Raw genomic sequence first — 111,335 nt, 5'->3', positions numbered from 1 at the left:
AAGTGGCCACGCGGGTCTCACAAACCATTTCCAACCCTCCAGATGACAACAAATTCGCTACCCTGCGGGCTGCCTTGAAGACGTGTTATCAACAGACCAGCCCCAATCTCCTGCAAGATCTATCCTCTATCTCCCTCGGGAACTCAACCCCGGGACGTCTCTGGGAGGAGATGTGTTGGCTGAACTCCCGTCACACAGACAGACTCCCCGACTCTATCCTGCGCCAGCTTCACGCACAAAAGCTACCCACAGAAGTACGCAACATCCTGTCCGCAGTAGATTACTCTACGACACCAGAACTATATGCAACCGCGGCAGATAGAATTTTTAACGAGTGCGCTGCTGCACCCCTTGCCGCCACGGTCACACCAGTACCTACCATCGAACTTGTAAGCCGGGTCAACACCCCTCAGCCGAGCAATACCTCACAAGACATCAAGGACCTGTTGCAAATTTTGAACCGCAGGATGGACACCATTGAGCAGTTCTGCTCCTCCATACCCGCTGCTGCGCCAGTTCCTGACTCACACACCACGCCCTACAAGTTCCGACACACAGCAGCCAACCCCCAGCACAACAAATTTACCCTCTGCTGGTATCACCAGACTTTCGGCCGCAATGCTCGAAACTGTGAGCCCTATTGCACCTATTCGGGAAACGGCAACACCGGAGGCTGGTAGATGCCTCAGCCTCCGTCCCTTCAGGCGTCTCAATACTACGTGTCACCGACCGCACCTCCGGCAAGAAGTTCCTCATCGACACAGGTTCAACGGTCAGCCTCATCCCTCCCTCACTACGAGACAAGTCAAAGCAACCCTCGTATGACCTGTTCGCTGCCAACGGTACCTCCATCGCCTCCTACGGCGTACGCACCCTCGCCTTAGACCTCGGTCTGCCCAAGACTCTGCGTTGGTTATTCGTGATAGCAGACGTGTCTCAACCCATCCTTGGTTTCGACTTCCTCACCTTCCACAAGCTCGGCATCAAACCAAGTCATCTATGCCTCATCCATGAGCCTACAGCACGCAAGATCCAGGGTTCTCGTGCCAGACACACCGACACTATCACCTGTCTTGCGCCTTCCAACGAGTTCTCCTCCCTGCTCGACGAATTCAAGGAGCTTTTCTCACCCCGAGTCTCCCTACCCCCACCACCTACATCGGGAATTTTCCACCACATCGAAACCAAAGGACCACCAGTCTTTTCACGCCCTCGCCGCCTGCGCCCTGAGCTCCTGAACACAGCCAAAGTAGAATTCAACAAACTACTGCAAGACGGCATCATTCGCCCTTCAAGGAGTCCCTGGGCATCGCCTCTTCACATGGTTCCTAAGCAAACACCCGGCGAGTGGAGGGTGTGTGGCGACTACAGAGCCCTGAATCTCGTCACCAAACCTGACAGGTACCCTATTCCGCATGTCCAGGACTTTCACCACAAACTTCATGGCAAGACTATCTTCTCGAAGATCGACTTGGAGCGTGCCTTCCACCAGATCCCAGTAGCACCGCAGATACCCAGAAGACAGCCATCACCACTCCGTTTGGACTCTTCGAGTACACTTTCATGAGTTTTGGCTTACGCAATGCAGCACAGACTTTCCAGAGGTTCATGGACCATATGCTTCGAGACCTCGATTTTGTCACCGTCTACATTGACGACATCCTCGTCGCATCTTCGACGCCTGCCGAGCACCGCCACCACCTACAACTCCTTCTCCAACGCCTGCAGAACAACAACATGAAAGTTCATCCTGCTAAGTGCGTCTTTGGAACCTCGGCCATCGATTTCCTCGGTCAGGGTCTCGCCCAGTGGCATACAACCCCTACCACAGAAGATAACCGCGATTAGGGAGTTCCCCAAACCTGAAACGGCGAAGAAACTCCGAGAATTCCTGGGTTTAGTCAACTACTACCACCGCTTCATTGACAAAGCTGCCACCGTCCTAGCCCCCCTACACGACCTTCTCAAGGGACGCCCAAAGAAGTCTCACAAGTCTCTCATGTGGACTCAAGAGGCTACTACGGCATTCACCACTATCAAACAGCACATTACTCGCCTCACCCTCCTAGCCCACCCCGCACCTAACACCCGGACCACTCTCACAACAGACGCTTCTTCTACTGCAGTGGGTGCCGTCTTACAGCAGGAGATCAACGGAATTTTCATGCCCGTTGCTTTCTTCTCACAACGGCTTCAACCACCACACCTCAAGTACAGCGCTTTTGATCGAGAACTCCTGGCCATATACCTGGCTGTCAAACATTTCCAGCACTTCCTCGAGGCCCGTCAGTTCACCATCTTCACTGATCACAATCCCCTCGTCCACGCCTTCGCTTCAGCTTCCCAGTCACATACACCTCGTGTCCTGCGCCACTTGGCTTACATCTCGGAGTTCTCCAGCGACGTCCAACACATTAAAGGCAGCCACAACGAGATTGCCGACGCCCTCTCTCGTTGTATATCCACCATTCTTCCCTCATCTCCACCCATTGATTATGGGCAGCTAGCCACGGCTCAAGAGAAAGACGAAGACCTGGCAGCATACAAGACATCCCCCTCAGGCCTCATACTCCAAGAACTCCCTGTTCCTGGCACAAAGATAAAATTGTGGTGCGACGTATCCTGTGGACAGCCTAGACCGTTCGTGCCTCACGTCCACCGCCGCGCTGTTTTCGACCGCATCCATGGTCTCAGCCACCCAGGTGTGCGGGCCTCCCAGCGCCTCCTCACGCAACGTGTCGTCTGGCCCGGCATCAAGTCTGATACTAAGAAATGGGCTGCCCAGTGCCTGGCCTGCCAGTCCTCCAAAATACATCGTCACATACGGGCCCCCTTACAAACCTTCCCTATTCCCAAAGGACGTTTTCAAGTAGTACACCTCGACATCGTGGGACCTCTACCATCATCCTACGGTAGCACCTACATCTTCACCTGCATCGACCGTTTCACCAGGTGGACAGAAGCAATTCCCATGCCCAACGCTACAGCAGAGACTACTGTCCGCGCCTTCATGTCCGGTTGGGTTTCCCGTTTTGGCCCCCCCGCAACCGTAATCACTGACCGAGGTGTACAGTTTGAGTCACAACTCTGGCAGCACCTCCTACAGTTCCTCGGCACGTCTAGACAACGCACTACAGCATACCACCCTCAAGCCAACGGCATGGTAGAGCGTTTTCACTGGCAGCTGAAGGACGCACTCAAGGCACAGCACGACCCTTACAGCTGGACTGATGCGCTTCCCTTAGTGCTCCTTGGCATCCGTGTGTCACACAAGGAGGATATGGACTGTAGCCCAGCAGATCTGACACTAGGCGAGCCCCTTCGGCTACTCGGGGATTTCTCACTTCCTCCTCATCCCAACCAAACCACTCCAGCCGTTCGTCACGACTTACTCCAAAAGCTACGACAAGCAGTTTCTGCATTCAGAGCTACTGCTCCACGCCAGCCTACTCGGCGCCCTGAACACATCCCTCCTGCACTACTCACAGCCGAGTATGTTTTCGTCAGGCATGATGCCCACCGCAACCCATTACAACGCCCCTACGATGGACCCTTCCAGGTGGTTACCCGTTCAGCAAAGTTCCTGACAATTATCCGGAATGGCAGACATGACACCGTCAGCATAGACCGAGTCAAACCGGCCGCCTTACCCGTCGGGCCCCCAGCCCAGCAGCACCATCAACAAACTACGCCTGCATCAGTCTACCCGCAGTTACCACCGGCAGCAACACCACGTCCACGACATTTCTGAGCACCCTCTTTTCACCCTCATGTACAACCTGCTCCTGTCATAGACCCTCCTCCTGTCATAGAACCTGAACCTGTAATAGACCTCCCTTCTATCATAGAACCTACTCCTGCCATGGACCCTCCTCCTGACGCAGCCCCTGCAGCAGCAGGAGCACAACAACCATTGCTTGTACAACCTCCTCTAATCCCAAACCCTCTTTCTCCTCCTAATTCTCCCACAGGTTTTGTGTCACTAGACGGAGTTGTTACACTTAGCGGTCGAGTCGTACATACACCTGCCCGGTATGTGTTATGTGTGGGACACAACCCGGACAACATCCAGCCTCCCGCCGCGCCGGGAGGGGAGGTGGAGTATTGTAGTGGACTTCTCCCCTACAACTGCGTAGCGGCGTCACCAGCTGCTACCATCTTCCCTAGCAACCAAGCGAGCTGCGACAACAGATGTTACCGTAACCTAGCAACGGAGCCAAAGACCGGCGACTTTCTCGGGTTTTCCCAACATGACTCATAGAGGACTCACGGCTGCTGGGTATATAAGCTCTGTCTCTCCATTGAGATTCATTCTGCCCATCTTCCTGAACACGCAACACCTCCTCCAGCAAGCTCCACGCTGTCCAGCTTTCATTCAACCAGGAGGCCAGCAACAGGCAACATCTTCTCTAACGAAGCTCCTGCACATCTACCTCCTTCAACACGCTACTCACCGAACGTCTCTACTGAGCAGCTCCTCACCACACGGCACCTCCAGCACCAGACTGTCTATCATATAACTTATATTATACAAGAAAACCACCTTAGAGTTTCCATCCATCCTGAGTGCTAGACAACATTATACCACGAATTCCTACAATGTCAATTTAAACACACTCAGACAAACTAGACTACTAGATCTTTACTTTTATCCTCTTCACCGCTGATCGGCTTGTTAGCCGCTTGGGCAATCGGTCACGTCTCTGTTACTTTTCTTTTTATTTTATCATCCCCATTAAGAAACTGTGAGAGATGTGATCCGTTAAGGGTACATGGAGTGGGATGATCCGGAATAAGAGTGGGATGGCGGGCATGAAAGTCGCCAAGAACAATAGTGGGAATCCCATCATGGAGGTCGTGAAGAACCTGGGGGTCCAGAGAATCACTCTTGAAATGAACATTGACTACACGAAGGGTCCGGTCACCAAGAGTAAGGGAGACAGAAAGTAATTCAGACGGGGTTCCGAGTCAGGTGAAGGGAGACGAACAGATGGAATGGTGTTACGCACAAGGGTGAGGAGGCCACGAGCCTGCCCACGGTACCGAGGCAGGGTGTAAACAGTATAGCCAGAGAGGCGGAGTGGAGTAACATCGTCTGTGATGGTTTCCTGAAGTAGAGCAACATCTACTTGATGAGAGAGCACAAACTGGGCGAGGTCTGTCCGGCGAGGTCTAAGTCCCTGGATGTTCCATTGTAAGAAGAGGAGGGAACGGCCTTCGGTGTGAGATGAGTCGGTGGGGCTAGACAGGGCTCCAGAGGAGGTACCAAATTCTGTTGAGAAAAATGGAGAGGGAGGAGTGGGAGAGCGAGGGATGGATCCTCCATCTCGGGAGATGGAAGGAGGCGGGTCATCAGGGCTTGCAAAGTGCGCCCCTGTTGGGTCAGGGTATCCAGAATGAGTTGTTGTTGCCTCTGCAATGTCGCAATTGTTTTCACAAACAAGTCGAGTTGGGCAGAGAGAAGGTTGATTTGCTTGGAGTGGCGATCCAGACGGAGAGTGATTGTTTCCATAGAACCAACTTGGTGTACCTGTGCAGGAGTTGGAGGTGGCGGCGAGGATTGCCGAGGGCCCGACTGGGCATGTGGTGGTGGTAGCGACGGAGAGGGACGGTGAGGGTTCAGTTGAGTAAGAGGTGGTGGTGCTGGTGAGAGACTGCGGGGGTCCAGGTGGGCAGGAGATGGTGGTGACTGTGTGGCAGGGCCGGCAGCGACCTTGTTCCAAGAACGGTAGGGAGAGGGAGGGAGGGGAGAAAGGATGGGTGGTAGGGGTGATAGGGGGGAATGGTAGAGGAGAGGAGATCAATGGGAAATCCTTGGTGGATGGAAGAGGCGGTGGTGGATAGGAGTGAGGTTTGGTTGACAGCGGCTTCGTCAGAGACGAGGGCGGTGGTACAAGGTAAGTTTTCCCCGGGCGAGTGCCTGGACCCTGTGGGCAATTGGCATTCCATGCGTGGTGACTGCCATGGCAATTGACACACCGTGGAATAACTGGGATTTTGTTCTGAATTTTCGATTTGCATTCCACTGTGTCGTGAGGACCTGCACAGAAACCCCAGGCGACCATCCTCGTGCACTCTCAGGTGCGGTGTTCCACGATTGGCAACGACCACAGATTTTCCGGGTTCCGATAAATCGGTCGAGAGGACAGTTGTGAATTGGTCCTACATTCACCTTCGGAGGGAGGGGGCCCACCCACCAGCCGATGAGTTCGTTGGATGGATATTTGGAGACTGGGTTGATGCGGCATTCCATGTCCAGTAGTTGTGGGAGAAGAGGGTACGTGGCGAACCATTACCTTGGTACGACGAGTTTCTGGGGTGATGATGGTGAACTTCAGCATCACCTCCCCCTGGGGAGCAGGAAAGTCCACCTGAGTGAGCAGGTGTACCTTCTCGTCCATTTGTGTGGTGACTATCACGGCTGTGGGACCTCGGCGGAGGCGAAGTGTTGAGTCCTGAAGTGGAGAGCAGTGACGGAAGAACCAGGTCGTCTGTGTACTCAGAGGCAAGTCCCGAGGAAAGGCGAGACGACAAAGCCGCGACGGGGCAGGGAGGCAAAGGGAATCCCCTATGTCCATCGTCGGCGGAGGGTCGGTCATTGAGCCACATGTAAGCTCACTTGGGGACCCCTATGACAGGAGGAGTCCACCCTCTACAGCCTCAAAAGGGGTGCAAAGGGGAGCCGTGGCCCCTGCTGGAGACCCTGACTTCTGAGGTTTCTACTTCTTCTTTGATGTGTCTTCAAGAAAAAAGTCGTCAGCATCACTGTCACTTACTGCCGCCTTTTCCAATGAACGGGAGCATTTAACGGCGGGCATAGGGCACGTTGGCAACACTGCAGTCAGGTGGAGTGGTAATGACGTCACTGCTACGTCACACTATCACATTGTGCATGAGCAAACTTGAAAAACTTTGCTCAGAGGGATTAGGTGGTAGGACCAGATGCTTTATCCCAAAAAAATGACAAAGTCCAAAAGTAAAAAAAAAATAGATGCCACTGTGCTGATAACTGGGTCTTACTATAGTTGTCTGCACAGGCTGGGATTGGTAGACTCGCTGAATTAGTCAGAAATACGACTTTCAAGGAGCAGTGTCTTACAGCCTTTGTTGACACTACGCACGCATGCGCGTTGTTGTGTTCTCACAGTCGGATTTCTCTATGGCATCGTTGTTCATCTGGTATCTGGTTTCCCTGTTTACATCTCCTATACCGAGTACTTTACATTTGTCCACGTTGAATTTCATCTGCCATTTTTCAGACCATTCAAAAAACTTGTTTAGATCTTCCTGTAGTTTTGCGGAGTCCTCGTCAGATTTAATAACACGTCCTATTTTAGTGTCATCAGCAAATTTGCTTATGTTGCTGTCTATGCCGATATCGATGTCGTTTATGTATATAATAAATAATAATGGTCCAAGTACTGAGCCTTGGGGAACTCCACTTGTGACGTTGCTCCAATGGGACTTAGTGCCGTTAATGCTCACTCGCTGTTTCCTGTCCTGTAACCACACCCTAATCCATTTAAGGATATTGCCTTTGATGCCATGTGCTTCTTCCTTTCTAATTAGTCTTTCGTGGGGGGACTCTGTCGAAGGCTTTGCTAAAGTCGAGATATACCACATCATAATTGTGCCCGTCATCCACCGATTCAAAAACTGATGAAAAGAATGTTAATAGATTAGTTAGACATGAACGTCCGCTTGTGAAGCCATGCTGGGAATCATTGATCAATCGGTGCTTCTCCAGGTGATTTCGAATAGAGTTTGAAATGATTGCTTCCAGTAATTTGCCTACTATTGATGTTAGACTGATTGGGCGGTAGTTAGAGGATAGTGATCTGTTACCCTTCTTGAAAATCGGTATTACATTCGCTATCCTCCAGGATTCTGGTACTACACCTGTTTTTAAGGACATGTTAAACAACTTTGCTAAGGGCATACTAAGCTCTTCCTTACATTCCTTTAATACTCTGGCAAATATCTCATCGGGACCAGGTGACTTATTAGGCTTTAGTTTGTCTATTTGTTTACTAACATCGTTACTAGCCACTACTATCTCGCTTAATTTGTTTTCTTCACTATCTCTGAATAGAGTCGGTGCCTCGGGTATCATGTTTAAATTTTCGGTGGTGAAAACTGTTGAAAAATATTTATTCAAATTATTGCTCATTTCTCTGTCGTTATCAGTGAGCTTGCCGGAATCTGACCGTATTGGTCCAATCTTTTCTCGTGTTTTAGTTTGATACATTTGGTAGAATCCTTTGGGGTTTGTCTTCGCCTCCCTTGCTATCCTTACCTCATTATTCCTCTTTGCTTTCCTTATCTCGGTTTTAACCCTACTCCCCAATATAATAGTCCCGGAGGTGAATTTCGCCACGCTTTATCCTTCTACCTATAGCCTTCCTTTGGCCAATGATGTTCTTTAACTAATTATTTATCCATTTAGGGTCATTGTTGTCTGATCTGAGTTTTTTGTATGGTATGTTCTGCCTTTGTGCATTAAGTAACTCATTATTTAAATTGTCGTGGAACTCGGCAATCTCAGATCTCGTTATCAGGTCGGTGTCATCTGTCAGGTTCACGGCCAAGCGCGACACCCCCTCTCTCAGCTGCCTCTTTAAACTGTCAAAGTATGCCCTTCTGAAATCTGGTACTTTAGTGGAATTTTCCTTACGTCTGCCCTGAAAATCTAACAGGAATCTAATTTCTTTGTGATCGCTGTTTGCAAGTTCGTTCCCTACCTCGGCATTGCTAATGAGGTTTTCTCTGTTTGACAGAACTAAATCGAGTATATTATTACCCCTGGTGGGTTCGGTTATATGTTGACTTAGGAAACAGTCCTGGATCGTCTCGAGAAAATCCTCTGATTCTGAGTTACCCTTAAGGTCAGTCCAATCTATTTGGCCAAGGTTAAAGTCGCCTACTATACAGACTTTGTTGTGTATGGAAGCCCTGAGCATTTCATCCCAGATAAGTTGCTCATTGACTCTATCAAGATTGGGAGGTCTATATATTACTCCTGTGATTAATTTTTCCCTACCGTCGATTAATTCTATCCAAATTGTTTCTGTATTCCGCTCAGTTTTTATTTCCTTATTTATTTCACACTTCAGATTATCCCTAACATAGATTGCTACTCCGCCTCCTTTCCTGGTCTGCCTATCGGTATGGAACAATTTGTAACCCGCAATTTGGTATTCGACCGGTAACTCACGTGAGTCTAGGTTGATCCATGTTTCGGTGAATGCTATTATATCGATTTTTTCGGTACATACCAAGGCCCTAATATCATCCATTTTGTTTCTCATACTTCTACTGTTCGCGTAGTAGACATTTAAGTTAGTCGTGTTCTGAGTCCTCCCCTTATCGCGTTAAGTTTTAAACTCCCTGTCTAATTTAGTTTTGTCATCATTCCTAACACTATTTCCCTGTAATCTTTCACTTTGTTTACCCTCTCCCACTGCATTATCCTCCATCCCCGTGCACATATGCTCTCCTAGCAGTTTAAAGGCTTCGATATCTTTTGAACTGCCCCCTCTAGAGACCCAGCCAGGGTTGCTACTCCATCCCTAGACAGGTGCACCCCATCCCTAGCATAAAGGTCCCTTCTGCCGTAGAAGTTGTCCCAGCTGTCAATGAATGGGACAGATATTGACTTGCAATATCTGTCAAGACGGTCGTTGACACCAACTGCCCTTGATAATCATTCACTGCCAACTCTCCTTCTAGGCAGGACACCGCATATGATAGGGATCCCTCCCTTAGTCCTTATACGATCTATAGCTGCCTTGAACTTATCAAGAAGCTCCTCGCTCCTACACAGGCCAATATCATTGCCTCCTGCACTGAGGCAGATAATGGGTTTGTTCCCATTACCAGACAAGATATTGTCCATTCTGTCAATTATATCCCCCACCCCAGCTCCTGGCAAACACACCCTCATCCTATTTTTGTTTTTACCACAAAAAGCCCTGTCCAAGTACCTTTCCTGTGAGTCACCAACAATTAAAGTTTTTATACCTTCCTTGTCAGCCCTGTTCCTGACTGTACTAACGTCCAATTCGCCTATCAAGGGACTGAACGAGTTGGTACACTTAGCTGCTGATGTCGTTGTTGACATATCCTTGGTGTGTTTTTTCATCACCAGTTTGGTCTTCCCTCTCCTTACAACCTTCCACTCGCTTGAATTTTCGTCAGACACTGGCTTTCCCTGTCCCGCCTCCCCCTTCATCCTCGACATCTCTTCTTTTAATTTCAGGTTCTCCAACGTGGCCCTCTCTATTTCTTCCTTGGCTCTCTCCAATTCTTCCATGGTCCACTCCAGCTTGGGCAGCAAACTCGCAGACCCCAGACCACACATAGCACTGGTCATATCTGATAATTATCCCTCGGGAGCTAACCCTGCCGTGACCTTTCCCCTCTAACATGTTGGAACTGAAAATTATCTCTCAGAGTTTCTACAAAAAGAGTAACAGGGTTATTTAAGTCATTTGGGGTGAACTCGTTTCTCCAGTCGATGTCGCCATAGTTAAAGTCCCCCATGATAAGGAGGTGGCTAGGGTTGAGCCTTGCCGCGTTGTCTATTAAGGCTCTTAAGTTCCTTTGATTTAGTGGGCCACAGTTTGGGGATCTGTAGATACACCCGACAATAAGTAAGTCCCTTCCCTATATATTATTCAAGAATAGCCCAACTTTGAATGTAAATGGAAGTGTTTACTGCATTCCATGTAGTAACTGTAATGGAAATTATGTAGGACAGACTGGGAAAGCATTGCAACTCCGAATTAAACAGCACAAGTACAATATCAGAACAGCATCTGAAAGCAGTGCACTGTTCGTTCATGTTAGGAACAATAATCATCCCATGGATTGGAAAAACAGCTTATAAGTGTACAAATCATCATGTGTCACGGAAAGACTTCTGGTTGAAGCTAGTTTGATTAGGGAATTGAATTCTATAAACCTTAGTGATGGTCACTACAAAAATGATAATATGTTACACAAATTTATTTGTCACTGGCCCAAGGTTAAAAAAGCTTTTAAAGCATTTGAGTTAGATGTAGGATAGATGATTAGTGGGTCCCATATTTTTTACCTGACTTAACTTAACTAGTCACGTCGCCCTTTCTCTTAAGCTCCTTTGCGTGTGTGTTAGTGTGCGGATTAGTGGATGTCATGTTTATGACCTGACCTCATGTTTAGTAAGGTCACCCTGTGTACTTAAGCCTCTCTCTGTCCATGTAATTCAGTTGCCTCTGAAGATGTCTTGAATAAAGACAAAAGAACATAAGAACATAAGAACATAAGAAAATAAGGAGTCTGCAATAGGCTGGTTGGCCTCTGCATGGCAGCTCCTGTCGAGAGTTACTACTACTCTCTATCATCCATGAATCTATCCAGCATCCTTTTGAAACTTTCCAGCGTTCCAGCACTTACTACAAAGTTGCTAAGCTTGTTCCACTCGTCCACCACCCTATTTGTGAGCCAGTTCCTTCCTATCTCCCTCCTAAACCTAAACTTATCCAACTTAAATCCGTTGCTCCGAGTCCTATCCTGCTCGGATATTATAAGAACTTTATCCATATCCCCTTTATTGATTCCTTTCACCCACTTAAATACTTCTATCATATCTCCCCGCACTCTTCGTCTTTCTAGGGAATGCAAGTTTAGTTTCTTTAACCTATCCTGATATGGAAGGTTTCTAAGCCCCGGAATCATTTTCGTCATTCTTCGCTGCACGGACTCTAGTGAATTGATATCCATTCTATAATAAGGGCACCAGAACTGAACCGCATAATCGAGGTGCGGCCTGACTAGTGCAAGATATAGTTGCAATAAGACCTCTGCACTCTTATTACTTACACTTCTAGATATAAAACCTAATACTCTGTTTGCCTTATTTCGAACATTAGCGCACTATTTTCTAGGCCGTAGGTCCGGGCTTACAAGTACCCCTAGGTCTCTTTCACAAGTCGACTTCTCTAGGTTGATGTTGTTAAGGCTGTATACACTGACAGTATTTGTTCTTCAGATATTAAGTACGCTGCACTTGCTGGTGTTGAATTTCATTTGCCATTTTTCAGACCACTCCTGCAGTTTATTTAGATCCTCCTGTAATGCATCCTGCCCTGAATTAATCTGCCGCCCTATTTTGGTGTCATCCGCAAACTTGTTTATGTCACTGATGATCCCAGTATCTAGATCGTTTATGTAGATTGTGAACAAGAGTGGGCCTAGTTCTGACCTCTGGGGAACCCCACTGGTTACACGGCCCCACTCAGATTTAACACCATCTACGCTGACCCTCTGCGTTCTATCGGTGAGCCATGATTTTATCCAATTTGAAACTTTCCCCTTGATACCATGAGCCTTAATTTATCTCAGAAGCCTCTGATGCGGTACTCTGTCAAATGTTTTGCTAAATTCTAAGTAAATAGCATCGTAATTTTCGTCATTATGTACTACCTCGAAGACTTTCCTAAAAAACGTCAGCAGATTTGTTAGACAAGATTTTCCCTTTGTAAACCCATGTTGAGAGTCGTAGATTAATTTGCTTTTCTCTAAATGCGATCGGATGCTATCTGCTATAACACTGGGCTGCATTTGAAAAAAAAAATTCATGAGGTGCAGGGTTTCTTAGCTGATTCTCTATGTATTTTGCGTGCTGATTCCAAAAATGCCATTCATTTTGCCCAATTAGGTCAGATTTTTATGCTATGGGAATTAGGAAAAAATCGAAATTCTTAAATATGATGTCAAAATTTTTATGCAAAATATATCATAAGAAATGTAACCACAACACATAGGACCAAAATATGTCAACTATATAGATGCCTTTACAGTTAGACATGCATAAATGGCTGTCGCAGAGAATTTCTTTGGTGGTTGGTGTCTGGGGCGTCCCGTTTCAGACACCAACAGTAGTCGGCGAGCATGTTGATATCCCAGCAACCCTGGTACCGCTCCTCCATTACACGGATATCTTGATGGAAGCGTTCTCCTTGTTCCTCACTCACATCACCACAGTTCTCTGGAAAGTAGTCCAAGTGGGAGCTGAGGAAGTGCATCTTGATGGACATGCGTGCACCAAGAACTTTGTAGCTCAGAAGTAGGTCCTCAACAACTCGTTCATACTCTGGACTTCTGTAGTTGCCAAGAAAATTGGAGACAATAGACTTAGAGGCATGCCAGGCTTTCTTCTCATTTACATCCATGCTGCAATCAAACTTGGGATCTTTGAAAAGCTCTCTGATCTGAGGGCCATCAAAAATTCCTGCATTCAGCTTTGCCTCACTGACTTTTGGAAATTTTTCTTTCAGAAAATTGAAAGCCTGGCTTTTTTTGTCCAGTGCCTTTACAAAGTTTTTGAACAGACCGAGCTTGATGTGCAGTGGCGGAAGAAGAATGTTCTGCGGATTCACCAGAGCATGGGCAACAACATTGTGAGAACCTGGAGTAAGTCCACTTCTTGCAGGCCAGTCACATTGCATGTAGTGCTGCTTGTCTGCTCGACTATCCCACAGACAGAGGAAACATGCCATGTACCACCAGATGAAAAAGAAATTTAATTGTGAAAAAATATATGTAAAAAAACACGGACATATACTCTTTTCCTTTGCGTCACGGCGGACATTTAAATGGCCGGCGAGCACGTGGGTGTATTTAAATGCATCGTAAGGGCATTAAAACTGACCGAAATCTTTTCTGTGAGGCTTGCCAATGTCTCGGATGATTTTTTTAATGAACGAATATGAGGACCCCATTTTGAGCGAAAAATGCCAATATATTACCTGAATCTCCGCTTAAAATGCTATAGCACAAAATTCTGACCTGATTGAGCAAAATGGATAACATTTTTGAGATCAGCATGCAAAATACACCCAGAAAAGCTTAATAATACACAAACCTCAAAAACTATGCAGGGCAGTGTAATTGATTCAAGAAATTTCCCCACTACTGACGTCAAACTGATCGGCCGGTAATTTGACGCTGATGCTCTGTCTCCCTTTTTGAATATGGGTACTACATTTGCCTGTTTCCACAAGTCTGGCACAACTCCCGTGTCTAATGATTTTGTAAATAAATTTACGAGGGGTCCGCTAATCTGTTCCCTACACTCTTTCAAGACTCTAGGGAAAATTTCATCTGGCCCTGGGGATTTTGTCTTCTTTAGTTTATTTATCCTCTTAAGAACATCCTCTTTTCTGATAGTGATATTCTTTAATTTCTCTTCTTCCTTTCCCCTAAATATCAGTTCCACCTCTGGAATTTCCTCGGGAATTCCTTCTGTAAAAACTGATAAGAAGTAGCTGTTCAATGCTTTGCTTATTTCTTCACTGCCATTTATCACTCCTCCTCTCCCTGACTTTAAGGGCCCAACTTTGTCCTTGACCTTTGTTCTATATCCCTGGATGCTCCATTGTTACCCTTTCCCTGTGTAGGTGCGCGTGATCCAAGTACAGTATATGCTGATAACCACAAGGAAACAAGAAAACACGAAGTTCCCAAGCGCTTTCGTGTAATTCACATCTTCAGGGGTGTTTTCTTGTTTCCTTGTGGTTGTAAGCATATATATATATATATATATATATATATATATATATATATATATATATATATATATATATATATATATATATATATATCGCGGTTTTCGCTAAATATTCATTTTCTATCATCTTATACCCTTAAAAGATAAATAAAATAGTTCTCCTTTTTATGAACGCCTGGGCACTGGTTGACGGACTAATGGAAGGCCTCCAGTACAGTATGGCAGACATTCTTCCTCTTATATATTTTCCTTGGTACTGACTCTGTTTACGGAAGACCGTTCGCCTAAGGGAACTGATAATGCCAGGAGAATCAGTTACTCATCACGCCTTTTTTTGTAGAACTCTCTTTCGTATATATTCTCCAGAGAGTTGACAGAAGCTAGAAAAAAAATATATATTTTTAAACTGTAAGTAAATCAATTGATCCCGTGTAAGTCCCACATTTAGGATCAGATATTAATCCGGATTTCGATATATAAATCCGCTAACACATGGCTGTAAACATTGGTGAGTCTCTCCCGGGGGCTGACACCTAACCTGACATACATAGCCTTATTGTATCACCATACTGGTTGGTTTGGTATTGCTGGTAATTGTTTTGTATTCTAGGCATAGGTATTATTGTCCCTGTATAGATGAAAGTTTAGGTTTGGTCAAATGGTTGATCTTGGTTGTGTAAGGCCCGCCGCCCGAGTCAGTATTGAGTCTTAATGATAGTGGTTATCCATTCTTGTACAAATTACAGGTATTTTACATTTGTATAATTTATTTTGACCGTGTATTTGTAATATTTAAATATTGTTCGATTATTAATTAGGTGCAAATATTGGGTAATGCTTGAATTTTTTTTAACATTTACGGTACTAATTTGGATTTGAACTTTGTATTACTATATTAATTTCATGTTAGGTAATGTATGAGAACACTGCTACCACCAGAAAGAGTTATTCGATTTTGTTAATATGGGTAAATTTTTACTTTAGGACACGAGTCCCTAGGGGTTGACCACTATGTTTTTCCAATGTATTTTGGTGTGTTTCAAGCGAATCTGACCTTCATTTTTGTCGGAAACTGCTCATTTTTGCCCCACCCCGATCCACCAATAATAGTTTTGGGTAGTGGAGAACACAAAAACGAGTCATCTAACCTAACTTAACCTAAACCCTAGCCGGGGACTCAGACCCGGGACCCCCGGTAGGCCTAGCTTAAACTAACCTAACCTATTCTATTCATTTCCAACTTGTATAAATGTGGTTCAAAAGACTCGGCATAAGGAGATTTAAATGTTTCAGAAGATTAAAACATTGGGACAGTGCCATGTCCGAAAGTACAATACCTTAGTTAGAAGTGGAAGGACCAGGGATAGGTTTCAGGGTCATCGACCTCCTCCTCGTCGGAATTTACAAGGCAATTTACAGATGTAGGGAGAACACCGTGATTACGTAGGAATTGGATAGCATGATCGTCTTTCTCATAAAACTCGGCAATAAACTTAAAATAATCGTAGGAACACGATTCACAACCAACCTCCACCACGGCCATTGTCACACTGGTCATTGAAATTCAATTCCGTACCCAGGCTGCTTCCTTTGAAGAAATTCAAATGCGATTGGTCGAAAAAAAAATCGCTTGATGATATCGATACATCATTGGTCACAATTGGATGAAGTCAGTCAATATTGCTCATGCGTGATGCATAATTAACTCGGTTTTACGCAAATAACATCTCTTCACAAAGACTGAAAAGTACGTAAAATCGATTAAATTCAATTGTGTCGCTATTTTCCATTTATGACTAGTATAAATGGGGTTCAAGATGCTCAGAATAAGGAGATCTAAATGTTTCAGTAGTTTATAACTTTGGGGTGCACTATGTCCTAAAGTAAAATAATACCTTAATTTTTTCCACAGATGTTATCATTATAGAATCTGACCTAACTAACAAAAGAAACTACCTACCCTTACCTAACTTCCTAGTGGGGGGGGGGGGGATTCTGCCCCCTAGACTTCTCCCTAGACTTCTTGCCATATTGAACAAAGTAGTGGATATTTTGCCATGACCAGCTAAGTTCTTTCTCTCGCTGTTTTACCGTGAGTGCTCTCTGATTACCGGTAGCTAATTGTCCATTACTGGTGAATAGCGCGAGAACTATATTTAACCGGGACACTGGTGGCATTTGCCATTTATTTCATCATGAGTCGATCGTTGTGTAACTATAGACATATCTAAACATATTTCTGTTGTTCATGGAAACTACTAGCAAAACTAGAGGTAAAGGTTTGTTTTAGGTTGAACATGGAATTTCATTTTTCTATTTATATTGGGAGAAAGCAAATAAATAATAATATATAGTATATTACATTTTTGGCACAAATATATTTTTTGAGTATTTTAACCGGTAAGACCTCCCCAATTACCAACAATATTGATTCTTCAAAATGGCAGTAGTGAAAAAAATGTAAGCTAAAATAATAAAAGGAACACCAAACAAGCCTTTGAAAACCTTACCTAACTTGTAAAAAGGATAAAAATGTGGTAATGTCTGAGAACATCACTACCACCAGAAGGAGTTGTTTGATATTATTAATTTTTTCTTCAGTTATCCTTATCTTTATAGTAGATATTTTAAAAGTGGCAACAACTTTTTATTTTAATTATACTAAGTCTATTTTTTTTTAGTTTTCCCTATGATTCTAAATCCCCTGTAATAGTCAGAGCATGAAGAATGAGGGAAATTGCTGGGTAAAACACATAAAAAATGAGGGAAATTGCTGGGTAAAACACGATGAAAAACTCATATGGCACTAAAATGATGTCTCTGTGCTTTGCACATGAAGAAATTAATAATTTACCATAAATAATCCTCTAAAAAACTGCAAAGTCACCTCTTATTGTATGTTTGTTTTCAATCGACCCGCTCTAGCTGAGAATACTCTCACATCCACATAAAATGTAAAATTTCACCATGGTGTTTCACCAAAGTTGCTTTTATTGGTATCAGATATCAAAATAAGTAGGTTCTGTTTTATAAGGCGGGGAGGAGAGTAGGAAGTTACGTAAGGTGAGGAAGGTTTCTTTGGTTGGTTAGGTCAGGTTCTACTTGGTTATGGTAAATATCGCCTCTTTTAAAATTCTTACTACAGGTATAATGATAAGAACTTCTGTGGAAAAAATGAATGAACTCGAACAAGTCCTTCTGGTGGTAGTTGTGTCTCTATTACAATACCTTTGGTAATGGTGAAGGAAACAGTTATCACCCGAAGGAACTTATGGAATTGTACCCAAATTTCTAGAGATGTTATTTGCATGGTACTAAATAAGAAAATCAGTAGGAAAATGCACAGAACCTTATCGAACATACAGATCCTAATCAAACCAACCTAACTTCTTAACCGGGGGGGGGGGGGTCTTTGTCCCTGGACCCCCTAATAGCAGAAGGACCCAAATAATGTCAGTTGAATGTCATTTCCCTGCCACATTTTGGACACTTGTACTCCCTTTAACATGGTCGTGATCATCAACAAGCACAGATGGCTTGCGATATCTTATGGATTTTCCAGTCGATGATTGTGTAGCTACATGAGGTAATGTCTGCCCTTGTGGAAGAACAATAACAATAGGAACTTACAGCTGAATTTGAATCCAATGCAACTCCAGATTAAAATATAGCTATGGTATCCAATTATGGAATTCAATCTCAACCCTATGATGCTGGTCCTGTATATGTAGAAGAAATTTTGGAGCCTATTGCGTAACAAGGACAAATTGTAAAGGATTAGTGCAGACATTGAGTTGAAAATCAGGAACTGTATCCTATAAAATAAGAAACATGGCAGGGGATATTTGGCTACTATCCAGCTGAATAACCACAAAGTACTTCTGGCCACAGAAAATTCTACATATTTTAATGATAATTTCAAACTATTAGAAAAAAATAACTGAAAATAATACATGCAAAATTAAGGATACGAGGAAAATAAAATTGGATTAAATTCTGAATAAATTTTATAAGAAAAACAACACCTCAATGTGTAACAGTTATGATACTGTTTAGGTATGAGGTATACAGGTAGACCTAAAAAAATTCTAATCTAACCTAGCTTAATATTTTTTTTATGGGGATTAGCCCACCCAGGCACAGGTCACTGACCCACATTGGGGCCTGGGGGCAAAAATATAATAGCAATAATAATAATTAAAAAATACAATTAAAAATTATAATAAAAATAAAATAATAATAATTATAAAGAACCATAAATACAAAACTGAAAAAAATGTCGAGTGAGAAACGATATGCAGTATATATGTTGTGTTGTCAAAAGTAAGAGAAACATAAGAAAAATAAGGAGTCTGCAATAGGCCGGTTGGCCTGTGCATGGCAGCTCCTGTCGAGAGTTACTACCACTCTCTATCATCCATGAATCTATCCAGCCTCCTTTTGAAACTTTCCAGAGTTCCTGCACTTACTACAAAGTTGCTAAGCTTGTTCCACTCGTCCACCACCCTATTTGTGAACCAGTTTCTTCCTATCTCCCTCCTAAACCTAAACTTATCCAACTTGAGCCTAAACTTATCCAACTTGAACCTAAACTTATCCAATTGATACCCTGCAATTGTGTTGTAACAATAATAGGTTTTGTTTTCCTTTTTATTCTTTTGTCTTTACTTATACTCGTTCTTTATTCTTTAATTCTCTTTTCTTTCTTTATTTCATTCTCTGTGTACTTGTGATATAGGGTGAGGTTAGGAGGTAGGAGAGTTGTGAGAGGAGAGAGAGGGAGGTAATGGCTGGTTTGTGGTTGGGCTACAGTAGGCCCTCACACCAGAGGGGAGAGAGAGGATAACTGGGGAATAATGGGGTAACCAGTGGTAACTGGAAACAGGGATACCAGGCAGTAGGTTATGTTATTTCTAATGGCTCACTGTATTGCTGCATAACATCAAGACACTTATAACAAATCAACCTTTCTAAATAAGGGAGGGATGAATTAGGACTCTTATTAACAGTTACTGCATTTATTGAATACTTTCTATTAGGGTTTGACAACTATATTTCAAAACAATAAACCTATCTCCCTAGCTAGTTAAACAGGGGTCACATGAATCATAATACATTTCGTGAAACGGATAAAACCTGATGGGTACTCACACATATACAGTGGTCCCTCGGTTAACGAACACAATTCGTTCCAGAAGGTCGTTCGTTAACCGAAACCATTGTTTCAATGGGATTTTGGGTAATTGGTTCCAGCTCACCGAAAATTACATACAAAGTATAAATAAATCCAGTAAAGTACACTTACTTTGAGGTGTGTATGTAGAAGGCTCCTGGTTGATGATGATGATGGGAATTAGAAGTAGGGGTGGAGGAGAAGGGAGAAGAGAAGGCAGTGGGGTGGAAGAGAAATCACCCCATGCTTCATGTCGTCATTTCACCCATAAAATTTCAAGTTCACTTGGTGAAATTCAAGATTATTTTCTTTAAATCAACACTACACTGCACTATATATTGTCAATATGTAAAATAAATTTCAGAATGACCAATAATTGTACTGAAATAATGTAAAAATAGTTTATGTTCAAGAGAGCCACAAGCAAGATGTTACCTCCACTGACGCCTTGCTGGGTGAGTCAAGTGTCTGATTGGCGCACCAAAAACTAGTTTCCTGTACTGCAATTATGTTAAATAAGTGTTAAAATGACTAAAAATTTTAATATAAAACTTGGAAAATTATTTAATATACAACCTTCTTGATATTTACTCAAATGGGAACGAATTTAAGCCCGAGAACCGATTACTGTAATGGCGGACTAATATTCTAGCTGGTGAGGAAGCAAAAACATGTTGACATGATTTCGTAAAAATTTCGTTAACTGAATTTCTGTTCGTTAACCGAATTGAAGATTCTGTATATCACTGTATATCCAGCCATGGGAGAAGATGACCCACGCATGTCTATACGTCATAATGTCAAAACAGACTCAGCCCTAAGACACAGGCCGCAGGCAGTTTACAAGACTCCACATGGTCTTGATGTCACGTCTCCCCGGCTCTCTTATTGGTTCAGGCCGAAGACATTCACACTTACAGGTGACTGTGATTGGCTCATGCCTGGCGGGAATTACTCACTCATGCCAGTGTTATTGTGTGTAAATGAGGCAGAAAAACAGATGAGCAACCTGGGTCTTGGTCACAATTTTTGTGATGCCATATGGCAGCAGGGTCTACCATTAGACAACACATTATGCTTCCAATATCTTCCCAGGTGGTAGTACCTCCCTGTTTGATAGCTGCCTACTACTTACATTATAGTAAATTAAATTTATGTGTATGTATGCACTTGGCCAAATATGCTCCTATTATCCTGTACAGTACTCGAATCATCTATGCATATTCTAAGGAGCATTGATGATATTGGTAACATAGGAAGGAGGCTTTTCCTCAAAGAATAATTTACAGTACATATTGAATTTGGAGAAAAGAAATTACATACATTTGTATTTAAATTTACTACTTGAAGTTGTTTAGTTTATAGCTACTCAGTTACTCAATATATGGGGAAGCCAGGATGTTCCAAGACATTGCTGTTGAAATATTAGGCCAATGAAATAGAGTTAATAGTGAGGTACAGTTTAATGAAAAGAATAATGTTCATATTGGCAGCTAACTTGATATACCATAGCTACTTACATTTCTCTGGCTGAGAGCAAAAAGGACCAATGTCAAAAAATGCCACTTTAGACTTTGGCCCATGTAACCCAGGTTTCATGGGCCAAAGTCTAAATTGGCATTTTTTGACATTGGCCCTTTTTGCACTCAGCCAGAGATTTATCCTCCAGGATTACCTAGGTACAGATATAAGAATGTATCTTAATGGATTCTTTTGTTTCTCAACCACTCTGTGCTGCCAGGAAGACATTCCTTGTCTGCAACCAGACTTTGTCAGCTGACCTCACGTATTTTAATGGCATCATCAAAGGAAAATAGTGGTGATGGTGAATCACTCTGTCAAGGTTAGTGTTTTTGTTGGTTTTGTTTAAAAGAAAAATTTGAAATGTTTCTATGGAAATGAATTGTAGGTACAATATATCATTTGATTCTGAATGACTTTCTGCCATATTGAACCAGTTTTGTTGTCATACATATTCTGGTTATCTTTTGTACAGTAGGAGTCACTAATAAGTAACCATCTACATTTCATTCATATAGCTACAGTTTAGAACTCTTAATATTTACATTAATCTGTTATGTCTTAGAATATATTATTCTCAGTACTGTACTGTTCATTGACCTGCAACAAATCCCTAGAAAACTCACAGTTGTGTTACATTTTGTTTGCACTGTACTCATGTCTGTCAACCCTCTCGTGAATGTGTTCATGGTCTCTGAACTTGCTGCATACTTCTAGCACTAGTGAATCTGCTTATTTCCTTCAACTATCACTAGTCCTGCACTCTCCACAATTAGTAATATCCTTTCTATTTAGAATGCTTTTTGTACGATACTTTATCCTTCTGCTTTATTAACCTGTTTCTGAATATACAGGTCACTCCTGAGTTACTATGTCTCGCGTTATGATCATTAGCTTTAACGATGTAGTCATACCTACAGTATACGCCATCAGTCACTCCGGGTTTTATGATTGACCGTTTCTGCCCGTTAAGCCTCCTGGCCGCACTCCGGCATGCAACTCTCTCGTCACATGTCTCAAAGATAATATTCCCTGTCCACATTCAAATCATCCTCTTGTATGCCATTTTAAGAATGTAAAATGTTGTGAAATATTCATTGAGTGTTCAGTTTTCCACAATTACACATATTGTACATGCAATTCTTGTATGAACAATAATTGTGAGATTGGTCACGACTACCGTACTCACTGTTTACCATTCAATGGTAATATTTTTTTTTTTTTTTATGTTTTCAATGCATTTCCCATTTATCTAAGTTTCCAATAATGTGTGTTTTATGTTCTGGAGAATTGTATTGCTTTTTAATGGTTATCAGCTTTTACTTACTTGTGCATGTGGCTCTGTAGATTTTTCTGTTACCAAAAATAACCTTATTGAACCCGTGTTAAAATGTCTTTGAGATATGATCAGTTGCTAGTGGTAACTTGGGGTCATCTGTATTCCGATCACCACCTAATTATGAAACACATTGAGGTTATGTACAGTACATTCTATCCATTTGACCATTTAATACTACAGGTACCTTGTTACCCCCCTTTTTTTCTCTTGACTGCATGGTTTAGACTTTCTGGGTACACTGTCTCCCATGAGTTTCCTAATTCTCTTTTTATTTCCTAAACTTGACATTACTGTACTTTCTATCTACTTTCTCAGTTGCCTGGATACTTTTTGATTTTGTTTTAAGTTTTTGTTTCCTATCAGTGAACTCAACCTTATCAGTTAATACATGTATTTTATATATTTTTGTTTAGTGGGAAAAAGTCTGTCTTTTAAACATTTTTCCATAATCAGGAGTGAGTATGAAGCGAGCATCAGCGTCTGAAAGAACAGAAACGCAAGTGAAACGCATTAATTTAGATGCTTCATCTGAGGTTGAGGGAGGGGAGACTGTTAGAAGAAAACGAAGGAAATATGCTTTACTCCTCTCCTACTCTGGCAAAGGCTACTTGGGGATGCAGAGGTGAGATATCTTGCATGTCATAAATGTACTTATGGTTAACCGACCACAGTCTTACTGTCTTTTGGAACAAAACTTAAAATATAATAACTATTATATATTTTTCCTGGAGGAGGCTAACCTCGATAATCTTAAAAATCTCCATTCTCTTTAAATGAAATATGTGCTCTGAGAACCAAGGATAGGTGATTCAGTAGTTATCATACCATTCCCAAATCCTGGATTGATGCCACGTCCTAAGGTCCCCTAGACTGGAATACTTGACCGGCAAGTGTTTCTTAATAGTTTTGTCAAGGATTATTTTGAAGCCCAGTACCTGTACTGTTCTCGCTTCCACAGCTTAAGTTAGTAGTCTGTTCCATAGGTCTACCACCCTCTGTTTGAAGAAATTTTTCCTTACACCTGTACTGTGCTGTACAATCAGCCTTAAAATTATATCATGGTTTTCATTATGATTTGTTCAGACAAAGGTATCTGGCAACTCGGCAGCAGCCGAGCGAGTGACTGGGCAGTGGGCTGGATGCTTGTCATGGATTTGTGTGTCTGGATGGTATATAATATTATGTGTTTCTTAATTTCTCACCGTAGAGTTCGATACTTTCACACTGGTTACTTACAGGAGATTATGGTGTACAGTATCAATGTATCAATGTAGAAATTCACTCCACCACTTGACATTCCATGTGATTTATACTTGATAAATGATGATTTAATGAGTTCCATTAATTTAGTCATAACCAATCAGTGACATTTTATAAGCTAAAAACTTAAAACTCCCTCTATATGACAGATAAATAAATACCACTAGGTAACCTTCCCAATCTTCATCGCCAGCTGTGTCAACACCTCACCTCCTCGGCCTTCCCCCCTCCTCCCAGCCAGTGTGAGGGTGGTTTTACGCTTAAAGTTTTTATCTTGTAAAATGCCACAGACTAAACTTAGCAGAAAATAACTTGCATTGCTGGAATCCTTGTAAGATAGCAAATAATTTGTGTATAGACATCACATAGTTTACACAAGAGATAGAAATTTTAGTCCTTTAGTGTAGTACTGTACATTTGAGTACAAAGTGAGTACAGTAATATGTTGCTCAAGATTATGGCTTTTTTCACAGGAAAAACTCTTTATAACTAACCCCAGTGGTCAGGATAATATGTACTGTATTTTTGGTGTTTTTGATATCATTTATAGTTTTTATACATTCAGTACATTCGCCGGAAGATTCGGACAATCGGCTTTTTCCAACTGGTGGTCCCCCCTTTTAGCCTGGATCTTGCAGGGTTCACTGTTATATAAAATATTAAATAATAAAAAAATACAATACAGTACCTGTACAGTAATATCTCCGTTAGCCGGAATCCCTCAAACCCGGAAATCTCCGGGTAGACCCTGCTGCCATAAGGCATCACAAAAATTGTGACCAAGTACCGAGTGTGTCTTATATGCCGTAAAATATGGTACAGTAGAGTCGGTATATATCGCGAGATAGGGTCCAAGGATGTTCGCCATATACTAAATCACGATATATAATTACAGTCTCTCCTCAACTTACGACGGGGTTCCGGACCGACGACCAGGCCGTAAGTCGGAAATGCGAAAATAATACGTAGAAATACAGTAAAAGTAATCAAAAATGAAAAATGAACAAAGTGTTACTGTGCACTTACCTTTAATGTAGTCAGCTGAATGCACACGGGGCCTCAAAAGTTTTTTAATTAAACATGGAGACTACATTAATTGGATGAAGCAGAGGAGGAAACAGGGCTGGGTGGGTCATCAATTTCGCTTTCTTCAGACAGGCTAACATACTTGCTTGTTGAAGGTATTGGATCATCTTTAGGGAGTGAAGAGGCAGGAGTGGTGGGGCGTGAGGAGACAGCAGTGGGGGACTTCTTAAAATATAGGTCCAATTTAGGCTGCACAGTTTGTCTTTTCTTTTCATTGTAAATCTCCCTGTAGCAAGCAAGTGCATCTTGGATCAGTTTGTCAACTTTTGCAAAACGCTCAACATTTTGATCCATTTCTTCAAACATTTGCATCCCCTTATTAATAGTAGCAAATGCCTCTGCATTGTCCTTCAAAATTGTTGATATCGTCGAGTGAGAGAAGCCAAGGTCGCGTGAAATGGTTGTTAACCATTTTTCCATTTTCATATTGCATTATTATTTTCATTTTCATCTCAAAAGTAATTGACTGTCTCCTTTTCTTATCAGCACCACGAGAACTCTCACTTTTATGCTTGCCAGCCATTTTAAAGGGAATTAGAAACAAAAATTTTGTCAGTACACTGCGCGATCACTAACAACAATGCCGGCCAAACACCAACTGAGCGGGCTACGGCGTGGATGCTGTACACCACGAGGTGGCCCAGCCCACGCTGTCGTACGGGACGGAAACGTTTCGGAACAAGAAAATACGTACAGGGTAATTTGAAAAATATTTTATACGACTACGGCGGTTGTATGTCCAGGTTGTCGTAAGTCAAGGAGTACCTGTACATGTAATCAATGAGGAAAATTGGGTTAGGTTCTGGAGGCCAACAAAAGTGACTAAACTTGACAACGAGTTTATTTTCTTACTAACTAAAGCGCCAATGAACACCAGACTAAGGAACACCAGACTTGGCAGCTGATGCGCCATCCCGGGAACACCAGACTCAGCAACAGACGTCACGCTGCCACCCTCACTTGATAATCGCACACCTACATAAACAAACAAATCATAAATATTAGTTACAGTATTAAATCTTTTTCATTAGCTTTCCATTCTCTTCATTTCAGTTTTCACGTCACTAGCAACCCATTTACACTCACCTTAGAAGTTGGAATCTGCTGCAGAGTCGGCTGCTTACTCGTCACTCACTTAGAAAAACTGTGCAGGCGAGCATGAATGCGGGAGTGAGCAGCCATGATGGCGCCTCTGGTGAGCAAATAACGCATTTGTTTGCCATGGTGTTAAATTTGAAATATTTCCTGTCTGATTTCCTTCGCGAAATAAATAGATTTATTGCTATGTATACAGTATAAAACCTCAATAAATCGGAATTCGCTTCTTTCAGACTCTGAGATGCTCTGGTCACCAAAATAAAAAAGAATGAAGAAAGATTAAATAAAAAAAAATGATGAAATGAACAACACTTACTGAATACTGTACAGTCTGTAAGCAGACTGGGGCTGATCAGGTGCTGCCACATTTGTCAGGTTTATTTATTTATTGATTCACTATTATATTCTCATATGATTGGCTTCTTATGGTTCATCATGATTAATATAACATCTTCAGTAATAGAGAAAAATACATTACTGTATGTAATTTGTAATATGACTTGAAAATAAAAGGATAAGCTGTATCAGAAGGTTGTTTACTCAGATGTGTTCGTGTGAGCTTTCAGTAGACCAGCTTACAGCAGGGGTCACTAAAACACACTGTATAGTAGTTGATATGAAGGTACCTTCTTAAAAGCATTATTCCTACCTTTGAGTGTGATATGTTGACTCAGTTTGGCTACTTGTATTTACATAAATAATAAATGAATAAACTAGGGTATATGCAGATACATAATACTTTAAACTACAGTCAACCCTCGCTTTACGCGGTCCCACTTTACGCGTTTCCACGTTTACGCGGTACCCTGCTGAACGCGGAATGCTCACTTTCCGCGGTGTGTGTACCCTTTTACGCAGAGAGCGGCGCGAGCAGGTTGCGCACAAGGTCGCCCAGTCATCAAAACATTACCGAGTTCTTCACCCGCCACCCACCACAGCCGGCCCAAGTTAGTGATAGTGAAAATGATAGTGAGGATATGGACTTATACGGACTTTGAGGGGTTTGATAAAGAGGCCCCGCAAGCCTCTGTGGTGGATAGTGATACAATTGATACAAGTGATACAGGTGAGGGCCAATAATCTGCCCTCTGCCTCAGAACCAACCCCCGATCCCCGTGTGCCCAGCCATCTTTTCTACTAATGTAAGTGTTAAAAAACCTAATATTATTGATATTTCTCTTAATTATTAATTGTGTGTGCATACCATCATAAAATTAAGAAGTTATTTTTACTACAATGTAGGTATTGTCTGAAAAAGTGGAGTTTGGGGGTCGGCCCGGTCTCTATTTCAATTAATCCCATATGTTATGTTGTTCACTTTACGCTGGCCGCCGTGGGTTCAATTGACCGCGTAAAGTGAGGGTTCACTGTACAATATTACTTATTAGTGATGATAAATGCACTATAATAGTATTTATTAAATGGTGATAATTACACTGCAATAGTATTTATTAAGTGATGGTGAATACACAACTGTACTGTACTAATTTACTAAGTGTTGAAGACAGACATTGTGGTAAGCCAATCAGCAGTTTGCTCTTTATAAACAAATCACTCATGGTGTTCAGTGTGGGATTCTTTTTTGGGGAAAGTTGATTCTTTTAGGATAATATTTTTTCAACCTGGTATCAAATGAACCTAAATTATATGAGAATTGTGGTGGAATTGCATAAAGAAGTGTCAAAGGAATCTTGTGGGAGAGATGGGGAGGGAGCAACTCCCCGTGTTACCCTCTTCCCCTCCCCTCTTCCAGCTGCTTCCAGACAAACACTGGTCTTCCACATACAATATACTCCTACACTTATTTGTTCTTATTTTTATCTTTATAGTACTGTACAGTATACAGTTTTCTCTTTTCATTTTTTGGTTACTTGCATATAACACTTTACAGTAAATTACAATCATCTCGGTGACAACCAGGCTTAAATGTCTGATTTTCAACTCAGAGAGTGGTTTCATATTTTTTTTTTATTGTTAATGTAATTTTCTTTTAATAACCTTGAACAGTTCAGATAAACTGTGTTATCTCCACCTCCCCACCCACCCCCACCCCTATACGTATTCGCTTTTCTCGGACTTGAGCATTTTTCGCATTGGGGTCTGCTCCAATTAGTCCGATTTATCGAGGTTCTACTGTATTGGAAAATGTCAATAGTTTTGATAATCGTGATATAAAAAAATAGTAATAAAAATTTGTTCATATATCACGACTCAACTGTACTGTACTGTATTTTTTTTATGTATATATATGCTGGAAGATACGGACAATTGGCTTTTTCGGACAGGTGGTACCGCCTTTTAGTGCGAATCTTCAAGGGTTCACTCTAATGGACTGGGCCAGGTATATTGGTGTGTGTTCTCTTCCTGAGAAGGTTACCATCACAATTGTTTAAATTATTTGACCTAAAATCTTCCCATTTTTCTATGGCTGAATGTGTGTTGAACTTATCGCTAATTAAACACATTGCAGCATTATAGGCTATTCCATTCTGAGAGTGTAGGAATAAACTGCTCACTCACGGGTCCAAAGGAGGAAAGAGGCCAAGGTATTGCAGCAGTAAATTCTTGCCTTGAATGGATCTGACCTATCTGAGATCTGGACTTTTGACAGTTTACTGTTTTGTAGTGTTGTTTTAATGAAGTTGGGCCGACAGAGGTCACTTGAGGAGGATTGTTCCACCCTCAACCACCTTCCTTACACGTATTTCCTTTCTACTCTTTATTTTTCTTATTTTATAGTGTTATATTATATTTTCTTTATTTCTAAGTCACATTAGAATATTGTACAGGTGCTCCTCTACTTATGAACCAGTTACGTTCCTGAGGCTTGTTTGTAAGTCCAACTTTACACTTGTAGATGCCAAACATATTGTAAAAAAATGAAAAGATTATTGATATTTAGTACAGCTATACCCTTAATACAGCCTTAAAACCTGGCTCACTCTTCTCCTCTTAGGTAATGTTTGTTCTATCTGGAAATTTCTTCAAAATAATCCAGTCTCATCCACATTAAACACCTGTTCTGGCAGGTAACCCCCCTCAGTGATGATGTTTGTATCTCTGAAAGTTTGTAAGTTGAACATTCTTAAGTAGAGGAGCACCTGTATTACAATAATATTTTTGTGTATTTAAGATATTTTATGAGGGGTTCAGTAGAAGATTTGGTACTGTAGATAAAATATAGGTTGGTAACACAAGACTTTATTAAACACTAAATATCATACGTAATACAAAAAACCGTAACACATACCGTACATATTGGACAAAAATTTGTTTTATATTACATAAACAGCTTCATCCCTGACTGGCTGGGTGGTCAGCTGTTTGTCTATGTAAACAGATGAGTGGAATTTAATACAACATAGTTATTCAACTGGGGTTGAGTGTAGGATAACTTTTTTGAGGGAAACTGATTAATTTACTATAACATCTTATTAACCCTGCACCAAATGTACCTAAATAATATGAGAATTATGGTGAAGTTGTATACTATTCAGGTATACCCCAAAAACTGATGCCCCATTAACCGACAATTTCATATGGGGGAAATACCTCGCAAATTTCATTGATCTCTGGAGCCGGAGATCCGGTGATTGGGAGTGGAGCGGCATAGCTGTTTTGAATTTGGCTGGTGGTGGCATGATGTGACCTTGAGAGAGATCTGCACACTGTCTCTTACACATTTCCTCCTCTCTGCACTTGTTTACACTTACCTTGTGTCTTCAACTTCATGTTTACGTGTGTTATGCAATCATGCCTAAATGCTCCATTGATAGTTCCTCTTTTGCTGCCCCTCTTAGGGGCAGCATGATGTGATGTGATAAGGCATAACAAGAGTTGTGATGGACCAGCAAAGATTGGTAGAGACTTGAACTTGCCACCCAAGACCATCTCTACCATTCTCAATGCAGGTAAATAACAGTCTCAATATATGCTTTACATTTCTTATTTAATGATTCTTATGCTTCCTTTATATGTCGGCTTTATTTTCTTACTTGGTAGTGTGCACGACATAGATATATCAAGAGTAGATGGGAGTTTTTGGGAGTGGCCCCTGAATTTGTTATATTCTTATGGGATTAATTGCTTTGATAACCATTGATTCACAAACTAACGACTTTTCCCGGTCCCTATATGCGTCGGGTATTGGGCTATGCCTGTACAGTAATATCTCCGTGAGGAAAGTCAGTTTTTGCTGGGTTCTGGCCCTTGTGGGGGAGAAGGGGAATGAGCGTGCTGATGTTGTAGCGAAAATAACTGCTTCTCACCCAATGGCAAGTCGTTCCCCACTTCCTGCCTCTGATATGAAACCAGTTATAAGAACTGCCATCTGCTCAATTTGGCAACGCAGGTGGAATGCTGTCGGAGCAAACAAACTCCGTGACATTCACCCTGCATTGTGGTGTCTGGGGATATCAGGGAATGTCACGCCGCCAGGAGATTGCTTTGGCCCCCCGCTGTATTGGCCACACACGGCTGACTCATGGTTTTTAATGGAAAGGGCGCCCCATTGTGATAACTGCCTGGACCCATGGACTGTTGGACACCTCCTGGTGTAGTGCCCCAGTCTCAGAGACCTTCATAGCAAGCACCTCTCCCAGTGCTAGGGGGTAGACGGATCTTACCGTCTCTCTCTGGTGCTGGTGGGGGGAGTGGGTAGTGTGGAAGAAACCGGCCTTTTACGCAAGCTTTAAGTTTTATCTATTAACATTTACCGGTAAATGTTTTTTATAAAAGTTCTATGTTATTTATTACTTATGTTTTTACCTTGCATTATTAGATTTTAGTCTTTTAAGCCTTTATTAAAATTCGGCAACATATGACCTAAGCTGTTGCGTTGCCAGGGATGTAATTACCACAATCAGTCAATCAATCAATGTACTGTACAGTAATTCCAAGATTCGACCTTTAGTTTGTGAGTTTGACCACCTTACATTCTATGCACTGCTGTCACTCGCCACATGGCCACTCGGAGGGTGAGTCAGCTGTTCACTCGACAACCACACACACTTTAATGTAATAGTTTGCTTCATGTAGGTTGGTATGTCAAATTAACATTAGTCATTTATGTATTATTTTTATCATCAGTTAAGCTTTTAATTTTTAATTGCACTTTTTTGTAGTCTCTTGAATTCTGTTGGGACGAAAGTCTCTCCACTAAGGTATCTATTATTACGGCAGAGCCTTCAAGTAGTGATTTTTCCGTTAGCCGGAGCAATTGGTGCAGAGCTCTTCCGAGAATGATAGATTTCCGGGTGATGAGACGACTCTTTCAAAGCCGGAAGAAAAATCCCTCATTCCGGAATTTTACGTAATTTTCCGGGTAACGGAAAAATGTTCTTGGAAGTTCCAGAAATTGCCCATTACATCATCTCTTGAACCCGGAAAAATATCCCCCATCCTCTGCTGGGTAACAAAAAAATGTTCAGGTAGTTCTGCTATAACGCGATAATTGTGTTCTTGTAAAATATCGTGTTATAGAAAATCGCGTAATAGAAATAACAGGGCTTATGGAGAAAATAGGGTTAGGTGCAGATTACTCGAAATCGAAAAAATTTAGTAGTTAGCCTAACACAAAGGATAGCACAGTCTAAATATATGTTACATTCATATCTAATAATGAAATCATACAGTAAATGTAACACTTTACCTTGAAAAAATATGAATGTAACTTGATGGGGGAGAAGGGTGATTTTGAGGTTGATAAAATCGAGCTTCTCTTCAAGTGTTATATCCTTTCTTTTACAATCATCACCGGGAATTCTATCACCAGAACGCTTCTTGGAGATATTCTTCTTTACCATATTCACAGTTAATACCACAAAATTGGAGAAATAGTAAGCAAAAATCGCGTAATAGCAAACAAGCGTTTGCGTTATACAAATATTGTTCCTAATTCATAAATCGCGTTAGAGCAAATTCGCGTTATCAAAACACGCGTTATAGAAGAACTCACTGTTCTTGGAATTTCCAGAAAATGCGCCATTTATTCTAGAGGCTGCAATTTCCTTTATCCATATTGTAAATATGTGTGCCTGTGTAGACACACACACACAAAATACATACAAATAAATAATTGGAAAATCCTCTCAGAAATAATCAGAAACAAATTTATTAAAAATGTGAGTCTGCACCTCAAGTCTGTGCTCTGTTACTTTATTAATAGAACATGGACTTGAGGATAGACTGTCACATTTTTAATAAATTTGTTTCTGATTAGATCTGAGAGGATTTTCCAATTATTATTTATTTGTATGTATTTTGTGGAATAAAAATAATAATAATAATAATAATAATCTAACGGTTTATTGAAAAAGTTCTTCAGCCCGAAGGCTGAAAATATACATTAGACAAAAATGACTTATTGCATTCAAAGACATGGGGTGGGTGGGTCGTTTAACAAAAGCTTGCATTACTGAATGGAGAAGGAACATGAATTGAACAAACAAATTATTATAGTTTACAGCTGATGGTCCGGGCTGGTCTCTTGCCATACTGTGTGAGGTCACATAGGCCTCGTGGTTCAGTAACTCGTCCTCGGGTGTTGATATGAAGGACCTCACGGGGTCATGGAGACACCGAATGGAATGGTGTTTACGTGGTGCAGTAACTCGTCTTGTTGCACCAGGAACTTTCAAGTAGATCTACTGCACATGCACAGATTATTAGACATGAATTCTTTAAATAAGAAAGTGTACAAATATACCAGTACACAAAGCAAAACCAAAATATAATGCTGTAATTAGGATTATCTAACTAGACACCAGATATCTGACCGAATACTGAATTCTAGATATCCGGTGTCTGGCATATTATTAGGTATCCGGCAAATTTACAATATTGCCTATCCCAGCTTCTGATGCAATGTCAAATCACCCATTGTTGGGGTTGAGTACAGTAAACAATACATAACTGTAATCACTTTTTACATCTTGACACTGCTTTAACACTATTCTTTGCTGATTGTGTCCTGGTACACAGTAATGTACACTACTGCACAACACATATTGTATGGAAAAACAGCAGCTAGCAAGGGAACAACCTTCGACAATGACAGTAGAATATGAACTAAGCAATCCAAGCAGCTAGGCCATCCACGCTCATGGCACATGGGAATGCGTTGAAGTACAGGCAGGGGCCCCCCAAATTCGCGGGGGTTAAGTTCTCAAAATGACCGCGAATCGCCAGATCCACAAATAACATTTGCAGACCGGGGGGGTATTTTTACTTGTGTACAAAGAAATGTATATTCCCTTTATGTGTTTGCCCTTAGGACAATTATTTCTTTTACCTGTATTGTATATATATGTTGTATATATGTGTGTGTGTAGACACACACACACGCACACACACAAAACACATACAAATAAATAATAATTGGAAAATACTCTCACAGATAATCAGAAAAAATTATAAAAATGTAACAGTCTACCCTCAAGTCCGTGCTTATTAATAAAGTAATAAAGCATGGACTTGAGGGTAGACTCACATTTTTAATAAATTTTTTCTGATTATTTGTGAGAGTATTTTCCCATTATTATTTATGGTATTTGTATGTGTGTGTGTTTGTGTGTGTGTGTCTACTCACACACACATGTACAATACAGGTAAAGGAAACTGCTGTCTCTAGAATGAATGGCTCCCTGTCCCAGCCGCAAAAATGCCGGCAACTTTGAAACTACCCACAGACATTCTTGGGTACATCCAGAGTCATCCACGAATAATAGAGGACCATGAAATGAAAATCCGTGAATTTGTGGGGCCCCCTGTACGTTGTAATCTCTCTGAACTCCCAGAAAATTTATTTCCAGTCCCAGAACGTAGAGGTTTCTTAAGTTTGGAGAGATTTTCTCAGAATTTTTCCAGAAAATGCACCTGATTTTCATCCTTGGAAACTAGTTTGCAGACCCGTAATGGAGAGAGTTTTACCAGAATTTTTCTGGCTTGATTTACATTCCAGCTATTGGAGAATTGTGGGAATTGTGAATTCTGGCTAACAGAGACATTACTTATAAGAATCCTTGAAATCTTGATGGATTACGTATATATAGTACTGCAAACTGTTTTTAATTATTCTGATAAAGGTACCATACCAACAGGAACCCAGGCTACCGCACCATAGAAGATGACTTATTGACAGCCATGCTACGTGCTGACCTTATAACTGATGAGGGGTGTACCTGCCCACAGATGTTTCACTTCCAGCGAGCAGCTCGTACAGACAAGGGTGTTTCTGCTGCACGGCAGGTTGTGTCACTCAAACTTCGTAAGTAAATAACATTGAAGACATGTAATGGTTTTGTCTTTTTTTAATCATTTTTATATTTGGGAATTGCTATTTACTTGAACAGTAATACAGTATAATATGTAGCTACACTGTTTATGACATACCTGTATTCCAGTATGTATGCAGGATAGGTACCACTTAGAACAGTTTAGGAATGTACTAAATTGACCTGTTATTCCTCATGCTTATATGTTGCACCTTTTAGTTGCATCTACAGTACTAGTGAGGTTCCTCTTTACACTCATCTCTCCAACCCTCCCCCTCCCCCCTTGCAGTTGTCACAGAGGATGCTGCAAACACTTGTTATTTATCTCTAATGTTGTCTGTGCAAATCCATGGATGGGTATGCTGTATCGTGGAAGTTGCTGGATGATGATGAAAATTTTGTCACAGTTAGATAGATCCTGTCACCTTATATTACAGTATTATAGGTATTATGTTATCAACCTGCATCCCTCTTTCCAGCTGAGGATGTACCAGACATAGCCGGAGCCATCAATGGACATCTCTGTAGCCAGATTCGTGTCATGGCCATTCGCCGTACCACCAAAAGTTTTAACTGCAAATCATGGTGTGATTCACGCACTTATTCTTATCTGTGTCCCACGTTTGCGTTTGCTCCTGTGACAGAGGTAGGCTTAATGCTTGGTGCTTTGCCTATGTAATATTTATGTGCAATTCTTGATACAATATGTAGTAACCATTGCCTTGGCATTTAATTTTATATCAGTACAATATGCCCTTAAGATTTGCGGGGGGTTAGGCTCTCAAAATGACTGCGAATAGCCAAATCCACGAATAACATTTGCTGACCAAGTGGAGGGAGGGGGATACATTTTTACTTGTGTGCAAAGAAATGTATTTTCCTTTTATGTGTTTGCCCTTTGGACAAATATTTCTTTTTTCTGTATTGTATACTGTATACAGGTAGTCCCCGACTTACGACTGCCTCAACTTACGTCCATCGGTACTTACGACCTGCTCTGACCTTACGACTGTTGGGACATACGACTACCGCAGTCGTGACCAATTTTTTTTTTTTTTCAAATGACGCGCGCATTTTCTATACCGAAACGTTTCCAGTTAATATTGTCCCCATGTATAATTAGAAAATTATGGGGGACCCATGTGCATTCAGCTGACTACAGTAAAGGTAAGTGCTCAGTCACACTGTATCCATTCTTCATTATTTATTACTTTTAGGGTACTGTATTTCATTGTAGATTTTTTTTTTTTTTTATCTATGTCGGACTTACGACCATTCGGACTTACGACCTGGATTTGGGTCCCTAACCCCATCGTAAGTCGGGGTGCACCTGTTTATGTGTGTGTGTGTGTGTGTGTGTGTGTGTGTGTGTGTGTGTGTGTCTACACACACACACACACACACACACAAATAAATAATAATGGGAAAATCCTCTCACAAATAATCAGAAACAAGACAACAAAGTGTATTAAAAATTTTAGGGTCTACCCTCAAGTCAACTCCGTGCTTTGTTATAACTTTAACCCTTACGCCCCGGGTGACACACTAAGACTGGAGCCATTTCCTATCAGTGTTTAAATGCCCAACACGGGTTATCAGGTTCCAGGGTGACTATTTGTTTGTCACGCCACACGCTCAGCCACAGGGAAGCTTCCTGAACGTAATTACCTACTTTTGTTTGTTTCATTTTAATTGTTAGTCCATTTTATCATGGTGTATCAAATTAATATTGCTAAAAGTAGTGTAGTTGTATTGTAGTGTAGTATTACTGGAAAATAATGCTATGATTGTGTTATAAATGTATTTATTTGTGGAATTATTATTATTTTATGTATTACTTGCTCTACCAAACACAAAGACAGCCAGACAGCCTGGCGACCGATTGCGTGTGTGTTGCCAAGCACTTTTTATGAAAAATAATGCAAATAAGAAATTCTAAATGAATTATTTATAGCAAATAAGTATTATGATCAGTAAATATATGCATTATTGGCCATCCCGGACACAAAGGCAAGCTAAAAATAGCTCGTAAGTGCGTAGGTGACCAAGAGCTCAGCTGTCAAAATAATACTGTCGCTTTATCTCCCTCCCCCCTCCATCCCTCAGCGCTGCCAGGGAAGTTTCTAGAGGGTCTTTAAAAAGTTTTTCTTACCTGGTACTTTTTTTTAACATTTAAAAAACTTTTAAAAAAATTGGGAAAAGTTATTATTTTTGTCAATTTACCCCCGTGTGGGGGGTACTGCCAGTGACACCTTAACCCGGGGCTTAAGGGTTCATAACAACGCACGGTGTTGACTTGAGGGTTGACTCACATTTTTAATACATTTTTGTTGTCTTGTTTCTGATTATTTGTGAGAGGATTTTCCCATTATTATTTATTTGTATGTATACAATACAGGTAAAAGAAATTACTGTCTCTAAAACAAATGGCTCCCTGTCCCGGCCGTGAAAATGCCAGCAACTTTAAAACTATCCTGAGACATTCTTGGGTACATCCAGGGTGTCACCCACAAATTTTAAGGGCATACTGTACAGATACTCCTCTAATGATCATTCACTTAGCAATATTTCTGTTAAGTAATATAGAATTTTTAATACCCTTTCTTGTTTAACGATGATCAGTTTTCAGTTTCGCGATGTTTGACTCACTGGGAAAATTTGGTAGGGAAGTCAGAAAAACTGGGGAGTCTGTGCTCCAAGTGCGCATCATTACAATACGCAAACGTGGTTTAGAAATAAAGAAAATATAATATAAAACTAAAAAAAAAATGAAGAGCATGGGTGTGTATGTATGGGAAGTGAATGTATATATTGAGGCAGTGAACTGTAACTATGGCCAGCACACTCTCCCTCCCCCTAAGTGACATGACAGCAGCCACACGTGTCTCTTGAGTCAGCTTGGTGACTGTCCAGCTGAACTGGGTTGCATGTATTCTGTTTCAGTAAATGTGAGGAACAAATTAAAAAAAATACTGCTTTGCCATTTGGCAATCGTTTTACTCCACACGGAACACAAGACTGTGAACAGTTGAGAGATCCTCCACGCTGCCTTTCCTACTCCCCCCGCTGTGTTTGCTAACTACTGCGCACATATGAAATGTTTATTCCCTTTATGTTTTTGACCTTCTGATATATATATATACAGTCAACCCTCACTTTACGCGGTTAATGTAACCTGCAGGGCCCCGCGGAAAGTGAGGAACATGTAAAGTGAATAACATAACATATGGGATTAATTGAAATAGAGTCCGGGCCGACCCCCAAACTCCACTTTTTGACGACACACAACTATATTGTAGTAAAAATTTTATCTTAACTTTATGATGGTATGAAAAAACAAGTAATATAGAAGAGGTTAGGTTAGGAAAGATAAATGTTAACATAGGAAAAATAAAGGTTAGGTTAGAAAACTAAAAATTAGGTGTAACACTTACGGTAGTAGAAGAGATGGGTCGGCATACGGGGATGGAGGCTGGTTCTGAGGCAGAGGGCAGATTACTGGCCCTCAGGTGAATCACCATTACTAGGTGAATCACCATCACTGTCACTTACAGTTGTCAGGGCTTCCCTGACAAATCCCTCAAAGTCATCTTCACTGTCACTATCACTGGCTTGGGCTGGCTGTGGTGGGTTGCGGGCGAAGAAATCTGTTATGCTTTGCTGACGGCTGGCGTTGATGTTGTCGTGATACACCTTGATGTACGGCTCCATAGCCTGCACCAGCCGGGTATGGAAGACTTCATAGCGGTCATTGTCGCGGGAAAGGAAGGACTTCATTTTCTCTGCACACTCCATGGCACCCTTAATATCACTATGACTTAAACTGTGTTCTTCGGAGAATGACGCACCTTCTTCCTCCTCTTCACTGACGTGTTCTTCTTCCAACATCTCGTCGGCAGTCACTTCAGGATCTCTGATCACCTCCAGGATGTCGTCGTTGGTGGTCTCGGAGAAGCCTGGAACTGTAACAGTCTGCGCAGCTTCTCTGGCAAGGTCCACTGCTACTGCAACATTCTGAACCTCACCAGTCACAGATTGACTCCTCCTCTCACCTGGTATTCCATGCAACACATGTCTCCATGCGTGACGAATTGTAGCAATAGACAGCTGATCCCATGACTCCACCAAGAAGTCCACAGCTTTCTTGATGTTAAATACTCTCCAGAATTGTTTGAAGAGTATTTTTTGCTGTTCCAACTGTTGATCCTCATCTTCTTCGCTCTTGCTATCGGTGGTGGTGTCACTCAGGTTACGCAACTCTTCCCTGGTGTTGGTGTAGTCGTTCAGGAGCTGGAATTTTTTTGTTGAGAATGCAGCTTTCACATTGCAAATCAACTCCTGGTCCATGGGCTGGATTAATGACGTAGTGTTGGGAGGAAGGAAGACCACTTTTACGTTGGGGTGACGATCTAACAGTAGGGGCGAGTGTCCTGGTGCGTTGTCCAGCAGCAACAAAATATTGAATGGCACATTCTGTCGCTCAGAATTTTTTTACATCGGGAACAAAACAGTCATCAAACCAGGAGAGGGACAGTGTAGAGAACATCCACGCCTTACGTGCGGTCAGCCAGTGGACATTTAGCTTGGTCATGTCCATGGTTTTGTAGGCGTGCGGCTTGCGTGCTGTGTGGATCACCGATAACTTGAGCTTACAGGTACCGGAGGCATTGGTGGTAAACAGGACGGTGATGCGTTCCTTCTGCATTTTCCGGCCCCGAATCCTGCTGGCATTCTTCACAACGAAGGACTTGGAAGGTAGCTTTTTCCAGAAAAGACCAGATTCGTCCATGTTAAACACCTGGTCGTCACTGTACTGTCCTTCCTCCATAATCTCACGTAAAAACGGAGGAAATTCCCTTGCCGCAGCACGATCAGCACTCGCTTCTTCACCACCAATGCTTATATTGGTGATCTTGTTCCGGATCTTAAACCTCTGTAACCACCCAGAGGAAGCATTAAAGGGTTTGGGCTCTGAAGTTCCCATCTTTCGTGCCACTGCCATGTACAGTTCACGTGCGTAGTCCTTAACAGAGCGCGTGTCGACCGCCATGTTCCGTCGCGCCTGACGCACCAAGTACCTCACAAGTAATTTTTCTGTCTTGAGAAGCACCTGGTTGTGAAAATACTTGATCATAGAAGCACCTGTAGACTTTGTGATCTTCATGTGCTCCTTTATCTTGGCTGAATCCTTCTTTATAGTCCGGATCGTAGATTCGTTCACACCATGCTGGCGCGCCAAATCAACCTGCCTTGTTCCTTTCTCCAACTCTTGGATGATGGTATACTTCACCTCGTAGCTTAAGGAACGTCGTGTCTTCTTTGGTTTAGTGCCGCTGGGTCCAGGTAAGGAAAGGTTTCTCTCTGGGGGTGGTGGTCCGGCGGAAGCCATTTTACGGAACAATGGATGCGCGTTTACACGGAGTGGCCTTGAGGGATGAAACTGCCGCGGCTAGGTCAAGCGTCGTCTTTCCTCCCTCCCTCCCTCCCCCGGGTGGACACGTCATAATACTTTAAGCCAATTACAGCTAGCAGCAGAGGGGGGTAGGGATGCATGGCCAATCACAGGTCTGATACGTCATATGACGTCAGTGATAGCGCAACAAAGACACACACTGCGCAACCTTACCGCGCCGCTTGCCCAAGCGGAGGGAGGAGGAGGGAGAGGTGGGCGGGTGGGGCGAATCTAAAAATAGCGTCGCGCCGGACACTCTCCGCGTAATGGGGTTCATGTACCGCGTAATGTGAGCACGTGAGGTTCTGGCAAGGCACCGCGTAAACGTGGAAACGCGGTCCCGCATTCCGCGTTTCCACGTTTACGCGGTGCCCTGCCGGAACCCAGGATGCTCACATTCCGCGGTGCGTGTACCCCTTTACGCGGAGAGCGGCTGGCGAGCCGCGCCATTTTTGGATCCAAACCTCCCGCCATCCGCCATGTTGTGTAAGCTGCGCGAACATGGTGCGCACAAGGTCGCCCAGTCATCAAAACATTACCAGTTCTTCACCCGCCACCCACCACAGCCGGCCCAAGTCAGTGATAGTGATAATTATGGTGAGGATATGGACTTATATGGACTTTGGGGAGTTTGACAAAGAGGCCCTGCAAGCCTCTGTGGTGGATAGTGATACAATTGATACAAGTGACACAGGTGAGGGCCACTAATCTGCCCTCTGCCTCGGAACCAACCGCCCATCCCCGTGTGCCCAGCCATTTTTTCTACTAATGTAAGTGTTAAAAAACCTAATATTATTGATATTCCTCTTAATTATTAATTGTGTGTGCATACCATCATAAAGTTAAGATAATATTTTTACTACAACATAGTTGTGTGTCGTCAAAAAGTGGAGTTTGGGGATCGGCCCGGGTTACATTAACCGCGTAAAGTGAGGGTTATATATATATATATATATATATATATATATATATATATATATATATATATATATATATATATATATATATATATATATATATATATATATATATATATATATATATATACATACATACATACATACGTATTTTTGAGTCCCAACGTCAGTACACAGAGAAAATTTTCGTTTGCAATTCACTTTAAAATGTCTGGCAAGCTTAAAAGTGAGAGTTTTGTGGTGCTAAGAAGAAAAAGAGGCACCCATTTTAGATTTTCTATGTATTATTTAAGCATTTTCGACTTACAACCTGGATTTGGGTCCCTATCCCCTTCGTAAGTCGGGGAGGAGCTGTATACACTTTACATTGTAATTAAATTCTTTTTAGTATTTTCTACTTGTTGATTTACAATATTTGTGGTACTAACATGTGATCAATCAAAACACACTACTTTTACCATACAGTATTCTTATACTTTATTTACTGTATTTTTAAGCTGTTTCATATAGAAATTTCAACAAATAACTACAGTAGTATTGTACAGTACTAGTACTGACTCTTCCTTGTTAGTACACCTGATACATAATAATGTTAATAACATTAGAACATTTGGATCTTACTTTCAAATTCAGGTTACCTCAACAGGATGGTGGCTAACAATTAATTTAACATCTCAGAATGTTTTAAATCCATCTGATGAATGTCAGAGTAGTAAATCACTTCCTTGGCTCCTCAGTTATGGGCCACAATGGATTAATTCTCAGATACTGCCCTCCCAGCTGCCTTACACACACGGGCTCCATCCCTTGTGTCTGTTGTGATTTTCCATCTGGTCCCTCTACTATGTGTCGGTTGATGTGTTCAAACAAAAGGGCTGCTGCTCCTATATACAGTAGTTACAGATATCAAGATCCATCTATTTATTATTCTTCATCACTTCTTACTTCATAGTTTTCAGATCAAAACATTTTTGATGATGCAATCTGCTTTTCTTTTTGCTTTCCTTCTGCCATACCTCTATTGTCTCCATTGTGTTTTATTATTTTGAATCAGTTCTTATTTTTCTCTCCCACATAAGAGAGTGTGACTTTCTATACATCATTGTTTTAACGGCCATTTTCCATGCTTGCGTGGGTTAGCAGCAGTTACTTGATGGCAGCTCCATGCTGCATGGTCTTTTGTAGTTTCTCTTGTCAGAATCCCAATAATGTCATTTCTTATAACCTCTGAATCATCAACCACCACATTTTTCTCTTTTAGCAGATGTTTTGATTGGGTCAGTACTATACAGCCTTGAAAGTGTAAAGTAGGGTCATTGCTTTAATTGTTAAGGTCCTTCGTAGAACTTCATGAATGAATCATGAAACACATAACTTTGTTTAGTTGTTGTACATAAATGCTTAAGAATCATTTTGTTCATAATATTCTATAGTATACCGTAGTTGTAATAAGACTGATTATGATTTTCAGATGAGACATGAGGGCTACCGCATTACTTCAGAGGTCTTGGAACAACTTAAAACGACTTTGAGTTTATATAAAGGCACACATAATTTCCACAATTTTACGGCCCGGAAGTGAGTTCTCAGAGTGTGTTATGGTGTCTTGTTGTGAGGATGAAGTCAGCTTAAGTGACTTTCTCCATCAAATTACTAATGTGAATAGTGGAGGCCCTTGTGATGAGAGAATAATAGATGGACACTGTCCCCTCGTTAATTCGGATTTTGGCTTAATTTGTATTTATATATTTTTTAATTAATTAAACAGTATGAATTTAGAATGACTCTGAAATAACTGAGCAGTTCTGAAAAGTTATGCAGTAACGGGCTTGAAATTTCAGCCTTGTTGATTCATCTGTGTTCTCGCAGCTCCCTAAGCAGGCTTGGGTCAGGGGTGATCCCACTTGCACAATTGTATTTTCTGTGCAATTTTTGTATTCCCACTTGGATGATTATTATAAAAATATGAAATGGATTAAGATGAATGAATTATAGGAACAAAATATGAATTATATTAAGATACAAAACTACGTTTGGATGTGTAGTTGGGGAGAGGAAGTGAAGGAGGAGAGAGGGAGTGCTGGCTAGACTCACCTCCAGCTCTTATCAGCCCACTATCCTTTATAACGACAGGCTGCAATTTCACTATAATTCCCGTATTATTTAGGTTCATTTGGTACTGTAAAAAAAAAAAAGAAAAAAAAAAAAATAAATAAATAAATAAAAAAAATTCCCCCCCAGTCCCACACTCAATCCTAGATCAAATATTGCGCTGTAGTATGTTCCCAGTCTCTTGTTTACAGAGCGGTAACAGCTGATCGTTCCTGCTTCCCTACTCTCCCTAACAATGTTGCCAGCACTCACCATCTCTCAAGCACCGTTGTGTCACTGCTCAAGAGGGTTGGTGCTTACCACAGAATCTGTCTTGAGCACTTAGTAAATAATATTGTAGTTTATTTATCAAAACTTAATAAATATTATTATACTGTAGTGTACAATGCATCTCCATATGCCCTGGTTTATTCACTGGTCAGTTGTCCAAGTGCAAAAGTAGCCAAATCGAGCCATCATAGACTGTATTGATTAATTTTAAAATGACATTTGGAAATTAGAATGTTAGAAGACAATGGTTTAATGGTGCTGTTAATGTGTGTGCTGTTTAAGTACCTCATCACGTCACATCTCGCCTCGTCACCTCACCTTGTAGTTTATTACATTTATTTATTACTGTATTATTTACTTTATTATTACTCTATGCACATTATAAAATATTTTTATAGGCACAGTAATTATAAATAGATTATTTTCTGTGGCAGCCAAGGCATGGCAAGGTTAAAAACTGAACACAAAACCGAGGCGTTCATTAACACCGAGGGACCACTATATATATATATATATATATATATATATATATATATATATATATATATATATATATATATATATATATATATATATATATATATATATATATATATGTATGTATGTATGTGTGTGTGTGTGTGTGTGTGTGTGTGTGTGTGTGTGTGTGTGTGTGTGTTTTTTTGGTTTTTTTTTTTTTTTTTTTTTGTGTGTGTGTGTGTGTGTGTGTGTGTATGTATGTATGTGTATGTATGTAGTATGTATTATGTATGTTATGTATGTATGTATGTATGTATGTATGTATGTATGTATGTATGTATGTATGTATGTATGTATGTATGTATGTATGTTGTATGTATGTTGTATGTATGTATGATGTGTATGTATGTATGTATGTATTATGTATGTATGTGTATGTATGTATGTATGTATGTATGTATGTATGTATGTATGTATGTATATATGTATATATGTATGTATGTATGTATGTATGTTTTTTTGTTTTTTTTTTGTTTTTTTTTTTTTTTTTGTATATATATATATATATATATATATATATATATATATATATATATACACACACATACAGTTAACTCTCACTTTACGCAGTTAATGTAACCCGGAGGGTACCGCGGAAAGTGAGGAACGCGTAAAGTGAATAACATAACATATGGGATTAATTGAAATAGAGTCCAGGCCGACCCCCAAACTCCACTTTTTGACGACACACAACTATGTTGTAGTAAAAATATTATCTTAACTTTATGATGGCATGCACACACAATTAATAATTAAGAGAAATATCAATAATATTAGGTTTTTTAACACTTACATTAGTAGAAAAGATGGCTGGGCACACGGGGATGGGCGGTTGGTTCCGAGGCAGAGGGCAGATTATTGGCCCTCACCTGTATCACTTGTATCAATTGTATCACTATCCACCACAGAGGCTTGCAGGGCCTCTTTGTCAAACCCCTCAAAGTCCATATAAGTCCATATCCTCACTATCATTATCACTATCACTGACTTGGGCCGGCTGTGGTGGGTGGCGGGTGAAGAACTCGGTAATGTTTTGATGACTGGGCGACCTTGTGCTCACCCTGCTCGCGCTGCTCTCCTCATAAAAGGGTCCACACACCACGGAAAGTGAGCATTCCGTGTTCGGCAGGGTACCGGGTAAACGTGGAAACGCGTAAAGTGGGACCACGTAAAGCGAGGGTTGACTGTATATTTTTATTTTTTTTTTTACATGCACATGTGGTGAAAGTTGCCAACTGGCAATGCATTCCCCCCATATTTACATTAATTCTTATGGGGAAAATTTTCCCTGATATGAAATATAAATTGATTTTTCAAGGATAGAAGAAAGTAATGTTAACAAGTTGATTGTTTACAAGTGAAGTTTGGATCTAAAAAGAATTCATAATACTAAAGTATAAATTATTAAATTCATTAAGAAAGGAGCCTGAGAAAAGCAGGGAGCAAAGATTGAAAACAAAGAAAATTTTTGGGATAGAATCTTATTGAGTGAGAGATCAAGGGACTGTAGGGAAGATTTTGAATGTAGCTTATTCATGGAAGGTGATTAAACAGGGAGAGAATTAACAGCTTTGATGAATTTTGATATGTGAGGATAGTGTAAGAGGTAACAGAAAAGATAGAAAGAATTATGCTGTGATTACTATTTAAGTGATTGTGAAGAATTATTCCATGACCCAGAAGATTGGAGGAGGCTATGTAACTTCTGTGATACTTTGAAAATATATATTAGCATAAATAAGAACGGAAATATTTATTTGGATGTAAATATATGATTATTTTCAGGAAAGCCCAGGATGCCAGTGCCAATCGGTATATTATGGACATTGATTGTGGACAGCCATTTGAACGTGAAGGCTTAGAATGGATCACCATCAAGATTAAAGGTATAGCTTTCTTGAACCTCAATATTTTAGTGCTGTTGCACTCTTTTGAAAGTCCCCTCTTTGTTATATACTGTATATTGTTTTGTATATCTACAGTGGGCTGCACACAAGGTAGAATTTTAGATTCTTTGTTGGAGGGCTACTGGAGTGTAAACTTGACATGTCATTAAAACTCAAATATCATACAAAGATCTAGGCTATATTGGGAGATATACTTAACCTCTCTTATTCTTTCTGTGTTGTGTGGTGCCGGCCCCAATGATAACACTCTGGGTTGACTAGTAAATTCCTTGGTGTACTAGTCAAGGCTATTGTGAGTGTAGTTCAAGGCACACCCCCATGTGCACCTCTCCTAGTCCATCACAAAAGAAAAATTGAGATATATATTTTGTTGGGGAGGATGATAGACTCAAAAAGTAGATAGAGTATAGTATAAAAAAGATACTATTGATATTCAAGATTTGTAAGACATAGGAAGAAAAAATTAATAGTTGTTTAAGTTGCCTGCTTGAAGGAAGCGCTGAAAGATATCCTGATGAAATTCAACAAACATAGCAAAAATACTTTGACAACTTGGTGTTAATGATAGCCTTTGTGAGGCAGGAGTACTAGGAAGGTTGTATGTTTTAGTCCATATAATAATATTATTACTGTGAAAGAGTTTGGTTCACCTACAGTAGGCTTTTAGTAATTAGAAAATTTAATGGATGAAAGTTATATGAATGTGGTGATATCTCCATTAGCCAGAACAATTGGTGCAGAGCTCTTCCAGGGATGAGAGATTTCCAGGTAACGAGACGACTCTTTCAAAAGCCGGAAAAAATGCATCATCCCTGGAATTTTCCGGGTAACGGAAAAGTGTTCTCAGAAGTTCCTGAAATTGCACATTACAACATCTCTCGAACCCGGAAAAATATCCCTCATCTCCGGAATTCTCGGGTACTGGATTTTTTTCTTTTGAATTTGTGGAAAATGCGCCCGATTTTCATCTCTCACCCCCCCCCACACACACACAAAAAAAAATATATATATTAAAAAATCTCAGGAATTTTGTGGGTACTGAGAAAATTTTCTCAGGATTTTCCAGAAAATATGCCCCTTGGAAAATCGTTCCCAAAGCCGTAATTTTCCAGCAAGACTTTTTGAGGTAATGAATATGTGGCTGCCAAGTAAGCCGATTGTCAAAGATAATGCCCATGAAACGAGGTTCTGTGACACACCACACATGGTGACCATAGAGCTGTAGATCAGGATCTGGGTGAACACCTTCGGAGATGGCAGAAATGCATGGCTACCGTCTTCAAGGGAGAATATCTGAAACCATGCTGTGGTTCAACGAGAAACCTTAGCCAATGCAAGTTGTGTGTGTTGTTCAGCCACTGACATGCGGGAAGCTTCATATCAAATGGACAAGTCATCTACATACAATGATATTGATACACCACTTGAAACTGATGCTGCTACCCCATTTATTACAATGGCAAATAGGGTCACACTCAAGAGACAGCCCTGAGGATCCCCATCCTCCTGAATATATGGTGCTGACATTTCTATGGCAACGCGGACACCTAAAAGTACATTGGCCCAAGAATTAACTTATTATTGATGGTAAATTTCCCCACAAGCCAAAATTGTGAAGCTCCTTAAGGATGCCAAATCTCCAAGCTGTATCCTGTGCTTTCTCTAGGTCGAATACTGTAAAACGCTGACGAGATGCTGGTGGCGAGCTAAGACCTCACAGACGATGGTCTCAACAAGAGCATCTGTTGTTAAATGTATCTTCCAGAAGCCAGATTGATATGGTGAAAGAAGGGCATTCTTCACTGATGCTGTGGCAAAAGCAGCTGCTTCTCGCCCCTTGGCACATCATTCCTCTGTACCTGCCTCTGATCGAAATGGCAGTGCAGGTGGGATGCTGTCGGTGCAAACAAGCTTTGTTACATCCACCCTGCATTGGGTGCCTGGGAATATCAGGGACTGTCGTGCTGCCGGGTCACTGCTTTAGTCCACCTTCACATTGGCCACACACGGCTGACTCATGGTTTATTAAAGGAGAGGGGGCTCTTTCCCCATTGTGATGACTGCCAGGCCCCATTGACTGTTTGACACCTCCTGGTGGAGTGCCCCATTCTCAGAGATTTTCATCGTAAGCACCTCTCCCAGTGTCCGGGGGGGGGGTCTTACTGTCTCTCTTTGGTGCTGGGGGGAGGAGTGAGTGGTGTGGGAGGGGATGTCCTCTCCTCCGTGGAAGAAGCTGGCCTACACAGGGTTTGAGTTTTATCTATTAATGTTTAAATGTTTTATGAAAGTCATATGTTATTTATTACTTATGTTTTTACCTTCCATATGATTTTAGTCTTTTAAACCTTTATTTTAATTTGGTGACATAAGACCTAAGCTGTTGCTTGCCTGTTATTTTCTGCATACGTTTCCATACCTGGGACAAGGAAATTTTTACATTTAGAGAGGAGACATAAGTGGAAAATGACCGACGACGGGCATTCTTTAATACTTGACGAGCTTGAGCTGTGGCTCGTTTGTACAGCTACTCCCCGACTTATGACCTACTCGACTTACGACCACCCGGACATACGACCGCCTCAGTCGTACCAAAATTTTATCAAATTACATATTTTTGAGTCCCAACTTCAGTGATTGCACTGTGTACTGACAAAATTTTCGTTTGTAATTTACTTTAAAATGGCTGGCAGAGGGTATAGGTACACTCGCAACAAAAAGTATCGGTGCATACTGTAGTCTGAACAATTTGAGACCAGTGATTATAGGCATTGGGAAAGGCGAGTTGTTCCAGCCGTATGTTGGCAGCCCTGTAATCCTGCTGAGCAGCTACTATGGCCTGGTCAAGTGAAACAAACCGTTATAAATAAGGTCGGGAAGTGATAAATAGACAGTATGAAATATGAGGAGCTCCCTGTTAACAAAATTATTTGTGATACTTTTGGATATTGCCACATTAATTTATGCTACCAAATAAACCACTCAACCTGGTCGTCCTGAGGGGTGGTGCAGCGTGAACTGCCGCTCCGAGACCTGTCGTCTGTAGCACCAGTTTCGAGGTATCGCCGAATCCATCGTGCAGAGGTGTTCCTGTGGACACCAACCCGCTGGCTAATTTCTGTGATGCCGAACCCTTCGTTATGAAGGGCAATAATAGCTCCTTGTGTTCCCTCTGAGGTTTCCATGTCGTCTGGCATGTGTAAATCTCTACTGCTCCATATTGCCTCTGTTTTATACCCACGTTCACCGAGACCGAACCCTCGCTCATCATTCAGTCGACACAAAGCAACAATCCGAAAAGAGGAAACAAACACACTGATTGTCAGCCATATGGCAACACCTAGAGGGGGGGGGAGTTATGAGGATACACTTACCAACCTTCCCGATATATCACAGTGTATACGTATCGTTTCAGAAGTCGTCGATCTCACCCTGCACCGATACTTTTTGGTGCGAGTGTACATTGGAAGTGAATCTTGCAAGCTGTCACCTGCAATGCATAAGTGATAGATAATGGGCTATAGGGTACACCACACTTGTCTGAGTCAAGGATGGCTGTGCCCCCATGATTCGTGTGTTCTTGATTTTGAAGAGACTAAAAAGCCAAATAACCTCTGGGATGGGGATGATAGCACCTATCCTCCCCATCCCAGAGACAAATACATACATTGGAAAATTTGCGCTGGAGCAACTGGAGCTCCTCCCATTTGGCTCATAAACCTCGACAATTCTATTGGATGATGGTAGCCATGATTAGTGGAAATTTAAGTTGGGGTATGTGAGTGTGCCACCCCTAACAGACTGGGCTTAGTTAGGGTGTTGGATCCTGGAGGATGCACTGGGAGTGCACCACGACGAGCTCCCCCTCCAGTCCCCCTGCTGAAGGGGGGAAAGCTTATCTGAGACCGGGCCTTTCTATTCCTCCCCAGGGTTGAAAGATGCGTCTGGCCACAGACGACCCAGATGTAGACCCATCCGATGGATCCACACCAGAGTTAACCCCCTGGAGATGGCTTCCCAGTTGGAAGATCCATAAAAGTGACCCCTGTGCCTGGGGTCCCAGCTGCCAGTTTAATTTTAGTTAGGGTCTCATTGCTGGAGGCATCCGGAAGAAGGTCAGTCAACATCTGGGGAGGAGGCGCCAGCCTGAACTAATGCACCTTATGTTGGAGTGTCTGGCACTCAAAATTAGGTTCTGAAGTTGGTAAATGGGTCGGTCTTACTTCACAACAGTCAGACAATTCACCATTGAGACCTTGGCCTGCCTCATGCATATGGACCTCAGCCACTACAAGAGAACTGTGAGGATTGATGGCATAGAGTAGGGGGTGGGAGCTGAATTCAATACAAGTACGGATGATTCTCGCGACGATGTCACAGTAACAGTTTGCCGAGCCTTGTGTCGGGACAGAACCTGTACATAAGAATCCCCGTGACTTGAGACTGTTTCTGCGCTTCTGGCTTCAGCAAAGCTCTCTTTGTCTCTCGTGTGGATATAGAGTATCTCTCTCTTGAGTCGGAACCGTTCACATTCAGTAGAAGAGATTGGGTGCGCCTCACTATAGTGAAAAAAGCAGATCGGACCTGAACATTTCTGACCCTCATAGGCCTTACCACGCTTAACACTTACTGCAGGAACACCCAGCTGTAGCTTATGACAAGTGCGGCTAACATGGCCATACATCTGACAATGGAAGCATCCTCTAGGGCAGTGGTTCTTAACCTTTTAGGGTCGCGCCCCCTATAGCAGTTGGTCCTCATCTCCACGCCCCCCTTCCTTCCTTCATATAAAATTATAAATCTAAAAATTCTAAAACAATTTCCTCTTGAATTAAATAGGAAAATTGAGAAACTAGTTTCTCATTTGTTACTTTAATAACTTTAATTACACTATTCCAAAGAGTCTGTATAAGCTACCGTCACAGTCAGTGTTGACAAATTTTCAAATGTGAATTATCGTACTTATGCCTCAAAATTATCGTTTCTTTACTAAATTATCATACACTTCCCGACATTATTACTACCTTAATTCAGTCACTTTTAATGGAATTTTACATTTTGATTGACGTAGTTACCATTTACGACACTTTGAAGTATTTGTGGGGAGCAAGACCCCCCCTCCCCACGATAATCCAAATAAGGGGACACACACACACACACCTGTTAAAGCCATTCCTTATTTTTACTCTTGGTTTGCGCCGCCCCCCCCCCCCTGAAAATTACTCACACCTCCCTAGGGGGGCATGCCCCCCCTGTTAAGAACCACTGGTCTAGGGTTTGGGACATATAGTTTCACCTTAATCCTTAAGCCCTGGGTTAGGGTGCTGCTGACATTCCCTTCCCCCCGCAGGGATAAATCGAGAAGAAAAATCAACTTTTCCAAAAATAATAATAAAAAAAACATGGCAGGAAAATTGGCGGATGTTCTGGAACGTCACCCGGGGCCTAAGGGTTAAGGGAGATCCAGACAACCATGGTAGAGGGTGGAAGATCAAAGGAGAGATCCAGACAACCATGGTAGAGGGTGGAAGATCAAAGGAGAGATCCAGACAACCATGGTAGAGGGTGGAAGATCAAAGGAGAGATCCAGACAACCATGGTAGAGGGTGGAAGATCAAAGGAGAGATCCAGGCAACCATGGTAGAGGGTGGAAGATCAAAGGAGAGATCCAGACAACCATGGTAGAGGGTGGAAGATCAAAGGAGAGATCCAGACAACCATGGTAGAGGGTGGAAGATCAAAGGAGAGATCCAGACAACCATGGTAGAGGGTGGAAGATCAAAGGAGAGATCCAGACAACCATGGTAGAGGGTGGAAGATCAAAGGAGAGATCCAGACAACCATGGTAGAGGGTGGAAGATCAAAGGTGGGTAGAGATCAAAGGAGAGATCCAGACAACCATGGTAGAGGGTGGAAGATCAAAGGAGAGATCCAGGCAACCATGGTAGAGGGTGGAAGATCAAAGGAGAGATCCAGACAACCATGGTAGAGGGTGGAAGATCAAAGGAGAGATCCAGACAACCATGGTAGAGGGTGGAAGATCAAAGGAGAGATCCAGGCAACCATGGTAGAGGGTGGAAGATCAAAGGAGAGATCCAGACAACCATGGTAGAGGGTGGAAGATCAAAGGAGAGATCCAGGCAACCATGGTAGAGGGTGGAAGATCAAAGGAGAGATCCAGACAACCATGGTAGAGGGTGGAAGATCAAAGGAGAGATCCAGGCAACCATGGTAGAGGGTGGAAGATCAAAGGAGAGATCCAGACAACCATGGTAGAGGGTGGAAGATCAAAGGAGAGATCCAGACAACCATGGTAGAGGGTGGAAGATCAAAGGAGAGATCCAGGCAACCATGGTAGAGGGTGGAAGATCAAAGGAGAGATCCAGACAACCATGGTAGAGGGTGGAAGATCAAAGGAGAGATCCAGGCAACCATGGTAGAGGGTGGAAGATCAAAGGAGAGATCCAGGCAACCATGGTAGAGGGTGGAAGATCAAAGGAGAGATCCAGACAACCATGGTAGAGGGTGGAAGATCAAAGGAGAGATCCAGACAACCATGGTAGAGGGTGGAAGATCAAAGGAGAGATCCAGACAACCATGGTAGAGGGTGGAAGATCAAAGGAGAGATCCAGGCAACCATGGTAGAGGGTGGAAGATCAAAGGAGAGATCCAGACAACCATGGTAGAGGGTGGAAGATCAAAGGAGAGATCCAGACAACCATGGTAGAGGGTGGAAGATCAAAGGAGAGATCCAGACAACCATGGTAGAGGGTGGAAGATCAAAGGAGAGATCCAGACAACCATGGTAGAGGGTGGAAGATCAAAGGAGAGATCCAGACAACCATGGTAGAGGGTGGAAGATCAAAGGAGAGATCCAGGCAACCATGGTAGAGGGTGGAAGATCAAAGGAGAGATCCAGGCAACCATGTCAAAGGAGAGATCCAGACAACCATGGTAGAGGGTGGAAGATCAAAGGAGAGATCCAGACAACCATGGTAGAGGGTGGAAGATCAAAGGAGAGATCCAGGCAACCATGGTAGAGGGTGGAAGATCAAAGGAGAGATCCAGACAACCATGGTAGAGGGTGGAAGATCAAAGGAGAGATCCAGGCAACCATGGTAGAGGGTGGAAGATCAAAGGAGAGATCCAGACAACCATGGTAGAGGGTGGAAGATCAAAGGAGAGATCCAGACAACCATGGTAGAGGGTGGAAGATCAAAGGAGAGATCCAGACAACCATGGTAGAGGGTGGAAGATCAAAGGAGAGATCCAGGCAACCATGGTAGAGGGTGGAAGATCAAAGGAGAGATCCAGACAACCATGGTAGAGGGTGGAAGATCAAAGGAGTCAAATGTCAATCTCAGAGTTGGTGTAGGGTTAAGAATGCCATTTTCTTTCTTGCAGAACCTGTCCACTTTGACCACCTTTTGGACTAGGAGCTTCTCCACAAGTTTCTCCTCTGAGTATTGGAGTAGCTCTTTAGAAAATAGTACCACCGCTCTACACTGGTTAAAAAATGGCATGTGGAGTACAGGAGACTGGGGCACCAGATACTTCAGACCGGGTACAAAGTCGAGCATTCTCCTCGGGGGAGGAAACCTCCACTAGGAGGCTACCTTCTTGCCGAGTGGATATTTTAGGTTCTCTCCCATAAACTGATACAATTGACCTGTGAACATCAAAAATGTCCAGGTCCATTACAGGCTGGCCTTCCACAGTATGGAACACTAGGTATTTTACAAATCACCTGTTAAACACACCTGGTAAGATCTCGCAAGCAGAAGTGTGATGGAGTGTCGGGGCCAGTGGGCCTCCTGCAGCTCTTATCCTTGGGTATTTGTCAGGACCCAGAGCCATTTTTTTAACCTGATATGGCTGTAATGTTGCAGTTGATCCATAGGAGGGTCCAGGGACTGGTGCAGGGTCATCAGGGGTTAATCTGGCCAGCTAAAGGAGTTTGTTTCTTCCATAAAAAACAAAGTAACTTCACCCCTCCCCCACCCACCACAAAGCCCAACAAGGGGAGATCAATGCCTGAGATAAGAAACTGGTGGCCCCAGGGGTAGTAGGGGAGTATAAGCGGGTAACCACCAAGTGGCCAAGACAGCATCTCCTTGGCCGTAGGAGTGTCTGGCTCCCTGATGCCCGCTTGACCCTAGCAACACTGTGACCAGTTGATTGACTTGATTGGGCCTAACCAAGCCGCCTGTCTAGCCGGAATAGGAGATCAAAGAGATGTGTTGCTAGTCGCAGGGTGCAGCGTTGCTCAACCTCCAGGACTCCCGTCTCACAGCATTATGGGTCACCACACATGGTAAACACACATGTAGGAGAGTATCCCAACCCAGTGTTCTAGGTTGGGGACGATGCTGCTTGTCTGCTCTCAAAACCAACAGCATGATAGGAGCCATTTTGTCTGGACCCTCCCTGGTGACCCACCCAGTTTGGAGAACCCTTCCCCACCCTCTGAGGAGGGAATGAAGGCAGGCCAAGCCCCCCTCTGTATCATTGGGACTCACAATCCCCCCCACTGCAGCAAGGTGGCTCCCACTGGGGGGATGATTTTGTGAAATTTGCTGTAAGATATGGTTATGGAGAAAGATTAGTGGGATTTGATAATACAGTAGCAGGAAATTTAAGACATTTAAGAAAAGTGGATAGGATTTTTTTTTATACTATATTGGGTTCCTTTTTTCACAGGACAAAGTTTCATGATGCACCAAATTCGCAAAATGATTGGTTTGACAATGGCCGTCACTCAGGGACTGGCCAACGCCGACATCATCACCAGAGCGTGGGGGAAGGACCGCGTGGATGTGCCCATTGCACCGGGAATTGGCTTAGTCCTGGAGGAGCCACATTATGACAAGTATAATAAGAGATATGGATCCGACGGCATCCATGAGGTATATGTTGCTTGCATCAGTACTATTGAACTGTTATCATTATTCTTTTACAAAAGAGTGTAAAAGGCTTTTTCTGTTGGTTAAGCAATAGATGGGTCATATCGGCCTAATTTAGAGATATTGTGGCTGTTTATTGGGAACCTGGACAGTTCACTAATTTATAAATACTGTACAGTACGGTATATGATACTGTACATGAGTTCACATGACGTTTCTGACATCTAGAATACCTGTCAATATTTTGAAGGCCAGGTTTCATCTTTTATAAATTTGTAAATACTGTAAAATATAAACATAGTAATGTAAGAAAGAACAGTTCGCCTTGGAAACATTTTTCTTGAATTTTGTCATTAAGTTTTATTTATGTAATATTTTTTTTTAATTTAGAAGAGTAAATTGAAAAAATTATTTACATGAAACAGATAACAAGACAAGACTGCCTTCATGATTAACTAATTGATGTCTTTCAGCTTCATTCCATTCACAGTTAAGTGAGGTGGAACTGATGCACTAAGACTCACAAGAAGTGTATTTGGTTTTTCCTGAATTATTTTTAAACGAGACAGTGAATTAAGATTTCTGTGTTACTGTACATGAATGCTTCTTTCATACTTTCAGTCGTCCTCACTCAGCTGATCATCAGTAAGTGTCTGATCACCATTCGCCTTATCACGGTTAAAGCGACACCATATGAGGTCCTCTGGACCATAATGTACTAAGGCCCAAAACAGAAAATGGAGGAAAATGCAGTTGAAATTTTTCACATTTTCATATTGCAATAATCTTTTAACCTATAACAATATCTGACTGATTATTCTTATAAAATGTAGCTAAGGACGTGTAATTTTATGCAATATAAAAGAAATAGAAAAAATATATTTATTATTTCTAACAAGTGCAGTCTCTCCTCGACTTACGACTGGGTTCCGGACTGACGACCAGGTCGTAACTCGAATTGGGCGTAAGTCGAAAAGGCGAAAATAATACATAGAAAATCTCAAATGAAATACGGTACAGTAAAAGTAATCAATAATGAAAAATTAATAAAGTGTTACTGTGCACTTACCTTTAATGTAGTCAGCTGAATGCACACAGGGTCTCAATAATTTTTTAATTAAACATGGAGACTACATTAATTGGATGAAGCAGAGGAGGAGACAAGGCTGGGTAGGTCATTAATTTCGCTTTCTTCAGACAGGCTAACATTCTTGCTTGTTGAAGGTATTGGATCATCTTTAGGAAGTGAAGAGGCAGCAGTGGTGGGGCGTGAGGAGACCAGTGGGGGACTTCTTAAAATATATGTCCAATTTAGGCTGCACAGTTTGCCTTTTCTTTTCATTGTAAATATCCTTGTAGCAAGCAAGTGAATCTTGGATCAGTCTGTCAACTTTTGCAAAACGCTCAACATTTTGATCCATTTCTTCAAACATTTGCATCCCTTTATTAATACGAGTGAGAGAAGCCAAGGTCGCGTGAAATGGTTGCTACCGTTTTTCCATTTTCATATTGCATTATTATTTTAATTTTCAGCTCAAAAGTAATTGACTGTCTCCTTTTCTTATCAGCACCACGAGAACTCTCACTTTTACGCTTGGCAGTCATTTTAAAGGGAATTAGAAATTTTTTTTTGTCAGTACACAGCGCGATCACTAACAACAACGACGGCCAAACACCAACGGAGCGGGCTACGGCGTGGATGCTGTACACCACGAGGTGGCCCAGCCCACGCTGTTGTATGGGACGGAAACGTTTCGGTTCTAGAAAATATGTACAGTAATATAAGACGTACTTTTGTTCTGAAAAATGGCAAGAAAAACAAACATTTATCTGTGTCCTATATGTAAAGTTATGGTCTCTTGCAGGCTAGTGAATGCAGTTGCTGTCTCCAGTAGGCTAAATTCTACCTAGTCCAACTCCTGAATTAAAAATATGTTACTGCTTACTTAAATACATTATTAATTATGATTAATTAAAAATAAGAATTATTGTAAATATTAAAACTAGATTTATAAATACTGTACTGATGATGATAACCAGAAGCGATTAGCTTCTAAATGGAAGGCATCCAACTCTTCAGAGCTAAGCAGTAACTCTTTCAAGCATTACTATCTATTAATGTCATACCTGCAACATTTATCTTTAAATCTACAAATACCTGATAGAAATGAAGATTTACAGATAATTTTCTTTTCACATTTGTGTCTGTTAACGTTGTGAGCTATGTTGTGATTATTTTTCAACTTTTATTTTCGGGTAGATATGCGTAACTTTATTCATATTTTTATGCTCGGTTTCATACACACACAATTCTACATACAGGGTGTGCAAAAAATAAAAATAGTAATAATAATTATCATAAGGTCAAAAACATAAAGGGTATAAAAAAAAAATTGTGAGCCAGCCAGAGTTAGTATGCTGAGGGGGAAGTTATGTTATGGTTATTTTTCTACTCATAATTTCCCTTCCCCCTAACTTTCAAACTAGATCTGTTTCTTGAGCTGATATCGTTTCATCTATTAATGCTGATCTGTGTAGTATCTCCGAATGGGGAGGTAGAAATTTAGTTAAATTCAATAGTAATAAAACAGTACGGTAGGGTCTGGATATATCACGACTTTTTATAACAATTTTTTATATCGCGACTACCAAAATTATCGACATTTTCCAATATATAGCGATAAATTTATTTACTTCGCGAGGGAAATCGGGCAGGAAATATTTCAAATGTACCAGTGGCTGCTCACTCACGCATTCATGCCCGCCCGCTCAGTCTTTCTGAGTGAGTGACGAGAAAGCAGCCGACTGCTGCAGATTACGACTTCATAAGGTGAGTGTAAATGGGTTGCTAATGATGTGAAAAGTGAAGTGAAAATAATGGAAAGCTTAATGGAAAAGATTTAATACTGTAACTAATATTTTTGGTGTTTGTTTATGTAGGTGTGGGATTGTTAAGTGAGTGTGGCAGTGTGGCCTCTACTTCCGAGTCTGGTGTTCCCAGGATGGTGCGTCAGCTGTCGAGTCTGGTGTTTATTGATAATGATATTGAAAGACCTGGTGTTCCCGAGTCTAGTGTTCATTGGTGGTTTAGTTAGAAAGAAAATGAACTCAAGTCAAGTTTAGTCACTTTTTTTGGCCTACAGAACCTAACCCTGTTTTCCCCCATTGATTACATGTAATTATATCTCGAGATTTAGTATATAGTGAACATCGTTGGACCCTATCTCGCGATATATCCCGACTCTACTGTATTTACCAATTACACTTTCCAAAATAGAAGATATCCCACCAATCACTTTTCAGGATGCAATCATTTTGCACCCACAGCATTGCTAAAGCTTGGGATTGGGATGCTTTACAGATGCTGTAGCTACTTCACTCCTGAGCAGTTGCTTCAAGTTTATTACGGATTCATTCATCCTAACTTGGAGTACTGCTCTCATATCAGGGGTGGTTGTTCCTCTGTCCAACTGTTAGATAGGGTGGAATCAAAGGCATTTCATCTTATTAACTCTCCTCCTTAAGTTGATAATCTTCTTCCCTTTCTCATCGCTGCAATATTGCTTCAATCTCTCTCTTTTACAGGTACTTTAACGGGCAATTTTTGGTGGATTTGGCATCCTGTGTACCGCCTGAAAGGCCGTGGGCTCGTAACACTCGTCTTGGCCGCGGTGCCCACCATTTCTGTGTAGATGTCGATCACACTAGAATAACCTGTTATAGTACATACATTTTTCCTGACAAAGCTAAACTGTGGAATGCTGTGCCTTCTGTGTTTCCATACTCTTACAATCTGTCTCACTTCAAAAACCCGGTTTTCCGGCATTTTCGTGGTGTTTATTAATTTGCTAATATCTCCATTAGCCATAATCACTCAAACCCGGAACTCTCCGATAGCCAGAATTGAAATTTTCTCAGAAAATCGTTCCCAAAGCTGGAATTTTCCGAGGGGCACATTTTCCGGAAAACTCTGAGAAAATATTCTTGGTGCAGGAAAATTCCGGGGATGGAGTAGATTTTTTCCGGGTTTGAGAAATGAAAATCGCATTTTCTGGAAATTCCAAGGACAAATTTTCGTCACTCGGAAAATTCCGGGGATGAGGGATTTTTTTTTCTGGGTTCGAGGGATGATGTAATGGGCAATTTCTGGAATTTCTGAGAACATTTTTCCGTTACCCGGAAAATTCTGGGGATGTGGGAGGTTTTTTTTCCTGTCTTTAAGAGAGTTGTTTTGTTACCCAGAAATCTTTCATTCCCGAAAGTGCTCTGCACCAAATGTTCCGGCTAACGGTATAGCCTTTTTCTCTTCAATTTATATATTTTTTTTTACTTTCATTTTTTGTGTCCTAGGCCCCTGTGTGCGTCGATGACCTGTGCCCGGGTGGGCTATTCCCCATAAAAAAGAAAAAGAAAAAAAGAAGATATACAGGTATCCCTCCTTTTTACAATGGGGTTAGGTTTCAGAAAAAACCCATCGCTAGGTGAAATATCGTAGATTGGAATCATTATAACTTGGGGTTCAATGGGATACTTTCCCAGCAAGTCCAACACCCACATGTGTCACCGAAAGAAAAGGTTCTTATATTAATAATACAGTATACATAAAACAAACAACACTTTCCACATCATTAAAAACAAGCTTAGTTGTCATTATATGTCCCCATTGAGGCTAAGGTGGAGTGGAGACGTCACTCTGACTCCCACACAGCTTCTGGGGCAGAGTACAATGTGAACATTAGTGATGACCTCTCACTGTAAGGTAAAAAAAAAATACCACATGATAAGTAACAACACCGATACTAACTGATAATCGTTGAGATACACAATCACAGCCTTATGCGATCACCAGGGAACAAAACTTGGTACTGTAGTGCACCAGGTGGCTGTTTGGCGGCATGCATGTTGACAACAACCAACATGCGTTCAATCATGTAACTCAACGATTATCGTTCAGTATCAATGTGTGTGTTTTTTTTTTACAGTGAGAGGACATCACTAACACTAATACTAATATTGTACAGTACCATACTCTGTTTTGGTGACTGTGAAGTAATTTTTAGTATGTTTTATGTGACTATATAAACTGCTGTCTCTGTTTTTGTGAAACAGCATTGAGACACCCTAGAGGCTGTGTGGAACTGTTTGTTTTCTTATTATGTATGCATAGATTATACACCAATAACTTGTATTTGATGTTTTTAACACTATTTCTGCATCATATTTGGATACACATAGACTTAGTATAAAACAATGGATGATGCAAAACAACGTACAGTGGTCCCTCGGTTAACGAACACAATTCGTTCCACAGAGTCGTTCGTTAACCGAAAATTTTGTTAACCGAATCCATTATTTCAATGGGATATTGGGTAAATGGATCCAGCTCACCGAAAATTACATATAAAGTAAAAAAAAAAAAAATGAAGTAAAGTACACTTACTTTGAGGTGTGTACAGTATGTAGAAGACTCCTGGTTAATGATGATGATGGGAATGAGAAGTGGGGTGGAGAAGAAGGGAGAAAAGAAGGAAGTGGTATGGAGGAAAAATCACCTTCTTTGGACCCATGCTTCATGCGTCATTTCACCAATAAAATTTTAAGTTCATTAGGTGTAATTCAAGATTATTTTCTTTAAATCAACACTGCACTGTGCTATATATTATCAATATGTCAACTAAAGTTCAGAATGAACAATAATTTCAATGAAAAATGCAAAAATATTCAAGACACCAACAAAATAGATGCTCTCTCGACAGTAAGCAAAGCCCAACTGACGCCTCGTAGCCGACACGCATCTGATTGGCGCACAACAAACTAGTTCCTTGTACTGCATATATTATCAATATGCAAAATAAATGTTAAAATGACTAATACTTTTAATATAAAGCATTCAAAAATATTAAAAAGCTGAAATGTATTTAATCCATTGGAAACGAATTTAAACTTAGAACAGATTACTGAATTGGCAGGCTGGGCCATCAGCTGATTCTCACAACAACAAATTGGCATGTTAGTTCCCTCTACAGTACTGCATATATTATCAATATTTAATGTTAAAATGACTAATAATTTTAATATAAAACATTCAAAAATATTAAAAAGCTCAACTTAAATGATATTTAATCCATTGGAAACGAATTTATACTTAGAACAGATTACTGAATTGGCAGACTGGGCCATCAGCTGACCAGCTGATGCTCACATCAAAACGTGATTTTCATAAGGATTTCGTTAATCAAATTTTTGTTCGTTAACCGAATTGAAGATTCTTATGGAAGGTAATTCGTAAACCGAAATTTCGTTAACCGAGGGACCATTGTATATATACTGTACAGTGGTCCCTCGGTTAACGAGCGCCTCGATTAACGAGATTTCGGTTAACGAGTTACCTTCCATAAGATTCTTAACTTCGGTTAACGAGCAATCCCTCGATTAACGAGTTTCTTACGAGCCGACCTGAACATGTTTTCGCTTGCATTTGGCGGTCCACCAGCTGTAGTATTAGTCCGCCAATACAGTAATCGGTTCTAGGGCTTAAATTCCTTACCATTTTAGCAATTATCAAAAGGTTTATACTAATCAATAATTTTAAAAGTTTAATATTAAATTTTGTTGTCATTTTAACAATTAATGAACATAATTGAAGGTAATGAAACTAGTTTTATGCACGCCATCCAGCCTCTCAACACACCATACAGGCGTCAGTCTTTGTGTCTTTTCAGTAGAGGTAACATCTTGCTTGAGACTCCTCAAATAAATGCTTTTTTTCTGTGTTTGCAAGCAAATTATTGGTCATTTTGAATTTTTTTTTACATATTGACAATATATAATGCAGTGCAGTGTTGATTTAAAGAAAATAATCTTGAATTACACCAAGAGAACTAAAATTTTATGGGTGAAATGGTGCCATGGGGTGACTTCTCTTCCACCCCAATGCTCTCCCTTCTCCTCCACCCCCATTCTAATTCCCATCATCATCATCCAGGAGCCTTCTACATACACACCTCAAAGTAAGTGTACTTTTCTACCTTTTTTGTTGAATATAGGCAACTTTCGGTGAGCTGGAAACAATTACCCAAAAAACCATTGAAACAATGGTTTCGGTTAACGAGTTATTCGGTTAACGAGCAACCTTCTAGAACGGATTGTGTTCGTTAACCGAGGGACCACTGTACATAAATATACACTCCTATTCTTAAATCACTACTGTAATGTGATACAGGTGATTAATTTTTATCTCTTGTGCAAAATATATGACGTTTACAGTATATTCAAATTATTTGCTGTCTTGCAAGGATTCCAGCAATGCAAATTATATTTTCCTAACTTTAGTCTGATATATTATTTAAGATAAAAACTGTAAGCCTAAAACCCTGGCTGGGCAGATGGGGGAGAGGGAGGGAGTGAGCAGGAGGTGAGGTGATATGTTTGACAGTTGATGCCCAAGGTCTAATGTGTGTTTATTTATCACTCCTTAAGTGACTAAGCCTCTCTCTTATAAAATGCCAGTGAAATGACCTGGGAGAATATAATTTACATTGCTGGGATTCTTGTAAGATAGTGATTAATTTGAATATAAACAAGCTCTAATTTGCACTAGACATAAAAAGAAATTTCAGTAACCAATGTAGTGTAGATTTACAGTAAACTCCCTCTAACCCAGACTCGTGTAATCCGGATCCCCTTGCCAACCGGACTGGGGTCCAGCACCGGACACATGTATCTCCAACCCGGAGAAACACGACCAAAATCCGGTTAGTATGGGGGAAACTTCACGTAAGCAGGTGGTGGGGTAACTCAGCAGCTGCCTCTGAGGAGATGGTGGAGGTGGTTGCTGAGTAGCACTAAAGTGAAGTGTCTTAAGAAATAGAAATAGTGTACAGTACATACAGTCAATGAAATTAGTAATGAAAATATAACCTCTGCTCTACCTTCGATGGCATACATTTTTGTACAGTACAATCACTTCCTTCCTCAACTGCCTCCTCACCTCAAGACTCAACCACCTCATGATAAGTGAATAATTAATAAGTACAGTGCAGTACTTTATTATTAACATATACTATGTGCTTCTATTTTTAATCAACACGTATATTATAATATAGTAATTATTTACACTACTGTATATGATTATATGAAACACTCTTCTACGTTGTACGATTCTCTTATCACTCACATTATATAAGGCTGAAGCGGTCACGAGCAAAAATATTTACGTTGAGCAAAAAAGCGCATAAACTTTTATCCATGGCATCCATTCTAAATAAATTAGAAAGATGAATTTTGGTGCAGTAATGATCCTGAATAAATTTTTTACAATACTGTCTCAATAAAAGATCCTCAAACTAAATATTTTGACATAATATAATGATGGGAACTCGATTATTTTCTGAAAAAAAATGTAAGAAGTGTTTATAATGGAGTCTTTAAATCAGTTCTAATTAATCTATAGACATTTTAATGTTTTTATTTATTTTTTTATTTATTTTTTTTGTATTTATTTTTTTTTTACCCAAATAATCCTGAATACAGTAATATCTGCCAACCACCCTGTTAGGTTCCTGAAAAACCCTGTGGTTGGCAAGACTAAAAGCTGATGGGAATAGGGGATTAGGTTCCATGGCCATGAATAACACTCATCAAAAGCCTAACTAAGTTGCGTGTTTCTTCACAAAACACTGCCATCTCTCTTTGGTGCTGGCGGGGGGAGTCGGTTGTGTAGGAGGAGACAGCCTCTCCTTCGTGGAGGAAGCCGGCCTTGTACACAAGCTTTGTGTTTTATCAATTGATGTTTAAATGTTTACTGACAAAAGTTCTATGTTATTTGTTACTTATTTTTTTTACCTTGTTTTATTTGATTTTAGTCTTTTAAGCCTTTATTTTAATTCAGCGACACATGACCTAAGCTGTTGCATCACCAGGGATGTAATTACCAACATCAGTCAATCAATCAATCACTTAACAATTCCTGTATTGTAAATTTAATTAATTTAAGTCAAATACATATAAAATAACTTAATATAAATTAATAGTAATATAAATTTTACAGTATACTGTATAAAAATAAATTAATAGTACAGGTTGACAATCTCTTATCCGAAATCCTTGGGGCCAGAGGAACTTCGGATTTCGGAATTTCGGATTTCGGAATTTTTCGGTTTTCAGATTTTTTTTTTTTTTTATATATATATATATAATGTGTATTAGCCCACCCGGGCATAGATCATTGACCCACATCAGGGCCGGGGGGGAATATAATAAAAATTATATTAATAATAATAATAATTCATAGGTCTAGGTCGTGTTTCTCACTTTTGATCTTTTTTTCATTCATGTATTTCTTTATTATTATTATTATTATTATTATTATTATTATTATTAATGTTATCATATTATTTTATTTTGGTGTATTTTAATAAAAATTTTATTTACTATGAATAATTATTATTATTATAATTATTATTACTATTCCATTTTCGGCCCCCAGGCCCTGATGTGGGTCAGTGATCTATGCCCGGGTGGGCTAATCCTTGTTTAAAAAAAAAAAAAAAGTCCCACAAAAAAAAATTTCGGTTTTCGGAATTTCGGATAGAGGGTTGTCAACCTGTAATATAAATTTCACAGTATACTGTATATCTATGGAGATGGCATGTTGCTGTAAAATAAGAAAAATGAAGAGCATGGGTGTGTATGTGTGTGAAGTTTTGTCTGTGTGTTTGGACTTGGCAGGTCTCCAAGTTAGATTGTCTCTGTACCTACATCCCCTATAGACCAGGAACTTTAGGCTGAAAATTGAGGTAAACTGGAAATAATTAGATAAAAGCTGGAAATTGGTACAAATGTAGAGTTATATATCCAGAACAATATACTGAAGTTCCCACGACATCCAGTTAGCCGCCATATTGGACATTTTTAAAAACTGAATACCTTAACTGCTAAAGTATTAGTTTTATAGAAAAATAGTATTCAATAAAAGATTTTCTCAGTCCTATAGAGTACCCTATTGGCTATGTTAACTTTAAGTTATTAATGCGTTTTTCAAGGGAAATAATTAATTAAAATTTAAAAGTTTGGGATTTTTTTTATTGGTTTTCACAGAACTTGTGGTTTCAATTTTTCCTTTGTCTATCATTCATATGCTCTGGGCAGCTGGTGTAGCTGGGAGCTCTCATATGCCTGGCAGCAATATACACTATATACAATACAGGTAAAAGAAATAATTATCTTAAGGGCAAACACATGAAGGGAATATACATTTCTTAGTACACAAGTAAAATTGCCTCCCTCCTTCCCCGTCAGCAAATGTTATTCGCAGATTTGGCACAGATCATCGACCCACAATGGGGCCTTGAGGGGGGGTAAGAGTAAAAAGTCATTAAAAATAGAAGATAAAAAGACCAAATTAATCTACACCACGAAGATGCCGGAAAGCCATCTTTTTGAAGTGAGACATTGTATGAGTATGGAAACACAGAAGGCAGAGCATTCCACAGTTTGGCTGTGTGAGGAAAGAAGGATGTACTATAACGGGTAATTCTAGTGTGATCGACATCCACAGAGAAACGGTGGGCACCGCGGGTAAGACGAGTGCTACGAGCCCACGGCCTTGACAGTGGTACACAAGATGCCAAATCAACTGAACATTGCCTGTTAAAGTACAGTAAACCCTCGATAACTCGGCATTTGATGACTCAGAATTTCATATAACTAGGCATGGATATGGTCTCGGAATGTATTGGTATAACTCTGGAAATGCCAAGATATATAAAATTATCTGGGAAAATCTCGGCATATCTGGCCACCTGCATCACCTACCATGCCTTTGTGTCATCTACCATGCATCTGTCACCTGCTATGATGCTTCATTCTTTTCCTACAGTGCTGGTAAGTGTTACTTTTGAACATTTAGTAATTACATGTACAGTCGACCCTCGTTAAAACGGACTAATAGGGGGGGGAAGTGTGTCCGTTTTAGCCGATTGTCCGAATTAACCGATTTAGGGGTTAATATTGCATAATATTGCATTATACAGCTATATGTATGTTTATTCAAGTGCCCCGTCATAGGAGTCCGTTTTCTCTCATTTCAGGACGTCTAAGTCCTCCGTTTTCTCTTAATCTTGGAGTGCAGTGCACCAGAGACTTTGGTATTCCTTAGTAATGACACAGGATTTGATATTGCAACTGGGGTTGCAAATGTTGAGGCAACTTAGGTATGTCTGATTACGGTTGGAATATTCAAGATCCGTTGTGAGTGATGTTTAAAGCTTCAACTGTCTTTATGGTTGGTAAAACTTGTCAAGTCTGTCAGTCTGAATGGCATGTGTGAGGCCTTGTGTTTGTACAACCACTAAATATATAAATATATAATGTTATGGTAATTATCAGAAACACACATAGGCATGACTAGGTTTATTACAAAGTGATGAAAATTATACGATCAATACTGTACAGTGGGTAGTCCACAAAACATGTAGCCATGTCTCTTTATTTGAGTGCCCCGTCATAGGAGTCCGTTTTCTCTCATTTCAGGACGCCTGAGTCCTCCGTTTTCTCTTAATCTTGGAGTGCAGTGCACCAGAGACTTTGTTATTCCTTAGTAGTGACACAGAATTTGAAATTGCAACCCCAATTGCAACTGGGACAATCCCAGAACCAGAAATTTGATACGGACAGTTCAGATTTCGTCCTATTTATCCGAAATCCGGATTAAAGGGGTCCGAATTAACGAGGGTTGACTGTACACATATATGGGTCGATAATTTTTTATTGTTGTATTTTGTAGGGGGGGGGGGAGTGCCTCGATAAGTCAGAATTTGGGATAACTCAGCTGGCCAGAGCCCCATATGTGCCGAGTTGTCGTGGGTTTACTATACCTATAAAAGAGAGAGAATGAAGCTTTTATTTTAATTTGGCGACATATGACCTAAGCTGTTGCATCACCTGGGATGTAATCATCACAAGCAATCAACCATTCAATCTGCTGGGTTATTATTGAAAATACAGAAGAAATTTATGAAATTGAAATGTATTGATGGTTTTGTAATATAATGTGCTTGTAGGGAATACAGTACATGTATTAGTGTATATAAATTATATTAGCTTAGTGTGGCTGCACAGTTCATGTATCAATATCAACAAACACTCCTGTTACCAATAAGTGGTAATATGACTGTTTATCTACTGTAGAGATGTACCTATCTGATAGCCCCAGGTGATCTGGTAGTCTCTGTATATGCTGTTCTCTTGTCTTGTCTGTACCTTTTATTCTCTATGTTTTTTGACTCAGTGTGTGGGGGATGTCAAGAGCATTTGGAGTATAAAATTAGGGCTCTTCTTGGAATATGTTATACAGAGCTGCAGCAGATGTCTATGCTAATCACCAACCGCCTTTCAAGTTCCTTCCACACTATCAATCCGTCGCTTAAGTAATCCACGACCAGAAGTGGTCTGTTGAACGTACACCCTAGATCGTACAGGTTATACGGGTAACTATGATAATGATGTCTCTTTCGGCTTTAATGCTGGTCATGAATATGATCTAAATTATTGCTTTAGGGTTTTCATAAGCAAATTTGCATATGAATACCAGATATGCAAGATGATGATGATAATGATAATAATAATAATAATAATAATAATAATAATAATAATAATAATAATAAATGGTTTATTAATAGAGTTGCAGCCTGTGGCTGAAAATTTACAGACTTACATTTGATTTAGACATAATGATATAATATGCATTGAATATATTTGCAGGGCTGTACAGTACATAAATCAGGAGTTGTTTATTATTTTAACAATAGATGGGATGGTGCTATTCTTATATCTATCGGTGCGGGCTCTTATGGGCTGAATTTTGTTGTAGTGCCGGACTGCGCGAGGTGGGTGGGGTGGCTGCCGGTGGCAGGAGGTAGCGATGACGAGGGTGGAGCATTAGTTGGCTGCCAAACCTTTCCAGTGCTTGGTGGTGGAGGTCACTGAGGGATGGCATTTCCAGGGTGGAGAGAGCGTTGGTATAGCCAGAGTATTCTGCGCCAAACATGATTCTGCAGGCCCTTTTCTGTACCTTCTCTAGCCGACGTTGTTGGGTGGAGTTGAGAGAAGACGACCAGGCTGGTGAAGCATACATTAGTTTGGGGAGAATAAAGGCGTTGTAGATGGTCCTCAGCTCTGGTGTGGGTGTCCCAAGTGACCTAAGTCGCCGTAGCATGTAGAGACGGTACGAGGCTGCCTTGACTTATTTACATGGGCCTTCCAGTCAAGTTTGTTGTCTATAGTAACACCCAGGAGTTTGACAGACTGCACCAGCTGGAGAGGATGGGCACCTACTGTGACTGCTGGGGCTTGCACTGGAGTGGTGGCGGTATTGAAGTGCATGACTACGGTTTTGGTGTGGTTGATGGTGACCTTGTTCTCCGTAGTCCATGCCTGTAGCCTGTCCAGTGTGCCTTGTAGCAATGAGTAGTCTGATGTGGTGTTGTCCACTGAAACCCCCACAGTGCAGTCATCCACTTACTTCCACCTGTGAGGAGTGTCCGATAGAGCGTCGTTGATCAGGATGAGGAAGCACAGTGGTCCCATCTTGGTCCCCTGGGGAACACCGCAGGTGAGGTGTTGGAACGTGGAGACCGACCCCTGATACCTCACTGCCTGGCGACGTCCACTCAAGAAATCAGTGAGCCATAAGACCAGGTTGGTGGGCAGCCCTAGTGCAATAGCCTTGTTGATAACAGTGCAGTGATCAACAAGTTCAAAGGCCTTCCTGAAGTCAACAAGGGCAACGGCCAGTGATGTCTTACGTTTCTGCAAGTTTTTGTGCAGAAAATCCAGAAAGCTCACCAAGCAGTGTGATGTAGAGGAGGTCCTCATATTGCCAAATTGCTGTGGATCAATTGACTGATAGATTCTGGCAAATGCCCACTCAAAAACAAAGTCCTCACAAAGTAGACTGGGTATGGGGGTAATGGCAACTGGCCTGAGGTCGTTAGCGGACTGTGGGGTGGTGACCTTGGGGATGGGGGTGACAAATGCGGTTTTCCATTCATTAGGGCATTTGCTTTGTCTGAAGGATGCATTAATAATAGAACAAAGGGGGGTGGTAAGTACGACTGTAAACTCCTTGTATATTTTGATTGGAAGGTCAATTGGGGTCGTGGAGCATTTGGATTTAAATTTCAGGAGTTTGTTGGCGATTTCATATGGTTGAACACTGGGAAGGGGGAAGGTAAGTAAGCCGGGAGGAGAGTGAGGTCAAGACTGGGTAAGGTATGACATATGGTAGCAAAATGGTTATTAATTATCTCAGCTGCCTCCTCACCAGGTAAATGTGAGATGAAAGGAAGTGTGGGAGACTGATGGTTGAGACCACAGAGATCTTTTACCTTGAAGTACCACTGACTGATGCCGATTTCCTTGAGGCCGTGCACTTTCCTGTGATAATAAGTCTTCTTGGCCGACTTGATTTCTCTGATGACCTGGTTACGTAGACTTTTGTACAGGCGGTTGTTGGTGTAGTATGCCTTGTTGTGCTGCTCAATAAGTCTTTTTATGCAGGGCGTAATCCACGGGACATCATCGGGGTGGATCCTCAGTGTTTTGGCTGGAAAGAAGTGGTGGTAGGCTTTGGTGATAGTGTCCAGGTAATTATCCCACTTGTTCTGCACATCGTCTACCGTGATCACTTCAGTCCAGGGATACCGGGTTATCCATTGTCCGAAACGCCGCATAGCAGAGTCGGGGTTGGGTCGGTAAGTCCTGGTGGCAACTGGCGGTGGTGAGAAGGTGGGGGTAGGTGACCACAGTTGGGACAGGTGGGGGCTGCGTCCCATGGGAGGCAGCGGCTGGGGGGGAAGGTAGTGGTTACCGAGATCAGTCATGATGAGGTCAAGGGTGGCATTCCCATGTGTGGGAAAGTCAACTATTTGTGTAAGGTGTTGGGTGATGTCACTGATGTCTAACTCTAACGTAGTGATACACCATAATCTCTTGGGTGAGTAACCAGTGTGAAGGTATCCGAGTTCTACGGTAAGAAAGCCACTTTCCTGCATTTAAAACGTAACAGCTTGGTTCTTTGCCAATCGTAACCCCGCCATCACGTTGTTCCACAATTATTGGTCGGCATCGTACATTGTACTTATCGTCGGTGTTTTGTTTTTTGTTTTTCTTATAGTGAGAGGACAGCACAAACATTCAGATTGAACTGTGTTAAGGTAACTTTGAAGTGATTTTTTCTATGTTTTTTTGTCTGTGGCTGTTGTCATTGTTTATACATTATCAATGTTCGCTCTGTTTTTGTGACTGTGAATTGTACAGTGTAACTTTGAAAATGTCTGGGAAGGCCAATGTATCCAAGACAACTGTGTCTCTGAGGTGAAACTTGACATTCTGAAGAGGCATGAGACTCTCCAGAGGCTGTGCGGGAGTCAGAGTGATGTCTCCACTCCACCTGCAAGAGTCCCCCCCTTAGCCTCGAAGGGGACAAGTCATAATGATCAGGCTTATTCTTCATGATATGGTGAATGTTGTTTAATTGTTTTCTATTGATTTTACAAGTGTAAGATTATTTTTTGTTGGTGATACATGTGTTTTGGAGGACTGGCTGGGATTGTATCCCATTGAACTCCATGTTATAATGTTCCCTATCTACAATATTTCACTAAGCAATGGGATTTTCAGGAACTGAACCCCATCGTTTATCAAGGTTTACCTGTATCTTGATAACCAATGCATATGCAGACTGCGTAAAGTCGACGGACGATGAATCAACGGTTTTTGAAGCAATAAATCCCTTAAGAATATAACAAATTTGGGAGGTTATGGGCCAGCCACCCCCAAAACTCCCATCTACCCTTGATACAGTATATCTCTGTCGTGCACACTGTCAACTTATATCAAGTCAGTCTCCGTTACGGTATTTTAAAATAAAGTTATAAAGTATACAGTACAGTCGATTAGATAACTTCATCTTGATATCTTGTTTTGTTTTATTTCTCATCATAATAAATGGCTACTCTCATCATGAATTCATTTGTTAGGTTACTATGTTGTGAGAGAGAGAAGATAAGTCAGACTTCATCTTCCTTACAATGTTTCCTTTTAATTTCAAGTCAAAATACAAATTATTTATTATATTTTATCTTATTATAGACTTTATATTGTTTAATAATAATAGTAATAATAATAATTAACGGTTTATTGAAAGAGCTTGGCAGCCAGAAGGCTGAAAATATACAGTTACATATTTGGGGAATGGGTTTCGAATTACAAATAATATACAAGTAACATAAGTGACACAAATAAGACATATAATAACTAGATGGGGAAAAGCTCAAACTACAGTTCATTTCAACATAGTGACAGTGCAAGGAGTAGTGTTTACTGGGAGTGAATACACTGGTTTATTACAAGTTATTGATAATTTTTACAATGGTTGGGACTGGGCTGTTCTTATAGTGAATCGTATGTTATAAGAGGCTGATCAAAGCAGAATATACAGCTCCTCCCCAACTTACGACGGGGTTAGGGACCCAAATCCAGGTCGTAAGTCGAAATGGTTGTAAGCCGAAAATGCTTAAATAATACATAGAAAATCTAAAATGGGTGTCTCATTTTCTTCTCAGCACCACAAAACTCTCACTTTTAAGCATGCCAGGCATTTTAAAGTGAATTACAAACGAAAATTTTGTCTGTGTACTGACGTTGGGACTCGAAAATACGTAATTTGCCAAAATTTTGGTACGACTGAGGCAGGTCAAAAGTGTGGGTGGTCGTAAGTCGAGTGGGTCGTAAGTCGGGGAGGAGCTGTAATAATAATAATGAATCAATAATATTCTGGTTGGAAGCTGGCCTTGTTGGCAGGAGGGAAAGAGTTTACCTTCTCATACAGCTTGTACTTTTATTTTAAGTCAAATTACAAATTATTTTAATATACAGTCGGCCCTTAACATTCGCGGGGGTTAGGTAACAGAGATACCCGTGAATGTTAAAAATCCGTGTACTATTGCTGTCCCCCCCCTAAAAAATCCCTGGCCCCCCATGTCCTTATTTACCGTATATACCTGCGTGTAGTTCGAGTTTTTAAGACCAAATTATTTGGCAAAAATTGGGGGTCGACCTCTAAACGGGTAATAGTTTCGTTAGGTTGAAAAATATTTACCAGTAACTACCAGTAAACAATGGAAACGATGCACCAACACACCACCAGCTGTGAGTGTCGGTACAGTTGCCAGGGCAGATCTCTTGCGAGCCCAAAGTAGCCAAATCCATGGTATGGTAGCACAGGACGATGTAAAACAAAGTATTCATTTATTAAAGTTAATTCATAGATACTGGACATAAATTTTTGTTCATTACATTTGAAACATCAATCTTTGTTAATTAAATTTGAAACAAGAGAAAACTACGATACTGGATTTTCATTAAAATATTACATCACAAGTATATTTTACCTTAACTGTGACTGAATGAATATATTCTCGGAAATAAATAAGGAAATGTAATATTTTTGCTGGAATGACGTACATATTATAGTGGGAAGTGGGATAAAATCATGACGAAAGACTTTCGCTTTCTTTCGTTGTTCAAAATATTTTACCGTAATCGCTTTTCGAATGGTTTTCAGTTAAAAAACTGTTGTACTCGTACTGTATTACAATAATATTCTATCCTATCATTAGCCTTATAATCCCACAAATGAAAACCATTCGAAAAGCGATTACGGTAACATCTTTTGAACGAAAGAAAGCGAAAGTCATTGCTTTCGTCACTTTCCACTGTAATACGTATGTCATTTCAGCAAAAATATTATATTTCCATGTTCTCAGAAATAAATGGTAGTTTTGTTGAAACGTAATGTACAGTATTTAACATTAAAATGCAAAAATAGCTATAAAAACAATTAATACACCCGTAATGTACTGGCTGGCATCTCCACTCGTCCCTGCTCCCGCCAGTCACCTCCTCCCTGCTCTATCCCTCCGCCTCCTCCACATCGTCAATACTGTTGTATTACAATAATATTCTATCCTAATTGACTTGAATAAATACTACGATACCATATTTCTGAATATTTTCATTAAAATCCATCCAAATCATTTTCCTTGCCATCGGCAGCACCAAACAGCTTCTCCCAGTCCTCTCCTTGAACAGGGCTAGAGGGTACGTGTTTTTCGAATCGTTTTCAATTAAAAAAATGTTACATCACACGTATATTTTACCTAAACTGCGCCTGAATGAATATATTCTTGGAAATAAATAGTAATTTTGCTGAAACGTGATGTATTTCAGTGTAAATTAGGATAAAATACATGACGAAAACAAGAGACTTTACCTAACCTTCCGATGTTCAAGAGATGTTACTCGTTTTTTTAGTAGTTTTCGGTTAAAATACTCTTATATTTGTGATATTCTATTCATACTGTGCTTGATATAATGTAATATTTTTGCAAATACAATGCTGATGTCAACACAAGTGTGGTTACAGCGAGACTGACTGAGTGAGGGAGAGCTATGCGTGTGTGTGTGAGGTTGCGGGAGCAGGCGGTGTCCCGTGTTGGGTGCCGCGCGCGAGTTGAATGGCGCGCGATTTGTATGTACTTCAATTACTTCAATGTACAGAATATTCCTCTGGCGGGGCAATCCGCGTATTTGCGAATCCGTGAATGCTAAACCCGCGTATGTGAAGGGCCGACTGTACTATTTATGAAGAAACATACACCATAGGAGGTTGATCATACGAGAATATAATAATGAATAAATAAACACAATCTGGCAAATGCGGCACGGCCAATCCCAACACTCACCTCCCTACCCTTTACAGAGGGAGGGGGTGAGTGATCAGGAAGATTCAGCTTGTCTTTTATTTTGAAGTCAAATTATATACTCTATCATATTTTGTTCTATTATTTAATACTGTATGTTATACTATTTATGATGAAACATACACAATAATAGACTGATCATACAAGAATATAATAATGAATACTGTAAATAAAAACAAACTGATGAAGTGGCAACCTCCAGCACATTGACACATGAACATCTCTTGTACCTATTAGCTCTCATTAGTCCTATATCAAATATGATTGGACCACTGTATACTATCTCCATTAAAGACAATATATACTCTACTTAAAATGCATCTCTTTCTACTGCACTGTGAGGTGGCTGTCAACCAGCAATGTCTTGAATAGGTTTATAGGTCTGTTGGAGACTATCACTACTTTTCTTAAAGAAAAGAAAAGATGCTATTCTTAACTTGAAAATGATGAATGGATACAAGATCTGATGTTTCTTGCTGATATAATGAAACATCTACAAACTCTCAACTTGGCACTTCGGTGGAAGGATAAGATTGTTTCTGATCCTGCTCAGACAATTTTCAATTTGCAGAATAAAATAAGAGTTTTTCAAAGAGATATACTGTCAAGAAACTTTCAACCACTTTCCCAAACTCAAAAGGAGAGTAAAGACATTCCCTGATATTGATATGAAAGACCACAAACTGGAAGAATACAAAGATAAATTACAAGGACTGCTTGATAATTTCCTAACCAGGTTTGATGACTTGCAGCAGTTGAAACCCTGTTTTGCTTTTCTTGTAAATCCATTCAAGGTTGATGTGATCAATGTTGGTTGTCTGATTCTCAGTCCTTTGGCTACAGATTCATCTGCTGTGAAAATGGAACTAATAGAATTTCAGGAGGACCTGGGTCTAAAGAGGATCCATAAATCTCAGTCTTCAGTTGAGTTGTGGAAGCAAGTTCCAGAAACAAAATATCCTGAACTCAAGAAAACTAGTGTGACTCATCTCAATTTTCAGCACAACATACTACTGTGAATCACTGTACTCAGTAATGAAGTTTGTGAAGTCAAACATCATGCAATCCTTAGAAATCAACACCATGTGGAGTTAATTCGTACAGCCTTAACAACATGTCAACCGGATTTTCAGACTCGCAAGACCTCTACTAATAGTAAATAGCATAATAATTGTAGCAATATCTCTTTGCTTCATAACTAATGTTATGACAATACTGTAGGTTTGCAAGGTAGTATCTCTAATTTCATTGGTGTGCTTGTGTTTCTTTTACATATTTTCCTCCAAGTTTATTTCAAATGTTACCGAAGACAAATAAATCTATTTAAAACCATTTTATTGCTTGTTACCTTTTATTTTTATTTCACAATCTCATTTTATGTGACTGAAATGCAGATCTGCATATTTTTCTCAGATTTTTCCGTGCCTTAGTTCATTATGTATTAAACATGGTCAGTACCGTGAAAACAAACTTCACTCAGGATTTCGGTAACATTTTGTAAACGTGTGAGCTTTCTGAGTATTAAAACTAATACAATTTAACGTTAGAAAACAACATACAGTATTAGTAAATATTACTGCTTATATGTATTTCTTAGTAAAACAGTATTTCCATATAATTTTTGTAATAAAATGTGTATGTAATAACAAAAACGTGTATAAAGATTCTTCATGTCTTGTGGCTCTCAAACATCTGAAGATAATCATATGTGGCTCTTAGGTTAAATAAGTCTGGCCACCCTTGCTATATATAGTAATTAAATTCTGGAACTCAGAAGTGGCAAGTTCTTGAAGTAAACACTTCTTGGACTTTTCTGTTCTTTATTAATACAGGTTGTACCTCTCTAGTCCGGCATTCTGTGGTCCGGAAACTCCCGTGGTCCAGAACGATTTTAGTTTGTCCAATAGGTAGATAGGCAGCTTTTTTTTTTTTTTTACTTATCTGAATTATTATTATTATTACAGGAGTATTAAATTTTTGCCCCTCAGGCCCTAATATGGGTCAGTGACCTATTCCCGGGTGGGCTAATCCCCTTAAAAAAAAAAAGCCGCCGGAAATTAAGGTTTGTTTACATCCGGCAGTTCGGCTGCTCTCTCTCTCTCTCTGCTTGTTTATACAGAGTACAACATTTAACCCTTCAATATATATGAGCAGTAAATAAGTGTTGCTTTCATATTCTTATGTAGAGTAATGGCGATATATATTTTCACATGTGCGCACTTACATACGAGCTGTATGTATATTCTGTATTAGGTATGCTGTATTATATATTATGTATGAATATGATGTATGTGCTCCATTAATATATATTATTTATTCAGCCTAGCTAGCAGCGTGTGGCAATGTTATTACCATGTCCCACATGCTTAATTAATGTGCCTGGCGACGTATGGAAGCTGTTAATGTCTCACTTGCCATACGTCGTCTATAGAGCAGTTGACAAGCAGACAGGTCGGAGAGCACTACTCCCCTTGTGTACATATCTCTTATCCAGTAAATCGAACCTACAAAATCTATACAGGTGTTTGTGTTCGCTCCTGTATATTGAACTTATTACCCAGAACATGAACATGGCGCAGTGTGTACTTTTACTGGATAATTACGAGTGACAGTGCAAAGTTTGTGGAAAGCCGGCTTATGGACCCCTTGCCCTGTGTCAACCGCCGCCCGTCCTCGAAGAATTTAGCAACTTTGAGCAGTGTCAGTGACAGTGATTTTCTGTGAAGTGTTTAGTGCATTGTGTGTTTCGTGCCATACATGTGTGACCTTGTTCTAAAGGATTCCCAAGGTGTAAGGCATGTTCAGGGGATTTGTGGGGAGTAGAGTTCAGTGCACCCTCCTCTGACCGCGTCCAGAGGGTACCCTGTAACTGGCGACTGACTGTGAGTCGCCGCCTCTCCCTCCTCTCCCTCCCAGCAAGACTGCTCCCACCCAGATTCACGCACACACACATACATGTACTAACACTCACTGACCGCGGCGGCTCCCTTATATATATTTTATATATATAATCTACTTATCTGTGTATTTAATTAATTTTTTGTCTGAGATCTTGTTGATACGACGGGCTGACCGGTCAACACTGATTTAAGACACAGTACACAGATGAAGTAGTTATGTCTCGTGCCTTACGTAGCCGTGGACCCGACGCCCGGATGAGTCAGTCGGATGATAGCTCCGCAGAGATGGATGACGAGGCTGACCATGACGCTCCAGCTCCCACAACATCGCGCAGCCCTTCACCTCCATATTCAGCGTTGTCTCCAGAGATAATTGCTTTAATGAAGTTTATGAGAGATGAAAGGCGCGAGGATGAAGCTAACAGACGTGTGGCGGATGAACACAGAAGGCAAGCAGAGGCACGGTTTGAAGCTTTGATATCTCGCCTCACTGTTAACCAAGCCCCTGGCTCTAACACTGCCTCGGTACTGACTGGTTCAGATACCTCATCAATGCTTCCTTCACGCCCCCCAGCCCCACCTAAAGCAGCAGCTCAAACACCGCCCATCTTGAAGCCTGATGTGAATTTCCAGACTTTTCGTGAATGGCGGCGACGGTGGACTGATTATTCTACAATGGTGGATCTCCAGAGTTTGTCACAGCCTAAACAACTCATCCAGCTGCGTATGTGCCTGTCCTTGGAAATTCAGCGTGTCTTAGAACATACGTTGCAGGTACCTCCGACCTCTTCGCTGTCTGTAGAGGAGGTACTGGACATTCTACAACGGCACATCAAAGGACAGCAGAATGAAGCTCTGCGCAGGAGGGAATTGTTTAGCTGCAGACAGATGGAGGGTGAGACTTTTGACGCCTTTTATGTACGTCTTAAGAGAGCCTCGGAAGAGGTAGATATATGTCTAGGCCACCACCAGCAGTGCGAGGAGACCCAGTTGAAGCAGGTGATCCTGATGGGTGTTAAGGACGAGGAACTTGTCCAACGCCTCACCTCCCTCGACTCTTCCTCTTCTCTCAAGGATGTGTTGACGATATGTCGCTCCTATGAGGCTGCCAGGTGTGCCACCTCTGCCATCCGAGCTCCCCCTACAGCTGTACGCGCTGTGTCCCGGTACAAGAAGGACAAGAAGTCTGCTCCTACGCCTTCGCCCACCACGTCCACGCCCGGTTCATTTTGCAACAACTGTGGTAAGCAGCACGGAACACAGGTGTGTCCAGCTGCTCAGTCTACCTGCAACAGTTGTGACCGTAAGGGCCACTGGTCGCTCACAGTGCGGTGCCCAGCTAAGTACGTACAGTGCAATGTGTGCGGTCGTCTGGGCCACTATGACAAGTGTTGCCCTACCCACAAACCCAAGGGACAGCGTCGGCGGAAGCTTCAGCGCCCTTCTACCAGAGAGGGCCGCCCACAGTCGCCAAATCAGAGGCACGACGACCCTGGACAAAGCCCGACCCATATTAGGAGGGTGTACTCCTCACGTCCCATGACCAAAGTTCCCCAGTACATCAGTGTCATCGTGACCTATGGCAGTGTGTCATCCCGTCTTCAGATGTTGCCTGACACCGGCGCTGATGCTACAGTCATCGGTCCCCAGCATTTGCAATGCTTGGGGCTCTCTCCAAGCAATCTAGGACCGCCTCCCAAGGACCTCTGCGTTACGGCAGATGGTTCACAGATGACCACGGCCCTGGGTTCACTCTATGCACATGTCACCTTTGGCAACAGGTCGTGTCAGGCCTGGATTGACGTGCATAATGGTGTCCCGACTCCTTTGCTGTCCTACAGACATTGCCAAGAGTTGGCCATCATCTCCCAGGACTTCCCAACACCGATTCTCGAGGTAAAATACGCCAACAGGGTGCACGAAAGGAGCAGCAACTACCCTGCTGCCGCCCTACCTCTACCTCTGGCCAGTGACACCTCTCCTTCCGTAGTTGCCCCTGCTGCTTCAAGTCTCCACGCCTTGGCTCACCTCCACGACAGTCACTGTGGAGCCGAGGCCACCAAACGGCATGCAAGACAGACTGTGTTCCGGCCTGGCATCGACCCCGACATCTCCAATGCTGTCCAGGTGTGTAAGCCCCGCCATGTACTACAACCCAGCCAGCAGCAGGAACCCTTTATGAGTGACGACAACCCCACCTGCCCCTTTGAGTCTGTGTCGGCCGACTTTTTCTCTGTGTCAGGAAAGTCCTTCCTTGTTATCGTCGACCGTCTCTCTGGTTGGCCGGTTGTCATCAAGTGCGGTAATGACACGACGTCTGCCGCCACCATCAGCAAGTTCCGCCACTACTTCCGTGACGTGGGCGTTCCTGTGAGCTTGCAAACCGACGGAGGGCCTCAGTTCACAAGCCGGGACTTTGCTGTGTTCCTCGACCGATGGGGAGTCCGGCATGTGTTGTCATCGCCCCATTACCCGCAGTCCAACGGCCACGCTGAGGCTGCTGTCAAATCCCTGAAGCACCTCATCCTTAAGGTGGCCCCTTCTGGGAACATTGACTGCGAGGCCTTCGACCGGGGTCTTCTTGAACTCCTCAACACACCTAACTACACCGGGCGCTCCCCTGCCCAGGTTTTGTATGGACGCCCCCTTCGTTCTTGTGTCCCTGCTCACCCTCAATCCTTCTCCAAGGAGTGGCAGGCCAAGACAGAGGATTGTGATCGCCGAACGTGTTCAGGACGTCGTCGCCCGCTACAACGACCACGCCCGTTCTCTCCCCAGGTTGAGTGTCGGCACCCAAGTCCGTGTTCAGGACCCGACCTCCCTACGTTGGGACAAAGTAGGCGTAGTCATGGGTCTCGGTAGGTCACGGGACTACCAGGTGCGGTTACCCAGTGGTCGTGTGTGGTGGAGGAACCGCCGTTTTCTCCGCCCCGTAACAATGCCTTCTGCTGACCCCGCCACCAGTGTTGAGTCCCATACCCTTCCCAGTGATCTAGTCCCTCGACGCTCAGAACGGATCCAAAAGAAAAGGTCCGCTGAAGACTTTGCTATGAGCGTATAGGGGGGAGGGAGGTGTATGTATATTCTGTATTAGGTATGCTGTATTATATATTATGTATGTATATGATGTATGTGCTCCATTTATATATATTATTTATTCAGCCTAGCTAGCAGCGTGTGGCAATGTTATTACCATGTCCCACATGCTTAATTAATGTGCCTGGCGACGTATGGAAGCTGTTAATGTCTCACTTGCCATACGTCGTCTATAGAGCAGTTGACAAGCAGACAGGTCGGAGAGCACTACTCCCCTTGTGTACATATCTCTTATCCAGTAAATCGAACCTACAAAATCTATACAGGTGTTTGTGTTCGCTCCTGTATATTGAACTTATTACCCAGAACATGAACACGAGCAGTCTCACTTTTTTTTTTACCATTAATGGTTAGCTACTTATTGTTCCATTTATTAACATTAAATAACATTACAGGTACTTCAAGCAACCATATTCATTTTTTTACATGTGTGTGTGTGTGTGTGTGCGTGCGTGCGTGCGTGCGCGTGCAAGGTATAATTTTATATAATACTAAAGTGCTATTACAGGTGTGTTAAGTACGAAGAGTGAGCCTGAGCAAAAGAGGGACCAAAATCCTAGATATTAGAGTTAAGGTAGAAGTTTTAAAAGAGTTGAAAGTGGTGAGAATGCAGTTTGCATCACTTGTATGTTGGGTCTCTTGCTTAGCACTCTTTGTTCCCTAATTACGATTAGTTGGCTTCAGTAAAGTGCGCATTCTTTGTTTAGATATGATAGGGTACAGTGGTAACAACTTTGAACATAACCCACCTTTTTCAATTATTTCTTAAGAAAGAATCTTCTTTTTTTCTCCATATGATTGGAATTGGAATGTACTGTACCCCTCCTCCCATATTCCATTAATTGTTATGGGGCAAAATTCCTCACTATTACAGTCATTTTTTCAGTATATGTTCCATTTTTTTAGGACACTATGCCAATGAATAACTGGGACCCTATGTATATACAGTATATTAAGATCTTTATAAACACTTTATTTTATTGTTTTAACAGCCACTGAATTGGGATGAAGCAGCACAGAAGATTCAGGAGTTCCGTGAATTATACATCGATTCCTCGATAGTTAAAACAGAGATCAAGGAGAAGCCAATGCTGAAATGGTTGGCAACACTACCTCTTCACAATTTCAACATATCTGAGGCCTCGAATGGGAATGATGATCAGCTAGAGAGCTCAAATGTAAGATTTTTGCTATTGAAAAAGAGATAAGGTATTTGATTTGTATTTATTTATTATCAGTTACCCCTTGTTTGTGTATCTTACAGCCACCTACCTGCTTCAGGTGACTTATGTATAGTTGGTTAAGTAAAAAAGTAAAAAACCGAGGGTTCCAAATATCTGAAAATTGACTGGAACTAATTGTAATACTGCACAGTATTTATTTACACTCTATTCCTGGGTCTAAAGTAACTGATGGGTATAAAAGCCTCCATTAAAGATTAAAAGTTGTGAGTCTTACCATCACACAACCACCATCACATCCAGTTTTATTCACTTAAATAAGCTTCAAATTTGTTCCATTCTGTTGGCAGAGTGTTTCATAATGTAAGGATGTGGAGATATGTGGAAGGAAATCAAGTTTTTTCTCTATAAGTATTGTCTTTGTAAACTCATGCATACTTTTTTGGGGGGAGAGCTCTTACTGCAGACTCCAAGGGTAAGGTGATACAGAAATTGTATGAGGAAATTCTTTGGTCCAATACGACCAAAAATCATTTGTTCCTATGTTTTTGTTCATATCCACTGCAAAAGTTGGGATCATGGTAGAGTGCATGGGCCTGTAGTTGGTACTACAGGTATTTCCAAGCAGAGTCCCACTTGTTACCTGGCTGCAAGGAGAGCGTTGTTATTTTAAGCTATCATCATCAACTTTTATAGCAAATTTCCACACTGCATGGGTTACCCATGATTACCTGATGGTAGCTGTTGAGTAAAACCAGATCATTTTCCTTAAGCATGGTTCCAGAACTGTGAAAATTTTCTCTGCAGCCATTTCTTCAGTTTCTGGATTCTGAACAGCCTTTATGGCACAGTGTAACGGTGGTGGGGGGGGGGGGAAGGTTAACAAGCTGCCACCAATGTAACGGCGGCGGTTTCTCTCTACTCATACTCTGCCTTACTTTTACTCTTACTTCTCTTGTCTTAGTTCTTTAATTCAATGGTTCTTTCTACTTACTTCAATGGTTACTGCATAACCTTAGTTCTTTTTGGTAGCATGTCGAGGGTCTAGGGCACATGGGTATTGTAATTCTGAGATCAAGTCACTTGGACGGAAATAAAGGTTAAATACTGTCGGGAAAAATGAATACTCCTAAAATACTCTAAGAACAGGTATATTAATATGAAATCAAAGAGAAAAAGAGATATTATTAACATATAACTTCAAGGTGCACTCCTCGCTTATTGCAGACTCAAATTTTCTTAATGCACACAACCTTTCTGTTGTTTCATTACATTACATAGCAGGACCAGTTCCTTGGCCCTACTCACTACGCACTACAACTTTACTTCTCACACATTACGAGGTACTTTCCATTACATCCAGTTATAAGACAACCTTACTTAAGATACTTAACAGAGTGTTGGCAGTGCATAGGAGATGCACTCTCACACAACACGTTAATACTGATACCAACAAATACATGGGTCCACTACCCAACATGGGGTAATTATAACAAACACATAAAGCCACACTGTGGACCATAACTCCAAGGCATGTCCCAGGGTATAACACTGGCGCCTCTAACAACTGACGACTGCTGTTGTGGTCGGTTACACACTGACACGAGGCGGGTCTGGGGCCCTCGGCCCACGAGGTGGACCTGCCATTTCAATCATGTTGAATCACCGACATCAATGCATATATTGTTCCCTGCGGGGTACCTACCGGCTCAGCAGCCGATGGGGTGTTCAGATAAGCCCACCCTGGAATCTGGGAACAAACGGGAGAGCGTCATGGGAGGGACTGGGAAGCATGATGACAACACAAACAAATCCTTCGTCTCGCAACGTCAGACGACATTTACTTTATAATACTTCTCGCACTGGGTGAATGGCAATTCAACTGTTTAAAGCATGAACACTGATAATTCACTACAATTGACTGAATCAAACTGAATGGCTTAGGAACACATATGCAGTACATACCTGGGGACAAACGGGAGAGCGTCACAGGAGGATGTCTCTCCTTTCTGCCTTGGCATATATACCCCCGAGTTGCCAGCGATCGCTACTCACGCAATGACAACTGTGTTCGAAGGCGAGACTTACTGGGAGGGATCATGAGTATAAGCATCGATGGGGAAAAACACGTCTTCTCCTAGGGATAGCTAACCCACTCATGTTTTGCATTCGTGGAGTATAATAAGAATCAGTAGTTAAAACAGACTAGCAGTCAACGTGACCATGACAACAGGAGTTAATTTTGTCTGAATATAGTGTACAAGATTTGCCGGATCCAGGCTTGGCAATGGAATTGTAGAATCAAATTAAAAATTTTATGCCCCACTGCTATTGATAGGGAGCTTTTTTCTCTCTGTATAGCCATTCATCCTCTCAAACTTTATCATGCTGGTAGAGATAGATATTTTACAAACATTTTCTGTTTCCTTCGGTGATGATAATATCTCAAACCTTTTTGCCAACTAAGAGATCACTGGAAAGTCCTACCTATAATGCCCAATTCCCACTTTGTAAATGTGGATTGGCAATAGGAAGGGCATCCAGCTGTAAAACTTGCAGCTATCAAACAGGGAGGTACCACTGCCTGGGAAGATATTGGAAGCCTAATGTGTTGTCTAATGGTAGACCCTGCTGCCATATGGCATTACAAAAATTGTGACCAAGTCCCAGGTTGCTGATCTGACTTTCTGCTTCATTTACACGCAATTGCAGGGTCTCAATTGTTTCTCTTACTTTGACAACACAACATACACATATTGTTTCTCACTCTTAATCTTTTTTTCCTTTTCTTTTTATTCTTTATTATTATTATTATTATTTTATGTTAAATTTTTACTTAACATTTTTTATTTCTGTATTTTACGGCATATAAAACGTACATTTTTATTTGAAAAATGGCAAAAAAAATCAACCTGTATCCAACTGTACTGTATATGTGAAGTTGAGGTCTCCCGTAAGCTAATGAATCCCCCAGTTGCTGTCTCTAGTTGGCTAAATTCTACCTAACCCAACTCCAGAATTAAAATTATGTTTTTGCTTACTAAAACACTCTACCCAGTATTATTATTATTTTTAATTAATTTAAATATTATTGTAAATATAAAATCTCAATTTATAACTACTGTGCTGATGATGAAAACCTGAGTCGATTAATGTCCGTACGGCAGACACCCAACTCTTCAGAGGTAGCTAAACAGTAACCTTTTCTGAACACTTGTATTGCCATACCTGCAACATTTATTTTTAAATCTACAAATACCTGATACAATTGAAGATTTACATATAACTTCCTTTTCACATTTGCATCTGTTAACATAGCTGGCAGCTTTGTAGCCAAGCTAGACTCGTCACTATAATCACCAGGCTACTAGTGTTATGGTTGTTTTTCATCTCGTATTTTGGGATAAACAAAATATGTAACATTCTTCATGCACACACCACCCTACATATATATTGTGAAAACAGTAAAGAAATAAATATTGTCCTGAGGGCAAACACAGAGAATACAGTATACATTTCTTTGCACACAAGTTAGCTGTCTCACTGGGGGAGCAGGAGGAGGTGGGACGTGTGGGGAGGGGGGGGAGAGAGTTGCTAGGGAATCGGTGGAAGTATCATTTGCATTGCTATGGTGAACCAGGAAGTTTATGCAAATGGCAACTGTGTTAAACTTTCATTTGGCTTTTATTTACTGGTTTGGCTTTACAGTATTTTTTTTTATTACTTATTTATTGGTAATATTTTTTTATTTATTCCTCGCATTTACTGGTACTGTATTTTTTATTTTAAGAAAACTATGGCTATAGGACGAAAATACACATGAATGTTTCTTCCTAAATACTCCCTGCCAAAAAATAGGGTAATGATAATACAGTAATAATACTGTAATTATTATTATTATTATTATTATTATTATTATTATTATTATTATTATTATTATTATTATTATTATTATTATAATAATAATAATAATAATAATAATAATAATAATAATAATAATAATAATATTAATATTAATATTATATATTTTTTTTTTTGGCCCCCCAGGTCCCAATGTGGGTCAGTGGCCTGTGGGGGGGGGGGGGGGGTAATCCCCGTAAAAATAAAATAAAAAATAAAATAAAATGATAATAATACAGGGTAATAATAATATTAAAAATAATAATAATAATAAATAAAAATGCCTGCTGACAACCAGGACACTATGCCATCAGATAATCATGGCAAACCCACACATGCATGGAAAAATGGCCATAAAACAGTGATGATGATGCACTCATGATATTACTTGACCCAAAATGAGTTTTGCACTCATTGATTTATTAATACACTGTATAGCATAGCTAAGTTGAATGAAAAATGAGTACAGTATGCACCTAATAGATATTATTTCCTGAAAAATAGATCTGCATAGGATAAATAGACGTGTTCATTGTCCTAAAGTTTTATTAATGTTATATTATATTTACAGGGAAGAACCCCGTTAGGGCGTGCAGCATCAAGATTGGAAAATTACCGAGGAGCTGGACACCAGGACAAGGGAAGTGATGATGAAGCTGAGGATGAAGATGAAGGAGACCTGGAGCAGTATCGAGTGGTCCCTGTGATGAAGGTGGCAGAAGCAGCACCACATGGAACAGAACAATGCATAAATGGAACTAACACTCATATTGTGAATGGTGTCGAGAGAGACGATGCAAGCATAATTAAGACTGGGAAGATTATTAGTAATGGAGATGAGGAACAGAGCCCTGATACTAAAGATCATTATACAGAAAATATTGGGTAATACAACGATATTTCAGATTTTAGGTAATGTTTATGTACAAGAAATTTTATTAAAAGGGTACTATCACTTGGTGCAGGCTAAGGAGATGAGTAGTACATCATTTACTCAAGTAACCCAAAGAAATACTGCCTTGGAAGAAGCAGAAGCATTCTCAGAAGGAAGGTATTCTTTTGTCACTAATTTCTCCTGGGTTCATGGTGGGGAATTAGAGGCATAGTTGACAAAAAGCTGTAGTACTAGCCTTCTTAGACTGCATGTAAATGGAAATATGAATGATTTAAAATGAAAGTTTATACATTTTCAAAGACATTACAATTATGCGTTAATATGTGGTTAGAAAATAAAATATAAACTGTCATATACAATAATACTGATTTACTGTAATAAATATACATTTACTTTAAAATTAAGGCAGTTTATATAAATAAATTCCTACTGTTATGATTGATTCAGAAGGTATGTTTATATGTGCTTAAATATATAAAAAAAAATTAATGAAAAGCAAAGCATTTTCTTTATTCACTGAAACAAACTTATACAGTACTGTTGGTGATGACAAGAGAAACAATGAAAGTACAAGTACAGTACAGTATTCATAGTACACAAGTTACCGGTATTTAGGTTGTTTTAGATAATGAGATTCATTTTTTGCATTAGCTGTTACTGTTGGACCTGTTGGTGAAGCAGATTAATAACAATGAAATTTTGTAGCTCTGCTGAAACTGGTGAGCGAAAGCTACATTCTACAGTACTTCCATTAAGGATGAGTGACCTAGTACAGTATTTTAGAGATAAATCAAAAGAGCATTATATACGTAGTTGAACAAACATCACAAAGTGGTGCAATATACCTCACCACATTTTTATCAATGTATGGTGAAGTTTCCTTGAAAGGTTCGTTAGCTAAAGCCATTTCTTCATGATATATTGATTATGAGCAGAAAGGAACAAGCAGATAGTGCTCATGCATGACAAATGAGAATACCCCTCTGTCCAAGGTTGAGCCAAGGGGTAAAAATTATTGAAAACTCTGGATACTATCACTGCAAACTATGTCCAAGTAATTTCTTCAGCTCTTCAAAAACTTAAAGAAGATTTTGCCACAACCTGTACTATCAATCATCTTACACAACTTATCTTGTGATGTTCCAACAATTGATTGCCTCTTCGTTAAATTTTTTCAAAGTTTGTACACATTTTCAACCCATGTGTTGTCAGAAAAAATTTGCTCCACCTAATTTGTCTGAGCCTTTGGCTACTAGCCAGTCTTGCTGCTTGTGTGATAATACTGTATAAGAAATTATTTGTGATTCCTCTGTTGAACTATAAACTGAATGTTGTGCAATGTTAATTAATCCTTGGGACTGACAGTGTCATGGTTTTGCCTATCGTAGTGGTGTAAAAGTGGATTATATTATATAAAGATTATAATATATTGTGTTTCTTATATTTCACACTGGTTACTTACAGGAGATTATGGTGTATCTACGTAGACGTTCACTCCACCAATCGACATTCCATGATTTATACTAGATACTATATGATGATTTAATGAATTCCATTAATTTCCAACATCCATCTAAGTTATTGGTTATACTTTGTCATAACCAATCAGTCATTACCTTTTGTAATAATAAGATAGGATCACAGATACTGGCAGAGAATTGCACGTACATTTATTTGTGAAGCTTCCATACAATGATTTACAATTTGCATGGATATACGAGTCACTCACATTCATGCTGTAATAAAATTAATCTTCTAAAAGAGGAAATTTTCAACTTGGGAACACATGTGGTTACTCTACTATGGGTATGACTTTTCAGAGCCTTAATTCTTCAAGTGATACATTTACTGTCAGCCTGGATTGCTTTTGTTGCAACCAGGCTTCCACACAAGAACTTCTTTCCACGGGTAATAACAACAAAGTACTCTTGGGTTACCGCACATAGTCTCGTGCCACTGACAGTCACTGTAGACGGTTGTCGCAGCCAGGAGAACTGGTAAGCGTGACTTGTTTAACCACATAGGTGCAATAGACCAGCCTGGATTGCTTTTGTCGCAACCAGGCTTCCACAAGTGATAGTTCCACGGGGATAACAAACCTAGGTTAATACACTTAGTCTCGTGTCGATCACGGTCACTGTAGACGGGTGTCGTGCAGGAGAACTCTGTAAGCTTGAATTGATTAACCATGAAGCCGTGAAGGGTATGGTGTGGGTGTGGGAAGACATGACGCGGCCACATACCTAGGGGTGTCATGGTGAGGTGACGTCTGGTCGGATGGCAGTGGCCATGACAACGTACTTTCCCTTTGACCGTCATGTGTCCATTAGCACCTTGTGGCAAAATTCTTCCTTTTAGCTACAGTTACTTTACACACTGAGCCACTACTGCCAACTGTTTCACAACCGGTATTGGGAACAACTACTCTGGTGTTTTTCTCTGCTTGTTGCGATCTGACATGCTTTTTCAAAAGTTAAGTTAGTGGTGTTCATTAACTAATTCTGTATTTTTTCATAATTCAGACCTATCACAAGCCTGTCTCTTAGAGCTCGGTTCAAGAACTGTCCAAAGTTACAGTGAATGGATAACTTCTTCAAAGCTAGTATATCATCACTTACTGATTCATCTTTCCCTCTATCTCTTATGCCAAATTTGTAACTTTCAGCAATCTCAAGTGGAGCAGGATCAAAATGTTGCTTCAGAATCTTGGTAATCTGAATCAGTGAAGAGTCTTTGGGTTTGTTTGGAGCAAGCAGATTGACCAGAGTAGAATAAACATTAACTCCTACAGTACCTCTGACAAAAAGATTGCTTTCCTTTTCTCTTCAAGGGCCTTCTTCTGAGCATCACCACCGTCATCCATTAATTCATTTGCCAGGAAGAAGAAGTCCATTCTTTCGCAATATGATGTGAAGTTCTCCTTGTCTGCATCATGCTTCCCCACTCGTCTCATGTATCCACTGACGCCAGCCGTGGTTGCTCTCTTCACTTAAATTCTCCAGGTTCAGAGTAGCCTTCCCTTCAGTGATCACTATCCTCTCTTCAAGGACTTCACCAACACTTTGTGAATCCCATCCTCGTCGCCAGTATAGTATCTTACATGATTTAATGGGAGAATGAGAAGCCACATACTGACTCTTACTCTGGTGGTTTATTGTTGTTGTTATGTACATAAAATCAATAAAAGCAGCATATACACATACACATATATAACTACTAAAAACAATTGCTAATAATTCTAATTGAGGTGAAGTCCTTGGTTTAGTAGGTGCCACTCTTAAGTCTAGAAGTGAGGATCATGGGGGTTCCCATTTTATTCACTAAGTACACCGCAGCGCCAAAGGCTCTCGGGCTGGCGTCGCAGAAGATATGAATGTTGTGGTCTACTTGTTCTTTACAGGTCATTCTAGGGAATTTCATTCATGATATGTCCTTGGCATTTAATTTACATACCCCCCACTTGACAAATATTTCCTTGGGTAGGTATTCATCCCACTCTACTTTCAATTTCCATACCTCCTGCATCAGCGTCCTAAACTGTATGATTATAAGAGTTACAAGTCCTAGCGGGCCATAAATTTTACAACATTTACTCAATAATTCTCTTTTGGTGTGAACATCTCTCCACTTTACTTTCTTTATGCTAATCACATGAGTAGTCATGTCCCACATGGATCCTAATATTTTTACCTGGTTAAGGTGTTGTTCATCTTGATAGTCAAGTCTTAATAGATCACTAAGGGTTTTTTAATTTGAGTGCCACTTTTGTAGGGTTATCAGAGCATCTTCCATTATTACTTTAGCTGCTTGATTGAGCTCTACTAACTTAATTTAAATATTAGTTGTCCCTAGTAAATTGTCTGCATAGAAGAAATTTTTTATCCTCTGCACATGCAGATTGTCACTATATCTAGTTTCTAAGTGGTATCATAGAACTGCCTGTAGTAAATGTGGTGAATTAGTAGTGTTACCATCACAGTAAGATAAACATGAGAGAGAGAGGGTGAGAAGGGGGGGCAGTGCTGACAACGTGTTTGTTGGTCGTATCTAATATAAAACAGATGACCCTCGCCTAGGGCTGCGATTGGGTGGCGATTGCTCACAGTAGTCTACCAATTCTTGCAGAAGAAACAACACGCTGGTCGAACCCAAGACCCTAAAACGTAAATATAAACTCTAAATAACTTCAAGTATACAGTATTTATGTACTGTAATTTGATCATATTATACAACTTGTCTCCTGATGTATCAACAGATGTAACAAGTGAGTTATACTTAAGATGTTAACAGGCTATGTTCTATATATTAATTGTATTATTCATACTATGTGTCCTGAGATAACAGCATTTGTTATATGTGAATTGTTCTTTAACAGGTTTTGACCAAATTATATGGTACGCGTCAACGTTGAGGGTTTATTTCTTCAGCAACAAACCAATAACGCTCCTATGAGCGTTAACAGTCAAAACGTATACGGGAGGACCGTCAAAGGACCAACGCCAGAGTTCAGCGTGGGAGAGCATAGGCTCGTCGATGGCCCACCCACCCACAGTGGGTGGATGCATCTTCTGCAGGGAGACAGTGATAGCGAGTGCTGTGTGTTTGAGTGAAGTGTCTTAAATGCCTGGACAGTGTTATAAAGCTTCGGTCTGCGTGTATGTGGCTGTGAGCGTTCCTTTCGAACAGGGAGGCCGCGCACCCAGTGAGCGAAGGTTTCAAAACACCCGGACAGTGTCGTAATGTTTGGTCTGGGCGGACGGGTAGTTAGCGTTCGCACGGACACGCACGCAAGTGATTATAACTAACAGCTGATTTTCCTATACCAGTGACACCATAGTATATCAAATATCAACCATATCGCAAAATTAACTTCAGTAAATAATCATAAAGGTTTGCTTAACAGATTCATAATTCTGATGATTCATTAACTTTTACTTTGTCTTTATCTTAAGTGAACGTATATAAGTCTTAGTATATTTCACGGTAATTATATAAGACATTGGTGTTACATTTAGATTTAAGTCAAACAATGATGATAAGGAACCATGAAGAAAAACATAAATGAAAAGGATTTTTGGGTTATTTGTGTGTACAACATTCAAGTTATATGTATATATATGTATATGTGCATATATGTGTACAGTATGTGTGTGTGTAATTAAGAAATAACAACGAAGGTTGTGACAAGCTGTAACGATGTACAAGTAAGGGCGCTGCAGTAGTGTTTGTGACATCAGTTGTGTAACGAGTCCCTACATTGATTGTGGGTCTCTGTGGTTGTTAGTGTGACATCCTAGCTCGTGTGTGACATCGCTCGTGCGCATGGCACGTGTCTGTGTGACATCAACTCGAGTCTGTGTGACATTAACTTCAATTGTGTGACATCAACTCGAGTCTCATTGTGGTCGTGATTGTATGACATCGCTTATATTACTTCAGTTGTATTACTGGTTGAAAATACGAAATAGAATACATTCAATGGAATGTATCTATTTCAGTATTCAAGCAAGGACGTCGTTCGTGTGTGGCATCACTGTGGGCGCGTTAATGTGACATCGTCGCTCGTGTATGACATCACTGTGGTTGTGTTTGTGTGACATCACTCGTGCGTAGTGCACTTCACACGTTTGAGGGACATCGCTCGTGTGTCACCACTGTGGTCGTGATTGTATGACATCGCTTATATTACCTCAGTTGTATGACATCGCTTATACGACTTCAGTTGTATGACATCGCTTACATGACTTCAGATTGTATGACATCATTTGTATAACCTCAGTTATATGACATCTTTATAAACAAGCAGACGTGTCAGTTGAAGAGCGTTCCTGCTTAACCGAACGTCTCTATAGCTGTCCACCGAAAGAGCCAAATCGAGTTCACTGTGTCACCAGTCATGGAAGGAAACAAGGCAGAGGAAACCAGCAGAGAAGACCTGGAGGCCCTGAACGACGGAAATGCTAACCGGTCACTCACACAGCCAGGGTAATCGGGGGATTAACAGCTGATGCTCACCCAATTGACGGCAATGATGCAGAATATGAAAGATCATATGGAGCAACTTCAGACTTTAGGCGATACGGAGGACTTTGGTGAGAAGCTTTCATTACCAGGAGGAAAACCCTTTCTGGAAACGAGTGAAGGGATGACAGCCACAACGAGGTATGCGCAAGACACACGTTGTCAACCACTGGAATCAGGAGTGCCTAGCTGCTACACCTCGACACCCACCCAAGGAGGGTTCCCAACACTCAGTGCTTCAGGGACGGGAACATCCCATTGGAGGGAGAGGGAATGTGTTTCCACCCGTCATGCCCATTTTCCGGAAGCATTGACACTCAGGAACCCAGAGCCACTGAACACCGGCCGATGCAGCATCATACTTCACAGACAGCTCGGTGGACCCAAAATATCATAGATCCAGAGTGGCCTTCTACGCCCATGGTCAGACCCTCAGCTGGAAACTTCTAATGACTGCTTCACGCTACAAACAGAGTTAGTAGCAATCTCAAAGGCCCAAACAAACCACATTCACCACCTTCTCCGGGTCATCACACGATACCCATTTTGGAGGCTCACTGCGCCATGTGGATGTTCGGGTATTCAGTTCTAACTACAGGGGCGGACACAAACACCTGTAGAGTTCTTAAGGTTCTATTTCACGGAAGTATACAAGGGTGCACTTACAAGTGCCGGTAGTCCCTACACTCTTTTTGGGTCAACTGACCTCTCCCTGACCTCTCAGGCGACATGTGGCAAGTGGTACATTAGCAGCTTCCAGATGTCGCCAGGCACATTATCTAAGCGTTTGGTGACATGAAACAGGGGCATTGCCACACGCTACTGACTAGATAGGTAAGGTATATAAATGGGGTACATACATAGTATACATGCAACATACATAATATACATATACCTCCCCCCCCCCCCTATACGCCCATAGCAAAGTCTTGAGCGAACCTTTTCTTTTGGATCCGTTCTGAGCGTCGAGGGGCTTGATCACTGGGGAGGATGTGGGACTCAGCACTGGTGGCGGGGTCAGCGGAAGGTGTTACGGGGCGGAGAAAACGGCGGTTCCTCCACCACACATGACCACTGGGTAACCGCACCTGGTAGTCCCATGACCTACCGAGACCCATGACTACGCCCACTTTGTCCCAACGTAGGGAGGTCGGGTCCTGAACACGGACTTGGGTGCCGACACTCAACCTGGGGAGAGGACGGGCGTGGTCGTTGTAGCGGGCGACGACGTCTTGAACACGTTCGTACAGAGGGTGTAATAGCTTTTGGAGTCCCTGAGAGCCAGGTAGAGGGAACTGAGAGTAGGATAACACATGATAAGATGCAGTTTAAGAATATCTGTACAGAGGTTCTGAAGATGCCATCAACCCCTCAGGATGTGAGGAGGCTGGGACAAAACCAACCAGATATTGAAGGAGTTGTAGAACTGTTGTACAAGAACAGGAGAATCGACCCAGAGGAATGTGAGTTCAGTATTGCTGGCTGTGACTCATTTACGAACCCTTCTCAAGAAACTTGCAATAGTGGTGTGGTTATTTATGATAGGCAAGACCTTAGAGCCAGCCAGGCGAGGGTACAGGGAGATGATGTTTTTGAAGAGTCCAAGTGGTGTAAAATTAAACTAAAGGGAGGGGACTTACTTATTGTCGGGTGTATCTACAGATCCCCAAACTGTGGCCCACTAAATCAAAGGAACTTAAGAGCCTTATTAGACAACGCGGCGATGCTCAACCCTGGCCACCTCCTTATCATGGGGGACTTTAACTATGGCGACATCGACTGGAGAAACGAGTTCACCCCAAATGACTTGAATAACCTTGCTACTCTTTTTGTAGAAACTCTGAGAGATAATTTTCAGTTCCAACATGTTAGAGACCCGACACATTACAGAGGGGAGCAAACACCCAAGCCACTAGACCTCATCATAACAAACTAGGAGGGTATGGTGGCCAAACTGGAACACCTTGCCCCAGTTGGCACCAGTCACCATATAGTGTTGTCATTCAGATTTAACTGTTACCTAGTTCAGGATAAGGCCAGGCCAAGGTGCAAATATTACAAGGGAAATTACAACGGGTGAGGGAAGAGATGAGGGGTATCCACTGGCCTGACCCATTAAGGCACAAGAACGCAGACACTACGCTGAATATCATAACTAGTAAAGTGGCCCATTTGATCGATAAATATTTACCCAAGACAAAATCCAGTGCCTCTAGGAATACGAGGGGATACCTACACATGAACCATGCGGCGGTCGACAAAGTTAAGAAGAAAACCCAGAAATTCAAGACGTGGGTTGGGTCAAACGATGAGCAGGACAGGAGGGTGTATGCAAGAGCCAGAAACCAAGCAAAGATAGAATTTAGAAGGGCTGAAAAGGAGTTCAAGAGGCTGGTTGCAAGCGAGGTCAAGTCAAACCCAAAGGCGTTTTACTGCTATGCAAAGTCGAAATTAAAAACGCGAGTAGGAGTATTAAACCTGAAGGCTTGAAGACGGTAGTTACGCAGATTCTGACCAGGATAAAGCTGAGGCATTGGACAGTTTCTTTTCCTCAGTGTTCACAAGAGAGGATGCAATTAACCTTCCTGCGATTGAGGACAGACTGTTCGACCCAGCACTAACCCAAATTGTGTTCACAGAAGAGGGTTGTAGTGGACGTCTCCCCTACAACTGCCTACAACTGCATAGCCGCAGCCACCAGCTGCTACCATCTTCCCTAGCAACCAAACTAGCGGCCCAAGCGGGGAGCGTCACCAGATGCCGCAGTATCCTAGCAACGGAGCCAAAGACCGGTTACTTCTCGGGTTTTCCCTACATGACTCACGGCTGACTCACGGCTGCTGGGTATATAAGCTCTGTCTCTCCATTGAGATTCATTCTGGCCTCTCTTCCTGAACAAGCAACACCTCCTCCTCCGCCGCTGCCTGGCGGCCCTCGCCTCTCCTCCGCCTACCTGGCGGTCCTCGCTCCCGCCAGCGAGCATGGCGACCCACCAGCTGTCCTTCTCTGAGCTTCCTCACCAACCAGCTCTTTCATTCTGCTCTCTGTTCCTGAACACGCAACACCTCCTCCCAGCAAGCTCCTCGCTGTCCAGCTTTCATTCAACCAGGAGGCCAGCAACAGGCAACATCTTCTCTAACGAAGCTCCTGCACATCTACCTCCTTCAACACGCTACTCACCGAACGTGTCTACTGAGCAGCTCCTCACCACACGGCACCTCCAGCACCAGACTGTCTATCATATAACTTATATTATACAAGAAAACCACCTTAGAGTTTCCATCCATCCTGAGTGCTAGACAACATTATACCACGAAACCCTACAGGGTATTAAAAATAAACTGCCAAAGCTAAAGGTCCATAAGAGTCCCGGCCCTGACATGGTGCATCCTAGAGTGCTAAGAGAGTTGTGCAACGAACTTGCCGAGACCCTGAAGATCCTGTTTTGTAAATGCCTGGATGAACAAAAGGTCCCCAGTGAATGGAAAGTGGCTTATGTGAGTCCTATCTTCAAGAGGGGCGATCGTCACTCCACGAACAACTACTGTATAGACCGTGGAGCCTGACCAGCATAATATGCAAAGTACTTGAGAGTATTACCAGAGATGCCGCGATGGAACATCTACTGCGAAACAACCTTGTAAAGGATTGACAACACGGTTTTATGCCGGGGCGCTCTTGCTTAACACAATTGCTCAAAGTATTGGATATTTGGACCCATATTCTGGAACGGGGTGGTAATATCGACAATATTTACCTAGATTTTGCCAAGGCTTTCGACAGTGTACCCCACGAAAGGCTGAAAATCAAACTAGAAGGGTACGGAATTCGGGGAAATGTCCTAGCGTGGATAGAAGATTTTCTTCATGACCTCAAGCAGTGTGTGGTGATTAATGGCACGAAATCATCATCTGTACCTGTCACAAGCGGGGTACCACAGGGCAGTGTATTGGGCCCGCTGTTGTTTGTTTGTTTCATAAATGACATGCCTGATGTTGTACACTCCTCCATACAAATGTTTGCCGATGACACCAAGTTATTTCGGGAAATTAAGAACCAAGCGGACTGTGAAGAGCTGCAGAAGGACCTCTGTATGGGCTCCAAGAAATGATCGAAGAAATGGCTGCTGAGATTCAATGTCACGAAGTGTAAGAGGATGCACCTGGGGCGTACCAACGCTAAGGAGGCGTATCATATGTCCCAACGGGATGAAGAAACTGCACTGTTTGAGACTGAATGTGAGAAGGACCTAGGTGTGTATGTTGGCAATGAGCTGAAGTTCTCGGGCCATTGCGAGAAGAAGGTAAATCAGGTAAATAAATTATTGGGTCTTATAAGAAGGTCGTTCAGATCTTCAAGAGTGAAGTGCTTCCCCATCTGGAGTACTGTCACACCGTCTGGTCCCCGAGATATGCTAGGGACTGTCAGTTGGTTGAAAATGTTCAAAGGAGGGCCACCAGACTGGTGCTTACGCTTCGGCACCTCAGCTACCCTGAGAGACTGGAGCGCCTGAACTTGCCTAGCTTATACTACAGACGGGCAAGGGGTGACTTAATTGAGGTGTATAAGCATCTCAGGGGGTACTACTCAGGCGAGTCTCCTTACTTGGAGGTGGCGGACGCTCGCCCCACAAGGTGTCACAGCTCAAGATTGAAGAAGCCGCAAGTCCAGAAAACTGTGAGGGCAAACTTTTTCGGAGTGAGAGTTGTGAACTCTTTGAACAACCTACCAGAAAGTGTTGTAACGGCACCGAGTGTGAGCTCTTTCAAGACCAGACTTGACCAACACTGGAGCAGGTTCAGGTACATTCAAGAGCCGGTGCATGCCCAGTACTTGCCAACAGTGCGTAACAGAGACGTGACCGATCGCCCAAGCGGCTAACGAGCCGATCATTTGGTGAAGAGGATAAAAGTAAAAAGTAAAAAGATACGAATTTGACAGGTGTCGCAGATGGCAAAATGTCATTGATATTTCCAGAATATACATGAAGAACTATGAGGAATTGCACAGAAGTTATCAAGTGTGCTTTTTTCTCTTCATAATATATATATATATATATATATATTTCATGTAGATCCACAATAGAAACGTGGATAAGATAAATCTCGATAAAATCACATAGGGAAAAGGGAAACAATGGAGAAGATGTCTTGAATAAAGACGAAAGCTAAGGTTCTCCATTGTTTCCATTTTCCCTGTGTGATGTGATTTTATCTATTTATCTATCTATCTATCTATCTATCTATCTATCTATCTATATATATATATATATATATATATATATATATATATATATATATATATATATATATATATATATATATATATATATATATATATATATATTAATTATTATTAATTAATGTTATTTTTTATGGTAATGTTAATATTTTTATGTAGCATGTTAGATGAAATATTATAATACATGAGTAACCAAGACAACTTGAATTTTTGGTTTTGTGTTTGTTTGCTTCAATGAGGATAAACAATAAGAATACCCTTTAATAGCCAGAAACTCTACTGAAAACAAGGTCATTTATTCCCCAATTTTATGTGACGGCATGACAGGCGATTCATTACTTGCAGTATTTGTATGATAATTCTGCAAGAGAAACGATTTTTATAAGTCTTTTAATTTCTGATCTCATCTAAGATCTTGAGGCAATGGAGTCATTGAAAATTATACAGGAGTGTTTTCATTCTCTCTTTTTATGTAGACATACATGTACACATAAATAATGATTGATATGTCTAAAATAAATGGAAAACGTAAAAAAAAATCACTCATGACGTCACATCAACGTCACGAATAGCTTTTGGATGCAGCCAATAGATGGCGCTATTATTGAGGTACCTGGCAACTGTACCATACACACATTTCATATAGTTTAGCTTGAGCTTTCCTATCTAAAGTAGAGTATCTTTGGTTTGGTACTTGGCAGCTGTTACATACAATACGTCTGGCAGCCGCACTTCTCTTCTCAGTTACCACAAGGCCTAGGAACCTGAGGGTATAGCACGTGCTTTTGTGTTTGTTTCTTCCGTTTTTTCGGTTTAATCTATTTTCGTACATATATTTTTTTTGTGTGTAGAGTGTGTAAAGCTCAGACGAGTGATTGAACTTTGTTTGATGATCTATATCCCAGTGGTAATTATTATTTCCCATTTTTGAAGGTGTAATGGACAGGCTGTGTGCCATACTTCTTGATAATTTACTATTTATCGCCGCCATCAGGAAAAAAAACAACAATTACAATCGAGCATAATCCTCCAATTTTGAAATTGCCACCAGACACCGATATCATATGAGTGGCATGTGCGTCTTGCATGGAAACCGGTAAACAAGCAAACAGCTGAATCATCACCATCCAGGTAATTGTCATATTTTCTCTGTTTTCCAACATGCCAACTTTAGATTTATGTTGGCATCCTCTCCTTAAACTTCCACTGAACCTCCTTCCCCCCGTCACTAGCCTTTATTCATTCAATCAGTTAGCTGGCATCCTTTTGTTTCATCTAGTTATTTATTTTCGTCAATCCCACTCAGGAATAGTTTGACTCTATCATGCTGCGGTTGGCCAAAGACTTATTAAATTATTAAAGAAAAAAATATACTTCTTGTCGAAGAAATTATATTAATCGTGAAAATTCTTCAAGTTTTTGTTTTTAATAAATATATTCATACACAATTCTTCGTAAAAAATATTTTTTTTTTTATCCCAACCTTTGGGGGGGGGGGGGCGACCTAACCTACTATTGCCACGTACAGTTGCGGAATTGTGTTCCTACACCCTCTGTGGTAACCCGTGTCTCCAAATGGCTCGTCACACTAGTAGTATCACTATTTATGAATGAATGGATATTAATCCTGTAACGACGGACGTGATTGGTAGATAGGTTTGTATTCGTTTAATTAGGTTTTTGAATATAACATGACTAAAAAATAAATATAAAATTGTATTCTAATAGAGAATGCCAGTATAAATAAAAACTGTTAAAGATGACTTATCTACAGTATAGTCTATCTATACTATAACGTATTGTTACGACCCTCCTCTCACCGCCTACCCAGCGTCCATCACTGGTTACCAGCTGCTAGGGTCATACGTTCAGAAGCAGTAGATATCTCAGGGTTGTCGAGTTACCACTGGCTGTCCTGCCAGTCTATGTTAATTTCCCGACGATCAGTATCGGTGTACAGAAAAACAACAGGCAGGTAGATTTCCACCAGGTCACAGAAACACACTTGTGAACTGTAGCCACCTTTAATAGTCACTAATTCTTCACAACACTGTTAACAGGGTAATGTCTTCACAGCTTGACTCCACACTTCGAATACATAGTCAGCACACTACCAGTGTACAATTCCTTAGTCTTCTCACTTTATATTAATCACAACAATTCCACAATACTCTCACAACAATTGTAAGGTGCAGCTTCAAAGCAGTGGCAGTTCGAATCGTATCCGACCCTTCCATTATGATTTGAGGCCAATGAGCCACAACTTGTTGTACACCACCCAGTATTATGTGAGGTTAGGGAATACACTATTATGATGACGAATACATAATTAAGGCAATATATTGATAAAAATGTATACAGATCGACAGATTTATAAATCAATCGAATCAGATAAAGGAAGTGAAGTCATGAGAAACTTAAGTCAAAGAGAGAGAGTGAGATAATAAGCAATATGACCGGATATACCCTACAGTATTTCCCTCGTTATTCTATACAACTCTACAGAAGATACAGAAGTTGCGAAGAGACCTGTAGCGGTTGTGGTCATTGAAATAATAAACGCTGTCTCTTTGTTGCATAAGTCTTTTGATCCGAGGTGTGATCCAGGGCAAGTCAGCTGGGTGTGATCTGACGGACTTCTCGGGGAAGAAGTTGTGGTGTTGGTATAATTTATCCATTTGGTGTCCACGTCACCCAGGAACGGTGAAATATCCACTGTCCGAAGAGACCCACTGCAGAGTCAGTGGTCGGCCTGTAGGTCTTGATGTAGGGTTTTTGCACTTGGCTGGTAGTGGAAGCTGGAGACCTGAACACTGATAGGTGTGTGCTACATCCGATAGGAGGCATTGGTTGAGGTAGTTAGAACTGGTCCGCTGTCAGTTAAGATTTAGTCAGGAGTATTTTGACCGTGTGTAGGAAAGTTCACAACTTGTGCACAACTTGACACCACTGCATATCAGTGGTGTCAATTTCGTTATAATCCCCTCATAGTACTAGCTTGGCACATGGGTACCTAACTCTAAGGTGGTCTGAGGTGGTATTGAGGTGATTGATAAGAGTGGATGATATGCCACACAGTATATGATAGAAGCAGTGTGACGAGGGTGGGAACGTGGCACAGCACGTACTCCTAATCCCTCCACATCAGCTGGGACTGAAACATGCAGGCGTGACGGGCGTAATTCATCTTGACAGAAGAGGGCAATGTCCCCTCCACGTCCATGTGAACGAAGGTGGTGAAAGAGTTGATATCCCTCAATGTGCCACATTTCAGGAACAATTTGCCAAGCTTCGCATGTGGCAACGACGTTGGCAGCGACTGATCTGCCTGTGGTTGCCAGTTAATCAAACTTATTAGCTAAGGAAGTGACATTGGAGAGTAGTAAGGGGAGGAGATCGTACTGTACTTGGGGAACTTCAGTGTATTGGTTCGGTCTGTCAGGAGTTGGTTTCTCTGGTTTTCTAGTGGAGGTGATGGTCCTAATGGCTTCTGTTTATGACGTCCTTGTCTACAGCCGAGAGGAAGGAATATGTTCAGTGATTTTAGTAGTGCAATACCACTGCCATCAGGAGATCCGTTCCCTCACCTTAAACTGTTCAGGGTGCACCTGGAGTGCGTCACTTGTGGACATCTGTTGATATATGTTGTTGTGGACGAAAGGAAGTGTTTGTCCACGGTGGCCATAAACTCACTGGCGGCACTTTGAGGAATGCTGACACTGGTAGACCTCTATTAATACTTGTCTAGTAAACACCGAGAGTCCTTGTCTCTGGCACTTTAAAGGTCGCCGACACAGTACCCACAGTATAGTAAACACCGCGGTGGTCCTTGTCGCTGTCACTTTGAAGGTGACCGACAGTGCCCACGGTCTGGTATTACACGGCTGTGAATCACATTTGTTTTTGTGTTTTTCCTTGGAATACACTATTGGATCACTGTTTGGTAACCAATCATTGCACTAATCACTTGAATGTTTTGCTGATAAATCCCGGTGCAGTGAGGTTGGTAGGGGGTTGGGAGTTGGGATGGAGCACGAGGGGCAGAGCCAAGCAGACTTGGCCTGGCAACCAATCAGGAGTGCCTTCAGGTCAAGTCTGGTGGATCTGTGCGTCAACAACACCACGCCGTGTTGTTGTGTCAGCTGACTCACTGTACGCCAACCGTCGGCCATCCCAGTGTGGCCAACACCCGATGAAATATATACTTCAAAACAAACCTCGAAAAAACGAAAGAATATTTATATCCCATAGACATCCTCTTAACACTTTTGTGGTCGTTTGGTCATACGATGTTTTTTTTTTTTTAGTTTTGGGTTCATTTTGTGTGTGTGACATGGTGCATCCTAGAGTGCTAAGGGAGCTGTGCAACGAGCTTGCAGAGCCCCTGAAGATTCTGTTTTGTAAATGCCTGGATGAACAAATGGTCCCCAGTGAATGGAAAGTGGCTTATGTGAGTCCTATCTTCAAGAAGGGCGATAGGCACTCCACGAACAACTATAGACCGGTGAGCCTGACCAGCATAATATGTAAAGTACTTGAGAGTATTATCAGAGATGCAGCGATGGAACATCTACTACGAAACAACCTTGTAAAAGATTGCCAACACGGTTTTATGCCGGGGCGCTCTTGCTTGACACAATTGCTCAAGGTATTGGATATTTGGACCCATATTCTAGAACGGGGTGGTAATATCGACAATATTTACCTAGATTTTGCCAAGGCTTTCGACAGTGTACCCCACGAAAGGCTGAAAATCAAACTGGAAGGGTACGGAATTCGGGGAAATGTCCTAGCGTGGATAGAAGACTTTCTACATGACCGCAAGCAATGTGTGGTGATTAATGGCACGAAATCGTCATCTGTACCTGTAACAAGTGGGGTACCGCAGGGTAGTGTATTGGGCCCGCTGTTGTTTGTTTGTTTCATAAATGATATGCCTGACGTTGTACACTCCTCCATACAAATGTTTGCCGATGACGCCAAGTTATTTCGGGAAATTAAGAACCAAGCGGACTGTGAAGAGCTGCAGAAGGACCTCTGTGGGCTCCAGGAATGGTCGAAGGAATGGCTGCTGAGATTCAATGTCACGAAGTGTAAGAGGATGCACCTGGGGCGTACCAACGGTAAGGAGGCGTACCATATGTCCCAACGGGATGAAGAAAATGTACTAGTTGAGACTGTGTGTGAGAAGGACCTAGGTGTGTATGTTGACAATGAGCTGAAGTTCTCGGGCCATTGTGAGAAGAAGGTAAATCAGGCAAATAAATTATTGGGTCTTATAAGAAGGTCGTTCAGATATCTAGACGGTCCGTCCCTCGTGACGATCTTCAGGAGTGAAGTGCTTCCCCATCTGGAGTACTGTCACCCCATCTGGTCCCCGAGATATGCTAGGGACTGTCAGTTGGTTGAAAATGTTCAAAGGAGGGCCACCAAGCTGGTGCCTGCACTTCGGCATCTCAGCTACCCTGCGAGATTGGAGCGCCTGAACTTGCCTAGCTTATACTACAGACGGGCAAGGGGGGACCTAGTTGAGGTTTATAAGCATCTCAGGGGGCACTACTCAGTTGAGTGTCCTTACTTGGAGCTGGCGGACGCTCGCCCCACAAGGGGTCACAGCTCAAGATTGAAGAAGCCGCAAGTCCGGAAAACCGTGAGGGCAAACTTTTTCGGAGTGAGGGTTGTAAACTCTTGGAACAATCTACCAGAAAGTGTTGTGACGGCACCGAGTGTGAGCTCTTTCAAGAGAAGACTTGACCAACACTGGAGCGGGTTCAGGTACATTCAGGAGCCGGTGCATGCCCAGTATTTGCCAACAGTGCGTGACAGAGACGTGACCGATCGCCCGGGCGGCTAGCGAGCCTTTTTGGTGAAGAATATAAAGGAAAAGAGTCGTGACCGATCGCCCAAGCGGCTAACAAGCCGATCAGTGGCGAAGAGGATAAAAGTGAAAAAAGTGAAAAGTGTGTGTGTGTGTGTGTGGAAAATTTTATTGGGTTACTGGACGCTTGGGTTGTGGTAACAGTGGGCCATCAAGCCGATTTAGAAATACTGTACTGGTAATACCCGGTACATCGTATTGCCCGAAGAACGTTCTTGAATGACCTCGCCCCACACAAGCGTATGGTGCTCGGACCGGGCACGACGACTGAAAATACGACCCTACAGTAGGTCTACCAACAGTAAGGCGGCGTATTACATGTCCCAACGGGATGGAGAAACAGCATTAATAGTGACCGATTATGAAATGGACCTGGGTGTGTATGTTGCGAAGTTATTTTCAATGGGTCAATGCAAATTTCAAACTTATTTGTCAGCTTTTATCTGTCTTCTGGATCTGCTGCTATACTGGCCGACATCTCTTCCTTGTGAGCTGTAATAGTCATCATCCTCAGCAATCAGTGCAATATCTTTCATTATCTGACTGCACATATGCAAGCTGTATGCCCATCGTTTCAATACTAAAGGTCAAAGAGTTATTCCAATTATTCCTCCTGGACCATGTCTGTAATGCATGAGCGTTGATTATCTGTATATGTGATGCTAGCGTAATGTAATAGGTAGTAATGTTAGATTGAAACAGTCAATATCTATGAATTCCTTGACCTTAAAAGCTTAGGATTAGAGCCAAAACTTGCGGCTCTATGTCTGATATAAGTTCAGATATGAAGCACTTTCTGTGTGTGTGGCAGCCATCTTGGACGACAGCCTTCTTGGACGCCATCTTGAATATCTCAGTTCCCCAAAGGGCTATATGGTAGCACCCGCCAGATTTGAAATCAGCATCCCCAAATTATACAAAATCACCCATAAAAGTTGTGAGTACACAAAAACAAACTTAAGGGCAAAATCAGGGTATGGCAGCCAGACTATATGGGACAGAATTTGTTTTGCTGAAAGTAGTGGCAAATAACCTAGTAATATGCAATAAAAATAGGATAGGAGCAAGAACTGTGCCTTGAGGTACTGTACTTCAGCAGTGATAGGACAGTGTGAATTATCCTCAACTGTACCGTTGTTGAGGTTGGAGGGAATGAGCCTCAGGGAATTTAATGAACTGGGGAAATCAAAGTGAAGGAACTGTGTCATCAAAGGTTATAAGTGAAGGAATTATATGTCACCAGAGGCTCTTAAGTGATAGAAATGACAGTGTTTTCCACTGAGCGACTTCAGCGACTGCTGGATCAGCAATAACTATCCTGCTTCTCACCAGTCTGTCCCCTGTCTCTCACCCATGCAAGATGTGTGTTTAACGAAGCTCGTTACAAGTAAACTTTGTCGCTTTTTAATGCTCACAGCTCATAGTGTTAATTATGGTGATATCCTAGTTATTTTGCATTACTTTATTTTCTTAATAAGTGGAGAAAACACCGTCTGGGTTTGAAAACTTAACCCACAAACAAACATTTATGAATGTTACTTCTAGTGCACCTCTTATACTGATTCTACAGACTCTTCATCAGTGATTACAACAGGTAAATGGAAGCTATAACATGAGGTGGCAGCGATAAATTGAACTCACAAAAAAAAAACCAGCGGCTTGTACAGTACAAAAACTGACAATTATAGGTAAATACATGACATTCTCCATTTTTGCACTTGTGATATCTTCCTTTGTAAGAGACGATACCGTTTTAGTTGAACACTTGCATGACGTCCCAGTTCAACATACAAGTAAAAGTTTTCAATTTTTATTTTTAAAAGTGATTTAATTTGATCACTTCCTGTTTATGTGGCACCGCTGTACCAAGCAGCATTGCCAACACCCCTGAACGTCTTGGCAACCCTGCCGTCAGGACGTTCTCACGGATGGTAACCAATGACTAAACATTCTCCTCAGCACAGCAGAGGTCTACCCCTACCCAGTACCGGGCATCACCCATCTCCAGGTCCCCCCAGTGCAAGCCTATCCCAGCCTCTACGAATCACAGGTTGTTTTGTTTGGTCAACGTCTGCCTCAGCGCCCTTTTGACCCCTGATCAACAACTCTCGGTGGCTGCATCCAGTGACCCACCGTGTGACCCTGTGATCCACTGTGTGACCCAGTGTACCCGGGTTCCATCGGACAGCTGTCTTCGATATCACTTACAGCATCATATCAAACCATCCTCTGGCAACTATTACATCATCGATGCCATCTTGGACAAGTCATCGACGCCATATTGGAAACGTCACTCCAATGTCATAGCAAGGCGCCATCTTGGATTTCGCATTTCTCTCTGCTGAGCCTCTGCACCACATGGAGCTCTATGGATCTACCAACCAGAACTTCAGACAGGTCGACATGTTAGGTATTTCACAATCATCATTTTTACACACATTTAACATATTCTACAGCATACCATCACACATCAGATATTGTGATAGGCTAGTTTTTAATTAATGAGTGCCTTACTTTGTATATTACTGACTTAATATAATTTTATTGTAGTATGTTTATTTACTAAATTATACTTTCATTCATTTACTGCAAGGTTTTTGTTTCGTATAATCTTGTGTTATTTGCATTGTCATTTATGGATACTATATTTCATTTACCTCGTTCAGACTTTAAGCACTTAGCGGAAGATTACAATAGTGACTGAGCAATAAAAAAACTCAGTACCGTCTGATGCAGTGCCCCCTACCGGAGCTGGCTTTGATACTGGTAATATGGAAGATTTGCATGGAACACAGATTCATTTACAGCGACCACACTTCCATTGAGAGTAGTGGACAATTTATCGATCAATCATTTGGTGATTTACACCGTACCCAACTTAGGTCAGGTCTTATATACAACACCACATCTCACCATGGCTATGTTCATTTAACTTCCACCCCAAAGCCCAGTGTATCAGGGCATTGTACTTTCCCTCCTGCATCCACTAATCCTCCAGTGACATCTAAGTTGTCTAACACCCAACTAACAATGGCTGAAGCTGGCTCAAGCATGTCTACTAACACTTCCATTGTATTAAAAGTATTGCCACAGAATGACCGCATTCGCGAATTCACAGCGAAAGATGATCATCACAAATTTATATTTTTACGTTCATGTGAGGATGTTGTGCAGAACATTGCAATCGCGGAAGATGAAACATTTAGCTGCGTCACGCCCTGAAATGATTTATAAGCAACTCAAACAGGCTAAGCCTATAATGCTACCGCCCAAATTTTCAGGTCCATTCCTGATTACCGCAAAGGAAACGGGCAATTAAAAATTTTGATACCAAGCACACAAACATTAGACGTAGAATATACGGACAGACTTGGAAAGGTACACCTAGAGTTACTACCCAGGGATGTCAATGATATCCCAGACACATCTGCTCAAACCGCAAACATATCAAGTACACCAACTGTATCTAATGATTATTATTTAAAACTACGCTCTGCAAACCATTTGTAAGAATTTTTTTATCCCCAATTTCTATATTTTACCAATGACAAGCTCATTGCGGAAATTTGTTTTTCTCCAATTTATATCTTATACCAGTGACAAACTCATTGCTGATTAATTAACACAGTTTTAAGATGCGTGGATGCCCACCTCCTGCTTGTACACACTCATCATTTAACCACTAATTTTCAAAATACAGAATCAAGGTAACCGCGTGCCGCAATTCCGTATTTTTTTTCTTTTTAAAAAGAAGCAATGCTACTGCATACTGTACTTCTATTTTTATTCACAGTTCAATGTTCTCACCGCATGAAAAATGGAACCTTTCCAATATATGTAATGACACACTTATGACCCTGGATAAACACACTGAACATTAGTAGTGCCTAATCACTTCTCATTTGTTTTAGCAAAGGATGATCCTAAGGTGATATTACAGTGTAAATCGTCATATCTATATTTGTATGTGTATGTCCGGCCTACGCATTCACGTTTATTCTTGCTGCAGAAGAAATATGCGAACTGGCACTCATACAAACGACTGTTCACACAACGCTTACACAATGTATTTATACACCTAATTCTACAAAGACCGTGTTTTATGCACATCTTTATTCCTTATAATATTTTTTCCTGACCAAACCAGTGTGATTTTACTATGCCAGGATGGTGGTAAGCACTTTGTAGTTCAAGGTTATTGTTTTATTATATGGATTCAGACTATTGTAAACTCACCAGTAGTGCCATCATAACCTTGCCTTGCCAGCCCATCATCATTTTTTGCCTTTAATTTGATCATAACTTCAGATCTGATACCTTTATTTTTTTAAATGCTAGTATTGCTCTCAGCAAACTCAATCTCGTTTTTGACAATTTAACATTATTTGCTTATCTCAATGAAAACACAAATCTCTTCATTTGAAGATATTTTGCAATTAAATTTTTTCTGGGTTTTGTAATTCCCAGTTTTGTTGTGCCAACTTTAATTCTCATTTCATCAGTTTTATATGTTTTGCAAATACAGACATATCTCTTCGAAAATTGCAATTGTACATTTAAAGCCCTCACATCTAAGGTCAGGAATTCAGACACTCAACCCTTGGTTGTAGATTCTTCAGGTTAGCTACATCACATTTTATCTTTTATAACATGGATAGGCATCCATAGGTTTCATTTTATATTATGTGGTTAGTTTACTCCTCGTAGAACTCGGAGGGTGGTAGCCTAGCAATGTATTAGCCCCTGTCAAACAGACTATAACTAACCCATGAGCTGTGAGTAATTATCAACCGGACACGTGACAGTGTCTTCCACTGCGTGCATTCGGCGTGACAGCTGGATCAACAATAACTATCCGGCTTCTCACCAGTCTTTCCCGTCTCTCACCCACAAAAGATGTGTGTTCAACGAAGCTCGCTACACATAAACTTTTTCCCTTAGTAATGATCACAGTTCATAACTTTGATTACGGTGATATCCTAGTTATTGTGCAATAGTTTATTTTCTTAAGAGAATGGCGAGAAGACCATTTGAGGTTGAAAACGTCACCCATAAATATTTATGAATGTTACTTCCAGTCTACCTTTAATACTGACTCTGCAGACTCTTCATCAGTGATTAAAACAGATAAATGGAAGTTATAACATAGCACATATATAAATGAAGAAATTCATCATTAGAGGCTCAGTTTTTTTTTTTTTTTTTTGGGAATTAGCCCACCCAGGCACAGGTCACTGACCCACATCGGGGCCTGGGGGCGAAAATGTAATAATAATAATAATAATAATAATAATAATAATAATAATAATAATAATAATAATAATAATAATAATAATAATAATAATAATAATAATAATAATCCGCAAAGAAATACAAAATGAAAAAAAAAATCAAAAGTGAAGAACAATATATGTATGTTGTGTTGTCAATAGTAAGAGAAACAATTGAGACCCTGCAATTGTGTGTAAATGAGGCAGAAAGTCACATCAGCAACCTGGGACTTAGTCACAATTTTCGTGATGCCATGTGGCAGCAAGATCTACCATAGACAACACATTATGCTTCCAATATCTTCCCAGGCGGTAGTACCTCCCTGTTTGGTAGCTGCCTAATACCTACTACCTATAAGTGAATGCATTGCTTCATTAGATGCTCATAAGTGAAGAATTGCTTCATTTGAGGCTCACAAGTGAAAGAATTGCTTCATTAGAGGCTCATAAGTGAAGAATTGCATCATTAGCAGGGGTGGATCCAGGAATATCAAAAGGGTGGGGGAGTCGATGGAGTTGTGGTTGAGGGAAAATGGCGAGCACTGCGATCCCACCCAGCTGGGGGGTTGGGGGCGCTGTTAGCCCCGCCCCCAGATTCTTTTTTATAAATTCGGTCAATAGCAGGGGTATTCTGAGGCCATGTAGTCTTGATATTAGAAGATATTCTGAGGTCAGTAGTAATTACTTTTTACTATACAAAAACGCCTGGGTATAATACGGCATTAAATAAAAGTATTGGAGTTTTCTGGTGAAAAGGGGTTTTTTGGACCCCCAGGACCCTTCTCCCTGGATCCGCCCGTGATTAGATGCTCAAAAGTGAAGGAATTGCTTCATTAGATGCTCATAAGTGAAGGAATTACTTCATTAAGGGCTCATAAGTGAAGGAATTACTTCATTAGAGGCTCATAAATGAAAGAATTGCTTCATTAGAGGCTCATAAGTGAAAGAATTGCTTCATTAGAGGCTCAAAAGTGAAGGAATTACTTCATTAGAGGCTCATAAGTGAAAAAATTGCTTCATTAGAGGCTCATAAGTGAAGGAATTGCATACGTTCACAAGTAGATGAAACAATATTAAAATTTCAGAAAACAGGTGCGTGCATGTTGGGTGAGCCAGAAATTATTATAACAAATGACAAATGGCGACTATATTATTGTTATTCATTAGACTAAGATGTACATAAAGGTCATTATACTCGTCTATGAAAAGTAATTCCGTCAGATTTATATGGTGAAAGGTACGTCAGTTTTTTAAGCTGAGTAAAACATTTGTCATGTAACTGAGAGAGATGCCTGAGTTACGAGATTCAGGAGATACGTTAGATTTAGTAAATCCGATAAAAAATACGACAGTTTCGTACGGTACGTTAAGAGATGTGACAGTTTTTGTAAATAAAGAAATACAGTGTACTCCAGTTTCGTAAACTAATAAAGACGCTCCTATTTCGTGTGAAAATACGTCACTTTCGTAATGAAAAGTTTCGTGAGAAATTTGCCCGCGTGTGTGTGTGTGTGTGTGTGTGTGTGTGTGTGTGTGTGTGTGTGTGTGTGTGTGTGTGTGTGTGTGTGTGTGTGTAGCGGGTGTCGGCGGCAACACGGGTGTTACGCTTGCGTATGTGCGACCCTCAGACAGGTGAGATGGTTGAGGCGGGTTGGCAGTGCTAGCGGGGCCGCCTCCACGACAACAACTTCCCCTCCCAGCCATGTCCTCGCTCCCCACACCCCACTAGCTACCACGACCACCACGCCTCACAATCGTCCCCGTCTTATGTCCTAGTGTGAAAATCCCTCCTCGACCTTGCGCTCGACCGACGGGCGGAGGGACGTGCTAGTGTGTGTGTGTGTGTGCTGGAGGAGGTGTATAAGTGAGCCGAGTTGTGTGTGTGGTGTTGGTCGCGGTGGAACAACAGGTGGATGAACATGTGAGGGGGGCGCACCACTACTACCACCACCACCGCCGCTCGTGTCACTGTACCAGCCACATGCGGGAGTGCAGCAGCAGCAGCAGACGTTGGGAACAGTGACTCACAATACACCGGGGGGGGGGGATAGTGTTAGCTACTGAGGGAGGGACGAGGGTAGTGGTAGGGGCACTAGAAGGTGCTTGAAGGTGCCGTCGGAGAAATAAGTGGTTTAATTCTAAGAAAGAGAGAAAGAAGTGTTTGAGGGTCAACTTTGTTCGTTTTTTTTTTTCACGAGGGATTGTTCTAGGGGACGGGCCATCGGGATGAGCTTTCTCAACTCGCTGCAGCAGGTGGTGGCTGGGGTGACTAACAGCCTCTCCCTCTCACCCAAGAGGTTCCCTTTCGGAAGGGAAAACAGCAGCGGCAGCGCCGGTGGAGGCGATGTCACCACAGCGACACCACCCGTGCACCATCACCGTCCGGGGGGCTCACCAAATCCCCGTCTGGGGCCCAAGCTGGTACCGACCCCCGGGGCGGCTGGCGGGGTGGCCCCAAGACCCCAGGGGCGGGGCAAGTCCTTCATGAACCACATGATGCACCCGCCGCCCATGCAGCAACAGCAACAACCCAGGAAGGAGAAGGAGAGACGACCCCTCCCCGTCCTGCAGTGTGGCGACCGATACACCTACTGGCCCGAGTACGACCCCAGCCAGACCTGGTGAGTACTACCACCCTGGTACTACCCCCAAGACCACACCCCCGAACATACTCAAGGCCATATTCCCCTAACACACTCACGACTACACCCATTAACACACTCGCGACAGCACCCCCAGCCACACTCACGACCACAACCCATAACTCACGAACACAAGCACTAAAACTCACGACCAACCACCTACCATCCTCACTACCACACCCACTATTACACCCACGACTTTAGCCACTGCAGCATACGACCCCTATTAAACCTGATGAGAACTACCATCCTGTTACTGCATCTACGACTACACCCATTACACCCATTTGTGCACTCACTCTTTACTCCCACTACCAAACATACATGCAACCACACTTGCATATATACTGTACATATCCATAAACTCGTAGAAACAAATATGAAAACACATGTATACACGAACGTACCCACATATAACAGTTATATACACAAATCTATGCACAAACATCCATCCATCCATCCACACATACTATCAAAACTATCCTCCGCCACACACACACACACACACACACACACACACACACACACAGACGTGACCTCTGAAAAGCAAAAACTGCCAACTAATTTCGCTGAGATCTGAAGACTTGGTCCCAAGTTGACAGTCGTATGGATGAATCAGCGCAGGGTCTTGTAATGAGACAGATACAGTGTAGCGCCTCATTTTCTGCACCTACGTCAGCTGAAAACATAATTTGTGTATCTTGCTTGAAAAAATAAAAATAAAAGAACATCGGGAATTATTCGTTGATTAATGACAGGTAAATATGGGAATATACCTGAGTGAGGGGTGTTGGTCGTATACTTCTGGCACTACCGACCCTTTAAGTATGATTGTTTAACTCTCCGAGGATGATGGTTTAACTCTTATAGGATGATGGTTTAACTCTGAGGATGATGGTTTTTAACTATTATAGGATGATGGTTTAATTCTTGTAGGGAGATAGTTGAACTCTGAGGATGATGGTTTAATTCTTATGGGATGATGGTTTTTAACTCTTATAGGATGATGGTTTAACTCTTATAGGATGATAGTTTATAACTCTTATATGATGAGGGTTTAACTCTTATAGGGTGATGGTTTAACTTATAAGATGATGGTTTAACTCTTA

At 41.4% G+C, this 111,335-nt stretch overlaps 1 protein-coding gene across 4 annotated transcripts; it reads left to right on the top strand.

The window, feature by feature from the left end:
- The first annotated feature begins 15,026 nt into the window (after positions 1–15,026).
- LOC121867215 (tRNA pseudouridine synthase A-like) lies at positions 15,027–86,579 on the top strand. Of its 4 annotated transcripts, none has more exons than XM_042367054.1 (10): positions 15,027–15,059; positions 21,466–21,567; positions 23,038–23,206; positions 34,128–34,294; positions 34,781–34,947; positions 42,142–42,248; positions 45,357–45,457; positions 54,176–54,381; positions 80,191–80,376; positions 84,851–86,579. In XM_042367054.1, the coding sequence occupies exons 1-10, from the start codon at positions 15,044–15,046 to the stop codon at positions 85,166–85,168; spliced, it is 1,539 nt and encodes a 512-aa protein (XP_042222988.1). In that variant the 5' UTR covers positions 15,027–15,043; the 3' UTR covers positions 85,169–86,579. The 4 variants fall into 4 exon arrangements, with proteins under 4 accessions (XP_042222988.1, XP_042222989.1, XP_042222991.1 ...); XM_042367055.1 differs by having other exon boundaries at positions 15,055–15,123; XM_042367057.1 differs by lacking the exon at positions 15,027–15,059 and adding an exon at positions 15,111–15,132.
- Positions 86,580–111,335: the final 24,756 nt, after the last annotated feature.

The sequence above is a fragment of the Homarus americanus genome, unplaced genomic scaffold (assembly GCF_018991925.1).
Source record: "Homarus americanus isolate GMGI-L3 unplaced genomic scaffold, GMGI_Hamer_2.0 scaffold6317, whole genome shotgun sequence".
Classification (NCBI taxonomy): Eukaryota; Metazoa; Arthropoda; class Malacostraca; order Decapoda; family Nephropidae; genus Homarus; species Homarus americanus.
The sequence above is the reverse complement of the archived record's forward strand: the minus strand, read 5'-3'. Positions and strand labels throughout refer to the sequence as shown.

Excerpts from the sequence above, each read along its gene's own strand:
- LOC121867215 (XM_042367054.1), top strand. Across the intron at positions 42,249-45,356 it reads CACAATTTTACGGCCCGGAA|GAAAGCCCAGGATGCCAGTG; the intron begins GTGAGTTCTCAG and ends GATTATTTTCAG. Across the intron at positions 80,377-84,850 it reads ATCAGCTAGAGAGCTCAAAT|GGAAGAACCCCGTTAGGGCG; the intron begins GTAAGATTTTTG and ends TTATATTTACAG.